The sequence below is a fragment of the Tasmannia lanceolata genome, unplaced genomic scaffold (genome assembly GCF_043159265.1).
Source record: "Tasmannia lanceolata isolate RefF3 unplaced genomic scaffold, GAP_Taslan_0.1 ptg000025l, whole genome shotgun sequence".
In the NCBI taxonomy this organism is placed as follows: domain Eukaryota; kingdom Viridiplantae; phylum Streptophyta; class Magnoliopsida; order Canellales; family Winteraceae; genus Tasmannia; species Tasmannia lanceolata.
Window position 1 is genome coordinate 11,268,371 of NW_027518702.1, and position 106,680 is coordinate 11,375,050.

The following is a 106,680-nucleotide window of genomic DNA, read 5'->3' on the forward strand; positions in this document are numbered from 1 at the left end:
ACAATAGCCGTAAGAGTTGAAACTTCTCATTACTTAATTTTGAGTTACATAGGCTAACTTGATTGGAGCATGTTGGGATCTGTGGGGGCGTCTTAGGCAGCTCTTCTTTTTGGGACCTTCTACCATGGTTCACCTTGGTTTGTCAACCATTCGTCTTCTGAGAATTCCATATCAAGTACAAACTCAATTGTCCCATATGCTTTAAACAGCTGTCAGAAGCTGCTGATAGCTTTTTTGGGAATTATAACAGCTGGTTAAGCATATAATACAAGTTGAGTTAGTGCATATTATCAAAACATAGCTGTGTTGATATCAATCATGCGCCTACGAGAAAAATTGCAAGTGCCTTGATGCCCCCCCGAATTGAAACAATTTTTGAGCTAGTAAACCGAGAAGCTGATATTAGCACCCCTTAGTTTTGTTTTTGACATCCACGCCCCCTTATAATTAATTTAAAACTCTTTGTACCCATTGTTCATAATATTCAAGCAAAGTAGATAAAGTAACTAAACTGTCACCTTCACAGTTTATGAAAACACGTGAAAAATTCCATGTGTTTTTAACCTTCGAGTTCTTTTATCTATAATGACCTTTTATTCTCTCTCCCTCCTCTCTTTGGGCTTGGATTTCTCTCTTTCTCAGCACTGAAATCTTTTGTACATAAAAGAGAAAAAGCTCTACATACATTTCCCATTTTACATAACCCAATATTTTCTTCTTTTCTTCACATTCCTTGAAGAATGAACCATTGCCCCTTTTTTCTCCATAATTACCCATCAACCCCTATCATTCCATTTCAGTTCCATGGGTCTGTAGAGTACCATGGAACTTGTTCATCAGCAAAAAAATTGCAAGGTTCCTCAGCATTCAAGAAGTTATGTTCTTCCATCTTCCAAAACTGATGAAACCCTCCTTTTTGGACATTCCCACTGACCCTCGATTCCGAAAATGTTAATGGAGTAGAAGAAGAATTGAATGGAATCGTCACCATTTGTGGAGCAAGGTTGGGAGAAGAAATTGGGCCTTTGAGTGGGCTGTTATTATAATCGTTGATGATCGCACTGGTATCGCTATCAGATGATCCGTCTTTGAAATCTCCTCCGAAAATTGATACTCCGGTATTGTTTTCCGGCGGGGTAGAGATCTTGCTTTGCTCGGAAACCTTGTTTTCGGATTCGGGCAGGATGATTTCTTCTTTGATGGGGCAATTGCATTCTTTGTTTTCTTGTTGGAGCTTCGATTTCAACTCCCTAACCTGAAAGTATACAACACATCATTCTTTCATAGAATTCAAGTCGTTTTGAACTAGGAGATGCACGATTTAAAATTCTCTAAGCTCAAATTCAAGGTTAAAAATAAAACTTAATAAGCTACGACTAGCCCAATAAGATACACCTAAATTCTCTATGCCCAAATTCAAGGTTGAAAATAAAACTTAATGAGGTACGACTAGCCTAGTAAACTACACGTCTACACCTAGTAAGTAGTAACTATGTTCTATGTTCTCCTAGCCCATCATACGATGAAGTTATAGGGGGCCTCCTGGTCCCTCCTCTATGTAACTTTTGTATGAATATTAATACAGTTCTGTCATTTTTTCAAAAAAAGAAAGAAAGAAAGACCATAATATCAGAGTAAGCTTTGCAAATCATCATATAGTTTGCTAGAGGGGTGAGAGTCTATTCCTCTACACTGAAAGTACCCACCTCTGCTAAGAGTGTTTCTTTGTCAAGGTGGAGAGCATCAAAATTGAACTTGAGAGCTTCATAATTGGCCTTGAGGATGCCATAATCTCTCTCCAACTTCTTGGTTTTCCAACGGGCTCTGCGATTTTGGAACCATACAGCAACTTGCCGGGGTTGAAGACCCAATTCCTTTGCCAACTTTACTTTTCTTTCTGGTTCGAGCTTGTTCTCAACCTCAAAGTCCTTCTCCAAAGCCTTCACTTGATCTATGCTTAGTCTCCGCTTTTTCTCTGTCATGTGGCTTGATTCTTCAACACAGTCTTCTTCCTCTAATCCATCTAAGATCGACGGAAATCCCCTACTAGTGTAAAAATTGCTGCTTCTTTTGTTGCCTTTTGTTGCTTTTTCGTCTAAAAATAGGGCAATAGGGAGAAATGAAAGGAAGAACTGATGAATTAGCTCTAGATACATTAAGTTCTATAAAGAAGTAACGAAAACAGAAAAAACCCACATAGGAAAAAGATTTCTCATGCTCAAAAACAAGATTAACAGTAAGATAAAAGCAAGATTCTGAGGAGATTTTATATGGTGTAAGCCCCTATAGTCCAGTATTTTTCAAAAAGTATTGTACAGCCCACAGTTTAGGATGATCCAAACCGTCCATTTGATGGGCCACAACTTAAATAGTCTGTGCCCCAAAAATTATTTCCACAGGATGATCCAGCCCTCCGATCTATAGAGGTTTCCATACAGTTCATCTATAGATCGGAGGGCCAGTATCATTCTATGGAAATGATTTTTGAGGCACAACCTATTAATGTTGTGGCCCATCAAATAGACGGCTTGGATCACCCTATGATGTGTGCCGTACAGTGCTTTTTGAAAAATACTGGTCTATACGGGCTGGCACAGTTTTAAATCTTAGCAGAGATGGAAAGAAGAAAATGGTCTGAAGGCAATATCTAATGGGATGGTATCAGCTCAACAATGTTTTGATAGTTGGACTAACTCATCTTGTCTTTTATTATTTAAAGAGCTGTCAAAGGTTATTATACTTCTCAAAAAGCTCTCACAACCAAACTAAAAAAGAAAAGACAAGCCGGGTTTGTGCAATTATTAAAACATGATAGTGCCAATATCTAATTCTTTGCTTTTTATCCCTCATCAGCAAAAAAAAAAAAAAAATAAAAAAAAATTCTTCTATGTTCAAAATTACCTCCAGTAGGACAGATAGAAATCATGGCACCCAAAGAATCAGAGCTACCCAGCCTTTTCATGACTGAATAATGACCCCAAAAGACAAAAAAAGAAAAAATAAAGATCAGATCAGACCCTTCTTTCTTCAGTTTCTAAGCTCAGCAGAGTTGAAACTTGAGAAACTAATATGAAAGCAAACCAACTATCACTCTTACTTAAGAAAACCCATGTAAGCTTTTAGTCCCATACTGAAAAGAATAAGAAAAAAGCTCCCATAGATTTGTTGTATGACAAACTCTGAAATCCCACAAACTCTTTTCTGATTCTCCATCTTTATCTTCTCCTTCAGAACCCATCATTAAAAGTTAAAACACAATCTCTCTCCCAAAAGAAAATCCAAACAAATCAAAGACCCAATAAGAAGAGAAGAACAAACCCAGTCTTAATCACCCTCATGATTACTCAATCAATCAACACCAATGTTCTCGTTGGGAGAGAGATTAAAAGCAGTAAATATCAAAACCTTCCTCTCATAACCGATTCTCTCTTTCTTTCTCTATATATAAAACTACAATCGGGTTAGATAAGGGTTAGAAAGTGACCCTTGAGTTAAGCAAATGAAATGAAAATGAAAATGAAAATGAAATTCTACTCAAATGAAATTTGAGTGACCGGAGATAGCCGGTAAACCCCTCACTTTTCCGACAATGAGATATTTTTTGGGATCGGTGATAAGAGTAAAATAAAGAACAGAAAATTAAAAAAATAAAATAAAAAATAAAATAAGGAGCGTTGTATGGAGAGCTATGGAGCCGGCTCGAGCTAAGCCGGATGTGAGATTCGGCTGTTTTCAGGGTAATATCGTGGTTAGTGTTATTACTGAGGGGTATTTTAGTAACTCAAAAGTTGTGAAAGTCTACGTGTTTCAAACTAATCCTGATATAGTAAATGGAGAGTGGAGACCACGGGAGTTGGCAGCGTGGCCTAAATTGGAATATACACGTGGCAATGTGATGTTTGAAACATGGAAACCAGTGGGGAGTTGTTAGCGTGGCCCAATTAGAAATCAACACGTGACAGCTGGGATAATTGGAACCAGTCATACGGTATGGCCCACAATGGATAATGTCGTGTGATGAATAAGTAGGGTGCAATTGGACGTGGGTTGGGTTCGGGTCCGTGGGTTGGGCCGGGCCCGTGGCAGCATTATCGATCTCAACCTTAACCCAACCAAACCTGAACCTCAGCTTGAGGAGGATCAACCCTAAACCAACTCGCCTTTAAAACCTATTCCTACCTGTCTAACCCAGCTTTCCAAATTGGTTTTGGTTTGGTTTTAGGGGAAAAACAGGAAAAAAATTGAATATTAGGTTTGAAGTTGGGTTGGTGGGTTGGATTCGGGTAGGGTTGCCCAAGGCCTCAACTCTAACCCAAGCTGAAATTAAATTGGGTCGGTTTTTCCCAACCCTAGCACAATCCAACATTAGGGAAGGCCGGCCTAACCTTAGGTTAAATCAGGTTAAACGTACCCATCGGGTTCAAGTTGGGCTCGGCCTAAGTTGCGCCCCTATGAATAAGGCCAAGTGCAATGGCCCACCCATGATGCTACAACTTAATTACTATTATTAATCTAATTTTTAGGTGATAACTGTAACTTGATTAGTGGCTAACTATGATGCTTTACTTGCAAAGAGTAATTTGATGACGTCAATTAGAGGAGAGGATTAATCATGATTTCACCACGAGAAGAAAGGGAAAAACCATTTATTTAAATTAGTCCTACTAGGCTTGATGTTTGTGCATTGGGATCGTTGATATAGTCGACCATCGATCATCCATAATGAAAGATTGATAGGGATTACAAAATCATCCCTTTCTTAAGGTCATTGTAGATCAAGACAACGGCCTCTCGATGAACGTTTGGATCAATCACAGTTGGTATCCCCTATCTCCTAGCGGATGCACCCAATCTTATTAGTTACAACTTCTTCTGTTTACATCTTTTTACGAGAATTTATATGATGGGTGGCCGTGAAAACACGTGAAGTCTAAAAAAAGTAGGTACAACCCACTTTTTTTGATGATCCAAACCGTTCATCTGTTTGGGCACAACATAAATAGGTTGTGCCCAAAAAATCATTTCCATAGGATGATCCTAACCCGACAATCTGTTGAAGATTCCATAAATGATTTTTGGAAATCTCTATATTCAGATCAGTTCAGATCGGAGGGTTAGGATCCTCCTATGGAAATGAGTTTTTGGGAAATGAGTTTTTGGGCACAACCTATTTATGTTGTGTCCAAACAGATGAACGGTTTGAATAATAAAAAAAAGTGGGCTGTACCTACGTTTTTAGACTTCAGTGTTTTCACGGCCACCCATCATATAAATTCTCTCTTTTTACAATCCAAGTTCTACCCGGGTCAAGACACAAAGTTCAAAAAGTTGATCGAGCACTAGAGGCACGCCAAGCTCTCTTGTCAACTCGTTTGTTTAACTTTCTGAATCCATGCATTTCTTCCCATTGGTGGCAAATTGTGGTTCTTAGAAATTAGTTTCATTATGTCTCAACCTTTTGGTTTCTCCTTTCTTCCGTAGCATCATTGCTCATTTGAAAGCGGAAAAGAAATGTGTTGATGGTACTGAACAGTTGAGATTATTCTGAAACATATTTGATTCAAATATGTTGTCCATTCCATATCTTTTCTACCATCACCATAGACGAAGAGCGCCATATTTCTCTATATTATAGAGAAATATCCATCATGGAAGCTCAAAGGGTGTAATTGAAATTCCTCGCGTCGGATTTCTTTAATATCAATGATTTATTAATAAATATGGGATAGAGCTTTGATACGAACAAAACTTGGCTGCGCAACGCACCACACTAAAGAGGACACAGGGGGTGTGGAAATATCAAACAAGGAGTGTGGAGATATCACACCATGGAATTGATATTGACACACCCCCTGCTATTAGGTGTATTTTAGGTTTTTTCGCTTTGATACCTGGATAGTCGACACAAGTGAAATTTAAAAAAAAATGATTTGGGTTCTCACACAATCTTTGGAATTGCAAACATAAGTTCGTAGTAACTCACATGCACAGTTGTATTCATTGGCTTGAACTCTAAAACATGGATAAACAAGTGAGAAGATATGCAAAGCATCTAATAATCGAAAGGAAATGAGAATATAATACCATTAGATCACAATGTCTTAACAACAAAATACATATATAAACTGAAAATTCTACATATCCAGAGTAAAATTGTTAACTATATAAATTTAGCAACACAACCAAAATCATTCACTTTGAACAAGTTTTAGGCTTTTGTCTAATGAGTACTAATGAAAATGTAGAAAACAATTCCATATATTGGAACTTAGCTCTTGGAGAAAAAGAATCCTTGAGTATGGTATTGAAGTATATGAAATGATACAACCCAGATTGAACCCATGAGCTTGATGAGATGTCACGTACCATCAACGTAGATGCTAAAATTGATGGACTTCTGTCATTAGCTATTAGATGTGTCCCTACTCCTTGTTAAGAATTAACAATGCAGCAGAACAACGATATGCAAAAGATAAATGAAAATTCACACACACAGAACACACATATTTACATGGTTCACCAAACCATGTATGGTATGAGTTATGTCCACAGCAGAGCGACAAGCTAACGATTACACTATTCTGAAGAAGAGATTACAAAACCCTCACAACCCTCTCAGGGGTGGCTCCTGATATCACACCATATATATGACGTTCTGAGACGCGTTACAATAAAGTTAAAAACCCTAATTAATTAAAGTACAAAACTACCCCCAGTATAAAAATACCTGAAAAAAATTTGAGTCGGGAGCCCCCGAACCCCCGCCTTCAGTTGGGAAAAAGTGTACAATACTTTCTAAATTAGACTGAGACCAAGCTTCACCATTAACACTCCTAATTATATTGGCATCTTATTTTGCTTGTAGACAATGTTTAATATCAAATGGATAGATGCTAAAAGGTAGGACTGTTATGCTCCGTCCTAGAAGACATTTATTAGGACCTACTTCTGCCCCATTGTGTGTGAACATATCTGTTTATTCAAATGACAACCATGAGTCCGACCAGATGTTGTTTGAATTACCTAAGTAAATATATAATTGATCTAGTCTCTTTAAGGTTTTAAAAACGTCCAGAGGTATAGGTATTTGTAGGAATTGTAGAGTATTCGTGCAGTCTCTTGGAACTAATTCCACCTTCGTCCACTAAAGTGTGTGGGTCAGATATCGGCCTCTTAACTTTAAAGTGAAGATCTGAGATTAAAATGTAGGTTTTTAAGTGATTACTCTGAGCTCTTCACATTAAAGTGAAAGAATGATATTTGGCCGACACACTACGAGCTGAATCTAGGTTTTTTTTTTTATAGGTAAGCTTGGGTTTGGCATGGACCCCTACCGGTTTATTAGAATAGCAGGAAGTTGACCTCGATGAACTTGTAATCTGTTTCTTTGCCATATGTTTGCTCATAGGCCTCTAGTAGTTTTGGATCATTTGAGTTCTTTGTTTTTCCCTTTCTAGTGTGTCCCAAGGCTAGGGATGATGGTCCTTGTTCTTAAACGTATCATCTTAATTTCCTTTCATTTAAAACACCGATAGGGGTACGTCCCCGCCAAACCCCAGCTTACCTACCAAAAAATTAGTACTGCAACCAGTTTATATATTCGGATGAGCTCCTCATTTATAAATACCTCTAAACTTAAGTTAATCAGGATTAGGTTAACTCGAGTCTAGCATTCCATTGAGCATAAGGGTAAGCAACAGTGACTTTATGGTGGTTGAACATTTTAAAAATAAAATAAGAGAGTAGGCATCCATGGCATCTCCCTCTCTGCTGCTATTAATTTCCCAGCAGAAATGCAGCCATGACCAAGATCTTCCTAGGAGATGGTGTTTGAATCTTTTTTCTTTTAATATGAACCGTTGGCTATACGATGTTTTTTGACCGTCCATCTTAGATATTAAAATTACAACCCCCCTATCCGTCTCTTGATCCCTCATTCAACTAATCAGTTGTTACTGATTCATTCAAGGCATAGACTCCCCATTTCTTTGCCTTATTAGCGCAGGTGTTCGTCAAGGATGAAAGCTGCTGAACTGAACTTAAGACTCGAGTTGAGAAAGAGCGCTAGGCCCCCGGTAGGCAGTGATAAATCGACTCCCCAAATGGATAAATTGACTCCCAATGTGTCTATCTCTCTCATCTTTCTAACCTAGAGGAGAGAGAAAGACACATGGGGAGTCAATCATATGGACGGTACGGATCAATCAAAAGTGGGATCCACGGTGCGTCCTCTTTAACTAAGTCTATATTCTAATAAATCTTAAAATTAAGAATAAAATAACGAAACCCAGAATTTGACAAAAAAGAATAAAGGAATTGATCTCAATTTTAAATAAACCTTTGAGAGCACAATTAAGAGTAAAAAAATCCCTGTTAGGAGAGAGAATTGGAAATTATTATAAAATAATCATTGCCCCACAGGTCTCATTACTCTAAATCTTCATCCTCCGGTAATCAACGGCGGAGATCGCTCCAATTAAATGGGGGGGATTTAGAACAAGAGAGCAGCGACGAATATACCGGTCCCAGCAACTGCCATTCTATTGAAGGCTGGCAGGACGGCCCCACTGAGATCAGATCCTGATGGAGAATCGGACGGTGCAAAGGAGTCAGAAGATGGAGTGATGGGTTCCACGGAGGCCGGGGCTGATGATACATCGGACGATGGAGACGAAGCCATGGGAGATGATGTGGGTGGGGCCGGGGGAGAATCAAAGGTCACCGGGGAAGGAGATGCGGCGGAGGAGGTGGGCCCAGATGAAGAAGGGGACGAGGTGGAAGGAGCGGTTGCCGGGGGAGTGACGGAAGATGCCGGGGAGGTTGATGGGGAAGTGACGGAAGATGACGGGGAGTTGGAGTTATCGGCGGGTGACGGAGATGCGGGTCCCGGTACCGAAGGCTGAGGTGAGGCGGTTGTGGGCCCGGCTACTGGCGCGGATGCTGGGGCTTGACTCAAAGTGGGCCCGGTTAATAATCCCACCATCATGAGGAGGGCAACCAAGGATTTAGTAGAAAACCCCATCTTCTTCTTCTTTTTCTTCTTTGGAGAGAGAGAGAGAAAGATAGAGATTGAGATAGGGTTTTCTCTTGGGTGTTTTGGGGGGTGGAAGGGAGGGAAAATATATAGAGGAGTGAGGGAGAGTTAGTTAGAAACTGGACCGTTCAATTCAAAACAGGAGGAGAGAGAGATCCAGGCTCTTAATTTTGATGGGGTTAGAATTTTGAAGGGTTGGTGTTTGTTTTAGTTTTTTTTGTTTCCTTTCTTTGGGGAGTTGATGTTTGGTTCAAAAATAGAGGGTGGCAACGGTTCTCTCTCAACGGGCAAGAAGGCTGTCCATTCAAATCCAACCGTTTGGTCTTCCGAAGGTTGTTATTATTATTATTATTATTTTGTGTGGTCATCGCTTTGACCATTTCCTTTTGTGGGCCCGGCACACATTTTGTGTATCAAGATGTGGGCCCACTGAAGATACTAGTGAAATAATTTGTTAGTCACAATCCATTCAAACTCCTTATCTCTTGGATTGGATTCGAAGTGTTCATCAAAGTCCATTTCCTATATCTTGGTCACGATCTAATTTTACTAAAATACAAGTGAAATTAGACTTAAAGTTATAAAAAAATTGAGAAAACGGTTCCTACACATATGTGTAGAGAGTTCTCTACACACTAGCTTAAAATACAATGGGGGCCCACATTGTTTGGGTCATCCAAGCCATCCATTTTAAAGGCCCTCACATAGATAGGGTGTCTACAAAAAATCAGATCCATAGGATCATCCCAACCCTACGATTTGTGGAGGTAAAATGGATGTCTTTAAACCTTCACAAATTAGTCCATTTTTTGCCTCCACAGTTCGAATGGTTACGATGATCCTATGGATCTGATTTTTTGTAGACACCCTATCTATGTGAGGGCCTTTAAAATGGATGGCTTGGATCACCCAAATAATGTGGCCCCCATTGTATTTTAAGCTAGTGTGTAGATAACTTATCTACACATGTGTAGGAACCGTTCTCTCAAAAAAATTAGGGTGTTTCGTGAAATAGTATAATAAAATCGGATTTAGAATTATTATACGGGTATTTGTTAGTTGTCCGGATCCAATTAGAAATAATTTCGGATCTGATGGGAGGACCCTAGTAATGTGTCCAGATCCTGTCCATTTAGGTCAGATTGGGATGGTCCAATGGACGGTCTAAGTGCATTGACACGCCTAATTAGTTGGCCGACACCAATCAAATTTTTGTTTTTGAAGTGGTGAAATTTTATTAGAAATGACAACTACGACCAAGGCAGTCAAGGAGACAAGAAAGAGCATACAAGAGAAGGGAAATAAACTAACAAATACAAAATCTCCTCAAGGGAGAAGAAAGAAAAAATTCTCTATCACCCCTCTGGCCACATCCTCACGAGCAAGACGATCTGCATCTCCATTCGCCGACCTCCTCACATGATGAAAGTGAACCAAGTGAGCATCTACTTGGTCCAAGATCTCATCAATGAGTTCTAAAAATCTCCAAGGGGGAGGAAAGCGGCCTTCCAACCATCTGATGACATGGAGAGAGTTGCCCTCCCACTATAAGATTGTTCATCTCTCTAACGACATCATTCTGGAATTGCTCGAATTTCAGCTTCACTTGAGTCCTTGAAACAAATTGGATCCGTTAAGGCCCACTTTGTAATACTATTCTCATCTCTTAGAACACCTCCTACAAATGTGGGCTTCGGATTCCTCATGCTTGAGCCATCAAAATTTAACTTCAGAATCCAGAGTTAGCTGGGGACGATCTGGTTGCATGAATCTCCTCCGGACCCTGCAACTACAAATCTCCTTCCAACACCTTCTTATGTCCGATTCTATTCTACGATAAGTCCTTCTATCCTATTGGTTAATCCCGAAGGAAGCTTCCCTGGTAGAGCTACTATAAGATGAGCTCTTTTTCCATTTAGTTTAGAGAGAGTAGCTTTCCATGGTCTGGGTCATCGGGGTATGCTATTCGTTTCCTCTAATGACTATTCCAATCCTCTAATGACTAAATGTAAAACCTACCGAAATATGAAAAGCCTGAGGCTCTTCCCGCAGCCACTGTCTGAAGGGACGGGGACCGCCGCCCGAAAAAGAAAGAAAAAGGCTTCAATGCCATGATGCCCATGCCGTACCAACAAGCACCCTTACTAGTAAAGGGAGCGCCTAGCGCGAAACATGACCTTGAGCTCATGTTTTTTGGCTCCCTGTTACAACTATATCACTCCTGATTTTGCTTTTCAAACTTCTTGCTTTACTCTCAACGTCTTTAGTCACAATGATGGTTTCGGTGGAAATTGTCCAAGACAGGACCTGGGTGCGAAGACCTAGGCCTAAGCGCTTAGTCGGCCTCGCAACGATCTGCGGATCTTGGCCTAGTGGGGAAGGGCCATCTACACTGCACCAAAGGGTAAAGTTTGTTATTGATGACCTGCTAGTCACTATCTTGGCTGATGACGAAGAAGTGGGCTCAAGAACTAGGGCTGCAACTCGAGCCGGGTTGATCATTCAAAAGCCCGCATGAATCTAGGGTCGAGCCGGGTTTGAAGGGGCCCGACCCGAGTTACATAAGTTATAGTATGTACATTTTTTGGGTGATCCAAGCCATCCATTTTAAAGGCCCTCACATAGATAGGGTGTCTACAAAAAATCAGATCCATAGGATCATCGTAACCATTCGAACTGTGGAGGCAAAAAATGGACTAATTTGTGAAGGTTTAAAGACATCCATTTTACCTCCACAAATCGTAGGGTTGGGATGATCCTATGGATCTGATTTTTTGTAGACACCCTATCTATGTGAGGGCCTTTAAAATGGATGGCTTGGATGACCCAAACAATGTGGGCCCCCATTGTATTTTAAGCTAGTGTGTAGAGAACTCTCTACACATATGTGTAGGAACCGTTTTCTCATATATATATATATATATATATATATATATATATATATATATATATATATATATATATATATATATATATATATGAGGAAAGTGTTTCTACTCGGTCCCCTAGATAAGCTTATCTACTCCTCCCTTTAAAAAAATACAGTGGGCCCACGCTGTTTGGATGATCCAAAGCATTCATTTGATAGGTCTTAACATGGATAGGGTGTGCCCAAAAAATCAGCACCAAAGGGTCATCCTAGCCCTTCGTTTTGTAGTGCCTTGTGGTGCCCAGAATGGACACATATAAACGTCCACGTTTATATGCGTCCATTTTGGACACGGTGTGCCCAACAAAACGAAGGGCTAGGATGACCCTTTGGTGCTGATTTTTTGGGCACACCCTATCTATGTTAAGACCTATCAAATGAATGCTTTGGATCATCCAAACAGCGTGGGCCCACTGTATTTTTTTAAAGGGAGGAGTAGATAAGCTTATCTAGGGGACCGAGTAGAAACACTTTCCTCTCTCTCTCTATATATATATATATATATATATATATATATATATATATATATATATATATATATATATATAAGTAAAGCGGAATCCTCTAAGCCGTGGTGCTGCCACGTGTCGGCCCCTCCTCCATCCCGTATATTACAAAGATTTCTAAAATCGCAATTAAATTGTAATTAGGGGCAATAATGGCTTTCAAAACGAATGCCTTTTCAATAAAAGGCAATAATGGCTTTAAATAGTCATTTTCTCTAAAATGAATTCCGTTTTTTATGTATTCCGTTGTCTCTAAAATGAGTTTCATAATTTTTTTTCATTTCCGTTTTTTATGTATTCAGTTTCTATGTATTTCCTAATTAATAGCGCAAAATCATTTCCAAATCTTCCAGCTTTATTCCCTAATTAATAGCGCAAAATCGTTTCCAAATCTTTCCGATTTTGTCCATTATAAATTATAACGTCTCAATAAAAAGGCCTAAATTCACGCATCTGTGTACTAGGAAAAATATTTTGCCGACCTAAAAAAGTAAACAAGATGTTTCATATTCCACAATTTCAGACGTTCCCACGTCCCCAAATCTGTTTGTATTCCTATATATTCTCGCCCAATCCTTATCAGAAAAGAAGCCTTTTGCTTCTGTGATTTTGCGAAGGCTAATTATGCAACATAGACAAAAACCTGTACTGGTGTTTACCATAGAAATGGAGTCATATATTGGCAATGGTGTTAATCACTATTCTGTTGAAATTTTTGTCATTTTCTCTTTCTTGCATACAAAGATCTGGAATTGAGAGAAGCGTTTGGTGGAAATTAAGCCCTCTATTTTTTATCTTTTCCTTTCATTTTTTTGCTCATTTTTCTTTGTGACTAATGGGTCTTCTTATATTGTTTCTTTCTCCAGGCACTATGCCGTCGAATTCTACAAATGACCCTTGCATAAGCAAGTGCAGCATATCCGCAGATCGGGGCTTTTCTTTGGCTGACGTCCGCAAACACCTACTTCCCGCATTTTGCAGCCTTCACGAATTGCTTAAGATTGTTCTTAAAGTCGATCCAGAAGATGAAAGAAAGGATGTTTTCCTCTTGAAGATAGAGTGTTTTAGATGGAGGCAAGTCACGGCTTCTCTTCTCCAGTTTTTGCTCTCTGTTTAAGCGATATCTTGGTTGGGGGTAGGATTTAAGGGTAGGTTTCTAGAAAACCAGTCTTGCGTTTATCATTGCTGAAGCTCTCTAATCAAGATCAGTACAGTTTAATTGTACTCTGGTTATCATAGCACATTTAATCTAATTTTTTAATTCAAATCATCACATAGGAAAACCGAATTGGATGAGGATCCATGCAATATGTGGGACATGTAAGTGGGTCCTAATTACAGTTGACATTCAAAAAAAGCTTCATTTGTTTTTGAAATTGATAGCCAAGACTTGTAAAAGCTTCTTCCTTGTGCTTAAAAGCGGCTGTAAAGATCCAAAGAGATTAAATGGGGTGAACTGATCTAATTTCAAAGATATGGTAGGTTTTATTTTATAGGCCGAGATATTACAAAAAAAGAAAAATATTACAAAGCCTTTTACGAGATTAGTTTAGCTATCGATTTCACACATTAGTTTAGCTAAAAACCAAATGCAATCTTTCTTTAAGATTAACTCACAGTGAAGATCCTCATAATGTCTACTGATATTATAGCTTTAGATGTAATTTTTAGTTCTCTATATCCACCTTATAAGTGACGTGGACAAAAATCGCACCAATTGGGGTTAATCAATGGATACCTAATCAGTAATGTGAATTGTTTGCCATTTGTTTTCAACTGGCCAATTCAATGGCAATTTAATATCAAATGAAGGAATGGTAAAAGAGTGCTAATATTAAACGAATACAGTTCCGATACAAAACCCAATTCACACAGGCCACCTACCCAATTGTATTTTCCATGTCTTTTTCCTTTAAATTGCAAGCTAATTTGTAAAATTTCAACCTTAATTTCACATACAATTTTTGTAGCTAAGTTATTTTTAATGCCCCCTTTACATAGGTTTTTAAGTATTTTTTCCCTTCACCCTTTACACTTATTTATATGAAGTTTCAGATATTTTATTTTACTTTTTTTATTTGTTGCCTCAAGGTGCTGTTTTTTTTTTCTCTCTCTCTGAGTCTTCCTTGCCAATGTTTCTTCTTTCTTTTCCATTTAAAAAAAAAAAAAAAGAGGTTATGAGGCTTTATTTTTTGGGCCGCCCCGTGCATCGCACGGGTCTGCAACTAGTTTCATATAAATGAGTCTTCTATTGCATTATAATTTCTGGATAAGGGCTTGTGTTTGTTATTGCATTTTTTCAAATAATTAAAGCTTAATTATTTGAAAAAATGCAATAACAAACACAAGCCCTTATCTAAGCTCTTGCAAATAATTAGTAGAAATCAAGAAATTTAAAAATTTTCAAAATTAATAATAACTAATTTTGATCTTTTTTTTTCGGTAGGTAAACTGGGGTTTGGCGAACATTCGGAACAAGATACCATCCCTAACTCAGTTCACATGAGAGAGGGAGAACTAAAACTCGAAATAGACCAATTCAGAGCACTAAACCTAAGAGATCGAGCTGGTCAATAACCTTAAGTTACATAGTTGGCAAGTTTGGTGGGAACATATTGGATACTTTGAGAGTGTCTTCTACGAGGAGTGCATGAGCATTCCTTCTTTCGAACCGTCTGCCATGGTTCTTCCTTCTAAAACAAAGGCAGAGTGAGAGGCAGTGGGGAGAGATGATGTTGTTGGTAGTGGTCTTTGGGTTTTTTTTTTTTTTTTGGTATATGATGAAATGGGTTTGGGCTATTTTGAACATAGAAAGTGGGAGTGCTGATGGTGGAAGATGAAGAGAAATGTGGATGAAGATGGGGATTGGGTTAGAGATTGAGGTGACTGTCGGTGATGGAGGTGGCTGTGAGAAGGTGGAGAGGGGTGGCGGTGGATTTTGGTGGGGGTTGGAGGCACCAAGGAATGCCGGAGATGGTGTCTCAGCCTCCTCCTTTCTTCTCTCTTGCTTCTCCTTACAAACCTTAGAAGTCCCCTCTTTTAATTGCATTTTGGGTTTTTATATAACCCTAAGTTGGAAAATTGATCTGAGCAGTCCATTTACCATCAATGACATAGATAACCTTTTTGCTTTAGAATTCTCTAGAAGCTATGATGTCTTCTTTCAATCAGCATCATCCATTTGTCTCTTTCATCCTACAACCCACATTTGTTGCTTCATAAAGAAGCCATGTCAAACTCCAAAAATGCCCTTAAAATGAGAGATTACTTCATTTCCTACGCAAAACACTTTTTGTTTTTGTTTTTTTTTCTAAAAAGAAAATTCACTTTTGTTTTAGAAACTAAAGATAGTGTGTCATTACTAAAATTAAATATTAATGATATTATTAATAATAAATAAAAAGGATTTACTTCTCGGATTCGGATGTTAAGCGGATCGGATATACCATTTACCAGATTCGCATCCGCTAAGAGCCGGATTTCTCATAAACGGATTCGAATAATATCCTCTTGAAACGGATTTGGATAATATCCGCTTGAAACGGATTCGGATGCAGACGGTAATCGAATTTTCGAATATCCATTACGAGGGAGTGTTAGGGAGTACTCCCTAACACTAGTGTCATTACCAAGAAATCATTCTCAAGAAATCCAAGTAAGATTCTATATTTTTTTTTATGTGAGTTTGGTTTAGGTATAGTCTCTCCAGCCCAGCTTGTGTTTGAGTTGGATTTGGGTTTAAAATTTAATTAGACATGGGTTTCAAGCTGAACCAACATTAATTCACTCCTACATTTGATATATTCGGTCCCTTTTCTTCCCCTAGCCACCCCCTCTTTGTTAAAGTGTAAAAGATTAATAACGCCTTTCTCCAACAGCTTAAGCTTTTGGAGTAACTGGTAGTTTAACATGGTATAAGGCCAAAGGCCCTGATTTCAAACCTCCTTGATAGCAAAATCCACATGGAAGGGCCAAACCCAAAAGAGGGGCCACATGTGCCAGGTGTAGGCCAACCCTAAAAAAAGAGGGGCACACATGAGGGGGAGTGTTAAAGTATAAAAGATTAATAACGCCTTTCTCCAACAGCTTAAGCTTTTGGAGAAACTGGTAGTTTCGAACTCTAGTATTCATTACTACTCTTTTTACACTTACAAGGGGTGACCCACGGAAGAAAAAGGCACAAATATATCATTTCCCCTAAATGCAGGAGTCAATTAATAAGTAACTAAATGCTACTGAAATAATATAAGAAATTTAATAAATAATATTTTACTTGGAATTTGCAACATATCTTAAAAGAGCTTAAGGGTTGTGTCATTATCTCACATGAGATCCTCTAACAGGGCCACATTATCTGTCTATGTCCCAACCATTATTCTGATACTTCGAACAGATGACATGGCTGGGCATGCTTTAATAGAGTGCAACCTTATTGAAATATAGTGTACGCCCATTGAAGCATAGTAGGTCCCACATCGAATGATCCGAACCGTCCATTTGATAGGCTTTGGTTTAGATCTTCTATAGGTCCCACATTTAATCACTGTCCTTTCTATGTACAGCTTTATGATTAGTTGTTTAGTGATGCTGAACAAACAACTCAAAAGGAAGATCACACAAGGAGCAATTAAATCAAATTGTGGGGGTTTGAAAAACCCATACCCCATTAGAGAAAAACTTGAATATTACACTTGAAGGAGTCAAGCTCCTTCAACCACGTAAAAGAGCCAATGGTCTCTAGAGACAAAGCTGTTTTGCCATCTCTTTCTTCTTTCATCTCATTACATTATATATATATATATATATATATATATATAGAGAGAGAGAGAGAGAGAGAGAGAGAGAGAGAAAACGGTTCCTACACATATGTGTAGAGAGTTCTCTACACACTAGCTTAAAATGCAGTGGGGCCCCACATTGTTTGGGTGATCCAAGCCATCCATTTTAAAGGCCCTCACTTAGATAGGGTGTCTACAAAAAATCAGATCCATAGGATCATCCCAACCATACGATTTGTGGAGGTAAAATGGATGTCTTTAAACCTTCACAAATTAGTCCATTTTTTGCCTCCACAGTTCGAATGGTTAGGATGATCCTATGGATTTGATTTTTTTGTGGACACCCTATCTATGTGAGGGCCTTAAAAATGAATGGTTTGGATCACCCAAACAATGTGGCCCCCACTGTATTTTAAGCTAGTGTGTAGATAACTTATCTACACATATGTGTAGGAACCGTTTTCTCATATATATAATTTGAAGTAGGAATTTATCTTGGAACCTGATGCAGAACCTTAAAATATTATTAATATGAAAAAATGGTTCAAGATGAGGACATTGAACCTTGCCTCTAACCTACCAAGATACAAGAAAAAACAGGGGAAAAAAAACTCAAAAAAAGAGTTTATTTACCCTTGTAACAAAAACACAAGGGAAATTTATTTAGTTGAGAACTTGTGAACTTGAGTTTATTTACTTAATATATAAGTATTAATCTCTAAGGTAATCTAGATAAAACTCGAAAAAAATAAGAAATCCGGTGATAGATAGGCATGTGTGTTACATCCGTAGATCGTCTATAACTTCATCTGGCCGAAGGGGATGCGGCGGAAGAGGCTGGTCCAAATGAAGAAGGAGCCGAGGCAAAAGCAGAGGATTCCGGGGGAGTGACAATGGAGGCGGAAGATGCCTCTGAAGCCTGAGGTGAGCCGGTTGTCGTCTCGGTCATGGAAGAGTCAGGGGAGTCTGCGGGAGCTTGACCGAGAGTGGGCATGGTGAGTAATCCCACCATCATGACGACGACAAACAAGGTTTTAACAGAGAATGCCATTTTCTTCTTGAGAGAGGGCGAGAGAAACACAGGGTTTGAGATAAGGTTTTCTTGTGGGAGATGGAGTTTATGTGTTGGGTTTTTTGGGGTGGAAGGAAGGGACAATATATAGAGGGGAGAGGGAGAGTTAGTTAAGAGGGAGGGGAGAAAATGGACCGTTCAATTCAAAATATGCTATTTCTGTTCTTTTTTTTTTACTAAGTAAAAGCAGGAGGAGAAATAGTGGCCTTTTGTTTTGATGGGTTTCGATTTTTTGAAGGGTTGTGTGTGTTTTTAGTCTTTTTACATTTTTTAGGGAGTTGATTTACGGATGTCGAAGGCCACAAAAAAATCAACTCTGGGACATTTTGTGTGTCAAGAGGTTGGCCCACTAAAGAAGGAGCTGCAGTTGCAATCAACACCGTTCCTTTTTATCTAAGGCCATCATATATTCATGAGTGGGCTGTCCCAAGTAAGGAAAGGGTGAATATATAACTCCCAAAGGATTAATTAATAAATGCGCTTTTGTGACATGGATCCAATGGGTGCCCCTTGCTGTTGATTTTTGAAAGGGTGCCCTTCAATTTAGCATTCCTAACCCGAAACAGCAAGATAGTAATACATGTAGCTAAGATTTTTGTTGGGATGGTGAGATCCTTCGGGATGGAGGTCCATGTTGCTTCCACGTGGAGGGGGAGATTGTTGGGGGCTCCACGTGAAAGCAAATATTCCACATCGGATAAACGATAGATGTGGATGGGCTTTATAAGGACTTGGGTACCCTCCCCTTGACGGCTAGCTTTTAAGGGTGAATTCTACCCGGGTCCCAACAATTTTATATACTGTGTCAGCATGTAAAGTCCAATATTTTTCAAAAAGTACAGTAGGACCATCGAAACCGTTCATATGTTGGGCCACAACGTCAATAGATTGTTGCCTGTATATCACAAATGAATTGAATGAATAAGACAAAATCTGTGCCCATGTGGCTGCTCTCATATGTAACAGTCCTCCCGTGAAATGTCTTCAGCAATGGTCCATAGCAAATATTGAGATAATCTAATGTGTTCCATAAATTATCAAACCTTGTATTTGGATTAGGGTGCCATTTTGATTTTAATCTGTAACCGTTTTTTTAAATTTTTGACTAAGAAAAATATGAGAAAAAATAAAAGATTCCAACATGCTAAGACTAGTTTCAAGGAAAATGGCATGAATGCTAAGATACCTTCTCAATGGTAGAAATAATATAAGAAAAATGCTAAAAAGAGAAATGTTGTATTTGCCCCCTTTTCTTAATTGGGACAGTCCCTTCTGGTTTAAAGGAGTAGTCATAATACACTGGAGGTGGCTACCCCAGGTAAGAAAAGAGGGCAAATATATCACTCACCAAAGGAAAATGTTTGGAAAGAGATTATTGCGTTTTTATAGGGCGATGATATTTTTACTCCCCCTGCAGTACGCATTCGCTCCCCTCATTAATGAGGGGAGCGAATGCGTACTGCAAGGGGAGTGAAAATCAAACAGCGTTAATGAGGGGAGCGAATGCGTACTGCAGGGGTAGTGAAAATATCATGACCCTTTTCATATGAGGCTGTGTACTTACACTGCCTTTTTTGTAAAAATGCAGTGGGGCCCGTATGGTCTACTTAGATGCCATGCCGAAAATCATCCCTATAGAATAATCGTAACCCTCCGGTCTGTTGAGGGATGCAACATTATAGAAGCTTTGTCAGATCGGAGGGTTAAGATCATCCTTTAAGGAATTTTGGAGCACGTACAGCCTATTAAGTAAGGAGTAAGGACCCAACCAATGAATGGTTGCGATGATCTAACCATGTGGCCCTCACTGTACTTTTTAAGAAATTTTTGCAAGTACATGCTGGAGAAGTAGAAAATGGAATGGAAATGGGATGCTTCAAGGCATGTAGTTGTTTTCTTTAAAATGATATTCGCCCCTTCCACCCAATAGTATGCAAGTGGAATCACAAATTCGCCTCCAAGATACAACAAAGCTTAGGTGAATTCTTACCCAAATGTTTGTTGAGGTTTTGTACTGAACGACAACAAACCCTAATCACCTTTGGATAAACAAGTATGTGAGGCACTAGTGACTGTTTCTATAGAATAACAGTACACTAGAACGAAGTTAACCTCTAAAAATTGGTAAAAATGAACTTTAAAAGGCTATCAAGAAAGTGAAATCGGCTATGGAATTTCTCAAAGTCGAATTCTCTATATGGAATTTCATTATCTACTATAAATGGCAAATTTCTACTCTTTTTAAAATGACTCTCACATCTTTTTGTTTGAAAAGCACCTCCACGGGTACCTTTCCATTTCGGTTTGAAATCTGATAGGTAGATTGCACTCGTCCATGATTTTATTGTTTAGATCAATCTTGGAGTGACTTCTAGTTTGTGTAAAACCTCCGTCCCCCATATAGGCTAGATCCCACTGCCCAACGTGTGAAGTGTAGAGTGTGCTAAAAAGAGCTGTTAGCGCCCTACAACCCACACCGCGTGCACGCGTGGAGTTGGACCGTCCCGTAGGTCCTCCATTTGCAAAACCCATCTGTGTACCGATGGAAGAGAGAGAAGTGGAAGGGAGTGTATTAACCCTTCTCCAACTTTTTTACTTTCCAATGTAGGACTATGTTACTTGCTCTTCCCAAAAAGCACTTTTTCACTTCTTTAAAAAAGCACCCACTTTTCAAATAAAATACACTTTTCTTTATAAAATCTTTTCGAAGTCATTTTATTCTTTGAATACTCTAATAGTGCCTGCAGACACCATATAATATCTCAGTTTGTTACTCTTTCCTAACAGCTGGGTTTTGAGCCCCATATGTGCAATGGGGACGTGATGCCATCCGTTGATCCAACCAGTGAACCGGGGGCCACAAGTCCCGCTGAGTTAATTTCCCTTGACTCCAACTTTGATTGGATGATCCTGGTTTTCCTAACATCCGGGGTTTCTGAGATCTTTCCCCCGAGGGACATTCCTACCCTCAGGGGCAAACCGGGGTTACCATGCACTGAGCTCTAATACCATTTGTAGGGATTTAACCAGATAGAACTAACCCCTAAAAGCTAGCCATTAGAGAGAGGGTGCCCATTTCCTTCTAACCCATCCCCATCCATTTCACTTATCCCATGTGGGACTATTTGCTTTTGCGTTGAACCCCACCTCCTCTGTTGATTATGAGTAGTCGTTTTAGGGTTCAAAAGCCAAACTGCTGATTTCTTTGTAGTCAGTTCGACATGGATTTGACCATGGTATTAGAGTCACGCCAGCTTTAAAGGGTGAGTTCTACCTGGGTCCCAACAAGGCCTATGATTCGATGGTCAGGATCCTCTGATTAGTATGATTATCCGGTCTGCAGTCCCAAGTGGGACCCACCAACTTGGGCCCCCCATCTGTTTTATCTGACGCACAGCCTATAATTCCTCAAGGCTTAGACAATTATGCTCTGGAAATTCTGTGTAGCCTAGTTTCTGCAACATCCCATGTTGCATTGCTTTCATACCTAAATGCTTGTGCTCAAAGCAACTCTAAAAAGCTTTCCAAACAACAACCCCATCTAAAGAAAAGCTTTCCCTGTCATATTCTATCTTGTTTTCTAATCTTTATCACGAAGAAATGGGGTCTTTTGAACATCAATCACAGCTCACAAAGTTCAAAAGGACTTCAAATAAAGAAAACCAAACATAATTCTAAGTTCTAACAACTCTCTTTGCTTTTCACCAACCGTATATTCTTGTATTTGATATTATCAACCATTCGAATACTCGTTTGCATCAAAATCTCAGTGTAGTGACGTCTTAGCCCTTTGATCTTGGTGGGACAATTTTTGGATGAGTGGATATGATTCAAAATTAGATTGTTGGGCCCACAACTGATCAGATAATCACTTGCACCAAATTTTCGGTTAAGCCCTGTTTGTCTTGGATTTTGAGAATAAATTTGAGTCCAAAACTGATTATTAGACTCAAAATTTATTGCGTTATGATTACAATTATTGGTTTTGGATTCAAAATCAATACTAAAAATCCAAAATGATTTGGCCCGGTTTGTTACGGATTTTGAGATCAGATTGAGAGTCCAAAATCTGATTATTGGTCTAAAATTTGCATTTAATTTTGAGTCCAATAATCAGTTTTGGGAGAAATTATATGGTTGGAGGCCTTACAATAATAAGGCCCTTGTACGGTGGACGTACCACCCTTGATATTTGATCCAACAGCAGCTTCTCAAAAAGTGAGCCGCTATCGTATTGTTATAAGGCCTAACACCATTATAAAAACTCTAGTTTTGGAATCACGCTTGGTTTTCAAAATCCAAAGGCCCTGTTTAATTGTTTTGGATTTTCAGAATCGACTAAGAGTATAAACGGATTATTAGACTCAAAATTAAATGCAATTTTGAGTCCAGTAATCAGTTTTGGAGTCAAAATCGATTCTCAAAATCCAAAACGAACAAAGCCTTTGAGAGCCGATTGTGAGTCCAAACTGATTAGTGGACTCAAATTTACGTAATTTTGAGTCCAATAATCAGTTTAGCACTCATAATCAGTTGCCATAATCTTAAGGCCCCGTTCGTTTAAGATTCTGCCAACCGATTGTGAGTCCAAAACCAATTATTGGACTCAAATTTCTGTTTAATTTTGAGTCTAATAACCGATTTTGGCCTGACAATCTGTAGTCATAATCTAAAACGATCAGGGCCTAAAAGAACAGGGCATTAGGATTTAAGTCCAATAATCGGTTTGGCACTCTCAATTGGTTGTCATAATCTTAAACGAACAGGTCCTATACAAACAGGGCCTAAGAGTGATTACAATGGATAATTGTATAGATTAAGTAGTAGTCATGATCATACCATCTTTAAATGTTTCAAAAAAAAAAAAAAAACACTCAATAGAAGTGAGGACTAATCAGTCTCCTCAGGCATTACATGTTGGAATAAAAAGAGAATAAATTACAAAATATTCATCCAACATCATAAACTCACCAACTAACTACCGAGAGAGAGAGAGAGAGAGAGAGAGAGAGCACTGCCTCTGTCCTGGCTATAGTAGAAACCCAACTTCAATTCATTCATTTCTAAAAGAGACCCAATTTTAATAATGCCACTCCAAAGAGCAAGATGCCCATAGAAGGAGAGATTGCGTTGGATGCAGAGTGACTACTAGTGGTAGTGGTAGTAGTGGTAGTGGGAGTGGGGGGGCTTGTGGTGGTGGACGAAGGTGGGGTAGTCGTGGTGGGTGTGCTAGGTGATGTAGTTGTTGCGGCTCCAACCGGGACCGCCATTTTCATCCCTAGGCTACAATGTCCGATCACCCCGCATATAAAGTAATGAGTTCCAGCAGTCTTGAGAGTGATACTTGTCGTTCCGCTACTATCGGAGGTAATCGAATTCCCCGTCGCACAGCTCTTGTAGTCGCTCGCGCTCACCTCATCCACACTATGTGCACCAGCTCCATAATTAAAGTCTGTCATGGTAAAAATTGTAAGTTAATAAAAATTTACGGGTCATATATTTCAGATATTAATCCCCATTTCATGGATATGTTACCTTAATCCCCAAAGAAGAAGAAGAAGAAGATATTAACTCTTAAATAAAATAATATGCACTCTAATTTTTGTACATTTCAATTGACCAAACATTCTCATTCATATTACCGATTAAACATATGTTCTCAAAGGTTAAGGTACAAAGCCTCAAAATTATCCACACTCCCTTGTTTAATAATTGCACTCCTTTTTTTTGTTTTACACCTTTTTGATTGTTAGGGCCCGGGAAGAACTCACCTTAAAAGCTAGCCGTTAAGGGGAGGGTGCCCAAGTCCTTATATGCCCATCCATTCACTTTTTCCGTTGTGGGCGTAAAATTTGTTTTATACCCATTTTACATCAAATGAAGTGGAGCCTTAGATGTGAAATGGCCTCACAATTCTTAAATACCTTTCAAAATCTTACCAGAAAAACTGAGGGTGGCTATCATATGTTTATTAGAAAAGGTAGGGAGAAACTAAAACACTTGCATTGGAAAAGCACTGAAGTTTTTTGTTTTGTTTCTTTAGAATCATGCCCGAGAGCAGTCAAATGGAATTACTTAGAGTTTTCAACAATAAGAATAAGATATAATCCTGATTATATCACTAACACAAGATAACTAACATTACAATGATGCAAATCTGCCCATTTGTCCCTCCACTGTTGGATGGGTTAGGATGATCCTATGGGGGCTGATTTTTTGTGGACACCCTATCTAGGTAAGGGCCTTTCAAATGAATGGTTTGAATCACCCCAAAAATGTGGGCCCCCACTGTTTTTAACCCGACCTAGTAGATAAGCTTATCTACTCGAGCGAGTACGTACACCTTTCCCTATTTTTTATGGATAAGCTAGGACATTAATGTGATCAGAGAGGTTACTTCACCTCCATTTGCACAGCCCAAAATCAGCCCTTTCAATTTTTTGTGAATGGCTGAGATTAGTCTCGCTAAGAACATGTTTACATGTTTTTTAATCTTAGCCCTTCACAAAAAAAGTGAAAGGGGTATTTTTAGGCAACACACTTAGTCGCGATGGAGGTGAAACAAAAGTACTCTCTGCTTCCATGACCTTCTCGGTCGTGAGCTTTCTTCATCCTTTTAATAAAATTTCACCATTTCAGAAAAAAATATATCAAATTTCTCGTCGTTAGAGGGCTTACCAAGGCTGTCACCAACAGAAAATGTTTTTCCACTGGTCCATGTGCTATAATCAACGTTCGTCGACCAACCATTTGCTTCCCCTACTGTGTAAACCGTGGCCGAGCCAGACCCAACACAACACAAGACTATTATAGCACCCATGGCTCTAGCCATGGTTATAGCCATTTGAGAGAGAGAGAGAGAGAGAGAGAGAGAGAGAGAGAGAGAGAGAGAGAGAGAGAGAGAGAGGTGTGCTAGTTTCGATGAGGGTGGCCCTTTTTATAGTGGCAAGAGGCTGAGTGGAGCAAGTAAAGCTTGTAGTGGTTACAAGCTCTGCCTTTCAATGTTTTTTTAAATTTCTTACATGCATTTATTGAAAGGGGTATACTTGAGTTGCACTCGATTCCTGAGTGGTTGGCAATGTTTTTTTCTTCTTCTTCTCCCCTTTTCTAATTTTTATGTATAACTTCATTTTCACATCAAAGAGGGTTGTCAGTTATCAAACCAGGAGAATAGCATAATGCACCATATATCATATTAGTAATAAGAACTTCTCTTCAAACTTTCTACAAAAACATGCTCTCATGATTAATGTGTACAACTAATGATAGTTTATCAGACTTTGACAAGACATCCCTGAAAAACTCATCACTGGGCTCACCCGCATGACATTAAAATGATCCGGACAGTTTATTTGATGGGGCCCCTTTTAGAGATTTAGAGCCGCAGAATTCCACTCGCTGGCCAGTGTAACCTATCAATTGGTGGCTTGCAAATGCAGGGTTGATATTCTAGTCTTTGGTTAAAATCTGAAAAGGGTTTAGACCCACTTCTATACATGCTGAGCTAGTGTGCAACTTGGGTTGGGTTCGAACCGAACCGGACGGGTTCAACACCGATTGGGTTGGCCTTTTCTTTGGTTTATGCTTTTTTGTTGGTATTTTTTTAATATTTTTGCCACGTGCATCGGCCCAAATAGAAAATCAGGTCAGACTGATCGGTTTAGGATTGACCCGGGTTGACCCTCCTTGACACAAAATTTCAGGCAAAATCTGATACCGCTACGAATCTAAGTGAATTTCGTTTCGTTTCGGCCGAAATTTTAAATCACATTTGAAACATAAAGTCAAGTACAACATTTAATTTCTATTATATTAGCCTACTTTATGCAAGAAAGCTTCTTCCACCACAGGAGAATGATACAACCAACTTTTTAGGTAATTCACATGGTAATGATCTTCCTAACGTGGTGCCATATGCGAAGGGTGACGTGGTGCCATATGCTAAACGTCAAGGGTGGGAGCTCACGTACGCGAGACTAAGAAAGTGATTGAACAACCAAAATGAGCAGTGTTTGGTTTGGTGAGTGAGTTGGGCCAACTGCTCCTTTCATGTGTTCTACATTTTCCCCATTGTGAGGCAACACTCAACGATTTGTTTGACTCTTCTTCACTTTTACAACTATGGGGCCCTGCAAACGATACCTACCTTATCCTCTTTTGAATTCATCATGACCAAAAGCACTTATCTAGCTACTGAATGTTCTGATTACTGGTTTGTGAGACCACCTGAATTGGTGGATCAAACCACCCCTTACCAACCATGTGTTCTTGTGTGAAGATCAAAACTGGTTTAAGTGATGGGACGATTCATAGGTGAGGGCGCAATTAGGCAACCATTATTTAATGGAAATGTTCCCCTTTAGGTTTGGAGAATGAGAAAAGCAAAAAGAACCCAAAAATCCCATTCTGCTACCCGACCTGCTAAGGCAATTTTCTGATTTTCACTTTTATTTTCACTAAAAAAATGAGGTTCTTTGGAGCGACTCAGAGTTGCTTCCGATTCTCAATAATCAGTTTTAGAATCAAAATCGATTCTCAAAATTCAAAACGAACAAGGCCGACATCCATAGTATGAATGGGATAGAATTGAAGACATGGATGGAACAATTGTGAACTACTCGCCGCGTGTTAGGTACCTTACCAATATGCCAAAAGCTCCGGAGCTGATGGAATGCGTTAGGCGAGGCCCTTTAAACTTGTACCACTATGCGGGCCCCACTCAAGACCGTAACACCGAGTGTCAAAAATTAATCAATACTATTTTGTAAATGTTGAAATATATTTCGAAAATATACAACATCCAGTGCCCAAAAGAAGTTAAGACTGATCTTACTTGCAAGATAGTAGCAACGGGAGATGATCACAACCGTTGAGTGCTGAATATGTGAAATTATAGACTACTGTTGCAATAGCCAATTTATCAAAGTGAATATTGGTGGCCAGAGACATGTAGCCATCCCTCAACAGTGAGAACTTGGTACCTGAATAAAGACAGTAAACATATAAAACCAACAAAGATCTGATGCACAACATTTTTACTATACCAACACAAAAAATATCGAAAGAATGTAAAGAATGGTGGGCAATTTCTAAGTTGTAGTTAGCCCCCTATATTCTCCTAGCTAAATTGTCTTTGCTGTTCTCTTACTTGGAACCATATACGGCATGTTTACGTGTCACAATAAAGTATTTTCAGGAAAGAAGCCCACAAGAAAAGAACGCATATTACCCCTCGTCCCCCTCGTAGTAATGTGGTTATTGCCATGTTAATAAATTTTGTAATCTTTCAACAAAAAAAAAGAACATATAATTCACAGATGTGAAACTCTAAGAAGGTAGGTTTTCAGCTACATATTCAAATCTGAAGGTAGGTTTTGAGTTGTCTGGTAAATTAACTTAACCCAACCATGTAAGGTTCAAGCTCCTTACATTTGCAATATTCTTCCATTCCAGAGATGGAGTACAAGTGGGGTTTGAGTCAATATATGTTAATTCAATGGCAATTGTTGAAATGTCAGCAAGAGTTATAATTGTAACATGCAAAGAAGAAGATATATAAAAGAACTACAGCAACACTCATGGCCGTGGCGTGAACGCATGCAACTTCTATCACATTTCATATGGAATTTGTAATACAAGGCCAAAGATCCAAATGTATCCACAAATGAATTATTTTCTTTTTGAGCAGGTTAATATATGCTGCAATTGTGTAAAATAAATCCTACAGGCATTTTGGAATGTCTTCCAAAGATTTAAGGGAAGATCTTAACCAAGACTCCAAATAGAAAGGTAGAAACATAAAGTAAAATCACACCTCAGCCCTCACAATATCTAATATTCTATTAAAATTAGCAGAAAATAACGTTAACGATTTTGTGGATATTGTGGAGTCGTACAAAAAGTTGACCATGCAGCAAGAATATACACGTTCCATACAATTCCCTATTAGAAAATAATGATAACGTTCCATACTAATAAAGGCTGCACAATGAAATCTGCATCTCTTTCAGTTATGGGGAGATTATCAGAGGTGTGTAGTACACCTCGAAGCACTTATATTTAACTTATATTGTTTGAGAACAACCCGAAGTTATAAAAGGCTGTAGCATAAAGCTGAAATGCAGATGGAGTGTACATAATTTTGATTTTGTATGGAGGTTATAATTCTTACTACATAGTTTTGTTATATTTGAAAGTTAAGTGATTAGCACAGTATACACAGTATATTATATCTTTGCAATAATTGACATTGTTTATAGACAACTGTTCATTAATACTGCTGCTAAAACTAAATCACTAATCTAGGAAAAAATTAACAAATTTGGTTAGATTAATTAATGAAACCTTAGCATCAAATTGGCAATGACCAGTTCCCATACCTGTCAAGACTCATTTGCAAAGCTTGAGAGACATGGACCTTAACCATGTATCTCTACCATGGTTTTAAATTTCGGTTTCGGTATGTGTTTCGGCCCTCACCGAAACAAAATTTCAGATGAAATTCGACGAAACCATAAAAAAAATAAAATTTTGGTTTCGGTATGTGTTTCGGCCCTCACTGAAACCGAAATTTTTGCCGAAATCCGACGAAACCATAAAAAGCAATATTTTATTTAATACAAAATTTCGGCCGAAATTATCGAAATTTAGGCTAAATTTTCAGTAATTTCGGCCAAAATTTCGGGAAAATATTAATAAATTAAAAAATCAAGATTTTTGGGCTGAATTTACTAAAATTTTTGAATTTGCTAAAATTTAGGACGAAATTTCGGCCGAAAATATGTAAAGTTTCGGGTATTAGCGATTTCGGATTTCGGGCAGATTTCGGTTTCAGAGCTGCCCGAAATCCAAAATTTCGGTCGAATTTAAAACCATGATCTGTACTATGTAATGAGAAACAAGCATGAAATGGACAAGCTCTATCGCCCGTTGTGTGGGTTCATGTATTAATCACTTCAATCATGTTAAATTATGTTGGGCGAGGTAAAAACACTAGCATCAATTGATTATGCATGTCGTCATGCATGTCTGTTGACAGCCCCAAATATCCAAATGAATCTAAGTGAAGACCTTCACAGTTAACACTGACTTTTAGTCAGTGTCTTCAAAAGAAACTTCACAGTTAAACCAACACTGACTTCTTCTTCTTTTTTTGAAGGGTAAACTAACACTGATTTTTACTGGATGTTTTTTTGCTCTTAAAAAAAAAGAAAAGAAAAAACATTCTCCTTGTGCTAGCGGTAACCCATACAAACCTCTAAAACTCATAGAAAGGTGGAGACTTCACTGCACCAAGGATCCTTCCATAACTTACTATGACCTGAATTGAAAACTCTATATGAAATCCCATTTTCTCCTCTACAATGGATAATTGTCATTCAAAACCTTGACTGAGTATTCCTAGACACTCTTCTAGCCCTCATACCCATTCTTGGACATCATACCATCAATATGGTTGACATTTATGGCTCCCACTCTTTCTTTTCAAACCTAGAATTAACCGAAAGTGCTCACTTCGTCTCCTTCAAAATCTGCACTCCAACTCTCCAATTCACAAATTCCTCATGTTACATACATCTTTTCATCTAAGAATAGATGAAAATTTATTTTATGAACATTTCTTTCATTCCAAATGAAGTATGTTAAAGACCATCCAAATGATCCACCACACAGTCAGGGCACTAAAATAAGGGCGCATGGAGGATCAACACATTGGATAAAGCAAATTTAATTACAGCCATGTGACCACAAAACAACAGAAGTATGAATTTCCACAAGGCAAGGAAACTTAGTGCATAGAGGAGGCATAAATAGGTTATAGGGAAGGATCACTTCCTCACGAAGAGTCTCCACAATGTTCATATCCAAACATTACTTTGCCCATACTCACTTTTTGCTTTGAGAAGCTTCGTAAAACCATGAGAAACCTCTGTTCTAAAAGGCGGCCGCCCAGGCCGCCTAGGCGCAGCACTAGGGGCTTAGAAAAAATGCACCGCCCAGGCCCTGGGCGTTTAAAAAAGCGGTCTCACCGCCTGGGCCTTATTAGGCGGCCGCCCAGGCAATGAGGCGAAATCCTAAATTCTCTGAGCCTCCTTATTAAAAACTCTAGACTTTTGAGCATTGCATTTAGCAATTTGCTTATATGGTCTCTATCATAAACTCCCTAAAATGTTTCCACCAACTTGCATTTGATGTTCTCTACAACATTGGAGAGAAAATCCACCATTAGCTAAGTGTTCATCCCCAGCAAGGTCAAACACACTTTTGTAATCTCTTTTTTATTCCACTATCCCTTCTGCTCATTGTCTAAATATCTTTAAATTATTGGAATCCATTGGCATTTTCTATCATTAAAAAAAAAGCTATTGGCATTTTCTGATACTATACGAAAATGAAGTGTTCTCTTAATATTTTTCATAAAACATGAGTTCCTCATACTTTTGAGGTACTAATACAACAGTTATCAAGGCAATTTACCTGAATTTTTAGTACACGCTTCAAACGAATTACAGCATCCATTAAATCTCGCAAAATGTTTTGCAAGTCTCCATGAAATGGTTGTGAAGCATCTAGCTGTCCATGTGTATGTGGGCTTAATACATAGTTGCATTTGCTCGCATACACGACATTCAAAATGGTGATTATTTGTTTTGTTCCAAGTATGAATACCATATGACTATAAATGAAATCTTCGAAGAATACTTTTGGTCTTCCAATATCAATTGGTTGATTGATTGGCTCCAACATCTTCCAAATGGAAGACAAATCTCACAGAGTTGTTACACGGATCAGAAAGAGATCACTCGGTTTCCCAATAACAAAAAAGTGTCTCATGCCTAATGTAGCTAGAGTTTGTAGTTGGTTGAAATGAAACTGGGAAAAAGAGGGATTAGTTGTAAGATACCTAATGAAACCGTAGTTGGAGTGAAGATCTCACTCAAAGAAAAAGATATCACGCATCTGGAGTTTCTTTTTTGTATAACGTAGACGGAATATCTGCCCGGAGAGACCATCATGATTGGCAATTTCGATTCTAGATTAGTTTGGGTAAAGCATGTGAAGTCAGATAATTTTGAAATGTACAAGTGATGTTCATCGGCCAAATGCTATTCTTATGTGATGGCAAAACTGAAAACAAGGTATGAAACCGTAGTTGGAGTTAAGATTTCACTCAAAGAAAGAGATATCATGCATATGGAGTTGCTTTTTTGTATACCGTAAATGGATTATCCACCCGGAGGGACTATGATTGGCAATTTCTATAGAAGTTGTTAAAGTATAAAAGATCTAATTACACTTTCTCCAACAGCTTAAGATTTTGGAGTAACTGGTTGTTTCACATGGTATCAGAGCAAAAGGTCCTAAGTTCAAACCTCCTCGACAACAAAAATCCACATCCAATAGCCAAACCCAAAAGCGGGGCCACATGTGCCACGTGCAGGCCAAACTTAAAATATGTAACTAGTGAATATTTATACATGGCATGGACCTTAACCATGTATCTCTACTATGTAACGAGAAGTTAGATAAGTTTTAAATGTAAAAATGATCTTCATTGACCAAATGCTATTCAACAGATCTTGTCTTATTCATTCAACTCATCTGAGGTGGATGCTCTCACAAGCAACAGCCGCCCACGAAATGCCTTACTGCGATGGTCCCTAGCAAATCCCTTCTTTTAAAGGCAGAGAAGAGGAGTTAAGAGAATTTTTTGAGTTTTTGCAAGTCCATATTCCTCTTGCAGATGTATTCACCGACGGGATAAGATTTAGGGTGGGGGATAGGAAGAGCGTAGGTCTTTGGATAGATAGGTGGCTATATTCAGTTGTCCCACAAATTCCAAACCCTATTTAGGTTTGCTAGGAATAAAAATGTGAGGGTATCCTAGTGTTTTCACAGGGTTGGGGGAAGGGAGGTATGGGGGTAGAACTGTATAGGAACCTTAGAGACCATGAATTTAATTGCTATAGTAACCTTTTGTGCAGATTGAAGGAGCTCTAACCTGATCGTAGGATCTGGAGCCCAGAAGCGAATGACGTTTTCTCAGTTAAATCGTCATTTCAATTTTTAGGTGACCCTACAGCTTCTTCTTTTCCTTGGTATAAAATTTGGAGACCTCTTGTTACACCAAGAGTTCAGGCTTTTTGCTGGACGATGATTCTTAAAAGTATCAACACTCAAGCCAGGCTAAAAGATCAGCACATTTACTTGGTAAATAAATTGTATCTGGTTGATGAGAGGAAGAAGGTTATGGAAATTCTCTTTACCAGCCAGATTTTGGACAATTTGATTGGAAAGGAAACAGTGGCTCTTTAGAAGAAAGATTACAAGTATTGTCAAACTAAAGAAGGTAATTTGTAGAGAGGCTGTAATTACGAAGTTTTTTAAGGGAGTTCAAGCTTCAATGATTAGGAGTAAGTGGAATTTTTACTTGAAAAAGTGTGGACCTAATAAAATAGTGCCTAGCTGTAAACCTCCTTGGTTGGGAAATTAATCGAGCAACTAAGGGCTATCTGGGAAGAGCAAGAATAGGAGGAATCACGAGAAGGGAATGGTGAGGTAGGGCTCACTTTTGCTGGTTTGCCTAGAGAAAGGGATTCCAAGAGGCAGAACCTTTGATGTCTAGGCAGGGAGTTAGGCTTACGAGTTCTTTCAAAGTGATAACTCTTGAAGGTGAGTCTTTAATTGTAATTAGAGATAGCGTAGAGAGGGGCAGGGATACCTATGGAAGCTAGTGGATGTTTTTGGAGAAGTTGTCAAAAGATTAGTGGGTTACCAAGTTCATTTCTGTCATGTGAAGAGAAAGGCTAACATGGAGGCTGATAGACTAGAAAACACGGAGTTTCCTGCCCTAATCTGATCATAAAAGATCATATGCTCCAGTAGGGAGATCATAGCAATAGTTATTGGTTTTTCCCCCTCTTGTCTCTTGTTTTGTATTAGTACTAGACAGTAATGTCTGTTCTTGATCTAATGACCTCGATTGGGCTCCTTTTTGTAATTTCGAGTTGATCAAAGAGATATGCTGCCATTCAAAAAAAAAAGTAAAAGAAGAAAGAAATTTTATTTCCATTGTTTGTTTCTCCAGAATTAGTAATACATATAAGATATATATAAGAAATGGTAAGGTTGCTCCATTGTGACCTGGTGGTCACGGGTTTGAGTCACGGGAACAGCTTCTCTGCAAAGCAGGGGTAAGGCTGCGTACATCTAGCCCTCCCTAGAGCCCGCAATGGCGGGAGCCTCGTGCACTAGGCCACCCTTTATATCCTTTATATATATATATATATATATATATATATATATATATATATATATGAAACATATGGTAATTAATATAATGTAGATGAGCATGTGCTACATTTTCAGTATACTACAGTTTATGTTTGTATGTAACTGTGTAAGGCATATTAAAAGTCTTGTGAGAAGCATCTATTGATAGAAATAGAACGAAAAAGCCTAATGCAATGTGTATCAAAATAGCATACACAAAAAAATGGAAAGCACATAATTTTGATAAACAGAGTAAAAGAAGCCAGTCAACAACATGCGATTCAAATGGGTAGCTGTGGAGATAAGGAAAAAATTGCCTCTACCTTGAGATCAATGTATTTGAAAGATGAGAAAGCGTCACTCCGTATCCTTAGGCACCTCTTCATATTTATTTTCACCCTGGCTTGATAAGCCTCCATCACCATTCCCCTTGGTTGGTGCCCCTTTTAATGGGTCACCATCTTTTGGTTCTTCCTGAGAATCACCAGCCTGCTTTTTACTAAATCCCAAACGAATTGGTCTTCCCATGAATTCCTGCACCAGAAACAACATCATGAGCTAAAATATGATTACCATAACAAATTAAATGCCAATATCATTTCCCCCAATTTGACAATTTTTACTACCACAAATAATCAAGTCTTCAAGAATCCTAGCAACACACTAAGGCCCTATTCGTTTAAGATTATGACAACCGATTGCAAGTGCCAAACTGATTATTGGACTCAAAATTAGATTTAAATTTGAGTCAAATAATTGGTTTAGCACTCATAATCGTTTGTCATAATCTTAAACGAATAGGGCCAAAACAGGAATTCCAAACGGATCCATCTTTTCAAATACAATGATTTTGAGAATTAGAACCAAATTACCTTCCCATTAAAAGCGGCGATCGCTGCCTCTGCCTCTTCCTTTGAACTAAAAGATACAAACCCATACCCTGTTGGTCTTCTGGGATTGGTCTGAAAGACAACTTCAGCCGACACAACACCATTTGCATCACCAAAAAATTCTTTGAGATTGCTAGACCTGACTCGCCATGTCAAATTCCCCACAAACACATTATATTTAGTCACAGGACCCTTCAAACCAGAAGAAGGTTTCTTCTTCAACGCCCTCGCAAATTCAACCTTTATGACTCGACCCTCTAATTCCTACACCAAAAACCCAACTTCTCCAAATTAAGGAAAAACATAACAACAAAATCCTACCATAAATTTCCAAGTGTGAAACAACCAATTACTCCAAAAGATTAAGCTGTTATCGTTAGTGTTATTTAATCATTCATACTTCAACACTCCCCTTAGGTGTGGCCCCTCTTTTTTGGGGTTTGGCCATACACGTGGCACATGTGGCCCCTCTTTGGGGTTTGCCATACACATGGATTTTTAATATCAAGGAGTTGTTGGGTTCTAAACCCAGACCTGCTGTGAGGCAATGGCTCCGATACCATGCAAAAACAACCAATTACTCCAAAAGCTTAAGCTGTTAGAGTTGGTGTTATTTAATCCTTTACCATGCAAAAACAACCAAATACTCCAAAAGCTTAAGCTGTTAGAGTTGGTGTTATTTAATCCTTTATACTTCAACAGTCCCCCTCACGATTGGCCCCTTTTTTTTTTGGGGTTGTCCATACACCTGGCACATGTGGCCCCTTTTTTGGTTTAGCCATTCACGTGAATTTTTAATATCAAAGAGTCGTTGGGTTTTGAACCCAGGTCTTTCATGAGGCAATGGCTCTGATAAAGAACCAATTACTCCAAAATCTTAAGCTGTTAGAGTTAGTGTTATTTAATCATTTATACTTCAACACCAATAAAATACACATACATATGAATCAAGATTACTCAATGCTGCGAGCGCCTCCTCCTCCGACCCCATTGTGATAAACGCCAATCCTCGATTTTTAGTCTTATTGTACATAGACAGCTTCACAAACCAACAACCAATATAATTGAAATAAAAAACCCAACTCAGGAAACTAAAATGAATAAAACTAAAACAAACCCAATATACAAAATTACAAAGAGAACAAAAAGGGTATTCATTGTTCAGCTCTAACCTCCACATCTAGTACAGTGCCGTATTTCTCGAATAGGGTTCGGATTTCTTCAGTAGTGGAAGTCCAAGGTACGTTTTGAGCAATAAGTCTCGTTTTACTTAGAACGGATTTTTCTTGTTCTTGCTTTTGAGATTCGAGGGTGGGTGTGGAAGAAGAGATTGCACGCAAGTGAAGAACTTTGTATGGGGTTTGAGAGATAGAGAATGAGAGAGAAGAAAATTGTTTTGTTTTGAGAGGGTTTTGCAAGGGAAGAAGGTTATGGCGTTGCCCGCTGAAGAGCGTGGAGGAAAATCTGTGTTGAAGCGCCATAAGGTCCAAATGAAGTCTATCTAGTTGATTTTATATAAGGGGAATGATATCTCCACGAGTATGTTTTAATAATGGCACGAACTCACCTTGTTTATGTTATTAAAAAATGATACTACCATGTTTGAAACTTGGACATTGACCCCACCCGAAAATAACTTAGGCCGGGATTAGAAATCATGGGTCCTGAGTTGGTTTGGCTTTCCAGTTGAAAAGCCAGACACAATCTCGAGGGGAATCGGGTATAAAGAAAATAAACTCGAAATTTGAAACCCGACTCGACTTTTATAGGTGTAGTGTGACTTTCTTAAATATTTCTTGAATAACATGAAAATATTTTTCTCAGTATATTGATATAATTGTTTTCATTAAGCACATCAGGTCTGTGACATGAAAAAGTATTTTACTTCTTTAATTTATGCATTTGATCATAGGTTTTTGGCATGAAGATTTGTTTTTTTTACTATCTTTCAAATTAGTCACTATCTCGGATAGGGTCAGGTTTACAAATCTCAGGGTTTCCCACAAAAAACTCGACTCGACTCGTCCCGAGATAATTTCTCGGTTGGGTTCTAGAAAACCCGACCAGCCCAACTCGAGTTGCAACCTCAAGCCATTACGATTCCAGATATTACTTATTAGAGGAAAATAAAGAAACAAATATTTGAATTAGTAATCCAATTGTTAGTAGATTGTTATTACTTATTATTAGAGGAAAAGATTTTAAGTGCATTGGTTCGAGTTATTTTTTTCATATGTATCAAACAATGGAAAAGCAGGAAATTCTTGAAAAAAAATTCCTTTCCAAACATTTTTTGTAGTTAAATTATGCAAATCCAAACAGGGTATGTTTGGATGCTTAAGCATTCTTTAGGGAAGTAAAGTCTATGGAAGGGGGCAGGGCTTTGGATGTCATGTAAACTTTGGGAAAACCATGACCTTTATTCTGATTGGATGCGGGGGGGGGGGGGGGGGGAGAGAGAGAGAGAGAGAGATACCTATGAAATCTTGTCGTTTTTGAGATATTTCATATTGAAAAAAAAGTGACGCTAAGTCACCAAACATGCAATTATTACACCTTTTTGTTATCCGATAATCTCTAAGGATTTGGATGTTACTTTATCAAACAAACACAACTAGAGAATGTACAGATCTTTACATGTATTTGACAAGTCAAAGCCAAACTTTGAACAAAAGAATGTTTTTCAATTCCGCTACTTTCGTTGATATGTTTTTTGTAATTTTCCTTTTCAACTCTCCTATTTTCAATGGTCTGTTTTATCAAATTTACTTCAGTTGCTGATGATGGGCTCCAAGCGTCTCTACCTCTTGCTTCAATTCATCGACCTGCAATTACACGAATAAACATCAAATTCTTGCCAGATACATTCCATTTATAAGTGTACATGGACTAAATGCACCCAAGAAGTGTGTAGTCACTAGTGCACTTTCCTAATCAATTTATAGTACATGATAAAATATATCATTAGCAGACTACATTAATGACTGTACCCTTTCGCGTGTGCGTACAGGTGTTTATGTAAACATATTCTTATACAATTCTCATTGTACTGATGTTGGCACTACCATGTTTTGATAATCACACTAACTCATATTGTCTTTTATTATTTAAACAGCTGTCAAAGGTTATTACAATTCCCAAAAAGCTCCATGAAGCCAATTACAAAAGAAATGACAAGATGAAAATGTGCAATTATTAAAACATGGTAGTGCCAATATCAATAGCCTATATAAAGAATGAAAATTATGTGTACATATAGGGGACTGATATATGCACTAACATGGTTTTATAAATGCATTAATAAACATGTTTTCCACTCTTATGATTGGCTGATGAGAGCTTTTTGGGAATCATAATAACTTTTGAGGTTAAAAAGTTGAAAAACATGGTGATTAGTGTCATTATAAAAAAAAGGTAGTGTGGATATCAGTCCCTATAGACAAAGTGTTTGGACCATTGTGCAATGTCCTAATCAAATGCCCAGTGGCATGATCAAAGCCAATGATCGTAGGCTATGTACTCCATCACAATGTCAAATGAAACTATAAATGAAATCGTGCGTTGCGTGAAACCTAGATCACCACCGCCCTTTCATGAAATCGTGCGTTGCGTGAAACCTAGATCACCACCGCCCTTTCGTGTCGGCGAGGAAACTAGGACAACAATGGGTTTAGAATAGAAGGAATACCCTCGAGAACTTCTCCATCTGCCCAGAGGTATTATAGATTTCATACATGAAATTTCTTATAAAACATGAATTTCCCCGCCCCCTTACTAATAGGACCTTGTTCATGCCATGAACGAAGAGCTCCCTTGTACATACTATGTTGTGCATTGCTCAAAAGCATTTAATTTTGAGCCTATTAATCAATTTTAGACTCAAAATCAGTTCTTAAAATCCAAAAAAAGAACGGGGCCTTAGATAGTTAAGTTGTGCTGAAATTTTGTGTGATCAACTCATCTTAGACAATTCCTCATAGGCAATATATATAGAATTATAGATAGACCTTATGGATAAAGTCAATTGTTGTTTGGGCATCCTTAGCCGCTTCGTTGGATACACGCTCAACCAACAAAACTGCATCCTTTAGCTTTCCATCGTCGGGAAGCTTATCGGCCACCTCCGATGATACCTTCTCCACCACCTCCGCAACCTTCTCCACAACCTCGGCCGCATTTTCTATCATCTCTGCAACATTTTCTACCTCACCTAGACATTCAAAATCCAATTTAATCATAAATATGCACTATCCAATCATTCTCCAAATATAATGCCTTTGTTTTAGCCAAGAAAAAAAAGTGAAGATATTCTTACTTTCTATTTTTAGTATTTTCATTAGAAATAGAGATAATATGGACCCCAGAACCCATCTTGCCCTGAATGAGATACCAACTTGTTAAGCTCGTACAAAAGTTAAGTGTGTATAGAATCAAAATTTCAATACCAGCCCAATAGTAAGTTCAATGTAGAATATTACCAGAGAGGGAAACCGGGTTTTGGGGGGTTTGGAGCTGCTGGTTGAAGTTTGTTTTCCCTGTATAAAATCTCCAAAATCAATACTTTCGAAGTTGAATAAGATGTTGACTGATAAATTCTAACATGCACCATGGGTCCATGGCAGACAAAAGGCCATATATAGCACCATATGTTATAAACATGTTGGCTTCGTTCGGATTGCCGGAGTCAGGAATCGGTATTCTTTTCCGATCCCTATTCTGATTACCTTGGAAATGGAATGGAAAAAATTAAAATAAAAAAATTAATTAAGAAAAGTCTCATTCCAACAGGGGTGGAATCAGATTACCACATCTTGGAGTGGGAAGCAGATATCTGTTCCCCTTCAATTTAGCCCGGATGTCATTTCCACCCTTTGATCGATTCTGTTCAAGGGTTGAAACTAAATCTGGTCTTTGGAAAGCTAGCTATGATGAAGTGACTCACTTTACCATGTTATTCATCCAGTGTGAAAGATAAAAGTGTTTGTCGCTTAGATATCTCTTTGGAAAAGCCTAATAGTTTCCTAAGTCCATGTTTCGCAAAACTGAATTTATTTTTCATTGAATATTAGCTTATTCATTGGTGAGGGAGGGTAGGAGAGGGAGATAAAAATCTCCATTCACAATACAATTTATTTCCCCCTATTTGTCAGGTCTCTCTTTTCGCCCACCCTCCCCACCCTTCTCTCATCACTTGATAAACTAATATTCTGTGGAAAAAATTTCACGGTTGCCAAACATAGCATAAGACTCCGGACATAAATTATGCATTAAACCAATTTTACGCTCTTTTTTTCAAAATGGGCGTAAAATTTGTTTTACACCCATTTTACATCGAAAGAACCATAGTCTAAAGAAAAAACATGGGTATCCATTACTTAACAACTAAACCAAAAATTGCCTCACTTGGTTCATGCTAAAGAATTCATACGAAGCCGACATCTTTAGAGGGCAAGAGAAGAAATGAAAAAGGGATGGCTTAGATCGAAACTTACATATTGGCATTGAGTTTACTGCGTCCTCCGTGTTCGCCTGTGGACGAATTCATTCCTTGATTCGTCAAGAAACAATAACAGTTTAACGACCTGAATGTCTTTCCATTACGAGAAAGGATATTAGCCTGAGATCCGCATTGAGGAAGGCGATCTAAGCGATGAAAGGTGTAAGAAGCAACCGATCTTATAATAGACATAGTCCTTAATCACTATATGAACCTTAAAATAGATGTTAACCCAAGACTAATCTTTATTTTTTCCAAACTACTCGGAGTCCCTCAATACAAAATGGAGATTTCTGATGAGGAATGTGGAGTTGATTCATTGATATGCTGTATAAATAGTCTATGGGTGAATTTTTTTTTTTTCAATGGATTGCGTATTGGAGTCTTCTCAGCCGTTGATGTAATTTTTGGACAACTTCTTTAAGCATGGCTCTCTCAATTGCCGGGTGGCCAAATCTTCAAGCATAACTCACTTCTGAGGTCAGGGTTACCAAATCCAGTAGTAGTGTGGAAACCAAGATAATTTTCTTGCGTTAAGCAATGTAGTTCTAAGGGTTGATTAATGTCCACCCATCTCTTGGAGTCTTGGTCATGATCCATTGGATCACTTGTAGGTGGGATCCTCTTCATAGTCATTTTTGGATCTACTTTTTATGTATTGGTCATGATTAATTTCAAATTGGACCGTCCATAAGGGTTAGAGAGAGTCTCATGTCTTAATTACATTGTACACAATTAGGGCTAAGGGTTAGAGAGAGTCATCAAAACGACAAGCCAAAAAACAAAAAAAATGAGATGTTGCTTGTCACAAAAATATCCATCGTGAATAGAAATAAATGAAAAAAAATAAATGAAGGACAATTTTGTAAGTAGCAACCTTCCTTCGGATTTAGGAAGCTCCATCTGATTTTGTGGTAGGTTGTCACTATCAGAAATATTATGGACCTTAGGCTATGGATCCAATGGGCATAGTTCGGATCTAACTGTTGTGCCCAAATCTTGTCCATTAACGTTTGGATCCTCGAATTTGTCAGACCCTCTGCTCAACTGATTGACACCCTTAGCCATATGAAGGTTTTGATATAACTGCCTTAAAGTCAGGACAAGGCTGGTTTTGTCAAAGTTTGGTATTTGATTTCTATCATATGAATGCTTGTTTTATAAGATGGGTCTTCACCCCTTTACAAAACCTTCCTTAAAGATAAGGCCAATATAACCTACGAAAAAAGAAGAAGATAAAGGCCAATATATTTAGAAAAAACAGTGGTGTGATCTCACATGTTTGCAAGGTGTTGCTAGGGTTCAAGGGAGGCAGAAGATTAACTGAAGGGAAGCTCTTCCTACAAGTCGGAATGACGCAATGGTTGCAGTCGAGACTATATGATTGTTTAAGTTAACTTATTCTGGAAGCAGAAAATTAATGATAGAAGATTATTTATCGGTACCTTCGGAGACGAGAAATTTAATTTCTATTTTCAAAACTGATTTGTTTTAGAATGCAAATTCTTTTGATAAAAATGTTTTACAAAACAAGAAAGATTTTAATTGTGAAGTGTACCTCGATAGATGGTCTATACATCCCTACTCGAATTATTTTAATTATATTGAGAATGCAGCGGTAGACGGTTTCGAGGTCCAACGAGGAACGGGACACTATAAACCTAAATCATCTCTGACTCCTTCAATTGGGTCATATTAACCTGCAACGGATCACTATGTTGCTTTAGGATGGTCCATTGGATTCTATCCAAATGGAAACCTATGCAACATGTGGATCGTGTCTGCAGGCTAACATGATCATGAATCCCTTACCGGCTAGTGTGGAAGGACAGAAGATTTGTTGGGTTTGATTCATACTAACATGTGTAGACTCCTTTTTTCATCTGTAGAAAGGTGGGTTCGTCTACTTTGTGGTTTTCACATATTATCCCAGGTATAGTTACCTGCACCTGAAATGACAGATGTCAGAGACCTTGAAAAGTTCAAGGGACTCAAGGATTAAGTAGAGAATTAGGTAAGTAAGTTAATGCTCTTCCATGCTTGGAGGAGGAGAGAACCTCTCGGGTGAATTTGGGGACTACTTATGGACGAGTAGAATCATCTCTCAGTGGACTCCTCCTTGTAGAAAGGAGAGGCCGAACCTCATTGGACATGGTTCGACGACGAGTTTTACCTATGTGCTAATGTTTCTTTGGAGCTACGCCTTAGAAAAGGTGCTCTAAGTTCTCAACCTAATCTCAATTAAGTCGGTGCTTAGGACTCCATATGAGGTACGGACGGGCAGAAAATCCACATTGAATCTATTGAGGATATGGGGTTGTCCAGCCCATGTGTAAAAGATAGACGGTGACAAGTTTGGAGACAAGGTGTGTGTTATTGGGCACATGGTTATTGGTTTTGTAACCCAGACGAGCAAAATTGTTTTGCAAGCTGGAATATTGTACTTTGGGAAAAGGGTTCCCCCTTAGTGCTACCAAGAGGAATAAGGTAGCCTTGAAAAGAGCAACATGAAAATCCAATGGAGAGGACACATGAGAACGTTGAGCGAAAATACACTATACCTAACAAAACACCCATACTCCGATATAGTGTTAGGGAGATCAGGCCGCCTCATAGATTTGTCTATTTGGGTGATGATTATAGTATAGTCTCTAAGGGGGTCGAGATGGATCCCCTTAACTGTAAGGAGGCAATGTTGGACATCGATACAGGCAAATGGCTAAACGTGATAAAATCTCAAATGGACTATGTATTCCAATGGGGTCTAGACTCTAGTGGATCCACCAGAGGGTTCTTGGCGCATTGGATGCAAATGGATCTACAAGAAGAAGAAAGACCTAGGTGGGAAGGTGGAGACCTACAGGGCTAGGCTTATGGTAGAAAGGGGCTATAGTCAAATGGCTAGTATTGATTGTGAGGAAACCTTTTGCCTAGAGCCATGCTAAATTCTAATAGGATCTTATTGACGATAGTAGCGCACTTTGATTACCAAGTGTGGTAGATGAACATCAAAACTGGCTTCTTGGATGGAAACGTTCAAGAAGGCATATATATGTGCTTCAGCATGATATTTTTTTACCCTGCCAAAAGGAGTAATCTAAAAATGTGTACATTGGTGAAGTCCATTTATGGATTGAAATAGGTGTATTGCAGTTGGAACCTCTGTTTTGTTGAGGAAGTCAAACAGTTTGGCTTCTCATAAGACATGGGCAAACTGGTTAGTGGTAGTGCTATGATGTTATTAATACTATACATAGATAATATCCTATTCATTGTGAATGATGTGAGTATATTGTCCAGCGCTAAGATATAACTATCTGATCGATTTACCATTAAGGACGTTTGAGAAAATTCCTAATGGAGGAGATGATGTGATCGTCTCGGGATACCGAATCAGGCTTCGAGTTTGACATTGATGGCATGAAGTTAGATTTCATATTTTCTAGCTAATACGTTGGTGACTTGGAGGAGACATAATCAAGACACCATTGCCGACTCCATGGCTAAAGCAGAACTCATTGCTGCATGTGATGGGACAAAGGGAGACAATATGGCTATAGAAGTTCTAGAATGAACTTTGATTTATCCCCTTCGTTGAAAGGTCCATTATGATGATAGTGGAGCCACAACTCAAGCAAAGGAATCGAGGTCTCACCCGAAGACAAAGCACGTTCTTCGGAAGTATCCTGTGATACATGAGATCGTCAGCAGAGGAGTAGTCATTAAAAAAATTAGCTTCAGCAGGTAGCATGGAGAGTCCCTTGACCAAGTCCCTGAGGTATTTGAGCAACAGTAAGAGGAAATGGGTCTAGGAAGTATGCATAACTGACTTTGAGCGCACGTGGGAGATTGTTAGACTATATGCCCTAAAAGCCAATCATTTAGTAGTGCATATGATTAATTAATTAACTTCATGACAGTTAATGGGTACATTAAAGGAATGTGTTATGTGCTTTATTACATTAGCACATGTGTAAACTTAGGCAGCATTGTAGGAATGTCATGCCCATGGATTCACATGGGGTAGTAAATATTGGACATCTCTTCTTTTACACAGCCGGAATTAGGATGACCTATCTCGGTTGTTAGAGTAGTAGACCCTAAGTAGGCAGAATGGGTATAGTGAAAAATTTGCGTACTGAATAAGATCATATTAGAATAGCCTGTGGACAAAATACAATGATAATGGTATTATATTCAGACAAGATACTTCTTATGTCCTTAGACCTAAGGGATCATATTGGTCTATGGGTACGTTCTATGGCTTTAGTCTATCTAATCACGGCCCTTGGAATCTCTTGAGGGTAGCAGTGGGTCATACGGTAAACCCACGAGATTAATAGGGATGCCCAACATGGAATCATCCACCTCTTATATAGAGGAATGTCACTTACATTTTCAATGACAACACGAGCCTATAAATTAGCTTGGCCAAGCAATTTGATAAAATGTTTATCAAAATGTTTTTGAAAACATTGGTTATTTTTCGAAGGAATTTGCAAATGCATTTGCGGGCCCAGGCTTATGGATTAGAAAGTATACCTTGGGTGGGCCCATGGGGTAGTAAATATCCACCCCCCGTAAGACCTAGCCCGGTAATTGAGGATTGGAGGTAGGAGGTACACATATGATGTGTCATTATGGGTATTTATGATCTGACGATCCTCTTCAAGAAAATGTCCCGATGAGGGCCACTTACCTAAATGCGACTGTAGTATGACTATAGAGTAAGGTCGCAGTGGGACTCTATGGGTCCCGCATGATCGACCGTCGGATCCCTTCGACGATCCCATTCATAACTCAATTGACCCTCAAGGATTCTTGGAGAATCCGGATTTCAGATTTTATGAATTTCATGGATGAATTAGATTAACTGTATTTGATACAGGAAGAATTTACACCGTAACTGTGGTGTATGCACTTAGGTGTATATACCATAGTAGGGGTGTACGAAGATTATTTAATTAATTAGATTAATTAATTAATTCTCATTGGACGAGAAGTTTCTAATTTTGAAACTCTTCTTTGGATAATTCCATATTAATGGAGAATGATTAATTGAATTAAGCATTGGAGGAACTTTCTATTTTTGGAATTCTACTTTGGATAATTCCTACATTAATAAATGAGATTAATTAATGAAAATAGAAACCTAGAGTTTCTAATTTTGAGAAATAAGAGAGGAAGAATTAAAAAGGAAAAGGTTTCCTTATTTAAATTATTTGTTTTGGAAACAATTTTCAAGAGGAAAAGAGTTTTCCTTGTTTAAAATAATTTCTATATTTTTTTTGGAAACAAAAGAAAGATATTTCTTTGAAAACTGTTTTCAATTAAGAAAGTTTAATGGGTAAGGGAAACTTTCCAAGAGAGTTGTGCATCCAAAGTGACTCGGACATCCAACTCTAATGGGTTTCCCATAAATACTTAGAAAGAAAAAAGAAGAAGCACACTTGAACGTTTTTGCATACCGCTCTTCTCTCTCTCTCTCTCTCTCTCTCTCTCTCTCTCTCTCTCTCGTTCTTGAAACAAAATTGAAAAAAATCGTTTTCTTCATCTTCTTCCCCCACCAAACTTTGAGAAGAAAAATTCTTCTCTAATTCTCCATTCAAGATTCAAGGAGAGTTCTTCAAAGAGACTCACTATAGTCTGAGCAATCAAAGAGGAGCCATCACTTTGACTTACGTGCCGTTCACGTTTGAGCAGTGTCGGAGCCAACGGGAAGTAGATCAAGCAGAGAATACAAGTAATCAATTTGGTATGATTTATTTGTCCCTTATGTATTTAATTTTGATCACCAAAGAAAATCTAATAACTAGAAATCCTTGATTTTGATTAAGGGATGAAATTTTTTTGTTATTTGCATGTTCCAAGGCACTCCAATGCACCTTGATCCCTTGATCGATCTGGGTTTAACTAACAATATTTATGTTTCTTGCATCTCACATTGTCGTTGTTTCTACATTGAGTTTGATCTCATGGTGTATTTCATAATTGTAGAGTTCATTAATAATATGTTGGCCATTGACGAGTGATAGAGAATTTATAAGTGTGCATACCTAAAAGTACTCTAGGATATATGCTTGCGTTTTTTAACACTTCTCCATTTGCCCTTTTAAAGCGAGCGACATCGGCGCAAGAGAATCGCGCGAAGGGATTTCTCTTCCTTTTGAGAAAGCATTGCTTCAAGCTACATTTAGATGATGATTTGGAGAAACGAGCAGAACAAGGTGGGGTTTGGGAGTGCCAATATCTAGATATTTCCATTTTTTACCTACAAGGAACAAAGCCCAATAGCACTGCTGATAAAGGTTATAGAATTAAGGAAAAACATTTTGGGGAGAAAATCTTTTCCAATGACTTTTTTCCTTTCCATGTTTTAGAGCGAAATAACATTGTTGCCTCTGAAATCTGAACTAGGCTCTTGGACAACTAACAATGTTGAGATGGCTCTCAAAAAAGATGACCTATGAACAAAAAGAAGCTTTGGAAAACAGGCTAAGTTTGGACTCAGAAAGGACGCTTTGATGCTTTAAGTAAAAAGGGCAACAATACAATTTGAGTTTATTGAGAGCTTGGGAATATGAAAATGGCTGAATGAACATGCATACCTTGAGCTTTGATCCCTCTTTTATAGAGTAGAGTCTTGATTCAATTAGAAAAATTGCCTTTCTGGGACTCTCCTAATTGGCTGGTTTCCTAAAATTTCAGTTCATATGATTATCTCTTAGGCAGCTATGAACTTAGGATGTAGTATTAGGGTTTTCAGAAGACCCTCAAAGCCTTTAAGCCACGTGTCGGCCTCTGCTTGAATGCCAGATTTTTACCCCCAAACCATATTTTGATAATTGCACTGATCAATCTTGTCTTTTATTATTTAAAGAGCTGTCGAGGGTTATTACAGTTCCCAAAAAGTTCTTACAAACCATTTAGAAAGGAAAGACAAGCTACGTTTGTGCAATTATTAAAGTATAGTATTGCTGATATAATTTCCCTAAATTTAATGTCTCTCTGAATGAATTTTCAACTGCATTCGTTCAAGTTATTTTTCTCCTGCACAATCTTGAAAAGTTTACATTTCCTACAATGGAAAAGTAAAAAATTCTTAAAAAGTTTTCCTTACCAAACTTTTCGCAGAAAACTTCTACAATCCAAACAGGGCCTTGGTATATAACATGTCTACTGAACCAATACATCTAATAATTACATAAGGAACATGGTATATTGCTTTATTACAAGAGAATCTATAATTACACAAGGAACATGTATTTTGTTTTTTCACAAGAGAATCTGTAGTTCATCAAGTCAAATTAAACTTTAACAACAAGGATATTTTTCAATCCTCCAATTTTCCAAGGCCTGTTTCTTCAAATCTTCTTCTTTTGAATTCCCCTATTTTCCATGGTCTGTTTTTTCAAATTTACTTCTGTGGCCAATAATCGCCTCCGCGAGTGTTTCTACCTCTTGCTTCAATTCATCGACCTGCAATTACACCACCATATGAACATCAAATTCCTGCCAGTTAGAGGATCCCGTGCTTTTTTTCAGCACGGGATCCCGTCTTCGTAGCAACCCTCTATATAGAATTACTAGTATTTCAGGTCCATGCTATGCATGGTGTAAAATGGTGGTCCCACACCATCACAACATGAGGTATAAAATGGTGGGGCCCAACCCTAATTCATATGTTTAATTAGAGATGGTGGGCCCCGCCCGATCAAAACCTGAAATAGTAGGCCCCTCCCCATAAAAACATGATGCGAAAATGGTGGCCCCATCCCAACAATAACCTGAGGTGTGAAATGATGGGGCCCACCCAATGCATGGGTTTGAGTGGAGATGGCGGGCCCACCCATCAAAACACAAGGCATAAAATGGTGGGCCCTGCCCTATCATAGCATGAGGTGTAAAACAGTGGACCCCTCCAGATCAAGCGTAAAATGGTGGCCCACAACCATGCTATGTTCGGGTATAAAATGTTGGGCCCTACCCTAGCAAAATAATGGATAGAAAACGAATAACACTGGAAAGAAACATGGTTAGTACATAGATAGACCTTGTGGATGAAGTCAATTGTTGTCTGGGCATCCTTGGCAAATTCATTGGATACACGCCCAACCAACAAAGCTGCATCCTTTATCTTTCCATCATCGGGAAGCTTCTCGGCCACCTCTGTTGATACCTTCTCCACCACCTTTGCAACCTCCTCCACAGCCTCGGCCGCAGTTTCTATCACCTCTTCAACATTTTCTACCTTACCTAGACATCCAAGGTCCAATCTAAGCATAAATATACATCATCTAATCTAGCTATCTCTAAAGCCATGTTTGTTTTGGATTTTGAGAACCGATTGTCAATCCAAAACTGATTTTCGTACTCAAATTTATGTTTAGGCTATGTTCTTTTAAGATTATACTAACTGACTGTTAGTTCAAAATCAATTATTGAGCCCGAAATTATGTTTAATTTTGGAGTCCAATAATTGGTTTTGGACTCACAATCGGTTCCCATAATCTTAAACGAAGAGGGCCTTAATTTTGAGTCCAGTAATCAGTTTTAGCCTCACAATCCATTCTTAAAATCCAAAACAAACCAGGCCTAAATAGTATGCATTTCTTTTAGCTGAGAAAAAGATGTATCCAAATTCTTACGTTCTATTTTTTGTAACTTCATCAATTTTTTCTTCATAAACGGTAGAGATAGAGAGAGAGATAATATCGACCCCAAAACCCATCGCGCCCTGCATGAAATACTAACCTTTTAAGTTCATACAAAACTATATTGGCCGTTTGTATACGTGGATTTTTTAATACGTAAAATCCTGGATTTTGCAAGCTAAAACCTGAATTTTATAAGCTCAAACCTGGAATTTATAAGCTAAAACCTGAATTTTACAATCCTATAAATGTAAAATCTAGGTTTTAGCTTATAAAATTCATGTTTTAGCTTGTAAAATCCAGGATTTTACAATCCTGGATTATAAAATCCATGTATAGAATCAAAATTTCAATATCTGCCCAATAATAAGTTCAATGTAAAATATTACCAGAGAGGGAAACCGGGATTTGGGGGCTTTGGAGCTGCTGGTTGAACGTTGTTTTCTCTGTACAGAATCAATATTTTCAAAATTAAATAAGCTGTTAACTGATAAATTCTAACATGCACCATGGCAGACAAAAGGCCATATATAGCACCATATATTAAAAATAGGGAAATGATTTCTGCGCTCCAGTGTTTTGGTAAACATGCGCTCCAACTTTTGTCGTGTAGTATTTAAAGGGCTGTCAGAAGAATATTACGGTTCTCAAAAAGCTCTTAAAGCCCTTAAATACTACACCGCAAACATGTGGAGCGCATGTTTATCAAAACGTTGGAGCGCTGAAATCATTTCCCTTAGGCTGTGTTCGGATGACCGGAATCAGGGATCATAATCACTATCCTTTTCTGATCCCTATTCTGATTACCTATTTAATTAAAAAATCCCATTCCAAAATTAATAACTTTACAATATATTTTGGGAAGCCAACTTTGATGTAGTGACATATATTTGGCTCACTTGACCATGTTATACATCCAATGTAAAAGATAAAAGTGTTCATCTCTTGATATCTAGTCTTAAAGCCTAATATTTTCCTAAGTCCATGCTTCGCAAACATGAATTTATTTTACATGGAATATTAGCTTATTCAATGGTGAGGGAGCGTGGGAGAGGGAGAGACCTCAGAGAGATTGAGGAGAAGGTGAGAAAAAGCTAAAATTAAGTGGGGGGTGGGGGAGGGGGGGTGGGTGGGTGAGGGAACTCCACTTAGAAATATAATTTATTTTCAGCCTCTTCTCACCCTAACTCATGCCCTCTCTAGTCTCTCTTTTCTCCTACCCTCCCTACACTTCTCTCATCACTTGATAAACTAATATTCCGTGGAAAAAAAATTCATGGTTGCCACATAGCCTTACATTCTCGACGTGTTGACCAAAATTTAGGCCCTTTTTGAAAATGGGCGTAAAATTTGTTTTTCCGGGTAGCTGGGATTGAACCTCCGACCTCTGGGTGGAAGAACAAAGCCTTGACCATTGAGCTAGAGTCTCAATCCCCTTTTACCCCATCTTTACGTCCAAAGAATTGAAATAGACGAAAGAACGAGAGTCTAAAGAAAAACATGGGTATCCATTATATAACAACTCACTTAAAAATTGCCCCACTTGGCCCATGTTCACGGATACCTACTAAGCCAACATCTTTAGAAGACGAGAAGAAATGAAAATGGGATGGTTTAGATTGAAACTAGCTTACAAATTGGCATGGAGGTTACTATGCGCTCCCTGTTCGCCTGTGGACGAGTGCATTCCTTTATTTGTTGAGAAACTGTAACTTTGTAACGACGGGGATTTCTCTACCTTATGAGAAAGGATATTAGCCTGAGATCCGCATCGAGGAAGGCGATTAAAGATGTAAGAAGCAATTGATCTTAGAATAGACATTGTCCTTAATCACTATATCAACCTTAAAACTCAATCCAAATCTTTGTTTCTCCTCATGCAAATGGTTCGTTCATATGCTGTATAAATAGTCCAAGGGTGCAGTTTTTTTTCCAATGGATTGAGTAATGGAGTCTTCTCAGCCGTTGATTTGTTCAGCATGGCGTGACATAAATGAGGTTTTTGGCTAACTTTTTTAAGTATGGGTCTCTCTCTTGCCGTGTCCCCAACTCTTCAAGCATTACTCTTTTTTGATTTCAGGCTTCCCAAATCCAGAGGAGTAGTGTGGAAACTACATAATTTTCTTTCTTTAAGCAATCTAATTCCAAATGGGGTTGGTTGACGGTTCATATGCTGCTAGTAAGCTAAGACCATATTTGTTTGGATTTTGAAAACCGATTGTGAGTCCAAAACTGATTATTGGGCTCAAATATATGTTTATTTTTATCAGTTCTCAAAATCCAAAACAAACAGGGCCTAAACGTCTTAACACGTTTCCTAGGGGTAAATTTGTGTTTGAAATTATATGTATGCATGCATGTATGTATCTATCTAGTTTTTATATGGTGTGTGGCTATTTTTCAAAAAGTACGGTACGGACCACTCAAAGGATAATCCAAACTGTTCATATGTTGGGCCACAGTGTAAATAGGTTTTCCCTAAAAATCATTCCAATAGGATGATCCTAATGCTCTGATCTATAGAAGTATTCACAGTGTCCGGTCGATCTAAGATCTCCGATTAGGATCATCCTATAGAAATGATTTTTGAGGTGCAACCTATTTATGTTGTGGCCAAACAAATTAACGGTTTCGATCATCCTATGAAGTGGGCCGTACAATACTTGATGAAAAAACTGGACTATACCACCACACACCATATAAAATCTCATATAATATACACTAAGGGGCCGTTTGGGTACACAGATTTTAGAATCCAAGTTTTAGTTTGAAAACAACGTAAAAGATGGTTCATGATCATTCTGCTGCATGATGTCCTGTCAGCGTTTCTTGAATTTTAAGTAAGAAATCCAGGTTATAGAAATCTCTTCCACATCCTAAGATTTCTAAAACCTGGAAAGATGGGATGATCTTTTGTTCTCTTGCTGACAGAAAGAAAGGTGAGAAAATAGAAAATGACGGCTGGTCTCCTTCTTCTCTTACCTCCCAACTACAATTTGGAGGAAATCCAAGATTCTAAAATCCGCGTATCCAAACGGCCCCTAAGTGTGTTTCTTTCCTTTGACGTTTTTCTTTTCATGGAAAATTTTAATTAGAAAACATTTTCCAGGGAAAAATTTTCTGGAATTTTTTCTGAACCTGTTTGGTTCAAAAGAAAGACATTTTAGATGGAAAAAAAAAATTCTTAGGAAATTTTTTTTTTCTACAATTTATAGGGTGATAATGTAATTATGGCTAATTTAGACGGATATCATAATAAATTAAAGGCTCCCTTATGTAAAAATTGAATAGGGTTGGTTCAACCCATCTTTTGTTTGTGTGTATAAAATATAAGTAAGAAAATTCAGAAGTATTTTTCCTTTCAAAACTTTTCCAGATAATTCCTACCATCCAAATAGGACCAAGTGAATTATTTTACACCCGATGCACAGCATGGGCAGGGCCCATCATTTTACAACACATGTTTTGATATGGCGTGAGCCCATCATTTTACAACACATGTTTTGATAAGGCGTGAGCCCATCATTTTACACCCGATGCAAAGCATGGCCAAGAATAGGAATGCTATTATAGCATATAAACGACTGCGTGGTATTTGTTATTACTTAGGACAAGCTGGAATATCTAAGGTGGAAAGTTCCAAGCATGGGCTGCATGAATGACTTTTAGACCAATCTACAACGACATGCTCACCTTGTCAAAAACTTTGAAACTTCTATAACTAGTCAACAGAGAGGAGACAAGCCTTGGATTTACCTGGAACTTACGTCGTAGAATACTGGTAAGTAGTTGGTTATCAACCTCGTAGAGTAGTGGTAGGGAGTGTCATTACCAATATAAAGGCACGAGAGAGAGAGAGAGAGAGAGAGAGAGAGAGAGAGAGAGAGAGAGAGAGAGAGAGAGAGAGAGAGAGAGAGCATCATTCCCAATAAATCTAAACAAAATTTCACCTTTTTTGTGGAATTTGGATTGGATATCTTTGGGAGGAGACAGGGTTGACACATCGGCAGACATGCAATTATAGTAGTCTCTAAGGATTTCAATGCTATATTGGCAACCAAATGAGGGATTTTGCTGACATGGCAGCCAAATAGCAATTAAAACCCTTAAGGTGGGGCTTTGGTGATCACAAGAAATTTATCAATCCTTAATTAATCTGAAGGCGTCATTTTAAGGTTTTTAAAAAGGTTTATCATTAATATTGGGAGGCCTTGATGAAGTGATGGAGCACGCTCATCATAGCACCATGGCCCACAATCATCTGGTGGTAGCCCACTAGAAGAATGGTCTTATTATATTTCTAGTCTTTTGCGTTAGGTAGGGGTGCAACTCGGGTCGGGTTGAATCGGGTTGAGGCCTAGCCCGAGATGGCATTCCCCCAACCCAAACCCAGGCCTCGGGTTCAGGATGGTCAACCCTAACCCAGCCCGCCTCTAAATCTCTCATTCCTAACCCAATCCATCTAACAAAAATCGGGTCGGGTTGAGTCGGTTCACCTTGGGCCAAATAGAAAATACAATAAGCCATAGAGAATCAAGATAAAATTAGAGGACGGAGGTCGGGTTCGGGGCAGGATGGGTTGCCAAGGCCTCAACCCTAACCCAACCCGAAATTAAATCGGATTGGCTTATCCCAACCCTAACCCAACCCAACCCGAGGAAATGCCAACCCGACCCAAGCCAAAATCGGGTTGAACCTGTCGGGTTCGGGTTGAGGCCGACCCAAGTTGCACCCCTAGCATTAGGAGCATTTTCACATGGACGGTGTCCCCCACAAAGGTTTTGACAGTACTTGCAGTACCTGTAGATAAATCACATGATTGCACCCATAATCCGCCTCTAGAGTTCTTTTTCCTGGTCACTAGGAGGCTAGGATCGGGGAGGGGTGGTTTGCCCAATTATTTAAGGCTGGAGTCCTATTCCGGAAGTGTGGAAGCTACTTGTAAAAGGATCCACCTATGTCTTGGTCACGATTCATTTGAATAACTTATGGGTCATCTCCTTTTCATAGTCCGATCCATTTGAGTAACTTATGAGTCAGCCACTTTTCATAGTCCTTTTTGGTTCCTACTTTTTGAGTGTTGGTCCCTATTAAATTCAAATCAGACCGTCTGGAGGGAGAGATATAGAGAGCATCGTTATCGAAACGAGAAGCAAAAAACCTATGTGTTTAAGTGTTACAAAAATATTCCTCATGAATAGACAAATGAACAAAATTAAATAGGATATTTTCGTGCATTAGCACTCTTCCTTCGGATCTAGGGTACTCCATCAGATTTTGTGGCTATGTCTTGGTCACGATAAAAAATATTTCCGGACCTTAGGCTATGGATCCAATGGACATAGTTTGGATCCAACTGCTGTGCCCAAATCTTGCCCATCAACGTTTGGATCCTTGAATTCATCGGTCTCAGGGTCCCCTCATTGACACCCTTAGTCATATGAAGGTTTTGATAACTGCCTTAATATCAGGATAAGGTTGGTTTGGTAAAAGTTTGGTATTTGATTTCTATTATATGGATGCGTGTTTTGCAAGATCGGTTCACCACTTCACAAAAAAGCTTCCTTTAGGAGATAGATGAGGCCAATATAATTAGAACAAATAAGAGAATGACTCAATACCTTTGTAAGCAAGCCTTGTTACCTGCATTGGCCGAATAAAGAAGTTATATAGCAATGACGAGGAGTGCTTCGGTAGGAAGCTATAGCATTATATTACAATGAGGCACGCCCACTGTTACACATTGGGACTTATCTTTTTATGATCTGGACCATCAATCTCATAGTTCCCATATTGGTGTTACTCCATGGAGTGTGTTATTACCCGTTGGATTGCAACGGTCTTGGATAAGGGATAATATATGAGCTAATCCATTTTCTCTTGTGAGAGGATCCGGAAAACGCACAATTGAAACCCCTCTCGGTTCGGGAGGAGAAGTCCCTCCGCTGCTATAGCACAATTGAGCAATTATTGGAATTGTCTCTAGCTCTCTCCTTGACATTCATCCTTAGTTCCACCAGGTAGGCATTCTCTCGGCTAATCTGAATCAACGATTCAAACGAGGCAGAAGTCAGAGCGATACTTCATGGTATTAGATTGATGGAGGGTAGAGATTTGGACAATCTCATAGTGAAAAGAGACTCCCTTAATGTTATCAGAAGGTTGGACAGGAGATCTCCTCACTCATGAAGATTCTCTCATTTAATTGATGAGATCTTTGACTGCGTGGATAGTCACCCAATCTGTTACTGTCAAATCAGGAGATCGGCGAATGGAGAGGCAAACTGGCTAGCTTGAGCTGGAGTGTTTATACCATTAGAGATTTTTGTTTTTTTACCCCCTTGAGCTGTATTACTCTGTATAGTACTTTTTCTCATTTTCTTAATCTCTTTGATCCCATGAGCACCTTGGTTGTGGACTTTTCTTTCTAATAAAATCTGACCATTCAAAAAAAAAAAAAACAAAAACTAAGGCCCTGTTTGGAGTGCATCTAGAAACCCTCTATTGTAAAATTGGTGCACTTTTTATAAAATTTATCCTCATGTATATGTTACATTGCGACTTAATTATTTCTGTGCATTTGCTAGTACTGAAACCTTACATATAAGATATTAGTTCAGACTACAACTTTGCAACCTTGTTTAAGTATTTTACAAATGTTTCAAATTAATTCGAACCAAGTGGCAGAGGCAACAATTTTTCGGCCCACTTTGATCAAGTCAGATTCTTTTAAAAAACAACCAAAACCAATCGGTTTGTTTAATTAGATGGATGAACATGTAGAACCTATCGATTTGGTTGTTCATTTCTATAATAAACTTAGGGGATTTGCTACGCAACTTAGTTCAAAGCTATTTTGCGCCTCACTTTTGCAGGAGAGAAGAGGCCCCTCAGATGAATTAAATGAATTAGACAAAATCTGCTAAAAAGTAAGCATGTTTCTGTTCTCTCCTATCAAAGTGAGCTTCAAAATTGCTATCCGCAAAATTGCCTAGCAAATCCCTGAGCTTAGACTACCTCTTTGGATGCCAACCAAATTAGTTCTTATTTGCAAATAAGATTATTTTAGGGGAGTGATAAATCGACTCCCCATGTGTCTTTCTCTCTCCTCTGGATTAGAGAGAGATAGACACATGGGGAGTCGATTTATCATTTTGGGGGGTCGATTTATCACTGCCCTTATTTTAAATTTATCTCTAATATACAGTGGGACCCAAAGGCCTAGTTGGTCTTTAATTATATCATTTGAAAAGCTATTATAATTATTTGCAAACAATCATGTGTTACTTCAAAACCATTTGCATATCTGTCTATAGAAACTATATGTAATGTAAAAGTTTAGGTAGCCCTCAAGGTTATTAAATTTCTTATAAATGTTCAAATTGCTGACCATTGATAAGGTAGAATTGATCTTACAGATGGGATGTGCATGTGATGTAATCTTGATAACAACAGAAAACGTACAAATTTAAGCTCTTGATTCTACTAGTCTCTCCATTTTTGCCTCGTAGAAATTACTCATAAAATATATAGTTTTACATAAATTGCGTTCACACGTACCGGTCCATGAAATATTAGTTTATCCAGTAGTGGGAGAGGATGAATGGAGAGGCATGAGTGACGAAAGCGTGAAAAGTAGGGTGTAACTCGGGTCGGGTTCAACCCGATTTTTGTGCGGGTTGGGTTGAATTTTTTCGGGTTGGGTTGCGGGTTGGGAATTCATAACCCGACTGAAAATCGGGTTGGGATATCGGGCAATCTGGTCCGAATTGTAACCCGACCATTTCCTGCCAATTATTTTATTTTATTTTTCAAATTTTAGTAATATTTACGGTTTTAGCTCTGCTCCGTTTAGTTGCCGGAATTTTTTTGGTTCTTGGGATTCCTGTGGAACAAAAAACTCCCTAGGAGATTGGTGGAAAAGAAAACTCCCTGGAAGTATCCCGGTAAAATAAAAAATCCCATGTTTGGTTGACCGGACTATGGTGGGAAAAAAAATGCTTTGTTTGGTTGCTTGAACTATTGGGAATAAAAACAATTCTTCTGCAAACTTATTTTTGGTTCCTAGGTAGGGTTTCGTGTGGGGTTATTTTGCTTCCTGGGATTATTTTGGGCCCAGCAACCAAACGTGGGTTTCTTGCAGAAATTCCACAAAAGTCCCATGAACAAAAAAAGATCCGGTCTTTTAGTCTTTTACTTTTAGACTTGTAATAGTTAAGTCTTTTGAGGAATGCCACTTGCACTCTCGGTAGTGTTCAATCTATATTTATGCACCTAATTTCTGACTTTTTATATTGGATCCATTGGTGTCTTTACTAGAAACTAGCGCATCACTATATCATTGATCCTTCATTTCTGACTTTCTATAATGGATCCATTAATGTCTTAATTAGATGAATTATAGCACATCCATGCATATTGTCTACGGAAAAATACTGGCATCAGAAGTACAAGTGGGGCCAACATATTTAGATGGTCTAAACACGATTCAATATGGAAATCAGGTCGGATTGGGTTTTGTCGGGTTGAGGAAATTGTTCCTCTTGTTGGATCGGGTTGAACCTACCCCGCCGGGCTGGAACTGGGGTTGGATCCCCAAAAATTGAAACTTAGCTAAGTGCTTTATAAACATATGTATATATATATATATATATATATATATGGGGAAAGTGACTGTGAGCGGCCCCTCATATAAGCTTATATGAGGTGACCGCTAAAAACATGGCGGGCCCACATTTTTGGGGTGATCCGAGCCGGTCATTTGATAGGCCCTGACGTAGATAAGGGGTGCCCAAAAAATCAGCTCCATAGGATCATCCCAACCCTTCGTACTGTGAAGGTGAAAGAGGGGAAAATGGACGGGTAAGTGGGCAAATTTATACCCACCCATTTCCCCCTCTTTCACCTCCACAGTTAGTAGGGTTGGGATGATCCTATGGAGCTGATTTTTTGGGCATCCCCTATCTACGTCAAGGCCTATCAAATGACCGGCTCGGATCACCCCAAAAATGTGGGCCCACCATATTTTTAAGCAGTCACCTCATATAAGCTTATATGAGGGGCCGCTCACAATCACTTTCCCCTATATATATATATATATATATATATATATATATATATATATATATATATAAAAGAACGTATCTCATGTAGCTCTTTCATGCCTACTATAACTAGTTATTTCGGTTTTATACTAGCTACTTCAACTATAACCCCAGCTCTATTGATTTGTCTGAGCAAGATACGACTTATTTGAAATTCATTGAATGAGTTGGGCTGGGAAAATGTTTTCGGGTTGGGTCGGGTCGGCCTCAACGCGACCCAACCCAACATGAGTTGCACCCCGGTGAAAAGTATCTAAAATAGGAAAAAGATTATCTTTTCATTATTTTTCAGCCACTTGGTAAACTAATATTCCATGAAAAAAATTTCATAGCTGCCAAACATGGAAACTAAAGAAACACACATCCCACGCCTTCAATGAAGATTAGGTTTTTCATTTTTCTTTTCTTTTCTTTTCTTGAACATTTCTCTCCCTTTTTTATTACTTTGCAGTGTCGTCTTGTGTTTGTTATGTTTTTTCCTTCTTTGAGCGTAAAGCCTTGTACAAATATAGTATTTATTTTCAAGATAGGGACAGATTACCTAGGAAATTTCTTGCCACTTAAGAATTATTCATGGACGCCATGATTGTCCAGTCAATGAAGTATGAAGACAAAACGAAACCCTCATTATATACATAGTGGGTCCCACCTAATGATCAATCGGAACCGTCCATTTGATAGGACCCATGTTGATCTTCAGTCACCCAAAATCATAACTATCAGAAAATTCTAATATCTAGATTGATCGGGACAGTCAATTTTATAGGACCCATGTTGATCTTCAATAGCCCAAAATCATACCAATCAGAAAATTCTAATATCTAGATTGATCAGGACCGTCCATTTGATAGGACCCAAGTTTTTCTTCAATCTCCCAAAATCATACCAATCAGAAAATTATAATATCTAAATAATACGTATTCTTTGAATGTGAACTGCTATTTTCATGATCTGCACCGTCCATATGAGGGCCCCACGAGGGCAATCAATGTCTTGAAAATTCCAGTCAAATCTTAACCATCCATTTTCAGGTAATGATGGGAAGGGTAGGATCAGTCAATAGCACAATTTTGGGGCCATGTAATCTTTATGGGGGACCTACAGATGAACGGTCAAGATCATCTTCCTAGTGGGTCCAATCGTCAAGGGCATAAAATTGCAACCCTTCTTTTTACTTGGGACAGCCTACACTAGTGTACTTATGACTACTCTTTTACACTAGAGGGGGGTGTCCCAAGTTATAAAATTCCTCTAATTACAGGTTCTAATATTGGCACTACCCTGTTTTGATAATAGCACGAACCCACCTTGTCTTTTTATATAAGCAGTGTCAAATGTTATTACAGCTCCCAAAAAGCTCTCAAAAGCCAGTTAAAGAAGAACAGACAAGCTGAGTTTGTGCAATTATTAAAAAAAAGTAATGCCAATATTAGGAGCCTAATTAAATACAGATAATTCTTCTAGTGGATCATGTGGCCAGATCCTCAGATTACACCCCACCATTGACTTCAACTAAACAAAGTCCATTGACCCATTTAAGATGAACACGGCAAAATGAAGTTTCCTTTCAGAAGGAGAATGAAACCCTAAGCTTGGTTTTCTTTCACATCAAAATCCCCATCTCTTCCCTCAAATCAAAGGTAATCCCTCTGTCCTCTCTGTTTTTTTAATCATTCTGCTTCATGGGTTTTTTTCGGAGGAGTTTGTTTGAAGAGTATTCTTCATGCATGAATGAAACACACAATGTTTTCTTTTGTGCTTCTAATTATCCTCCATTGGAAATACCTCCTCCTCCTTCTCCCATACAAATAGAGACAACAAAACACCCTTTTTCTCCTATTGTGATAATCATAGTAGCCATCCTTGCAAGCTCTTTACTTGTTATAAGCTACTATGCAATCATTATAAAGTATTGTTCAAGATGGAATACCACAAGAAGGCCCCCACCACCCCAATTTGAGGGAACCCATGAAGAACTTGAAGAGAATCAAAATCAAAACCCCATGGATTTTATATGGTATGTCAGAACAGTTGGTCTTGATGAATCTGTCATAAAATCTATAACTATTTGTAAATACAAGAGATGTGAGGGTCTTGTAGAAGGGACTGAATGTTCAGTTTGTTTGAATGAGTTCCAAGAGGATGAGAATCTTAGGCTTTTGCCCAAGTGTAGCCATGCCTTTCATCTCCCTTGCATAGATACATGGTTGAAATCCCACACCAATTGCCCCTTGTGCCGTGCTAATGTTGTCTCTAATACCGCGAGTTGTTCAACTATGGACCCCAATATGAATTCTTCTGATTCTGCAAGTGATACCCAGATGGAGAGTTCTAACAATTTGAGTTTGGGAAGTGATGAGAATGAGAACTTTGACGTAGACGTTCAACTTGAATTAGAGGATGAGAATACAAGAGGGTATTCTGAAACTGCAAAGGAGTTACATGATCAGGGACTTAGCGATTTAACAGACAACCATCGCGCTGCTGAGTGTGCAATGGATATTATAGATGGAAAGATAGAGCCAATTAGGAGGTCTGTTTCTTTGGATTCGGCAACTGCTACAATGATTTATAAATCATTGGCTAATCTCCTCACAATAGGCTCTGAAGAAAGTTCATCGGCTATAGGTGCCCAATCAAGAGGTCGGACAAAATCCAATTTAGCAGAACTGTCAAGGCTGAAGGTCATCGTTCCTAAGCATGGTCGAAATCCGAGCATATTCAAACTGCTGTCTAATAGTTCTAAAGGGAAATCTCTGCTTAAAGGACCTGTTTCCATGAAAAGGTCTTTCTCAAGTGGTGGCAAGTTCTTGTTATCCAGACATATCCGAAACAGGAGCTCAGTTCTCCCCCTGTGATCATGGTTTTTGTTCGTGTTCTACCCGCTTGTTATCGGCATTCGTCCACATGATATTTACAAACTTAGACATCATGGTCAATCTAAACTATCAAACGATAGAATGAGAAGGAAAAAATTATCGTCTCACTTCTGATAATGAACACTACCAATCAGTGTACATATATGTTGTGGAGAGAATAATAAAGGTCATCAATTGAAATTTCAAGTTCTTAAAGAGAATTTGAAGTTCACAGATCAATGTAAGTGTGTCTTTTCCTGAGTATTGCAAATGAATTTATGATCTGCTTTGTAGAGCTACTCGATATGATTAAAACGAGATTAGCACGGTGAAATCTTAATTTATGAGAAATGTTGAGCTTGCTTTTGTAATTGTAATATTTCAGATACTTTGTTCATAAATCAGAGCTGTTTCTACTCATTTTTTGCTGATATTGTCATGGTGTCTGAGCTGAAAAAGGGAACAAAAGTTTCAGTAGAGTCCTACCTAACGAGTTCAGCTTAGCGATGGTTGAGAAATTTTTTTCATGTCCAAGAGTTGTTATGTCTGTTTGATTTTTCTAAATATTTTCACTGCAACCAATCAATGTGGTTTCTCGTGAGCTGCACTTGTTCTCATAAGTTGATATTAGAGAATGGTTTTAACCTATGATTTGTGGACGTGGATTCATGTGTCAAGTGTTGACACTGATACGAGGTGTCTGACATGGCAACCCCTAAAAATCTAAAAACGGGGCCACGCTCATACACATACTTACATGTAAAATTACTGATTACTAATAATAATTTGCAGCAAAATAAATATAATATTCTTTTAACAAACTAATAAACCTTAGGATTAAGCAACTATAAGTCTCGAAGAAACATGAGATAATCATATAATAGTGCAGTGCATTCATCAATCTAATTTAATTATCTTCAATCTCCAATATGCACCAAGACAGAGAGACCCATAGGGTACTCAACTCAACTCAACAAAGCCTTTGTCCCAAACTAGTTGGGGTCGGCTACGCATAGGATACTATGAATAAAATATTGGAAGAAGTGTTTGTTTAGTATTTTAGGTTTAGGAGGATAACAACAAATATTAGTTAAAGAAGAGCTATTAATAAAATAAGAGCTAATAATAAAAGAGGAGGTAAATGCTATATTCGATAATAAATAGTATTTCACTTGACTCGGTACAATAACATCTCATTGACAGTTCTAACAGTACAGTTACAAGTTTTGATTGGAATATCGATATGTGTGACACGCATGTCAGTGTCGACACGTGTCAACACACGTGTGAAGTGTCGGCTAAATCATAGGGTTTAACACAGTAACCATGTTCCCCCTTTGCATCTGACCATAGAAAAAATATTATTAATTCTCCAAGAATCACAGCCGCCATTTATTTCTTCATGTTATTGAATTGCTAAACCTTTTTAGGTATGGATAGATCAACGAACTTTTGTTTGTAATTTTTGCGTGTACACTCTTATATTGATTACAATCCTTCTTTGAGGTGTAGATACAATATAAGTTATCGATGGCTTTATTGGATGTTAAGAGATGAGCTTCTAATTTAGTGTAATGAAATTATTACATTAGTTTGACATAATTTATTTTTGTTTATTTAATTTTCTTTGTTAAAAAGAACTACTTTTTTTTTTTGGGAGATCATTGAAGCTTCTACAATTACAAGAATAAATCTACGGTGTGACCAATACACATCCTACAAGGAGGATTTCTAAATAGCACAATTTATCTATCAACAATCATTTGTGGGTCCCCTTCATTTTGCAGTTCCTGCTTTCACGTCCCTATTATATGCACATTAAGTGTATTGTTTTTGTTTATGTGAACACCCCTTAGATTCACATCAAGTGTATAGTCTATGTCATCATCTCTTATATTTTCCTTCCCTAAATGCGGCCTCTGTTTATTCATCATTATCACTCAAATTAGACCAACCTTACCGATAGTAACCCAACCTTGCATAAATCCCATGTTTCATAACAGACTCTTTCTCTTTCTTTTGTTGTTTTGTACTTCCTCTTTTTTGGAGATTCACTATAGCCTATTTATCCTTGATATTCTAATAAAAAATTAATGGATAAAACTGACGTAATTGTTCTTTATAGACAAGAACATTTATTCTTAGAAAACAGGTTTTTTGCTGATGTCACTGCTTGCTTGCTTCTAGACACTGATTTATCTTTAGAGAATACTTTCCACACCACATTTACACTTATCTAAGCCTCATTTGATTGTTTTGTGCATGATTGTTTTACGCTAACACTTTATGGGAGTACTTGGAGCTCAATAATGACAGGGCAATTATGCCTATCTATTTAAGTTGTAACATGGCATGCACTCATAACATCAAGGAACCAGGGATGTTTTCATCTTTATTAAATCATGATGGAGGATATCCTGAGCATGGCAAAAACATTTTTCCGATACTTTTATCAGAAATTCATAGCATATTTGACCTTGGTCGCTTTATGTTATTATTTTTGTGTCTTACTTCTTCTTTTTTTATCGGTAAGCTGGGGTTTGGAAGATCACTACCAGCATATTAATTAAAGAAAGATGATACAATAGAAGAAACACGACCACTCCCTAATCCTTAGAACACTGTCTAAGGAGGGGGGCAGAACAACCACGGTCATGATACCCTTGATATCAAACTCAAAACAAGCAAGAGAATAGAGAAAAGAGAATACATGTGATCTCTTGAGCCAGTCCCCATAGTCGTGTAAATTTAAGCCCCTGCCCCTAGTTATCCAGGAGGTCTATCATCTTCTGGCTAAACTTCCTTACTCTCTAACTCTTCCTCAACTTCTGAACCTTTGGGGGATTCTGTTTTTCTTCGAAGAAGGAGTTCTATTTTCTTTTGTTGGGAGTGTTCTCCTTCATCAGCTTTCTGTTCTGACTCTTCTTGGGAGGAGTACTCTGTTTCAGTCATAATGCTTTCATCATCATCAGTGCCCTCCCTCTAGTTTAGAGCTGAGAAGCTGTTCCTCAGGTGAAGTAATTTCTGAGAAACGGCCTCTTGAACTATGGCGGACTTGGTTGGGACAACTTCTTGTGGGACCTTTGTTGGACAAAGTTCTTCTCTCCTAAGCTCTTGCTCTCCAGTGTACAGGTTTCCATTGTGTCTGGGGTGAAGTCTTCTGTCACAGACTCTTTTTTCTAGTTGTTCTCTGTTTCACTTTGGGCTTTGGTGCGGACTGGACGCCATTCTTTCTTAGATTGTTTTGCTGCTTCACAGGGTTGGCCTTGGGGCATGATGCTTCTGAGTGATTGAAATTCCCGCAAGCAGAGCAAGAGGAAGGTTTCCAGTTATATTCAATCGGCTGGTAGACAATTCATGTAGGAGTTTGAATCTCAATCTGATCTGGGAGATTGGCATCAGCATCAACCTCAACACATATACGGGCGTAATTTAATCCTGAGGCCTCTTGTTTGAGAGTCCTTGTACAAGGGTTTCCCAATTCCGCTTGCGATCTTGCTTAGTCCTAGGGTGTCCAAAATTTCAAATGTAGCCCGGGGAGCCGAACCCAAATTGGAACAGATGATGGGCTCAGTTTCTCCAACGAAAGGTCTGGTGTCCATCGTCTGAGAATGAGAAGTCTACCTCTGTAGCTATGCAAGTTAGCTTCTAGAACTTGTTCACAATCATCAGGGTTGTTGAATTTAAACAAGAAGAACTTCTAGAACTTGTTCACAATCATCAGGGTTGTTGAATTTAAACAAGAAGAATACACTTTGTAGGGCGCAGAGTTGCAACTTACCTTTCAGTTTCCATTGACGCCTTGACTGGTGAGGTGATCTCTCAAAGCTAAGAAATAAGGTCTTCGCCCTAGGAAGTAGCCGACCAGACAGTTGGCCCCCCCATCTCCTGATTGCTTAATCTCATCATCCTTAAACTTTATGCAGGTATTCCCTTCCGCGTTCTTGTTTGGCTCATAGTATTCAAGCTTGGAAGGTAAGGAATCTTTCAAAAAAAAAAAAGCTTGGAAGGTAAGGATGGTATCTTCTGAGCGAACAAGGAGCCACACTGCGAGTACTGATTGCTAATAGAGGCTTTTCCTTTTGAGTGGTTTGGATCCTTTGGGGAAGACGATGGCTTAAGGGGAGGCCAGCTTGAAATTTGGGTGATGTCATTTTCCCGCTCTTCTACCAATTTTGAATATTGAATGGTTTCTAAGAGGGTAGGTGATTTTTCCAAAAACCGGGGGTGGTGGTCAACCTCAGTTTCGGTCGGAATCTTTTGATTGGTTTGATTTCTGCGTATTGCCAGCTCAGTTTCCTTAGTTGTCTTTTCGATTTGTTTGACATTAGTCAAAATAGGATTTTCTAACATCTTGTTTGGGAAAGCAGCAGAAGTTTGTAGGCTCAAACTTTCCAGTCCGACTTTCATCTTCAACCTCTGAATGCGTTCTCCCAGACCAGGCGGTATTACGGTTTCCATCTTTTGGGATATGAAATCTGTCACCGTTGGGAGGGCGGAGGTGTGGGAGGTGATTCCAGGGCATCCTTATTGCGCTGTTATCTGTTTTTTTTTCCCTGCTTCAGGAAGGATTGCTCTGGTTTGGAGACTTTTTTTTGTTTCCGACGAGGTTTTTTACCCGATTTTGTATCTGTGCTTTTCGTCGTTTCTTCCTCTAGGAGGTTTTCCATCATTCTTTGGTCTAACAGACACGTTCTTCCGATGTTTGGCGCAGGTGGTAGAATGAAATCCATGAACCTGGAACTAGTGACCCCTCTCTCTTCCTTGGTATGAACCAATGGGATTTATTCTTTATTGCAACCAGTTGCCTCAGTTCAATTGGTTTCTCTCAGGTTGACATTATTTCTAAGGAGATATATATTCATACTACTCCACCTCCCACTGATTCTCCTTGTTCCCTTTTGCAGCATATATGTCATTTTGTACTCTGTATCTCTCTCTTCTACACCCGTGGGTGATATTCATGGTTAGGCATACAGCATTTGAGGAAAGGAAAAGGAAAAAGGAAAAACAAAAGATGGAGGTTAATGCTTGTCTCTATTTTCTTAATACACTTGAATTTTTTACGTGTCACATATTATTTTCCCCACTACAACAGGAGGCTGTTAAACTTACTGTCTGCCAGGCATTTTTCTGTACCCTATTGGGCTACATTTGTTCTTTGCCTAGTGAATCACATTGGCCAGAATACAGTATCTATCTTGTTGAGTTTCTTATAGTTTGTGACCTTACTCCCTTTCCACATCTGACCTTTAAGTTTTGAGTGCATTTTTCTGTTTTCTTCCTCCTATAGCTACCAATTAATTGGCGTCTCAAGTGGTTTAATGTGTATTGACTTTCCCCTGCTTCAGAAAAGCTCATAGGTGCTATAATCCAACCCTAAAATTGCTCTTCATCCCATACAACGTTTGATCCCTTGAACATGTCCTCTGTTTTTTCAAGCTTGTTTCGATCCTTTTCATTACTCCTACTATATTGGAATTTAGGTAGTTATCATCAGTTTTGTCGTTTGTGGTACTTCTGAATTCATTATTCTTTAGTCTTCTCTTCCTTCGATTCAGTTTGTTCCTTAGCCTCCTAAGGTATAATTCTATGTTACACGGATTCTTGTGAATGAGCGAAGTACCCGTGTCGGACATGTCTCGAATTCCAAGACCTCAGTGTTCACGGAGACACTTCTAGGTCTCTTTTATTTGTTTTTTTTTTCAAATAAATCTACTACAACTTTACAATTACCGCATTTTATGAGTTTTATCCATCCTAAAATTAAGTTTTAATATGAAAATAAAATATTAAATTTACCGAACCTATTAAAATTTTCAATATATTACTTGGTGTAATTAAAATTTGAGAATAAATTGAAGTGTTGTGGTTAATTTACGAATCTTTCTTTTTGAGGTTTGCCGAATCCCTCGTTGGATTACAACACTCATACGCATACGGATGCAATACAGGCATAATTGCATTCCTAGATTATTGTCTTCCTAGTGCCTAGCATAGAACTCAAGAATTTGCTCCACCTTCTGTTAATCTTATACCTAAGCATCTGCATTGTACTAACAAAATAGTTTTCCTTGCATGCCTTGAAGACCTATTAGCTGTACTTTTTCTTATCACCACCTTTAAGCTATTTTTGCTAGCATGTCTTCTATGTAGCAGTCCTCTTTCAAGGAAGCCTTTTAGCTTCTTTAATGGTACATTTTCATGTAATAGCTCTGGTACCAATGATTCTAGTATATTGTTCCTCTTCCTTGGGAAAATATTCTTGGTTGTTGTTGGATTCTAAGTCATGTTTACCTGCAAAAATAGGTCTTCACTCTTCATTATAGACAAATTACTAATATTGTCATTTAGATCCTTTTCTACCCTTTTTGAGATAGACATCCATTTCTTCTGTAGACATTGTACCTCATATTCACAAAACATTGGGGGAACGAAAATTTCTTCTAAATACGATCTTTTATTTTATTATTATTTTCTTATTTAGTTATATTAACGAGAACAATAATGAAGTCCAAGAACCAAAATTACAATGTGAAGGCCTTTAAATCTCATGAGAATTGCGTACCCTACTCTCCCTGTATACCTCTAATGACTTCATCTTGGTGTCCTAGATTAATTGGGCTTCCATTGAAATTAGATTTAAAGCTTCTAGTGGATCGAGTTGACATTCTTTTCTCATGACATCTTGAAACTCTTACCACAAATTAAAGCTTCTCATTCTCTTGCAAATTCATCCAAATAGAACTTCTCCAAACTCTTTGGCTCCTCGAACCCAAAAATGATCTGAATCTTCTGCTCACTATATAATGAGAAGCACCCTATGCCCTCAGTGATTCTATTGCTGTACTTACTCCTAGTTTGATAATAACATCCAGCTTACTACACCAGCCCTCTGGTGTGGAAGACTTTAAGAGACCATATCCAAGGTATGATCTGCATTCTATTTCTTGTTCAGTTGTATTCTTGCTCTCTATGAAATCCTATATTCTGTCTCTAGGAACTTCTTTATCCTTTAAGCCAATAGGTGGTTGTTTACCAGTTGCTTTTCAATTAAAAAAAAAAACCCAATAGGTGGCTGATATTTGTGGGTTAGTGAATTGTGATTTTCACCATTTTTATTTGGAAGACAAATTGTGAGGCGGATTCTATTTGCCTACTCCGGACCCCTCTAAGGGGGACGGAGGGGCATCATATTTATTGCCGTTGAAATCTGGCCTAAGCTTGAATGGATCCCAACTGGCAGCACACCTGAGGAGATGACTTGCACTATGGTTCAAAGTCTCATACCTTGGAGATTGTGCCTCATTTATAGGAGAGATTAGAGTCCTTGGTATTTGTTGAATGCTTGCCACATGTCCGTCTCCGATTGGTGCCACATGTCAGCTCTCGATTGTTGGCGAATTTTACCCCCAGCAATATTTGAGACCTTGAACCCCCGGTCTGGGAAGGCCAACAGCACCGATTTTCTGGTTCATAATCCCCCATGTCTTTCCTTTGTCATTTCCCTTCAGGGTTCACAGGTGCTTGCCTCAAGAATCCAATTGTCAATTGCAAAATACCGATTTTCTGTTTCTGGAGATTTAGATGTTTTGTGCTTTGTTTTCTCTTTGTAATCGACCCTATGGGTAACTGCAAAATACCTAGTTTGTTGCAATGCTCAACTTTGTATTCTCTTTTATCTGGCAATCTCAGTCAGCCTTTCTGATGGTTGATTGTTATCATTGTCATTTGAGCGCCCCCCCCCCCCCCCCCCCCCCCTCCCCCCCCCCCACAAAAAAAAGCAAAAAGAAAAGAGAAAAAAGGTTCTCTACATGATTTCAAGTGCTATCTTGCATTTGTGTATAGCCCAAACACTGTGCAGAACCAGTTGGGGTTCTCTCGTTACTTCTATTATATTATTTCTATTTTGCTCGTGTTATATGAATTTTACTTTGTTGGGTTTCGCTCCCATTTTCAATTCAAATGAACACCTTTGGTTAGTTTTCATTCGAAGTACCACAGATCTTTGATCGATTCTGAGGTTTCGTACGTCCTGGATCAATGAGTTCATTCAAATTTTTTTCTTTCTTGGTGTAACTTTGTTCAGCTTTCTATTATGTATTGTTTTCTTTCATATTTTTCTTTTTTTTCAATTATGTTTGTTCAACTTGGTGGACCAGCTCATTCAAATTTGTGGTCTTTATATGTATTTGGCACAAAGGTTTAGTTGAGTTGAGAGTTGAGTATATGTATTTGTAGGGGTCCGACCCCAACTAGTTTGGGACAAAAGGCTTAGTTGAGTTATGCAGTCCCTGAAATGATCCATATCTGAAAAATGTACTCTGAAAAATGTACTTCAAGAAATCCTTCCCACCTTCCAGCACTATAAATCCACCATCAGTACAATCTTTGAGCTAAGCCATGACATAATATAGTTAGTGTTTTGTTTAAAAAAAAAGATGCAAAGTTTTGCTAGCTAGATGTTCTGATTTGAAGGCTACCAAATATGTTGATGGAACCTAAAGTATTGACCTTTTAATATTATACAGGCTACCAAATATGCTAAATGGAGCCTAAAGTATTGACCATTTAATATTATACTAGTAACTGGAAGGTAACTCATTAGATTCATAACACGACTTAAGGCGCTTTATCCAGTACACTCTGAATAGAAGGATTAAATCACCCCTTGCTTGGAAGCACTGGGTAAATGTACACAGATATTCAGGCGCGCGCACACACACGTCTGTATGTATATGTAATCCGTTTTTTTTTTGGTAGGCAAGTTGGGATCTGGTGGGGACCTCTAACAGTTTATTAAATGAAAAGATAGATGATACATTTGAGAATGAAAATCATCAACCCTATCCTTAAGACACACTAGATAGGGAAACAAAGGACTCAATGATCAAAGAAAGATTCTCTGTAACAAGAACTTGATGCCCCTAATGTCCCTGGAGGTCTATTATCTTCTGAGTCAACTTCCTGATTCTCTGGCTCTTCGTCAACCTTTTGTCCTCAATGGGAGGGGGCTATCATCTCTTTACCCAACTTCCTGTTTCTCTGGCCCTTCACTGGCCCTTCATCGATTTCAGTATTTCGTCTTTTCTTCTCATCATGGATGAGTGCCGGAGAATTTGCTCGGTGGAGACCTCCTACCTGTTCTTCATCTAAGAGAAGATTAACGGAAGATGAGCTTGAGTAATGGCCGTCTGGGTCACTATCATCTTCATCTTCTCCAGACTCTTCGAAGATGGCATAGCTATTTTTTAGGGTGATGTCTCGACGAGTTTTAGCCTTTTTGAGGGGGCTTATGTTTGGGACAATTGGATTCAACTTACATCTCACCCTTCGTTGTCTCAAATTTTACCTTTGCTTGATCATTTGGTTCTGGGGCAGGTCTCGTTGGAATGATTGTATTCCTTACATGTACAGGATGAGGGCTCCCCTTTTTTTATCCTACCATGTTTTGATAGGTAAGCTGGGATCGAACCTCAGACGACCAAAGCACAACCTTGACCATTGAGCTAGAGACTCAATCCCTGTTAAATGGGTAACTATTTTAGAGAAGATGTGATATGGGGTCATCCATGGAGGGCCACATAATTTGGTGAGCCAGGTTGCACCTAAATATATCATCTGTCTGAGCATAGTTAGCCAAACGTGATTAGGCTATAAAATGGAACGGCAAAAATTCGAGTTTAACATGGATTTGGTTCAAAAAAATGTTGTATAAAAAAACAGAAACACAAAAAAATGCATTTAAAATTTGCAATTTACAAACATAGTAAGGGTAAAGTCGGATAGTTGGCCAAAAAAACATGTTTAAAATGTTTAAAACGGTTTCCTCCAAAAAAAAAAAAAAATCCGGAATTTTTCTACTGTAAAAGAACTCTGTTTTTGCTAAATTAGTGTTAGCAATGATACTGTTGTTAGCTTCCCAAGAGGACTAAATATCACATTTGCAAGGCTCTATCATAGACAGGGTGTGTACCAAAAATCAGCTCCATTGAATCATACTAACCCCTCCAAAAGTGGAAGGCAAAAATGGGATGATCCTATGGAGCTGATTTATACACGTCCGTTTTACCTCCACAAATCATAGTGTTGGGATGATCCTATGGAGCTGATTTTTTGTGGACACCCTATCTATGTGAGAGCCAATCAAATGAATGGTTTGGATCACCCAAACAATATGCCCTCCACCGTATATTAAGCTAGTGTGTAGATAACTTATCTACACTTGTGTGTAAAAACCGTTCTCTCTCTCTCTCTCTCTCTCTCTCTCTCTCTCTCTATATATATATATATATATATATATATATATATATAAGGTTATATGCGGTCGAGGGCCCAAACACATGGGTCCCACGTTTTTTGTGGTGATCAAAACCATTCATATGTAAAGCCCCATCATAGATAGGGTGTGTACAAAAAATCAGCTCCATTGGATCATCCTAACCCCTCCAAAAGTGGAGGGCAAAAATGAGCAGATTTGTGGCAAACGATGTCTGTCCATTTTGCCCTCCACTTTTGGATGGGTTAGGATGATCCTATGGAGCTGATTTTTTGTACACAGCCTATCTATGTAAGGGCCTTGCAAATAAATGCTTTGGATCATCCTAACATTGTGGGCCCACATGAGTTTTGGGCCCTCGACCGCACAATCTTATTCCTATATATAGTGGGCCCACTATATATAGGAATCACAACAGCTTGAAATACAAAAATATTAACAATTTTGCAACGAGGACAAATATCCAATGTCCATTGACTAGCATGGCAGGTGCATGAACAAGTAAAGGAGCTCCATCTCCTTTTCAATGATGCTTAATCCACAAGGAGGGAGTAAAAACAAGAGAGGAAAATATGACTTGAATGCTATCAAAGAGAAGATAAAACAATAATTTCTCTTCATGAACTTTTATATCCAAATTCTAATACATTTTCTAAAACCTGCCATGGAAAAATGTAGGGGGAAATGAAAATGAAAATGACTTTTCTTCAAAGCGCGTTACTTGTCGCTTTCCTTAAGATATTATTCGCCCCAAAAAGTTGATCTTTGATGTGAAAAGGGGATTTGCGAACTTGCCTCCAAGATACAATGAAGCCTAGTAGAAAATTTCTACTGATTTTTGTTCACACTATGCACAAGAGAAAGTACGCCTTTGGAATATTACAAGTCTCTTAGTGACTAATTGCTGTTTCTGTAGAATAACAGTAACTAGAGAGAATTGACAAAATAAACAAGAAAACTTTGGGAGACTTTGAAATGGAAGTAAGAAGGCTTCGGAATCAGAGTACAGTTACTGCAGTAATTGATAAAGATCTTGATCACCGGCTCATATCAAATCTAGAAAAACTTAAGCTCTCCAATCGCTGATCACGACAATGTGTACTTGCAAAGTGGGCCAAAGTGCGTCGCTAGTGCTCCACTGCCCACATGTGCGGACGATGCATCTCACTTTTTGCAAAACCCACTTGTGCAGAGAGAGATGGGAGGGTGTTTATTAACCTATCTGAGAACTGAGAGGGTGTTTATTAACCTATCTGAGAACTGGGAGGGTGTTTATTAACCCGTCTCCACCTTTTTTCGTTTCCTAATCCGGGACTAAACTTTTGGTACTCACAATTTTTTTTCTTCCTTTTCAAAATCACCTTTTTCAAATAATAATAATAATAATAATAATAATAATCCTTTTATTTTGAAATTATTTTCCAAAACTATTTTCTAAGAACTTTATTTTGAAAATCTCTCTAACAAAACCAAACCATCCACTCCTACATCCGATTAATTAGCAAAAAAACCCTTGATTACATAGTTTTTTTCCTCTTAATTCTTTGCATTTTTAATTAAATTCATTGTAGAAAGTCACTCTCCTTTTCATCTTTCACCCAATATGAATGCTTTGGATCACCCCAAAAACATGGGATCCACAACAACAACCCCCCACCCAAACACGACAAGCATTTGGGTGGGTTCAAGTAATTCCTTCCAAGGTTTTAAATTTCGGTTTCGGAACGTTTCAGTTTCGGTGTTGACTGAAATCCGAAATTTCTGATTTCGGTCGAAATTTAAAACCTTGATTCCTAAGCGTTTGCCATCAAAAGTGGTCTTACGCTCATAGGAATTGATATAAGCCTAAGAACGTTTAGCATAGGTAAGGTTTGCATTGAACTGCATAGGTTTACTCTATTTTTCTTCATTAACAGAAGGGTGGAATGAATCTTGCTAATAATCCACCTTATAGACCTTTTCCAAACACATTTGACATTGATTATATTCAACTGCTTTCCCTGTCAAATTGCTTCTCTTTTCTGTAATGTAAGGACACATTAAGATTAAATTGAAACTGACGTTTATCGACTTAAAGACTTTTCTTATGACAACTTGATCTGAGAGTACATTTTTTTTTTTTTTTTTTTTTTTTAAATCATCAAGTCACTGATCAAGGGGTAAGATCATCTAATCGCCGTGCAAGCGAATGCCCACTGAATAATCTTGTGGTGGTACACAAATCAACGGCCACAATCACTTCAATCGCATGTCACTTGTAGCATTCATATAGTGAATTCTGATAGGAGAAGCAATATAATTATGGTGGTGTGACTGTGTAGACCACCCTCATTTTTCCTCACACGGCATTCTGCCCCCCTGCAAGATAGACTCAGTCATTACAGACTATATACGCTACAAAATCTGATAATCAATTACCAACAACATACAAGGCACGGCACAACTCGCTCGTCCCTTTCTTAATCTTGATTCTCTGTTCAGTTCCTTGTCACCCATGCAAAGTACATTTCTCTTGCACAAATTTCCCACCATAAATTCATTATTAAATAGAAACTCTCTATTTTGTATCACTACACCTTCTGTGCCAGTTGACTCTCAATCTATCAGCTTAGCTCTGTCTTGCGCCTCAAATAATGTATAAAACTTGTGTACATTGAATAATGTTGGAGCACATGTTCCCTTTTGACATTTGTAGATGGAAACTAATCTTTTTCATTTTTTTATCATTGATATCTTAGACTATTGACATAGGATTTTCCAAAGGGCATTCTTTAAAGTACATTGGAAACGTAATTTCACCATGTTTATGCAAATATCCAAGTATAGTTTTTCCATTTTTGGTTTAATCACATCTATTACTTATGCATAATACACTTTATCTTAAACCTGAAACTCCTAAGCTTCATAAGCTACTTTAGTGCCTCTATGTTTTACTAATTGTCCTTTTTTTCTGAACGGCAAAGAATTAGATTAATGAGGAAACAAGACACGGGGAGAACCCCGGCAATGGAGATGATCAAGACAATACAAAGGAAACAAAAAAAAAACTCCCAGAACAACAACCATCAATGATGAGAAAGTCAAAACTTTCCAAAGGCTCCCTAGAGACCCCCTCCTAAGCTAGCCTGTTGGTTTCGCTATTTGCCATCTTCTTACATGCTAAAATGTAATGGAGGAGCCCCCACTCTATACAAGATCTCGTCTGCCCATTGAAGAAACCACAAGGGATACGAAGTACTCCCTCTCAATCACCTTATGACATTAAGGGAGTCTTCCACTACCACTACATGATCCAGGATCCTTCGATCTATCATCCTAAATACTTGATGAATATCCCTGATCACCGCATCGTTTGAATCCGTAATCCCAATTGGAAATGAGAAGGTCCATAATGTTTCCCCATGCTCATCTCGCAGAAGACTACCTATCCCGTCCGGGCCTGTGTCCCCTATGCTTGAACCATCAAAGTTCAACTTGAGAGATCCACTGTAGGGAGGCTCCCATGCATATGAAATAGAGAACCTCTGATCAGTACTATTACATACCTCTGGCCAGCCCTGCCACAAATCTCGCAGAAGACTACCTATCCCGGCCAGGCCTGTGTCCCTTATACGATAACACTTATTTGCTTACTAACTAGCCATACATTCATTTCTTTCTAACTTGGGGTAATATGTAATGAGAAGATAAAAAAGATTAAGCATCTGGTATGTTCTTAATTTTTTCCTAGTGAAAATTTTATTCACAACCTAAATTTTCATTAAATGCTAAACTAGAAGGTTCCTATAATGGCTATTTTTTATATGGTAGAAACTACCTAGTATTCGCCAATCACCGACCCCTAAAACAAATGGCAGTCGTTAAGTCAGCAGAGCTAACCCATAAAATCATATATAAATATAATAATCAAACCCCTACTATAGTTTAATTGAAATGATGTTTCAATTCGACCACTCTTTCCATCATTTACTCTGGGTTGTCTTTTCGTAAAAGTTCCTACATATTTATGGCTCCATTTGTTTCTTACTTTTTGAAAATGACTTTATTTTTAGGAAAAGACAAACACAAGGGGTTGATTTGCAGAGAAAGGGATGGAAATGTCATTTCTTAGTCATATTTCAGACCCATATATAGGGCTCGAATCGTAGCGTCTTTGTTTTCTTTCCTAAGACAATAGAATTATACAAAAGAAAAGAAAGCCTTTGTCTCTCTATTCATGATTCTATTATTGAAAACATTATTCTAAAAAGTGCTTCAATTGTTATCTCCTTTACTTTATGCTTTTAATGGGTTTTCTCAAACTTGAAATGAGACCCACACCCACATCTCTTTTCATCCATGAGAAGACATATTGTACAAAACAAGATGTCAGTGCCTCTTCATTTTTCATATGGAAATGATTTTACATCTTGCTATCATATCTTGCTTTTGTTTTTCACACCTGGAATCATGACATGGTTATACATTTTCTATCAAGATATCATTATTGATTCCCATCATCATAATATAAAAGCTCCTCTAAAGCTGTTCATAGCAGCCATGGTTGTACTTAGGGGTGGACATGGTTCGGTTCGGTTCGGTTTTGGGGTATACCCAGAACCGAACCATATATAATCGGTTCCCTGAAATTGGAACCGAACCAGAACCATATAAGTTTGGAACCGAACCGAACCAGAACCATATATAATCGGTTCGGTTCGGTTCGGTTCTGGGTTTACCCGATCTTCATCAAATCAACGGAATTTCTTCACAATAGTTGTTTGAATGTTTGGTTTTCTTTTCTTGAGATAGAATAATTTTTTGTTTCCAGCTTGTCATCATCATTATGGGAAAAGCAGAGCACAAAAGTCTCTAATGAAATGATGAATATGACTTTGTGGGGGCGTTATACAAACTACTCTCATAATATTTTACTATTTTTAAAAGCCTTTCACTTTCTTCTTACACTTACAAAAACTTTCAAGTTAATATTAAAAACAAAAAGGATTCCCACATCTTCTTTCCTGCCATTAAAATATTAAGGCTTGTTTGGTGAGATTAAAAATATTTGGGCAAGTGCTGAGATTAAAAAACTTGTTTTCCAGTCTGACTAAGGGTTTTAAGGTGGGTCGGTTCTTGGTTCGGTTCTCGGTTCCGGGATCCAAACCCAGAACCGAACCGAATTTCCATCGGTTCCAGGTTATTAGAACCGGAACCGAACCATATAACTATGGAACCGAACCGAACCGAACCATATGTGCCGGTTCGGTTCGGTTCCTCGGTTCGAACCGGAACCATGTCCACCCCTAGTTGTACTTCCCCTTTGCATAGGTAGCTTTATAGAATAAAACTACATAGTTCTTTCACTGTTATACAGAATAACCTCTCTCTCTCTCACACACACAAATACACACACACACACGAGAGAGAGGAAAGGATTCCTGCAAACATGTGTAGGTAAGTTATCTACACACGTTTGGAAAAAAGGGTTGGGACCACATTTTTGAGAGGATAAGAACCATTCATATGGAATGCCCTGCCATGGATAGGATGTGGCCCAAAAATCAGCCTCACTGGATCATCCTAACCCAATCAAAGGTGGGGTAAAAATGGACAGACACTGTGTGTCCATCCATTTCCCCCCTCCACAAATGGCAGGGTTAGGATGATCCAATGGGGCTGATTTTTGGGCCACACTCTATCAATGGAAAGACCTTCTAAATGAATGCTTTGGACCCCCAAATAATGTGCCCCCCACCCTGTTTTTGCAAACGTGTGATGGTAAGGTTACCTGCACACGTTTGCAGGAACCCTTTCCTTATATATATATATATATATATATATATATATATATATATATATATATATATATATATATATATATATATATATATATATATGTGTGTGTGTGTGTGTGATTATCTCAAATCATACGTCCGGACCTGATAATCAGATAGAGCTACTAGATGATGTGTGTGATCGATCCAATACGGTGCATTGATCACTAGAAAATTTTCCAATCTACTCCAGTCCATATACTCAGATCAATGGAATCTAGGGCTTTGCCTTGGTAGATTATAGACCGCCCAGAGAAGAACTTTAAATCACTCCTTGATTTTCTTAATGTGTGTTTCTCCCATTAAGCAACCACTTAACATATATGATTAGGGATTATGGTTTTATCATCTTTACTCTAAACTAGAACTCTTAAGGGAAATTAGTGTTAGTTGCCTAAACCCAGGTTAAGAAATCTCCCTAAAAGCAAATTAGGCTAGATTGTCGATGTGGGCCAGCCAAATTAGAAAACATTTTGAACCTCTCTCACACTCTTAATGTGCACACATATAACAAAATGAACGACACATCAATTCGACCAAATATGCGTTGCATTAATCCATTTCAAATACAAATAGGTTCTTAAATTATAACAGAAATAGACTCTTAAAAAACTTGCAACGATTTTGTTATATAAGTGACGAAAACATGGTGAATTACATAAAAAAATTAGCTCAATTCAAATTGGCCTCTTCTTGAATCCTACCTAGCAATCGATTAACAGCGGTCGCAATTTCATCAACTGATGTAAGCCCACTTTCGTCCTCAACCTACACAAATTGAGGAAGTTTGATCAATGGACTACTCAAACAGCATAATAAGAGGATAAAATAAAATAGTGGAAAGTGAGAAAGAAGGAGAAATATTTCAACCTTGAGACTGAGAGAGTAGAGAACCATTTGATCAATGGTGGTTACATTGAGATGGAGGACTGTGAGATGAATGTTCTGCAACCCAGCCACCAATTTTAAGAGCTGCTTAGGTCTCTTGTTTGAGAGTATTTTTAGGTTGGCATGACTTTCAACCATGGTTACTTCTATATCGGCAATGGCTGAGTGATTCTCAGCCATTGCCTCATTCATGGAGTTGCAATTTGTTGAACTAGAGTACTGAGGAAAGGCAAAGAAATCAGTAAAAGGAGAGATGAAACCGGCGTCGGATCGATGTGTTATTTGCTTCTGAGCTTCGAGAGATTGGAGAAGTTGTTCGAGCTCCTTTACGAAATTTATTGCCCCACCAATTATAGATGCTTGGTCACCCTGAAAAATCGAGTAAAGGAGCTGTTAGATGCAACCAATAGTGCATTACTTATGTTCGCACCAAATAAATGTCGTTTGTTTCTTTGTATAGGGGTTAAGGGGGTTTTCCCCTCTTTCTTGTTTCTCGGTGGCTTTGAGGCCAGGTTCTCTGTCCTCCTCTTGTAACTATTTTTTCATATTAATAAAATTTAAGGTGCCACCATGGATTCCTAGATAAATTCCAGGTTAAAAAAAGTCCAATACAGAAACAAATCCATGAGAGATTGAGTGTTCAAAAATTACTAGGAGAAGATAAATCGCCAGTAAAGAGAAACGGATATAGTGAAGATGGTAGACCCATATCCTAATTTTCCATCTTTCACTAAATCCATTACTTAGAAAGGGGTGATTAAGGTCATGAATTGCATTATTTCTGATAAGAAAGAACCCAAAAAAAAAAATCATCGAAAAGATGCAAATTTACCTAAAAATGTACTACATAAAAGAATATAAAGACATTATATAAGAAGAAAAAGTAAAAGAAAATACATGTGTAGCCCAAAAGGAAAATGTATTTTAAATATAATTTTGTCAAGGTAATTTTGCTTTCCTCAAGCAAGCAAGGAGAGCCACTCACTGGTTTTATAACAAACCAGAAAAGAGGGATATAGGGAGATGCGAAGAGATTGATAGATAAAGAGAAAATGAGATTAATAGTGAGTCCTACTAAGCCGAAAACCGAAAACCCATGAGGGCAGCTTAGGCAAAAATTAGGGTGTTAGCCTACAGGATTGAAAAAGCATAGATAAAAGAAAAGCTGACCCTTTGGATGTAAGAATCCGGCATCAAAGATCGGAGCACGGCAAGATACTCATTCATCTGTTTCCGGCGGTTGCGTTCGACGGCAATGTGGGTCATCCTTTGATTCTCTACTTCTTCCTTGTTCTTACAGCTCTTTGTGCGCCGTCTCTTTTTCCGGCCCCGTGCTGTCACTCCGGCTGCCAGAAAGTTTCCAAACCCGTCTCCGGTGCCGGCCTCCGGCAATGAGTTGGCATCCCACTCCTTGACATTTTGCACCAAAGAAGAAGAGGAATCACAATTCCCATAAAAGGCATTGAGCCCTCTTCCTAGTTCTTGGGTCTCTTCAAGAGAACCTCTCATCTCACATTCTACTAAATTACCCTTTTCTTGTTCTTCTACTTTGAAGTCGTAGCTAAAAGTTTTTGCCAATGAATACAAATCCTTGCAATTGTAACTAAACAGATCTTGAGGAAAAACTACAGCTTCTAATGCCATTCCCTTAACTCCCTCTCTCTCTCTCTTTACCCAACTTAATAGTGTTATTCTCAATATGTAGACCCAAAAGAAGGGGCTGGAAAGTTGAGGAGAAAATTTTCAAAGGCAACCCACATGGAGAAAAATCCACAAACTAAAACACAGACCTTTTAGGACTCTTGTAGAAGGGAGGCTATGCTTTTAAAGGCTTTAAACAAATAAAAACTACAGCTAGTTGCACGTGAGGACAAGGTGAGAGAAAGGCCATGATTTTTTGCTTAGGTAAAGAATATAGTAATAAAGAAGTGGATTTTTTAGTGGGGTGTGATTGTTTCATTTGGTAATAATGGCGGTCCGACGTAAGGCCCAAAAAGATACAGTAGAAAAGTACGGAATGCGGGCATATGTTTTGAGGAATTATTGAATTCGCGAGCCTTTTAAAACAAGAATCAAACCCCGGCCATTCTTCAAAATCAAGTGGGAAAAAGACCCTGATACCGTTCTGACATTAAGAGAGTCCTCGTATGTTGCCCTTCCTGACGAATTCAGTCCAACGTAATCATTATCTTTAAAGCAATATTTTATTATTTCTCACTTATCTTTTGGGCGAAAACGGCTACGTTATTGAATACTAGTGGACAACCCATGGACAAAATATAAGTAATTCGCTAAAATTTTGCTAATACACGTAGGATATTGAGAGATAGAAACAATTTTGCTAAAATCATGGGACTTGGTGGAGATTTTTTCTCCAATAAATAGAAATAACAATTGGGATATTGAGTAATAGAAACAATTTTGCTAAACACGTGTAATATGGTGAGATTTTTTCTACTATCCAAATATATCACCATATAGAGAGAGTTTTACGTTTTTTTTGGAAGGGGAACCACGTGGCGCACCCACATCCTCCAGGATTCTGTTTTACACATCTCTTTTAGTTGAGAACGGCAACATTATTAAATATTTTATTATTTCTTACGTCTCTTTTAGCTTAGAACGGCGACGTTAATATTTTATTATTTCTAACGTCTCTTTTAGCTTAGAACGGCGACGAATTCTAGAGTATCCCGCCGGAATATAAAGTACACCGCCGAATTCAAGGAACACCCGCCGTTTAAAAATATCAAGTACGACGCCGGAATATCAAGTACGCCGCCAGATTATAGAGTACGCTACCGGAATATAGAGTACGCCCATCGGCATATCGAGTACGCTGCCGGATTTTCTGGGTTCAAACATGTGTTCCAAACGTATCGAGTACACCGCCGGATTATAGAATACGCCGTCGGAATATCGAGTACGCTGCCAGATTTTCTAGGTTCAAATATGTGTTCCAAACGTATTGAGTACACCGTCCGAGTATCAAGGGGTACGCCGGCAGAAATAGGATGTGAGCAGAAATAGAGTGTACGCCGGCAGAAATAATGGGTACACCGGCGGAATCTCATACAGAGAGGAGGTATTATTAGAAGACAGCCACCGTTCCATATTTATATCCACGTGTCGTGGATCCGACCGTCTATGCATATTGGCGACGACCAAGATTTAAAAGAACCCAAGGAACTCTGGATTCAAAGAAAGATTTCAAATCCAAACCAAACCGGATGTGTATAGAGGCACCAGCGTTCCAAAAAGTTTTTCAACACGTGTCAAGCATCCATCTGTCTCTATTTATTTCCGACGGCGAAGAAAGAAACGAACCCAAGGTTCTGTCGGTTCAAATACACATTTACACGAACCAAAAGAAACCTTGTGAAACGCGCCAATTTAATAGGCAGTAATAAAAAAATGAGATTTTTGTTGATGTCAGAAGGGTATCAGAGTCTTTTTCCCACCCGATTTTGAAGAATGGCCATGTTTCATTCTTGTTTTAAAAGGTGCCCAAAATCCATAATTCCTCGAAACATATGCCCGCGTACTTTTCTCAAGAAACAGATAAAAGGATTTGAAAAGGCTGAGAGAACAGAGATTAGAAGAGAGAGAGAGAGAAGAGGTATCAAGAGAGAGCACATGTGCAGGGGAATCCATGTGACCACACACACAAAAGCCTCTGTAATCATATACGATAAAGACTAACTCCTTTTCCCAAGATTTATGTCCTCTTTTGAACTTAGCCTACACTTTTTACCACTCAATACTCTTTTAATAATTTGAAACTAACTAAAGACACTCTACGCTCTCTTTCTTGTTACTTTTTATTTCATTCATATGTTTTTTACTACTTCCATAGTTCCATGATGTCTTAACTATGAACTTTATGAAACGTCTTTTGCTTTATTTTATATTAACTATAAATTTTACTTTACGGACAAGAAAGTAGTATGCTTGAACATGATTTGTGCAAAAGAATGTGTCTTTATGACTAGCGGAATGCTAAACTTAAGGGCGCCCTTGCAAAAATGGGCTGAAAGGGCACCCCCATTGGGCTCCACGTCACCATCTTCCATTTATGATGGCTGCAAGTCAAAGAGTATTAAATGCACCTGGGTGACTTGTAGCCAATGGCCTCCCCCTTTCAGCCCATTTTTGCATGGGTGCCCTTGAGTTTAGCATACCTCTTATGACTAATACTATTTTATAATGTAAGAGATAGAGACACTAAGAATCGAGAGTTAATATTTAATTGGGTTACAGTTAATATTTAATTGGGTTACAGATAAGCTATTTAATAGCTAATGACAAATTTACATTTTTATAATATTTTTTCTACTTTTCCCTTAATATATATGCAGGGATGTTGATACTTGGCCACTTGGGTCCTTTTCCTCCATCTCCTCTATGCAAGAATCCCTGTTCACTTATCTGGTTGAAGGGGAATGGACGAAGAAGGGGCGGCAAAGGGACATAGAAAAATCGGTCGGTGGAAGAAAAAGATGGGTAGTGCATTCGGTACATTGTATAAGGGGCGATTGTACAACATGGTGGGTGCAAGTAGGGAGGAGAGAGAATGTGAGGAGAAATTTAGACATGAAAAATAAAAAAGAATTTAGACATTTTCTATCCTCGTATATAGATAGGCAATTTCTAGGGATCATCTCATAAGGCATTTCGCGGACCGGCTGTTGCATCGGAGAGCAGACACATAGGCTCACATTTTGTCTTATTCATTTAATTCATCTCATGTGGCTGCTCTCTCATGCAACAGCCTGTCCGCGGAATGCCTTCTGCGATGGTCCCTAGCAAATCCCATGTAGATATAGTCATATAGATAGAGTATATGTACTAATTTACAAAAATACATATCTTTGCCACTAGTTTTAGGGCATTGTTTTGATGGGTTTTACTAAAACACCACCAAATTGTTATTTAGAAATTATAAAACTAAACCAACTGGCCCTCACTTGGAGAAATAGCTAATGTTCTTGTTTAAGAGATATGATGATGATTAAGTCTTTAAGAACAAGGCGAAGTTGCTCTCCACATGTTTCTTTAATCCTTCATATTTTCCTAGAAATGTGAGATGATATAATTCTGATAATTTTTTAGTTCATATGCTGATTTTTGTGAATGTTCTTAAATTTTAGTTATTATCACTTGACATGTTACATCAGCGTGAGTACCGTGGCTCCATATGTATCACTAAATTGATGACTAACAAAGGTTAGTCGGAATTTTATCTCCATTGAAAGAGAACCTGGGCTCTCTTTGGATTGCAGGAATTTTGGGAAAATTTTGTAAACTAAAAAAATTTCTAAAATTTCTTAAACAAGAAAAATATAACTTGAACAAATCCAATTCAATTTATGTTTAGAGGGTCCTTCAATTTATAATTGTATCTCTCTCTAAATTAACCATAATTATATAATTTCTGGCTAAATTGTGGAAAGAAAAAAATTTCCATGCGTAAATTTTTTTACCATGAGGGGATCTTTAATTTGGACGAAGGGATTTTTTTTTTGGAAAATTTTCCATGGAAAATGAATTTTCCAGTGTTTGGTTAACTCATTTTCATGAATTTTCTATCTGAAATCGGATTTTTTTTCTTTTTTTCAAGGAATTAAAATTACAAACCTACTTAGACCCCTCAAATTTTATTTTCCATGGAAAATACTAGTTTTCATAATTTTCTTTTCTCTACATCCAAACTTCCCCTTAATGGACGGCAAGTACAGAGACCTGCCAATTGTGGGTCCCATTGAGTAGCAAGGGACTGTTCTAAGCTGACATAATGGTGTTTGCCATGTTGATTTGGGCCATGAATTCAGTTTGGATGATTTAGAATCAATGAATCCTTCCTCTTTAGATCTACTATTAAAGGACATGGATTTCATTTTCCTTACAACTTTATATATGTCAATTCCATGTTTATGTCCCCTTTTCTTGTTCTCTTTTGAAAATGAAAGAAAAGGGTTTGATGATTAGGCTTTAATGGGGAACATAAGAATCTAAACCCAAATCAAATTAGGTTTAGGGAAACGTGTGATGTGATCTAATCACTTAAAGTGACGAAAATATCTACCGGGTCATTTCCAAGCAATGTGTGAAGGGATTTTCTGTATTCATGCATCAAATACATGCACTTTTGTCATTATCAGGCCCAAATTCATGGATAGCACATATTGTTAGTGGTGGAGAAGGGGAAACCTGTCCCAGTCCGCTTCAACTTCATCTCTTATCCAATCAACTTGCAATATATATTTGGCCCTTATTTCGGAGCCCAACTTGAATGCTTCCTAATGCCATTCACTTGTTGTTTTTTTCTTTGTCACCCATCTCTTCCATGTAAAAATTCTTTCACTTTAACCAACCAATGAATTGGATAAAGAGTTGGTAGCAAATTAATACAAAGGAGGAAAAAAGTGGGTGGAACTACCACTTTCCAAAGAGACTCCTCTCTCCTCTCTTTTGTGTATCTCACAATGTCATTGTTGGAGATGGTGTTATTTAATCTCTTATACTTTAACACTCCCCCCTCATGCGTGGCCTTCTTTTTAGGGTCGGCCTACATGTGGCACAATTGGCCCCTCTTTTGGGTTGGCCAATCCATGTGAATATATTTTTAATATCAAGGAGCCTAGAACCTAGCTCTCACACCATGTGAAATAACCAATTACTCCAAAATTTGTGGTCGACAATCTTTATCTAGCGTTTTTTTTAATGATGAGTATTTTATTAGATAAAACGAGAACCCGCCTGATCAAAGAAGTTTGCACTATGCAAAAGAGATATTTACAAAGAAGAAAAAAATAAGGGTACAGTACAAAGAACAAAGTTAAGCGGCAAGAAAATCAAAGACCTCCAAAGTATCACGGTTAACCCTTGTTCGGGCCTGGTGATCCACCTCACTATACACAGATCTTCGAACATGGTGGAATCCATGGTTTTAAATTTTGGTTTCGGCTAATATTTCAGACTTATCCAAAACTGAAATTTCAGCCAAAATCTCAAAATTTCAGGCAAAATTTGGTATGAGCGCACGAAACGCTTGTTTGTTGAAACGAAATTTCGACATAAATTATCGAAATTTCAACCGAAATTATCGAAATTTCGGTAATTTCGTTCGAAATAAATTCGCTCCGTTTGGTTGCCGGATTTTTTTTGGTTCTTGGGACTTTTGTGGGAAAAGGTAGGAGACAAGTGAGGGGACAATCATTAATTAGACAAAGATGTTAGCATGAGTGGAGAGAGAGGGAAGAGAGAGCACCATTCCCTAGAAAGGAAAAGCTGATGTCACCAAGGAAAAGATGATGTGACCACTAAATATTCTCCCACAAGAATCCTATGGATTTTTTTTACTAGCAACGAAACGGAAGGAAATAAAAAATTATTATTTTATTACATATTTCTAGGACTGTCAATCGGGATGGGCAAGCTCGAAGCTCACCCGTTCGGCCCGCTAAAAGCCCACCCATAATTAAAATGAGAACAAGCCAAACCAAGCTTGGTCAAAAGTTGAAGCCCGAACTCTAATTTGGGCTGAGCTTGATCAAGGGTTGTCCAGCCCGTTATAGGCTCGGGCCCGATAATATATTTACTATATAATTTTTCAAGATTTTTTATGCCCTTAAAAATCAGTAGATATTAATTAAATAGATTACCTAAACATTAATATCCTATAGGCTATAGTTCGACATTAAATAGGTTTTTTTCTTTCTTTATTTTGCCCCTCTTCAGCCCACTCCATATGAACGGTTTGGATCATCATATCCTATAGGCTATAGTTTGACCTCAGATTTATTAATTGAATAAGACAAAATCTGGCAAAAAATCAATCGGTGTGGCTTTTCTCACATGCCAAAGCCAACAAGTTTAATGGCTTTCTATGAAATTGGCTTTTCTGTCTTCGCTTAGTCTTTTCTCGTGCAGAAAATAAGAGGTGATGGGCAATCCCGAACTCGGCCCGAAGCCCGTTGTGGAGTTTGGGCAAGCAAATTTTCTAATTTAGTCAGGCCTGAACTCGGCCCGCAACCTGTTGTAAAGACATGGGCTGAGCTTGAGCACCTCAGGCCCGCCCAAGCTCAGCCCGATTGACAGTCCTACATATTTCGACGACATTCCAAAAATTTCTAACGAAATTTGGTAAATTTCGGAAATTGTGGTTTCGGTACGTTTCGGTTTCGGTCCTCACCAAAATCCAAAATTTCGGATTTCGGTCAAAATTTAAACCATGGTGGAATCTAATGAAAAAATTCACAAGATGATCCTCTATCTCATCAAATAACTCTGCAAACCTCCATGAAGGAAGGTGCGATCCATCCATCTACCTAATAACATTGCGCGAATCTCTCTAAATCAAGAGATTGTTCAAATCCTCCTTATCAATGATCAAAAGAGCCCAGACTTCTGCTGCATTAGAGTCCTTAATACCAATTGGTCCAGAAAAATCCCATCTACTATTACCTACCTCATCTCTAAGAAGACCTCCAATACCAGCCGAAGCGAGATTACCAACACTAGAACCGTCGAAATGGAGCTTGACCCAGCCTGGATTTTGATGGAGGGGGGTATCTAGGGATAATGAGACAATATATTTTGAATTATATCATGCCTTATTCTTGGTAATTATGTGTGTCGCAGAAGGCATTGCAACAGCCTGTCTGCAAAATGCCTTCTGCGATGGTCCCTAGCAAATCCTATATATATGTGTGTGTGGAAAATGATATGGAGACCGAGAGTACCACCGAGCATGGGACCTGTAATGAGAAAATGCCATGTGTACAAAAAAATTTACTTTTTCTTGATTTTCCTAAATCTAAGGGATTTCTCACGTCACTTGGCATGTTGTGGCAAGAATCAATTTGTCCGGTCCCCTTTTAGGTCCTACGCTCGGATTCCCTAGCATTACTCTCTCTCTCTCTCTCTCTCTCTCTATATATATATATATATAATGATGAATGAGGAGATTCCTACTGAGATATCAAGGGAGGACCAGTGTACTCAAGATTTGTTGAAAACAAACTCATTTCTTCTATGCCCCTTGCAATTAAAATATGGGTCCAATATGAGTATTTTAGTAATTTGTAAGTTGTAAGTTTTTTCTGTTTAAGTAAAACATAAATATTGGGATTATAGTTGAGGTATTATTTAAGGGCTCAATTAAACCGCCGACCTAAGTTTGTGATCATCATATAGTGAAAGCTCTTTATTGTTTTCGCTCGTGGAGATATGTAGTAGTATTTTCTAATCACATAAATTTCTGCTATTCTCGTGTACTTACTTGATTTCTTTGTCTTAATTTGTGCTACCATTGAATCCTAGGTAAACTATTTCCATAAATTTCATTAGGCAATCTCTAATTCAGTAATGGGGGAGGTTGAGATTTGGAAACAAGGCAAGATATAATTTGGAATAGATGTAGTAATAGATTTAATATGGGTAACCTAAGCAACCATATTGATGGTTCTGCTTTTTCAAACCTTGAATTTCTGCTTGCATTCTAATAAGAAGTGTTGCTGCTTGCATCAGGCCAAGTGTACGAACGGTCCTGATTGCATTGAGCCCCGCCTTTTGTCTAGTTCTGACGGCTGGGAGGGAGATCGAGGAACAAAAGGTTAAGGACCACCCGGAGTTGGAACTCAGGGGGAACCCTTTGACACTCAAGTCAGATGAAGGCACCCGAATGAGCTGAACACCAATGAGAGAGAGGGAGCCATGGCCGCTAAGTGGGCTGGGTCGATATGTGCACATCGGGGTGGTGTTTTTGTGTGTTGTGCTCTGTTTATGATGGAGGCAAGAAGCCCCAGACGTGGAGTGTAGGGTTCCTCTTTATACGCGAAGTTCTGTGTTCTTTGGGTGCGGTTTGACACCGTGATAATCACTGGAGACGCAGGTCATTAGTGTACTGTTTTGGGGAGTGATGCAAAAAGACATACACTTGGTGATGTCTATGGTGGTGATAGTTTCGCGGCATGACAGATACATGATCGTACGGTGGAGGCTGGATCTCGTAAAGCTATGAGTAATGACATCGCTGGAGAGTGATAAGACATTGCACTGTCTCCTAAGGCGGGGAAAATGATTCTCAAGGTGGTGATGTCATAGAAGGCTAGCTTTCAAGAGGGCAAGCTTTACAAGGCACTACTCTGGCGATGGCCTTAAGCTCCGAGGGGCCTTTGACCAACCGACCATCTGCCTTTGCTTGGCACCTGGCGTGATAGCTGGCCGTGTGGACACATCTTGCATGTGCGAGGGGCACCATATGACGCCCATTCTGGAGCAATTCGATTTTCCCGCGAACAAGAACCTTAGTCCTTTTTGGACACCTAGTGTGCAAGAAGCTTTACATAAATCAAAGAAAATCTTATTGATTAGAGTTGTTGCATATAAGACCCTAAAAGGGTCGAAATAGAATACTAAAGAGATAAATATAGCAATAATTCTCATTCTATTCAAATCTTAACCAAATCGGTAATTTCCTAATTTAGATGAATTTTTTTATTTAGAAGAACATTTTTTGATTGAGAGCTTACATCCATAGCTAGGCTTACGGAGTTGCATGAAGAGGGCTACGTAAAGCAGAACGAAGAGGACAAAAGGGTTTGGATCTAGAATTCATCAGGTGACTTCTCTGTAAAGTCTGTTTACCAACAACTAGTGGCTTGTCCTGTGTCTTCCAAAGTAGCAAGGGTGTAGACATTCCAGGCTCCTCCTAGAGTGGGGACATTCGACTGGGTGGCTATCCATAGTAGAATCCAGACGATTGATTTTTTGCATAAATGGAACATGATCATCATCGATCATTGTACACTATTCCTTGAGGCGGGAGTATCAGCGGACTATCTTCTCATTCATTGCAAGTTGGCGAGGGAGATTTGGAGCAAGTTATTGTGTAGATTTGGCATCTCTTGGGTATTCCTCACTAGTCTTGTTGATCTCCTTGAGGGATGGTCCGCGGTTCCGTGGAAAAAGAAAAGGAAAAATTATGTGGAATGTATCCTTCTTAGTTACCATTTGGGTGCTTTGGAAAGAAAGAAATGCCCGAATTTTTGTTGGGGTCTCAAAAAATTCATCCTTTCTTTCATAAAAGTTTTAGCCTTGACAATCTCTTAAGTCAACGCTCTCCCTAACTTCAGATTTGTTTCAGCCTACAACTTGTGGGGGGGCTAGAAAGAAGTGTGCTTCGGTGTGGAAAGAAAGAAAAAAATTGCTTAAGAGTGGGCTCCTCCTGTGCCCGGAACCTTGAAGTTGAACTTTGAAGGTTCTAGTATCGTGAATCCCGACACGGCTGGCGTAGGTGGTGTTTTAAGGAATGAGCATGGCGAGGTGATCTGGGCCTTTGCGGGCCCCATAGGGATGACCAATATTGCTGAGGCTGAATTGAGGGCTGTCTATCAAGGATTAAAGTTGTTAGCCAGTAATCGCGGCTTGACAATGTGGTGGTAGAAGGGGATTCCTTAATGTAATCCGTTGGCTTAAGGAGTCGCAAATTCACCCTTGGAGATTTGATCGACTTTTTGATGAAATGCAGGATTGGGTGAGATACTCTTCTACTGTCTTTCAGCACATTCGTCGGTTTGCCAATGGAGTGGTTGATATCATCGCTAGATAAGGAGTCTGTATGGAAGTTTTGGCTCTGTTTGACTCTCTTTCCACTTGATTCCTTGTCTTCATGTTGTTTTGTCTCTTTTCTTTTTTTTTCTCTTGTTCTGCTTTGTTTTTTGTTACCCTGTATAGTTACCATCTCGGACTTTCCTTCCTGCAATAAAATTGGCTACTGTTCAAAAAAAAAAAAGATAAATTTATGTTTAATTCTTCTCGATTTTATCATCATACAACTACTCTAATAAACATATACTACTCATTTGATTGCCTTTTTGTTTTAAAAATGTACTTGTAAACTACTAGATGAATGAGTAAGATTAAGGTTGCAACTAAGGTCGGGCGGGTCAGGCTTTTCAGAACCCTACCATATTATCTAAGGTTGACTCGGGAAAACCCAAGATTCATAAACCCGACCCCTACTAGAGATAGTTTCTTTGTTTGGGTTAGGTGTTTAATGTTTAACTTAAGAAAGTGACTAATTTCAAAGATTGTAGAATTTATAGTGCAAATCTTCACATCAAAAATCTCTAAATTTACGACATCAAGTGCATAAATTTAATAAGGAAACTACATACTCACATTACAAACTTGATCAGCTCTACATTTTCATGTGTTTGTAAAACTGACCCATCTGTTTTAAAACTGACCTCTCTCTCTCTAACTATGTACGGTCTAGTGTTGTAAAACTGACCCATCTGTTTTCTCTTCAAAATTTACACCCATTTGTTTTGATGAAAACAACTTTTTTTCTTTGTTACACTTCTGTCTTTGGTTGTTGGACCACATTAGGACGTGCAAGACCCAATGAAGACGCTTAGAATAAGGAGAGGGTTACTTTTATCGATGAAGCATATGTCCGTGCGTGTGTGTGTGTGTGTGTGTGTGAGAGAGAGAGAGAGAGAGAGAGAGAGAGAGAGAGAGAGAGAGACCCTGATGTGATCTTTACATTCGGACAAATATTCTCAGGTTTCGACAATTGTGTTACTATGACTTCGTCATCTCTCACTTTTCATTTTCATGTCACTTTTCATTTTCAGTATCTAAGAAGCCCCAGAGATGCATGAACCTTGACCACCACCTACCTATTTCCATCTCTATTTTTAAATTACTTCTTACATGCAAAAACTATCCCAAACCCACTCTGTTCATCTCCCCACCAGACACACACATGTAGAGAGAGAGAAAGTAGGGGTGCAACTAGCTAGGACCAAGTTAGGTCGGGTTGAGGCCAACCCTAATCCAATCCGAGGTAGCATTACCTCAACCCTGGAGCTACATGTAGCATAAGGGGGGCAGTTGGCCCTGTTGAGTTGGACCAAATCCTTAATAGGCCCAACTAAATTGGGCCCAACCCCTTCAAATTTTGAAGGCCTGCCCCCTTATGTATAAGCCTGTATAAGCTTGCCCCCCCCCCCCTTATGCATAAATCCTGGCTCTGCCACTGCCTAAATCGACCCAACCAGGGGCGATGCCAGAAATTTTGCAAATTTTGCAAAAAAAGGGAGATAAAAATGGTAAAATTAAAATTTTAAACTTATTTTCTATCTTAGGGATGATTGGAAAGGAGGGCATATTTAAAAAAAAAGGGGGTAAAGATAAAAAAATATTAAAACATGAAGGTATATATATTTTTTTCCAAAAAATTAAGGGGGGCAATTGCCCCCCTTTCCTCTCATGTGGCATCGCCCCTGGACCCAACCCAAACCTTGGATTGAAGAGTGTTGTTTGAGTATAATTGATTAAATAATTCCAACTCTAATAGTCTAAGCTTTTGGAGTAATTGTTGTTTCACATGGTACCAGAGCTATTGCCTCACCAAGATCAAAACCGAACAACTCCTTGATGTTAAAAATCCATATGTACGGCCAACCCAAAGAGGGGCCACATGTGCCACGTGTACGGCCAACCCAAAAAAGAAGGGCTAGACGTGAGGGAGAGTGTTATGTTGAAGAATAAAATGATGAAATAACATCAACTTTAACAGCTTAAGCTTTTTGAGTAATTGGTTGTTGTACAAGCGGAAACCCAAACCCAACCCACCTTTAAATCTCTCAACTGTCTAAACGGATTTTCCGAATTGGATAGAGCCGGTTTGGGTTAGACAAGGGCAAAAGTAGAAAACATACAAAAAATGGATATTGGGTTTGGGGTTGTGTCGAGCTTAGGTCTCAATAAAATCACGATAAAATTAGGGGGGCAATTAAAGTCAGATTTGGGTCAAGTTGGGTTGGGCAAAACCTCAACCCTAACCCAACCTAGAATTAAGGGCCCGTCTGGATGCCGACAGGATTTTGATTTGGATTTCTCACATTTGCAGCCCTTTTTGCGTTGTGATTTGGATCCGATCAAATCCTTGGATTTCCAAATCAGCGACTGGCCGTGAAAAAAATCACATTTTCAAATATGCTGTGGAAATAAGTAATTGGAAATCCACACATTTAGCAGTTTCCTTCACCCTCGTTGCTACTCAACCTCTCCCCTCCGGTAGGAAGTACCCCCTTCCCTCTCTGTCTACCTCAACATGACTGGCAGATCTATTCATTTTGTATTCAAAACTCAATTCCAAATCCAAATCCAAAATATGAGGTATCCAAACGGGCCCTAAATGGAGTTGCCTTTTCCCAACCCTATCTAAACCCAACCCAACCTAACCTAATTAAAATCAGGTCAAACCCGTCTGGTTCCAAGTTTCACCCAATGCAACTCCATCTTAAGATTTCGTAGAATCCTACCTCATGTCATCAATCAACAAAAAAGGTAAACAACCTTTTTAAAAGCCCTCTTGAATCTATTGAGAAATAATTGTCAGTATCTAAAGTTAGTTTGAATTAAAGAAAAAGGGCCCTAAATGCTGATCCATATATCCCTGCCCCAGGTTTCTTAAAAATTGTGTCAAGAACTCTAAAATCATTTCAAACCAAAGATCACGTCGGATGTTGTCGGATTCTGGCTGCGGGGAACACCAACCACACCCTCGGCTCCACCACTACAATATCCTTTCCCAGATGCACAAAAGGAACTTGTCTTTTTGGGAATACGTTGTTTTGCAACATGACAAACCCTTCAATTGCTAATAAAAGACTATTACTTATGCATTTCTCATATCATATAAAAACTCATAGGCATGATATGACACGTTGAGCTTTTTGTTGATTTTTTTTCTATCTATACATGGAGTTTTTATATGGTGGCCGACCGTCCAATAACAAGGGCAGAGAGAGAAAAAACTCTCCCCCCTTCATTTTTGGATAAATTATATGGTGTAAGGGCTTACAAGAATAAGGCCTTTGTAAGGTGGAAGTACCACCCTTGACATTTGATCCACCAGCAGCTCCTCAAAAAGCTCAAAAAGTGAGCTGCAGTTGGATCAAATATCAAGGGCGGTAGGGGTACCGTATTGTTGTAAGTCCTTACACCATATAAAATCTCTCATTTTTTATCCAGATCAAACTCCCTTTTCTGACTTTTACCTTGATAAAAAACCAACGTGGTTGATTTTTCTCTCTCCGCCCTTTATGTGTAAAGGCGGCCACCATATAATTTCTCTTGTACATGAAGAGGTGTGGAAAAGCTAAAGAGGGTTCACTTGTAGTTTTAACTTTTAAACTATTGTAGCATTTCTCGCTCTTAACAAGTCCTCAAAGTTTAAATATTTGGGCAGTTTGGCTATCATGAATCTGTTATCATGATTAAACGGTTTCTCCAAGTGGAGATGAGGGTGAAGTCGCTAAAAATTAGGAAACCAAATTCAGGAAACTAGTGTTTTTGGCGATTAGATGTGGCTAAAAATCGGGAAAATTTTAATCCAATTTTGAGTAGAGTTGTTTGATTGATCATGATTATTAGCCACATCTAATCGCCGGAAACAGTAGTTTCTTAATTTTTAACGACTTCACCCTCATCCTCAACTTGGAGAAACCGATTTATCATGAAAACAAATTCATGGTAGCCAATTGTGCCCTTGGGATATTCTTTGGCATTTTCAAGACATTTCAAAAATTGGACTTGCTAGGTGTTGCGGCCAAAATGTGGATGAAAGTTGAGACGGCTTCGAAGGCGAAGAAGCGCTGCCTGCGGACTTAAGCAATGGAGGGAGGGCCATCCAGGAGAGCAAACTCCAGGTGGTCTTCCTACTGTTTGCTCATGTGCACGCAGCGCTTCTTCGCCTTTGAAGCCGTCTGTTACGTGCTTGTATGGTCCCACATAGGCATGATCACGTTAGAAACTAGCAAGATTTTCTTTGTGTTAATCTTTTCTTATTTTGGTAGGATAATAATTAGCATTTACGATAGCTATAGAAGTAATTGCTATTTGATAGGGATTTGATAAGGAAGTTACGTATTTAATAGGTGACTAGCCTATTTCGTTGGGAGGGAGCGCCTACTTTCATGGGGAGCATCACGTTTGTAAATATTTATTTAAATCTTGTAAATGGCATTGGAATGAATGAAGAAAGTTATCCCAAATTTGTGTTTTTTGCACAGAAAGGAGGAACGACCCTTCCCTCGAAGTGGGTCAAGAGGCTGATCTTCCCTCTGAGAAGATCAATCCGTTGCGATCCAAATCGGGTTCATAACAAAGTGGTATCAGAGCAATGCGTGGATGATCTAAGGATCAGACGGTTGGAAGCTGCGGTGCGCTCTCTTGCTGTGGGACAAGCGAGAATGATCAAAACACTGGAGGAGATGTTTTTTGCTGTGAATACAAAGTTCATCAAGATGGAACTTTCGTTTGGCGTGAATACAAAAGAGCCTCCATGTTTGAAAGAGCTAAAAGAAAAATTCAACGAGAGCACCGTCGAGAAGGTTTGTATGACGAAAAAGAAAAGAAGAACCAGGAAAAGGGGTGAAAAGAAGAAGAGAGAAAGAAATCAGGTAGAAGAGAAAATGCCACAAAAGAAAGGCGTCGCTGATTTTCAGTTTCATCGAGTTCGCCGCCGAAAAATCCGTCATTCCTCTCCATCCGTCCAACGTCACCAAGAAGATCCTCATCCACGAACATCAGTGCATCAAAATTCTAATAAAGCTTCGATGGAGCCATGGATGAAGAGCTTGCTCAATCGGTCACAGGATCATGGCATCTAACTTTGTCAAGACAACAAGCCAATATCTCGAAGGCCTTATTGGTACCCTGACTGTCCAACATTACTTGGGTGGCTCAATAAAATCATGTCCAATACGATTTGGGATCTGGGTGGAGTAAATTAATTTTTCCAATTAATCCAACCTTGGGGACAAGGTTGATTTCAAGGGGGGAGGAATGTTACGTGCTTACATGGTCTCACATAGGCATGGTCATGTTAGAAATTACCAAGATTTTATTTGTGTTAATCTTTTCTTATTTTGGTAGGATAATAATTAGCAGTTATGATAGCTATAGAAGTAATTGCTATTTGATAGGGATTTGATAAGGAAGTTACCTATTTAATAGGTGACTAGCCTCTTTCGTTGGGAGGGAGCGCCTACTTTCATGGGGAGCATCACGTTTGTAAACATTTATTTAAATCTTGTAAACGGCATTGGAATGAATGAAGAAAATAATATCAAATTTGTGTTTTTTGCACTGAAAGGAGGAACGACCCTTCCCTCGAAGTGGGTCAAGAGGCCGTTCTTCCCTGTGAAAAGATCAATCCGTTGCGATCCGAATCGGGTTCGTAACACCGTCTCAACGTTCATCCACACTTTGGCCACAACACTAGGTAACTTCGCAAAAAGCCATTTCGCGGCGCTGAGATATCAGCTACACAGATACTTTTTAAGTGACTAGTAAAAATGCACGTGCTATCCATTTAAAATTGTACATACCACATCATAGGTTGATCTAAACCGTCCATGTGATGGAACACAACATCAATAGGTTGTGCCCGTAAAATCATGTCCATAGGCTGATCCTAGCCCTCCAATCTATAGAGGTTTCCATGATTGTTGTTCCTCCTAAGGTGCCCAGAATTCGTTAATATTTTTACAGGTGTCCTACATTCGTAATATCAACATTTCTGTAATTTGACCCGCACATAGTGAATAAGGAAAAGTAGTTTTTTCGTCATCGTTAGGGGTGCAACTTGGGTGTCAACCTGACCCAATTCGGGTTGGGTTGGGTCCGGCTGACTCGATTTGATATGGTACCAATTGTTGACCACCTCAACTCAAGCCGGGTTGTTTTGGATTTGGAGAACCAATAGTGAGTCACCAATAATCAGTTTTTAACTTACAATCGGTTCTCAAAATTCAAACAAAACAGGGACTAACCATTAACAAAGGGAAATATTATCCGCACTACTATATTCTGATGATCACACTCCCCACTTTATTCAAGTATGGTATGGGTCATACCATAGGATTATCTAAACCGTCCATTGTGAACTGTGGAGACTATTTGAATGTTGAAAAAGAAAAACACATATATACAGAACTTCTTCAGATGGAACCCAAATTCGGGTTTCGGGTCGGGTCGGGTTGCCCGACAGCCCAACTCGACCCAACCCGATTTCCAATTGGGGTTGATTTTTCTCAACCCAACCCAACCCGATTTGCGAAAAAGCTTAACCCGACCTAACCCAACTTCGGGTTGAACCTCTTGGGTCCGGGTTGAACTCGTTGGGTTCGGGTTGAACCTTACCTATGTGGGAACATTCAAGTAAAAACTACGGTTTGAAATTATATATAGTGCTAATGTTCTTACTACCATATTTTATAATGGCACTACTCATTGTATGTTGATGATCGTACTCCTCACTCTATTAAAATGTACGATATGGCCTGTACCCGTGTCGGTACTTTTCGTATGTAGATTACGATTTTACCCTGAATAATTTCTCATAGAGATAGATGTTAAATATTAGCAAAAGTGTTAATGGTAAAACAATAATGCTAACGTGTAAATCTCAGACAAAAAGAAAAGAAATTTCTTTTGGATGGGCCACTTCCTACATAGGTTGTGGCCGAAAAATAATTTTCATAGGTTGATCTGAATCCTCCGATCTATAGAGGGTTATAAGTTGATCTAAATCGTCCATGTGATGGAGCACAACATCAATTGGTTGTGCCCGTAAAACCATTTCCATAGGTTGATCCTAGCCCTCCAATCGATATAGGCTGATTCTAGCCCTCCAATCGATAGGGGTTTCCATAATTGTTGTTCCTCTTCAAGTGCCCGGAATCCATCAATATTTTGCAAGTGTCCTGCATGAGTAATATGAAGTAGTTATTTCGTCATTGTCATATGTCTTTACCTCTTCTTGATAGTTTTTTGCTGTAATTGTCATAAACAGGTACCCTATGTCGGTACTTTTTGTATGTAGATTATGATTTTACCCTCAAATAATTTCTCAAATAATTTCTCATATAGACAGATGTTAGATATCAGCAAAGGGGTTAATGGTAAAAGAGTAATGCTGGCGTGTGGATCAAAAGGTGGGACACAAGTGGAAATAACGGCAAATGACACAAATGCCCTTACATGTGGGATATAATTGGAATATTGGCAGTGGGACACAAGCGAAAATAACGGCAAAGGGTGGAAGAACTTAACCCATCATTTTGCCTTTATATATAGTAGTTAGATTTTGTATTATTCACTTAAGTCATCCTAGGTGATTGTTCTCTCCTGCAAAAGTGAGCCATAAAATGGCTTTAATGGAAATTGCCTGCTAATAGTTTTTTCAAAATTATTATGTATCTGACCCCAGAGAGAGAGTACATTATGGAAAACTTTTATAAATCGGAGGGTTAGGATCATCATTTGAAATTATTTATAGCATACAACCTATTTCCATCGTGGCCCAATAAATGAATGGTTTAATTGGATCATCCTAAGAAGTGAGGCCCACTGTACTTTTTGAAAAATACTAAAATCTCTCAAAATAAGTCACGACCCAAACTGAGGAAGGAGAAATTACATGATGTATAGCTGTATAAACCCAGATTTTTTCAAAAACTACAGTACAGCCCATACCATTGGATCATCCAAACCCATTTGATGGGACAAAATGTAATTTGCCCCAAAAATTATTTCCATAGGATGTCCCTAACCCTCCAACCTATAGAAGTTTCCATATTGTGCAGTCCCTTGTAGACCCGCTACTTCTTCATTCATGGCCTATTGATTTGATTGATCTATTCATTCGATCTGAGGCAAAAGAGAAGTCATACGAAGATAGCTTCTTTCATGCAATGCATAACGGGCGGGCCTCCTATGGACTCCTCCTTATCAATGAATGAAGGGGGAGTATGAGGAAGGCCTGCTTTCTTTGGTCTTAAAAGCATGATTATGAAGGAAGAAAAAATGTTCATTTTATGAAATACCTTTATTTTTTTAGTCCAATCATAAAATAAGAAGAATTCTTTGGATCTCAAGAAAAAAAATAAAAAATTCATAAGGAAAAATTGCCAATGGGGGACATCAAAATGCGAGAATTGCCAAAACACTTTTGAAAAATTGTTAGAGAGGTACCAAAAGGTTGATAACCCCCTTTTAGAGACTTGATAACCCCCCGGTTGGGCCTTCTCTGTAAGAATTTTTCAAAAGTGTGTCCCCGGTTGGCAATTTTAGTATTTTGATGTCTTCCATTGGCAATTTATCCAATTCATAAAACAAAAATTAATAGAACAATAATAAAAAAACAGAGGGCTAAGATAACCCGAGGAAATGATTTTTGGGGCACAACCTATTTATGTGTTGGCCCAACAAATGTAGGGATAATAACTTATAAGGGTCGAATGGATCATGACCAAGATGGTGCCTCAAACTGTTCCTCACCTTACCTTTTGTGACCGCATGTTAAGAATATATAGTTTTCTCATTATTTTTGCATGGCTATATAGTCCGAACTTTTGTACCCTAGGATGGGACGTACTAATTTGTCCCGTTTCATTTGGAAGAGGCACCCATCCAATCTCTCTCTCCATTGGTCCACGTGGCACAGGAAGACACGACGCGTCATTGTCTCCAAAACCGCTGCGGTGAGAAACCACTCTCCCTGCTGCGGTTTTCTCAGCCAACTGTATGCGGGCTCACATGGCATCTTTGGTTTGGGAACACTGAAAACGAAAGGACAATGATACGTATTAAGACAATATTGTCCCATCCTTGAGGAGAGAAGAGAGAAGAGAGAAGATAGAGAGAGAGAGAGAGAGAGAGAGAGTTTTTTTTTTATGACATGGGGTATCCTACCCTAATTTTTAGGGCGGGACTATTCCCTATGGATATGGGTGTCAACGGATTCACTTCGGATCGGAATCACCCATGTCATCGGATTCGGAGTGTTCTTCTGATCCTACTTCCAATGTCTCCACCATGAACCATTTCAAATCGGACCGTCCATCGGAGTGTCCTAGTAGGTCCTATTTATGTTGTACACAATTAAAATTCTCAGAAGAGGGTGAGGACGAGTGGTAACAACAATGATGCAATGGATTAGACTCTTAAAGTCAATGGTCAATGGTTAGAGAAGGAAATGAAGAGGTTGATTCAAGACCTGAGACAGATAAATGACAAAATACCGAAAGTTAAAATCTCTTGAAAATTAGATATGGCTTAAATGTGAACTCAAGGAGACTAATTACGCTTGAGAGTCTTGTTTACAATAGGAATTTGATTCAGTGGCTGATGTAGTATTTGTTTTTAGTTAGGAGTTTATTTAGGGGTAGGTAGTTATCCAATATGGTCTACTAGATTAGTATCTATAAGATTTGGAATTTTATATACAGTAGGGAACTTAGCTTTATAAAAGCCATACGTGCAAGGCTTGTTGCACGGTTGATAATTTTTTTATTTGAAATTAAAGAAAAGGAGATTTTTCTTCTTTAGTTATTTTGTTCTTCGTGGATTCGTTGAACACCCTTCGTGGATTCGAAGGTTTATTCGATCGGAGGTCGACTGTAATCAACTCCTGACTTGTACTTCACGCTTCCGGCTACGCCAAATACCCTTGGAATAATACTCAATTTCATAAAAAAATAAACGGTATTTTAGTAAAATAATATAATGATATCTTATTTAGGACTGTCCCACGGGCTTTTATGAGTTGTTTGGATCCAAAAATATCCATAGATCCTAGTTGTGTTTCTAGGACCTGCCCATTTAACTGTCTGGATTCACTAACAGACCTACCAAGGATGGGCCCAATCATCCATAAACCACACAGATCGGGTAACCTCGGGGGATTTGAACTCGCGTCATTGGAGAGTATACCCATGACTTTAGGCCAAAGAGCCACCCCTACGGGTTAGTGAAATGAAATCAGGACAACCATGTTTTGATAATTTTGCTAACCCATCTTGTCCCTTAGAAGGTTAATACATTTCCCAACAAGCTCTCACGAGCCATTAATCAAGAAAAGACAGCTGGGTCTCTGCAAAAATCGAAATAGGCTTGTGCTGATAACATTTCCCTTTTGTTTATTTCACTTTTTTAATCAAAGGGATTTATATCGGCACATTTATAAGGGTACTAATCAGTTTATTTTACACTTTATGATTGGATGTTGTAGGGTGTCATGGACCCAGATGGTCCAATGGATATGACCGTAATGGACAAGACCTGGACACAACTGTTGGGTCCGAATTTGTCCATTAGATTTGTTAGGGGTTCCACGCAAAAGCAAAAGATCTCATATCGTATAAGTTAAGAAAGATGGATGGGCTTATAAGGACTTGGGCACCCTCCCCTTAATGGCTAGCAATTAAGGGTGAGTTCCTAAATTATTTTGTATACTAATCCAGAAGTAGCCACAAAATCTGATGGACTGTCCTAGATCCGATCAGAGGTCGTCAATGCACAAAAATACCCTTCATTTTTTCGATCATTTATGTCTATTTATATGGGGTATTTTCGTAACAATGCAAAACCTACCTAAAAGGACTAAGCATTTCAAGAATTGACATTATATTCTGATTCATATTCTAATTCTTCCATAAACAGAGAAAAACTTGAATAAAACATTTTAATTCAAAAAAACTATACTAAAAATCTCATTCCAACACGAGTGGAATCAGAATACCACCGCTTGGAGCAGGAAACGGATTCTCACATCTCTTCCCCTCTAATTTCGCCCCCGTGTCAATTTAGCCCCCTTTATTCTGTTATTTTTTTTAATCAAATGCAAGAATTGGGTGGAATAAGAATCAGAACCCGATTCCAGGAGCTGATTCCGTCAATCCAAACATACCCTAAGTACAACATAACTAGGATCTAAGGACACTATGGGTATTTTCTGGCTTGTAAAATTAGAACCTCCAATTGAAACCACATTTTCTTCCAAATTTTGCAGTAGTGTTAATTGGATAACCATAGCATTTGAACAGTACAGTTTTTTACAAATTGCTCCATATATGACATAATTTGTTCTTAATTCTTTTTAAACGATCCATTAGCAGACTATATTTTTGGGTTATAACACATTCACCTAGTGGTCTCCAAATAAATTATCATGAAAATCGTACACATGTCACATATGTACAAGACACACATGGTACCATGTCTAAAGCGTGGCGAACCGTTGTAGCATTTGGATAGAGAAAACATTGTGACATACCATTAAATAAATAACAAGTGTGTTGGGAAAATTGCCTTATTTCCCTCCCACCAACGTGTTGCTTGGGTGGGAAGGCCAGGCAAATCAGGAAACAATTTGCTAGGGTTTTTCTTGGAAAGCTTGTGTATAAAAGCTTTTCTCAATACACTAAAATCGTGCGAGATGCTCTTTTGTGTGTCGGCTGCAAAGGAGAAGAGAGAAAGAGAAAAAAAGAGAGAAAGGGATGAGAGGGAATGAGAGAGAAGAAGAAAGTGGGTTTTTCTTCTTGGGATTTTCTCTTGAGGTTCTCTCTTATAGGTTTCTCTTGGGTTACTCTTGTACGGTCTTGGGTTTGTGAAGCAAGAAAAGGGTTGCGGGTTTTGGGTTAAATCCATTGTAATCCTTGTATATTATTTTTCTCATAGTGGAAGATCATGTTTCTCGCCCGTGGAGTAGGCTTGGCCGAACCACGTAAAATCTTGGTTTTCATCTTGTGGCTTGCTTGGTATATTTTATTTTTCCCTTTAATTTGTGCACGATCGGATTAATTTGCCCGCCATATTTTCTCAACAAAGTGGTATCAGAGCTCAGGTTGACTGATTGTAGAGGGCGGGTGGAGTGATCGTGAGTGTTGTGGTTAGATCACGGTTAGAGCGATCTTTGAGAGTAGAAAGATTGTTCAAGAAAGATTCTTGTTCGAGGGGGAGCGCTACACTGTGAAGTGCAGAGTAATCTGAGATGACAGTAAAATCAAGTTCTACTCAATTCAACATCAACATATTTGACGGAAAGGGTAGTTTCGCCTTATGGCAGATGAGGGTGAAGAACATCCTAGTTCAATAGGGCTTGGCTAAGGCATTGAAGGGAAATGATGGGAAGCCAGAGAAGATGACGGGTGCCGAGTAGGAAGACATAGAGTAGAAGGCCATCAGTACAATTCGATTATGTCTAGCAGATAGCGTTATGTCTAACGTTATGGAAGAAGAAGATGCGCCTAAATTATGGGAGAAGTTGGAAAAGCTTTATATGTCAAAATGCTTGGCCAACCTATTGTATCTGAAGCGGCAATTGTACGGGCTGAAGATGCAAGAAGGCGGAGATCTTCTGGAACACATTACGCTGTTCAATGGGCTTGTGGATCAACTCCACAAGGTTGACGAAGAGTTGAAGGAAGAAGACAAGGCCCTTTTGCTTCTTACTTCGCTTCCTGATTCGTATGACAACTTGGTGACAACTTTATTGTACGGTAAGGACATGATAAAGTTATAGGAAGTCACGACATCGTTTTTATCGAATGAGATGCAAAAGAAACCTGTTCTTAGTGCAAGTGAAGAGCACGGGTTGATTGTTCATGGTGGGAATCAAAGAGGAAGGTCGTTTGACAGGGGATCTGAAAAAGGTAGGTCAAGATCCAGGGTCGGCGGAAAGGGTGTGCAATATTACAGTTGCAAGAAATATGGCCACATCAAGCGAGATTGTCCAAAGCGAGCTGATCAGGCGGACAATGGTACTACTAATGCTGTGGTGGCGGTAACGGATGAGCAGAGCGAAGAGTTTGGAGACGTTCTCACAGTCTCCACAGGTAATCACACTTCTCCTCATGATGAATGAATTTTAGATTCAAGGTGCTCTGTTCATGTATGCTCCAAGAGAGAATATTTTGATACATTCCAGGAGACAAGGGCGGGTGTAGTGTCCTTGGGTGACGGGTCTACTTGCGACGTCACGGGAGTTTAGAGGATGAAGATTAAGATGTTCGATAGAGTGGTTCGTACTTTGGGTGGTGTGGCGTATGTCCCAAAGATACTGAAGAATCTAGTGTCTCTTGGCCGGTTGGACTCCAGAGGTTGTAGGATTTCAGCTGTAGGTGAAGCCATGAAAATCACACACGGCTACATGGTTCTGATGAAAGGCGAGAACTGTAGTGAATTGTATAGTTTGGTTGGGGACACGGTGACTAGTGTTCCTAAGATCTCGATGGTTAGATGGAAACAGAGTGGTAGCGCGTGCACGCTTAGGGTCTATTTTGTAGTCGGTGCAAAGACAGGTTTCCAAGGTGCAGACGATGGTGAGAGGATGATAGTACCTGTGTTGGGGAGGATGAATCGAGATCCCTCTCCAAGGTTGACTGAGTAAGTCAATGGGCTGGCAGCTACACATGTGTATTGGCCGTGTTGATCGAATCAGGAGGAGTCAGAACCAAAGTGATTTGAGGGTGTGTAGTTGGTACTTCGGAAGGCCAATGGTGTTTTGCAGCAATAGCGGACCGGTGGTGACATCAACGGAAAATCTTCGGATGGCTGAGAAATAAGCCAAGGTGGAGATTGTTAGCAAAGTTGCCTTATTTCCCTCCCACCAACGTGTTGCTTGGGTGGGAAGGCAAGGCAAATCAAGAAACAATTTGCTAGGGTTTTTTTTTTTGGAAAGCTTGTGTATAAAAGCTTGTCTCAATACACTAAAATCGTGCGAGATGCTCTTTTGTGTGTCGGTTGCAAAGGAGGAGAGAGAGAGATAGAAAAAAGAGAGAGAAAGAGAGAAAGAGAAGAAGAGAGTGAGTTTTTCTTCTTGGGATTTTCTCTTGGGGTTTTCTCTTGTGGGTTTCTCTCGGGTTACTCTTATACTGTCTTGGGTTTGGGAAGCAAGGAAAGGGTAGCAGGTTTTGGATTTTGGGTTTTGGGTTAAATCAGTTATAATCCTTGTATATTGTTTTTCTTATAGTGGAAGATCGTGTTTCTTGCCTGTGGAGTAAGCTTGGCAGAACCACGTAAAATCTTGTTGTTCATCTTGTGGCTTGTTTGGTTTATTTTACTTTTCCCTTTAATTTGTGGACGATCGGATTGATTTGCTCGGCGGCTTTTCTCAACAAAGGGTTAACCTTAAAGAACTTCGAGGTTTCTATAAAGCAGTCCCATGAACCTTATATTTTGTAATAACATCCTGAATTGCATTGATTTTGATTCGATCAACTTTTATGCCTCTCTGCTTATCATAAATCATAATAGCTTTCCTATTGTGATTCCAAAGGCGCAAATATAATATGATATAAGAAAGAGACATTGTTTTGGTATAACTTGGAGGGCAATCCTTGATCAATAATTTGTGTGGACATTGTATATATCTAAGGCTTTATTTGAGTATAGTTGCCTGCATAAGTAGAAAAATAAAAGTCTTTTAGATAGACCTTAATTGGATTGCCTGCCCAATTCTCATATTGTTAAATTTGGGTTTTCACTAATCTCAGATTCTTTAATTAATGGTATAATGTGCTTAAATAAGCACTTACAGATATACATGAAGAGAGATAAAGATAAGATCTGAGAAAAGATTATCCTGATCTATTTTAACTGCTAGCCTAATCTCACCAAACTACCCAATATACACCAAATCTTACTCTCTAGATCCAACAGTCAGATTTTGCCATATCTTCTCTAACAAATCTTAACACGCTTCCTCAAACATATATTGATTGAAATCTATATACGTTTGCTTACAATAAAAATCCCCAAATTGAATGCAATAAAATGTCTAGTGTAATGCACACCCAAGTTGATGATGAAGGTTCGTTTGTTGACTGATGCTTCTTGCCAAATGCCAAATGCCAAATGCCAAATGTCCTCTGATGCCCGGTTGCCGAAAGGAAATCGCTAACAAGATGAGTAGTAAAGAGAGACTCAAGGCCTTGATTGGCGAGTCTATATGAAATGGGTCACCATGTACCAATGCCAAAATTGGCGAGATTGAGCCCAATGGGCAAGAAAACTCTCTCAGGCACGCACTCCAAGGGTCCGAGGCATACACTTCAATGGACTGAAGAACCTCAGCTGGGCAGAGTAGCTGCTATTTTAGGCACGCACCCCAAGGGTCTGAGGCATATACCTCAACGGATTGAAGCACCTCAACTGAAATAGTTTGGAAAAATGAAACTGAAGAAAAAATAGGTAAGAGAGAGACAACAAGCGGCTTGGGGACAACAATTGTTTGCAAACATCAAAGATCATACCAAACCTTTGACATAAAAAGAGGAGTGCAAATATCAATAGCGGATATAGAATTAAGAGGGATGCCAATAGCAATATCATGAGAAGTGATTTCTCTAAAGCCCAAATGGCAAAACTCAAAAAAATGGAAAGAAAGGTAAGTGCCACTATCAATTGGAGGGTAGATATTTCATGAAAGACAAATGGTACTGGTAGAGTGACAATTCCGACTTCCTTCTCCTACCTTTTGAGAGGGCTTTTTGATATGATGACAACAAGTTTCATCGAAATAAAAAAACTTGAACAGAAAGGAAGCAAGGGAAAGAGTGAGATTACCAAGTGTCTTTTGCATAAAAGAGAATGCTGAGTATTCTCCAAAGGACAAAGGAGGTGAAAAAATGAGGTGCAAATTCCACTCCCCTTTATTAAAACCGCCAGTACACATGCTTGACAATGCCTCGGTGACATGTCATTTTCATCCTGAGCCATCTTAATCAAGCTTAGTAGCTTACCCAAAAAAAATTGTAATCTTCTCACCTCCTTAAATGGAACTGATTAGGAGAAGTGACATACTAGGGTTTCTATTTCATCTTCTTGCTTCATTCTAACCAAGGATTGATAGAACCAAGGCGAGATGGATATGGATTAGGAGATCAGGACCCACAATGACGCAAAGCTATTCGACACCTTGGAATGCGTGCCTTAAGATAAAGATAAAGAAGATTATCCTAACTTCCCTAATCTACCACATCCTAATCTAAGCCAACTTCCACCAAGATCATAAACGGTCAGATCTTATCATGATCGATATTATTTGACAAATCTCAACACATATTTCATTCCTTTGTTTTTTATTTTTCTTCATTTGGTTCGTCCCATCCCCTTGGCCGACAATGCATGTCCGTATGCATGCTAGAATTAGTTGTGGTTCAACATGTTCGGCCAATTTTGACCTAAAGCACCAAACCAACCATGTGGTCACTCACAACCAACTTGTCCAAATCAGGTGATTACGGAGGTCTAGGTTTCCATCCTCTGTGCCCCCTTTGTAGTACGATTGTAGAGCAACTATTGTAACAAAGAGACCGCATATGCTTAGGTGACAAGGAAAAGTATAAGGATATGAGGAACATGCCATAAATGTATAGTGTTGGAAACTTAAAGTTGCTCGAAACATAAATTTGGGAGGGAACATAAACTGTGCTGGAAAAGTAAATGTACAAGGAAAAGAAAATTGTGCTGGAAAAATAAATATGCGAGGGAAAGTAAATAATATTTGATTCATTTACATGATATTTTGGATGTTTGGATTTTGATCATTGTGAAGGTAAAGGGTCTGAAATGAGCAAATATCAAGCTTCTCAATCAATGGCAAGATTCAGCCATTCCAGCAGAATGGGTCATGTAGGGATCTGAAATCAGGTCTCTTTGTAAAAAAATCTACATTGACAAGGCATATTTGGCATCTTCTTGGCTGTTAATATCAGAAGGATTGCAATAAATACACGAACTTCCACTACGCAACAGAAATGAATGTATGGGTTTGGTAATTGATTAAATATAGAGGCAAATTTAATGGAAGACCAATTTAAGGGGGCAGTGTCTTTAGATTGCAAAATTATAGACAACTCTGAGAGATGCTATGCAAATCAATTAATAAAAAGAGGAATGATAGACTGAAGGGCGCCCTTGCAAAAAACCATTTAGAAAGGCACCCACATTTGTCCTTTTCAACCAAGTGCATTTACTGTTCCTTTAATTTTATATTTGTTAATGCCATTTTCATGTTTGTCTGTGCCCTATTATATGCACTTTGTTCACATGGATCGACGGGGGTACCCTTGTAACTGGTTTTTGCAAGGACACCCTTCAGTTTATCATTCCTTAAATACAAAATATCCCTGTTTCGTTCTTTAAAGGGAAATGTATACCATAGTTTTATAACTCCCTAGCAGATATTGGGTCCGATCAGGAATAGCGTATGGCCGTATACCATAGTTTTATAA

At 38.6% G+C, this 106,680-nt stretch overlaps 7 protein-coding genes across 9 annotated transcripts; 1 reads left to right on the top strand and 6 right to left on the bottom strand.

Annotated features, from left to right (window-relative positions):
* Nucleotides 1-447: 447 nt before the first annotated feature.
* LOC143857770 (homeobox-leucine zipper protein ATHB-6-like) lies at nucleotides 448-3,435 on the bottom strand. 3 transcript variants are annotated; one of them, XM_077368245.1, is made up of 5 exons: nucleotides 3,319-3,435; nucleotides 3,098-3,225; nucleotides 2,902-2,964; nucleotides 1,707-2,095; nucleotides 448-1,255 (listed from the first exon to the last, which is right to left on the bottom strand). In XM_077368245.1, the coding sequence occupies exons 3-5, from the start codon at nucleotides 2,960-2,962 to the stop codon at nucleotides 797-799; spliced, it is 909 nt and encodes a 302-aa protein (XP_077224360.1). In that variant the 5' UTR covers nucleotides 2,963-2,964; nucleotides 3,098-3,225; nucleotides 3,319-3,435; the 3' UTR covers nucleotides 448-796. The 3 variants fall into 3 exon arrangements, with proteins under 3 accessions (XP_077224360.1, XP_077224358.1, XP_077224359.1); XM_077368243.1 differs by having other exon boundaries at nucleotides 2,902-3,225; nucleotides 3,319-3,434; XM_077368244.1 differs by having other exon boundaries at nucleotides 3,098-3,421.
* A 19,739-nt stretch (nucleotides 3,436-23,174) lies between these two features.
* On the bottom strand, nucleotides 23,175-25,403 carry LOC143857919 (mavicyanin-like). Its single transcript, XM_077368471.1, has 2 exons — nucleotides 24,998-25,403; nucleotides 23,175-23,771 (listed from the first exon to the last, which is right to left on the bottom strand). The coding sequence occupies exons 1-2, from the start codon at nucleotides 25,161-25,163 to the stop codon at nucleotides 23,383-23,385; spliced, it is 555 nt and encodes a 184-aa protein (XP_077224586.1). The 5' UTR covers nucleotides 25,164-25,403; the 3' UTR covers nucleotides 23,175-23,382.
* A 1,654-nt stretch (nucleotides 25,404-27,057) lies between these two features.
* On the bottom strand, nucleotides 27,058-35,963 carry LOC143857920 (RNA-binding (RRM/RBD/RNP motifs) family protein). The gene is made up of 5 exons (XM_077368472.1): nucleotides 35,655-35,963; nucleotides 35,423-35,521; nucleotides 34,465-34,746; nucleotides 33,916-34,126; nucleotides 27,058-27,300 (listed from the first exon to the last, which is right to left on the bottom strand). Exons 1-4 carry the CDS (start codon nucleotides 35,961-35,963, stop codon nucleotides 33,950-33,952), a joined length of 867 nt encoding a protein of 288 aa, XP_077224587.1. The 3' UTR covers nucleotides 27,058-27,300; nucleotides 33,916-33,949.
* A 1,003-nt stretch (nucleotides 35,964-36,966) lies between these two features.
* LOC143858154 (uncharacterized) lies at nucleotides 36,967-40,270 on the bottom strand. The gene is made up of 5 exons (XM_077368790.1): nucleotides 39,975-40,270; nucleotides 38,961-39,017; nucleotides 38,798-38,859; nucleotides 38,490-38,692; nucleotides 36,967-37,307 (listed from the first exon to the last, which is right to left on the bottom strand). Exons 1-5 carry the CDS (start codon nucleotides 40,169-40,171, stop codon nucleotides 37,248-37,250), a joined length of 579 nt encoding a protein of 192 aa, XP_077224905.1. The 5' UTR covers nucleotides 40,172-40,270; the 3' UTR covers nucleotides 36,967-37,247.
* A 6,868-nt stretch (nucleotides 40,271-47,138) lies between these two features.
* On the bottom strand, nucleotides 47,139-50,502 carry LOC143858306 (uncharacterized). Its single transcript, XM_077368958.1, has 5 exons — nucleotides 50,268-50,502; nucleotides 49,023-49,079; nucleotides 48,628-48,716; nucleotides 48,033-48,235; nucleotides 47,139-47,458 (listed from the first exon to the last, which is right to left on the bottom strand). The coding sequence occupies exons 1-5, from the start codon at nucleotides 50,453-50,455 to the stop codon at nucleotides 47,369-47,371; spliced, it is 627 nt and encodes a 208-aa protein (XP_077225073.1). The 5' UTR covers nucleotides 50,456-50,502; the 3' UTR covers nucleotides 47,139-47,368.
* An 8,733-nt stretch (nucleotides 50,503-59,235) lies between these two features.
* Nucleotides 59,236-61,015, top strand: LOC143857771 (RING-H2 finger protein ATL52-like). The gene has a single exon (XM_077368247.1). It carries the CDS (start codon nucleotides 59,420-59,422, stop codon nucleotides 60,593-60,595), a length of 1,176 nt encoding a protein of 391 aa, XP_077224362.1. The 5' UTR covers nucleotides 59,236-59,419; the 3' UTR covers nucleotides 60,596-61,015.
* A 16,206-nt stretch (nucleotides 61,016-77,221) lies between these two features.
* LOC143857843 (transcription factor bHLH94-like) lies at nucleotides 77,222-79,387 on the bottom strand. The gene is made up of 3 exons (XM_077368361.1): nucleotides 78,749-79,387; nucleotides 77,561-77,947; nucleotides 77,222-77,458 (listed from the first exon to the last, which is right to left on the bottom strand). The coding sequence occupies exons 1-3, from the start codon at nucleotides 79,220-79,222 to the stop codon at nucleotides 77,363-77,365; spliced, it is 957 nt and encodes a 318-aa protein (XP_077224476.1). The 5' UTR covers nucleotides 79,223-79,387; the 3' UTR covers nucleotides 77,222-77,362.
* Between the last annotated feature and the right edge of the window lie 27,293 nt (nucleotides 79,388-106,680).

Coding starts and splice junctions, on each gene's coding strand:
- LOC143857770 (XM_077368245.1), bottom strand. CDS start 2,962: ATGAAAAGGCTGGGTAGCTCTGATTCTTTGGGTGCCATGATTTCTATC. Junction 2,096..2,901: donor TTCTATCTGTCCTACTGGAG/GTAATTTTGAAC, acceptor CCCTATTTTTAG/ACGAAAAAGCAACAAAAGGC. Junction 1,256..1,706: donor AAGAAACACTCTTAGCAGAG/GTGGGTACTTTC, acceptor GTATACTTTCAG/GTTAGGGAGTTGAAATCGAA.
- LOC143857919 (XM_077368471.1), bottom strand. CDS start 25,163: ATGGCTATAACCATGGCTAGAGCCATGGGTGCTATAATAGTCTTGTGT. Junction 23,772..24,997: donor TTCTGTTGGTGACAGCCTTG/GTAAGCCCTCTA, acceptor TTACCATGACAG/ACTTTAATTATGGAGCTGGT.
- LOC143857920 (XM_077368472.1), bottom strand. CDS start 35,963: ATGGCGCTTCAACACAGATTTTCCTCCACGCTCTTCAGCGGGCAACGC. Junction 35,522..35,654: donor GCACTGTACTAGATGTGGAG/GTTAGAGCTGAA, acceptor TGGTTTGTGAAG/CTGTCTATGTACAATAAGAC. Junction 34,127..34,464: donor TCGCCGCTTTTAATGGGAAG/GTAATTTGGTTC, acceptor TTTCTGGTGCAG/GAATTCATGGGAAGACCAAT.
- LOC143858154 (XM_077368790.1), bottom strand. CDS start 40,171: ATGTCTATTATAAGATCGGTTGCTTCTTACACCTTTCATCGCTTAGAT. Junction 39,018..39,974: donor AGTAAACTCAATGCCAATAT/GTAAGTTTCGAT, acceptor GATTTTATACAG/GGAAAACAAACTTCAACCAG. Junction 38,860..38,960: donor AAACCCGGTTTCCCTCTCTG/GTAATATTCTAC, acceptor TATCTCATTCAG/GGCAAGATGGGTTCTGGGGT.
- LOC143858306 (XM_077368958.1), bottom strand. CDS start 50,455: ATGTCTATTCTAAGATCAATTGCTTCTTACATCTTTAATCGCCTTCCT. Junction 49,080..50,267: donor AGTAACCTCCATGCCAATTT/GTAAGCTAGTTT, acceptor GATTCTGTACAG/AGAAAACAACGTTCAACCAG. Junction 48,717..49,022: donor AATCCCGGTTTCCCTCTCTG/GTAATATTTTAC, acceptor TATTTCATGCAG/GGCGCGATGGGTTTTGGGGT.
- LOC143857771 (XM_077368247.1), top strand. CDS start 59,420: ATGGGTTTTTTTCGGAGGAGTTTGTTTGAAGAGTATTCTTCATGCATG.
- LOC143857843 (XM_077368361.1), bottom strand. CDS start 79,222: ATGGCATTAGAAGCTGTAGTTTTTCCTCAAGATCTGTTTAGTTACAAT. Junction 77,948..78,748: donor CGGATTCTTACATCCAAAGG/GTCAGCTTTTCT, acceptor TCGATTTTTCAG/GGTGACCAAGCATCTATAAT. Junction 77,459..77,560: donor TCTACTCTCTCAGTCTCAAG/GTTGAAATATTT, acceptor CAATTTGTGTAG/GTTGAGGACGAAAGTGGGCT.